The sequence below is a fragment of the Aulonocara sp. 'chitande type north' Nkhata Bay genome, linkage group LG2 (assembly GCF_057382095.1).
Source record: "Aulonocara sp. 'chitande type north' Nkhata Bay isolate Kocher_YH1m ecotype deep benthic linkage group LG2, A_spYH_male_GT1.1, whole genome shotgun sequence".
NCBI classification, from domain to species: Eukaryota; Metazoa; Chordata; class Actinopteri; order Cichliformes; family Cichlidae; genus Aulonocara; species Aulonocara sp. 'chitande type north' Nkhata Bay.
The window spans coordinates 2,137,244-2,281,422 of record NC_141345.1 but is presented as its reverse complement, the minus strand read 5'-3'; the positions used below and the strand labels follow the sequence as shown (position 1 = coordinate 2,281,422).

At 40.0% G+C, this 144,179-nt stretch overlaps 1 protein-coding gene and 1 long non-coding RNA gene across 8 annotated transcripts; one reads left to right on the top strand and one right to left on the bottom strand.

Annotated features, from left to right (window-relative positions):
* Positions 1 to 84,630: 84,630 nt before the first annotated feature.
* pcdh19 (protocadherin 19) lies at positions 84,631 to 136,572 on the top strand. 7 transcript variants are annotated; one of them, XM_086301283.1, is made up of 5 exons: positions 84,631 to 87,929; positions 90,456 to 90,570; positions 112,382 to 112,440; positions 114,228 to 114,400; positions 133,853 to 136,572. In XM_086301283.1, the coding sequence occupies exons 1-5, from the start codon at positions 85,783 to 85,785 to the stop codon at positions 134,410 to 134,412; spliced, it is 3,054 nt and encodes a 1,017-aa protein (XP_086157409.1). In that variant the 5' UTR covers positions 84,631 to 85,782; the 3' UTR covers positions 134,413 to 136,572. The 7 variants fall into 7 exon arrangements, with proteins under 7 accessions (XP_086157409.1, XP_086157379.1, XP_086157370.1 ...); XM_086301253.1 differs by having other exon boundaries at positions 90,456 to 90,786; XM_086301244.1 differs by having other exon boundaries at positions 90,456 to 90,786; positions 112,382 to 112,441; positions 114,217 to 114,400.
* Positions 136,573 to 142,811: 6,239 nt separating this feature from the next.
* On the bottom strand, positions 142,812 to 143,550 carry LOC147337177 (uncharacterized). Its single transcript, XR_015124735.1, has 3 exons — positions 143,396 to 143,550; positions 143,125 to 143,302; positions 142,812 to 143,038 (listed from the first exon to the last, which is right to left on the bottom strand). It is a non-coding gene; the product is annotated as an uncharacterized LOC147337177 (long non-coding RNA).
* Positions 143,551 to 144,179: the final 629 nt, after the last annotated feature.

Here is a 144,179-nt window from a genome sequence, read left to right as displayed (position 1 = left end):
TATTAGTAATAAATGTATTGATATTTAGTAATGAGCTTATTTTTTTATTTCAAGATCATTTATATCTTTCATTAGATAAATGTGGATTGTGGGGAATTTTTTTTCCCTAATTCTAGCTGCTTCAATGTGATAAATAATTGTGGTTTGGTCTATTGGACATTTGAAGACATCTTTTTAGACATTAGATAATCAAATCTGGATAATTAGATAATTTCAGAGACCAGTGAATTAACTCTAAAATAACAGATTGATTAGTTGTAATGAAAAAAATCATTAGTTTCAGTCCAGTAAGGCCCAATATCGGCTATAGCTAATTTTACCAAAAGAAAGGTGTAGCATTCATACATTGGCGTAATAAAAGAAACCTCTGCCTTCAACTGAGAGTAATGGTAACAGATAAATTAACCGTTGTTATGTGAGCTGATAATGCAACCAGTAAATATGCTTATCTCATAAAGGTTGCTCAATTATATCTAATTACTGGATGGACAGGACATAATTAGTCAAGGCGATGATGCTTAATCTTAAGAAAAGGATAAGTGTTCTCTCTGAAGTGTCCACGTGTTATCATCACCCCTCTGTTAAGGATTAAAGGCATGTTAATATATGCGTTTACCAAGGGAGGTGATGCTAAGCCAGCGCCTGGCTAAAAGCAGGGAATTATGAGAACAGGGAAAGGACTCGGGGTCATTTGATCGGATTACTGTATTTACCCTTCAAGAGTTTGTAACTCAGGTGCCTCAGCCACTCACAGCATCTGAAGCCTAGGCTATTATTTCCTCTGATTAGAACATTGTTAAGTCTCTCTTTCAGCCAATGAAGAAACACTCTGGCAACAAAGTGAAGCAAAACTTTTTAACTCTCAACTTCATAATATAGCCAGATTAACGTTTCTGTGAGACTGCAGATGACACAAGCATTGTTCCAGGGAGCGCTCTCTTCAATCCACCCCTTACTTCAGAAACTCCCCCCATTTCAGAAATTTATTAGGGGATTTGTATTTCTAATGACACCTGCGCCCTGCCACCAGAGCAATGTAAATAATCCCATCACAGAGTCCCGACTCATCAGCGACAGGCTAATCCCTTGTTTAAGGCAGTTACACAGACCCCACCCATTAATGCTGCCTTCATAAAGACACAGCTTAGCATACATTATAGAGTTATAATGTGGCGAATGCTTACAGCCAACTTGAGAAAGCTCGCTCGCTGCTCCAGGAGGAACATGTCACCTCTGCTGGTTTCATAAAGGTTCTGCCACACTGCCTCACACTTTGCTCTTTTAAATGCAGCAAAAATTACAAAAATAAACTCTCATCTTTGTGATGTATTGGGACAGAGTTTGAGCAGTAATAAATTAGACCAAGGATTTAGTCCTTGGAGAGAGAACTGAAGGAGTCAGGCACAAAAATGGAAATCTTGGAACAGCAACTCTCCCCATATAGTTGGATGGGATTCACTAAAGCAGCAGTGGACAAGCCAACTAGCATGTTAAATATTGGAAAAGGTGACTTTTAGTTTGCAATTTCCATTTCATTTTCAATTGTGCTGTAATGAGAAATGTATGGTTTGTGTTTGACAGATGTAGCTCACCAGTGTCCTTAGAGAGAGCTGCACCCACATAGTTCTGGCTGAACTGGGTTATGAATAGTCCAGGGAAAAATTAATTAGATGCCAAGTATGACTGCCTGTGAAATGTGATAGCCCCATTAATACAAACATATGTGAGTTATTGGACAGGCCAAATCCTTTACATAGACAGAAAATCCAGTGCAAATGGATTAAATTCATATTTCACCTGAAAATTCTAAACAAAATTCACAAAGCTGTGAACACAGAAAAGTATTCACATTCAAATCCAAACAACAACATGCCAGGGGACAACCCGGAGGTCTACAGCACACAAGTCCATAATCACAAAGTTCGAGAGGTTCGCCCGGAAGTTGACGACACTAGAGTTCATAATTCTATAGTTCGAGAGGTCAACCTGGAGGTCGACGGCACCAGAGTCCATTATAAAACAGTTCGGGGACCAGCGAAGGCGACGGAGCAGATCAGGAGGCCGAAGGCAGAGCCAGCGGTGGTGACGGAGCAGATCAGTAGGCTGACTGCAGAGCCAGTGGTGGTGACGGAGCAGATGAAGAGCCTGACTGCGGGGCTAGTGATGGTGGCTGTGGCAAAGGGGGTCCAGAGGACGACCATGTGGAAAGTGGCGGAGGAGTGCGGGCGTGGCAAGACCAGACGGCGGTATAAAAACCATAACCGACTGAGCAGGTTGTTGCGTGGCAGCTGCAGGTTGTGGAGCTGATGCAGCTGCGGAAGGGTAAGCAGGTGGTTGAGCTGATGGCAGAGTGGCAGCTGCAAGGGACATCATGGCAGGCGCAGGTGGTTGAGCTGTAGACGGCATGGCAGCCGCAGGTGGCGGCATGACAGGATGCTGTATAGGCTTGGCTACACCTCCAGCTGATGTGAATAAGTGCTGGACTGGTTCTCCTGAGCGTACAGCTGACGTAGCTGGATGGATTCAGTTGATCCTCCAGCAGATGGAACATGATGCCGGGTAACCCTCAAATCCAAGTCACAGGGAAAATGAGTCTCTACCTCCGTTCTCCCTGTTCTGGAGCTAACTGGAGACGAAAAAACACAATCACTCATCCCTGGCAGTTGCTCTGATGATGTCCCCGACTGGGCCGTAGTGAGGTGTGCTGGTGACATGGACGCCACCGGAGCCAAGGGTGACGTGGCGGCAAACTCCTTGTCCTCTGACCACATCTTCATCAGAAAGGAGGCAGGCAACAGGAGGTCCAACCGAGGTGGAGATGAAGAGTCCAGAGTCCAGAAAAGGAGCGAGGCTCAGAGACAGCTGGAGACGGGGAAACTGCATGACAGCAGGGCTGCGGGGATACAGCCTGCACCCTGAAAGTAGTGAAGAGGAAGTCCGTGATCGGGGGGGTAGCGCCTCCCATAACCAGGGAAACCTAGACACGCATACCCTCAACTGGCAAACTATTTCCTCTCAATCTTCCTTTCCAGGGAGCTTCAACTACTCACTGCACACCGATTCCACCTTCTGAATTATCTCTTTCTTGATTGTCACTTGGTCCTTCATGATCAGTGCGTACTGTCACCGCTGAGCAGCTGGTGCGTTTGTGGTGCGGACCCAAGAGCAGACGTGGAAAAGACAAAACTTATGTATAACAAAAAGTGAGTCATTTATTAGCCCGAAAATTTAAATCCAAAAACAAGGGCAAAATGACCAGGGGTAAAAACTAAAACTAAAACCTAAACTGGGAAAAACTAGACTGTGCTGACAATGACAAAAAGAAATGAACATGATTCAGAGCAGGAGCATGCAAGAAACTATGATAAAAGCATGAAAATGAAACATGAGCATGACCTGAACAGAACCATCACAGACACACCGACAATAAACAGAGGAAGACGGAGGACTTAAAACACAAAAGGGTAATGAGGGAAGTGGAAACACCTGGGGAAACACAGCTGACACAAATGAAGATGACGATACAGGGGTAAGTGAAACTAAGCACACTGATCATGGAAACAATAGACCTTACAAAATAAAGCAGGAAACATGGAGAGACGTAAGCACGACAACACAAGCTTAATGATCATGGAACACGTAGACGTAAAACACATGACAGACTCGGGAGGCATGGAACACAAGGAGAGGCAACAAGAGAACAGAAAGGGACATATGCACACAGCGGGGAGTCACAGACCCAGCCTCTGACATCACAGCCTTTGCCCGGTACTCGGGTGAAGCACCTATCCGGTTGTTAAGTCTGAGGTCACTAGCCGTGTCTGGGCCTAAACTCCGCTGCAGGTCCATATATCAAACGATCACTATGGCATTACTGAGAGTTGAAAAACTGTCTAAAGTCTTTCATCTTTAATAAAATGATCAGCGTTCTGCTCTACCAGGTGTAACAATTGAGTTTAACATCCAGGCATCCATGAAAACGGAATTTATGACATTTAACGGAGTTAGAAGTTAGCAGGAGGTTAGCTCGCTAGCTTCTATCTAAATACAATATAGCATGTCCTGACTGCGGGGTTTTGGAAACAAATTAAAACGTACAGCTCTGTTATCACTTCCAACATAAATGAAGACAGAAAACTAAACAGCAGTGACGTTTGTAGGGTTACTGAAGTTTGGTAAGCTGTAGCTAATGATATGCTACGTGACCGCTAGCGACACAGCTATGTTAGCATAATATAAACAAGCTAACTTTTTTTCCACTCGACAAAAGTTAACGTGAGTGTTCTCGGTGGTCAGGAACAAATGTAATCGCATGGCAGGATGCTGTAAAAGGACCAAACTTCAGCCAGGAGAACAACTGAGATAATCCATCCACAATACGAGGTTAGTCATTCATATACTGCTGCATGGGCTGGGCTGTAGTTACATCCTAAGGTTTTAAAAACTGAGCTTAAATAAATGATTAGCGGTAATAAAAGCCGAGGGAGGTCAACAGTGATCACTGACTGTTTTAGGAGCTTTTTGAGATTAAATAGAAGAAAATACAAAACATTAAACATGTTAACAACACAAAAGCCATATTAAACGCATAGCAACACTAATAGCCTTAAGTCTTTTTGAGTATGATGATGCACACCTTGATGCACAGCTGTTTTCAGATCCTACCAGAAATGTTCTATCAGTTCAAGTCTGGGCCATAAATTAGATTATGTGCAATATGGGTTATTCTTCTTCAGCACAGCCACAGCTATGCAACATGATATGATCATATAATTCTGCAAATATGTCTCTATCTCTATCTATCTGTCTGTCTATCTCCCATACATCCATTCATTCACACATACATAGGTTTATATTTTCCAATTTCATTGCCAATGTGTTGGAGGTGGAGGTACACTACCATCTTCACTGAGTGCTCTGCCACTGCTGTACTCACACTGCAGTTAAACCATCCATGAATCTTATGGGGTTGAAAGGACTTGTTTTAATATCTTTTTGGCTTCATCTGTTGGGAGTTTGTATTGACCCTGTGGGTGTGTATTGGATTGTAGCACTCCCTGTACAGTTAGAAGAAAAAGTCAGTGTTGTGAAAACTATGAAACTAAGTCATGAATTTGAAAGAACAAGAACTGTTTTTTTTTTAAAAAGGAGAGAAAGCACATGCATTCAACTGCTTCTGTGTATTCTACTTGATTTATTATTTTTAGGGCTGTTACACATTCCTACCCTACTTTGGTGTTTGCCCAAACCTTTATGCTTTGACACTTTAGTCATCATGAATTTAAATTACACTACACAGCTTTTCTGTTTATGGATGCATTATTCCATTACACTCAAACCTTCACATCTCCGACATATATGCATTGTGCATATATCTTATTATTTGATGTATTATTTAAATTATTAAATGATAAAAAGTCACATTCTGTGCAGCTTTTTTACTGAGCTAACCAGTAAATAGCCAATGCTCACACAAGTAATGGCATGTAAGAGGCTGTAATGCTTTCTGATCATATTGTCTTAGAAATACTGTATCTCCCTTTGAGTAGGAAACTCATCTCACACAAAGATAGCAACCTTTCATCCAGATCCAAACTCTCCATGGCTGTGTTTTTGTCTAAATAGCTGGACCTGCTCCTGAGAGTTTGATAATCATATTGCATTTTTTTTGCACTCTCTGCAGGATGGCAATAGATCAGCCTCTGCCTCGAAGGTGCATGTGCCCACCATCGTGGTCCACATGGTGCAGAGTGAAACCAAACTGCAGAGTCTCACTGACTTCTTATCTGTTTTCTAAAAGAGACTCGGTGGTAGAAGCCTTATGAGTTCCTCTGTGGGATTTGTATTGAAGCCAAGTTCTGAGTGCTTGAAGCGTTTGTCTGCTCCCGTTTTAACCCAAGGGGAAGCCTTAGTCAAAGGGGCCGTCTGCCAAAACAGTCTTTCTTCTTGCTAAAACCTCAGCAAAGAATGTGGGTAAGCTCCACACCTTGTTCATGAGCCAAGTGTGCATGTGCAGGAACTCCTCATTCCCTCCCCAAAAGACCATTTGCCTTCCATGCCAATCAGGCCAGTGAGCTGGCAGCATATGACCTTGTTCATGAACAATGTGAGGAGGATGAGATATAAAAACAGCTTCACCCAGTGTGGCCTGGCTCCATAAATGCAGGAAAAGGCTAGGTTTTGTCAATAAGTCAGTGTAAAAGCCTGCCTTTGTTGGACCATAATTCACACCCTGCTAAACAGGCTCTTCAAATCAACTGAATGAAGTTCGGGTTCTGTCTCCGTGTCCTGGGGTGTGTTGGTTTTCTTGCTCCAATAGAGAAGCTTCATATTACCTTGAGGAAGTTTTGCTAGGAATGACCAAAAGACATTTGTAGAGGAGTGTAAAAAATATAAATCTGACATAGACTCTAAATATAAACTACCAATGTTGGATACATCCACTTTACCTCATGACCATCAGTGAAAAGACCTAAACCAAAAGTGAAAGCAATGTTTAAATGCATATAACTTATATCTATATTGGCCTTGGTTTTTCTGTTTTTAGTGCAAACCTATTTCAGTGCTGAGGTTGTCTCTTCCTTTTATTCTGGCTGATAAGTCACTGCTTCTGATATCAGGGAGGATGGAAGAGATTTGATTAAAAAAAAAAAAGTTGGCCCATGGGTTTTTAAACTATTCTGTGACACTTTTGATTATTTTCATGAACCAATAAGTTACATTACCAGGTATAGTAAATTATGGGAAGTATGAATATTTTAAAATCTTGGATTGAGGCCAATCACATAACTAGAGAGAGGTTTGTATCACTGGAAATGAAACCTCAGTAGTCAAAAAGAAAGCAAAACTGATGAAGACGGGTTTATGTTACCAAAGTGGAGCTATCTTGTGTATAATGTGCACTGATGTTTTAATGATGTTTCATATTTAATTCACCATCAAAACATTGTTTAAAACAAGTTTTACTTCCTGGACTCTAATATTTGAATAACTGTAAAATAAATTCTTTTAACATACCTGAATGGAAAACATGTCATTTTGTTTTACTTCATTTTTGCCTGGACTTTCCTGCTCAGGAATTAGTCCCCCGTTTTCAGACGCTCAAGCTTAATTGGACGCATGACTGACAACTAGTTTCATTGTCTGGTGAGGTCACTTCCCTTGCTAATCCATGACAAATGAGGCAGACATAATATATGAAGTGTTGAACGTGTATTTTACAGGATTTCATTGTAATTTTATAAATTAGGGTAAGTCAAAGGCATGTGAGTACAAATAAGTGCTCCCTCACTAAAACAAAAAAACCCAACAACCAATCATCCAACCAATGAAGACACCCCTTCATGAATCAATCAAGAGATGCAGTCAAGGAATGCCTACAATCAAGGAGAGTGTTTGCAACCAGGCGCAAACCACTGGTTACGCTCAGGAACAAGAAGGCCAGATTAAACCTTGCCAGAAGAAATCTAAAAGAGCCTGTGCATTTTAGTAAAATCATTATTTGGTCAGATGGAACCCAGATTAACTTGTATTAACATTATTGGAAGAGAAAAGTATGGAGAAAGAAAGATGAAGCACATGATCTGAGGAAATGTTACCACCATCTGGCAAACATATTGGTGGTAACATTATTGTATGGGCATGTATGGTGGCCAATGGAACTGGGTCAATAGTGTTTATTGATGATGTGACTGCTGACAGAAGCAGTAGGAGGAATTCTGAAGTGTACAGATTTCTGTATTCTCTGCTCAGATTCAGCCAAATGCTGCCAAATCAACTGGACAGTGCAAATGGATAAGAAACCAACAGCACACAGCAAAAACAACCCAAGAGGTTCTTAAGGCAAAGAAATGGGATATTCTTTAATCAGTCAGTCACCTGATCTCAACCCAATAGAGCACGCTTTTCAGTCATTAAATACAAAACTGAGAGCTGAAAGACCCACAGACAAGCAGCAGCTGAAGGTGGCTACAGTAAATGCCTGGCAGAGCATCTGAGTTGAGGAAACACAGCATGTGGTGATGTCTGTGTGTTCTAGACTTCACACAGTCATTGATGCAAAGAATTTACATTCAAATATTAACAACAATCGTTATATTTAAAATTAAGTTAGTTTGTCCGATCAATTTTGAAAATGGGAGACTGTGTTAAAAAGGGCTTTAAGTCCAAACCCCTTGAATTAAAACTGAATTAAAGCTTCAAACATGTATTGATTGTTTCATTTAAAATCCACTGTGATGGCGTACAAAGACAAAATACAAAAATTCTGTCTTTGTCCAACAAATTTTGGACCTAAAGGCATTGCACCTTATATACTAGAGGACAAAAAGCACATTTACAACTGATATGCATGATTTCACTAAACCCTTTGACACAGGTTGGTTTGTATATGTGTTATTTGAATAGGTAGCATGAGACTAGCATGCGGGGGAAAAGTAATAATCATATAAAAAAAATATAATCCTAAAGAATAATAAGTCATCAGTGATTTTCAGCTATTTTGACTTGTTGTGTATTTTATGTTTACTTACAAGCACGTCAAGCCCATTTCTACTGTAAAAACCTATGTTGAAGTACAGCAAGGTGGTATGTCAATGCAAATACTGCATTTAAAATCTGGGCCTTTGGAAAGTTTCTCAGATAAATAAGGCTCACTCTAATTATACAATGATAAATATCTGAGATGCGAAGTATTTAAATTATTTTTATTCATTTAAAAACCTTTGACCTTTGACAAAACAGATGAATCATTTTGATTCAGTTGGATTTGTTCATTAAATAAATGAGACACAATTGTGGTGTCTCATACTCATATGGTGAGTAATAGATAGCAATAGATAACGTCCATGAGCAGTAATATCATTTAAAAAGATATTTGATTAATAATTATGATGTAAACATTGTGCCCTCCTGCCATTGGCCTAAATTGTGGCCTAAATTGTGTTTTTTTGTATTATTTTTGCTTCTTTCAGTGATCTCAGGCAAGAAGCTGGTGCTGGTTTATAAGGGACATTGGCAAGTTGCATCAAAGTAGTGGCAATACTGTTTTGAAGGACCTGGTTTGAAATGCAAAACAAAACACTGCAGCAATGACAACTTCAGTAATTATTACTGTCACTATCAAAAATTGATGGTCATTGAAATGTATCGAAATTAACTGGTGAAACAATAAATTGATTTTCAGCATATGTATGATATATGTTTTGATGATGAATTATTTAGCTTGATCCCACAGCATGCGGGCATATCAAAGTAAAACTGTGAGCATTTGTGGAACTGTAAGCCCCTTTTTGGTTAAAGCAATTTTTTCATGTCATTAAGTATGACAAAAATTCTACTGCTCGAGGCGAGTATTGACCCAGAATCATCTGATGACTCTGAGAACTAAAAGAAAAAAAGCACTTCAGGAACTTGAATTAAATATTTACTGACTGGGCCGCTCATTGAAACTACTTTTTTCTTGTCATTGTGGTGTCATTTGCAACATGATATGATTCCTGCAATCATCCTTTTGTGCTGGTCTTTCTTTGTATTAGGGTGCATTTTTATTCAAAACATTTTAATTCAGTTGTTCATTTTCTGGTTAGAGGTGCAGCTTTGATTATCTTTCATGACGGTGGTTCAAAAAACTTGGCAGTCATTTTTTCATAAAAGCATCTGTTTGGCATGTCCAATGCACACAAAAGAGACAAGAGAGTTGGTTACACAATGTGTTGGTTTGTCAGCCTGCAAGTTCATTAAATAGCTTAAAAAACTATTCATTTTCATTGCCATGAAACTTAAGGACAAAGCCTACTGACAACGGTGAGCCACTTAATTTTCTTTGTGCAAAACCACGTGGGTGCATGTGTGTCACTTTGAAAATTAATGAAGACTTTCACGCACCTCTCAAGATGAATTGCATTTGCCGCAATAGAAACATTGAGATTTAAATTTCATATGAATAAATATCTATATCTATACAACCAGTCATGAGAGACGGCTGCCCCACTTAAGCATAGTTTTGCTGAAGATTTTTCCCTGTTAAAGGGGATTTTTTTATTTCATTTACTTTTGTCAAGTAAATGTTTGTACGACATGGTTTGTTGGAGTTTTCAACATTGTAAGGACTTTACCTTCCAATATAAAGTCAGAGGCATGTGTGGTCAGCACAACAAGCATCAGGAGGCTTTGATGAATTTGATTTTGAGAATAGAATGTCTACATAGAATTTGTGAAAATTAAGTGAAACTAAACTTAAACTTGAAAACAAATGAATGAAAACTTCTTTAAAAAAAAAACAAAAAACAAAAAAAACCTAATAACTATCACTCTGCAAATGTACAACTTTAATTTGTCTCCCCAAAGAATACTTGACTGGGGATCAAATCACCACCCAGTGAATCTCCACTGTAGGGATTGGAGATTCTGTTTCACCACCTTTTGTCCCATTATTCGTATTAGCATTGTCATTACAAACATATTGTTATGCTAACATTAGCATTTCACTCAATGGAGCACTTCACCTAAGTGTGGCTTCACGGAGTTGCTGATGACTCATACTGCATTTTTGTTCATAAACACTGTCCCGCAGCAAATGTTAACAGCAAACAACTAAACTAAATATAATAAAAATATAATGAATAGATATATTTAAATAATGCCAAGCTCTCCTTTCTTCTGAAAGTGTGGCATTCAATTATTACTCCTTGTTTAAAAAATGTTTTAGTAATTAAAAATAATCAAAACATAGCATTGCATAATTATATTAACTCTAATTGCAACCTAAAAAAGAGCTATAATATAGTGCAGTCCAACTAACCTGGAAAGGTCAGAGATGCATATCAAACTAAGGCAATAATTCATCCTTCAGTGGCATTTGTAACCCGACAAGTTTTAGTGTGGTTGAACGATTGCTGAATCCCAGTTCAACTGCTCTCAGCACTGGAGCAAAGGTCTTAAGTAGAGGGAGAGCCTCTGTTGAATTAGTGAGCCAGAAACAGTAAGGTATGATACTTGCACAAATTATTCATATATAAGGAACACTGTGAAAAACTGTGAGAATGACTATTTATCATATAATACACATTTTTCAAAAGATGTATTTTTCATTAATACCATCCTGCATTTCTAATAACAAATCTAATCCACGCTTTTAAGGACTATTCTGAAACCTGCTTTTTGAAATTGCTTTATCAAGAGCACCAGTGTAAATTAGTTATAATTAATTAGCAGTACTTTTCAATGACTGTGTATGAGACAACTGACAAATCTTCTGTGCTAGTTTGTCCTTTCAGTGGGAAGCGCTAAGTAATTAAGTACCCTTGTGATAAAGTTCTACAGTGAAGCCATGAATCATATGATGTTAGCTACCATTGATTTGGCTCAGACTGAAGGGTGGTGGAGCATCAAGAACCCCATTTACAATAATCAAAGTAAATAGACAGATAAAGGCCATGTTGATTGTGTGAGTTTTGAATGACTGTTGCATGCATAATGAAATCATAGGCGACAGTAAATCTCTATTGACACAGAACTATCTCTTCAAATAGTGACTCATTATGTGGGTTTGTAAAACCCTTACAATCTTCTAAATTAATTTGTGCAAAACTGTCGAGGTTACAGCAGGAGAGTATGTAACCGCTTTTTTTGTATAACCAAGGCCAGTGTTGGATTATTTTGTTAGCAATTATTATTTTGGCAATCCTATCTATTAGGGAATATTTGCATTTATCAGTGCTCATCTAAATGTCTTCTTTGAATTATGAATCAGAAGAATGTAGATATTTGGAGTGAGCTAAATGAAGCAGTTTGCTAATCAATATTCACATCTTCCTGGCACCTAAAGCTAATAAAGCTCAGTCAGGCGGAGCCAGACATTGTGGCGCAGAGCATATTTACATAGGAGATTCTCCACTAATTGTTAGTGTGGTAGCACAATTAGACGTATTGTGTATGGTTAGACTAAAAGCCATGTCAGTGGCATTCACTGATGCTTTTACAATAGGACTGGAGTTATTGCTCATGCTTTCTGAACAATGTACAATTAACAAAAAGTAACAAATCAAGAAAACATAATTCATGATACAAAGAACTAAAGGATTGGATTATTCTAGACATATATTTGAAAACAGCTGCTTCAGTCTCTAACATTTTTAAACTCATGCCTCATCTGTGCTTCCTGATTTTTGTACAACTACAGTAATTTCAAACAAAACCCTAAAAGCACACAGTGAAAAAGAAAAATATACTGAATCAAATCAAATCAAATCAAATCACTTTTTATTGTCACATCACATGTGCAGGCACACTGGCACAGCACATGCGAGTGAAATTCTTGTGTGCGAGCCCCACAAGCAACAGAGATGTGCAAACACAACAACACAAACGAGCAAAATACAAGAATCATGACGGAAACCTAATGTAGCTGCTTGATGAACCATGTATGGTGTGGTTAGAAAAATCTCCTCACAAAATGCACTTGACTAAGTTTAAATATGCTTAACGGTTTCTTGCAGCATTATATCCTGGCTCAAGCACCCCAATTACAACTTGGCCTCCAAGTCTGCCCTGACTGTCAGTAGGATCGCACTAAAACTGCAAAGGCAGACATTTCACTTTGAAAGGATTATTAATGAAATCTTGCTCTTTACACAGTGTTTCGCTCTGACACTGGAAGAAGTTTTCTCTACTCTGAAAGACTGTTAAAGTGGCTAAGTGGACTTGGGAAGGGAATCAGCTTCAATTGTCACAAGCACTTTGTGACTTCAATAGTTGCTTTGGTCACACTTTAAACCCTCTAACTGTACTGTATCTGTGGTCGTGGCTTGTGCTGTTTCTTGGCATAAATATCCTGAAATCATTTGTGTCTTTTATTATCTCTCAAATTGTGTCAAGAGTTGATAAGCCATTCTGTTATTGTAAGCATTGCTCCTTTGATTAAATAGGTCAGATATGTTCTTTTAAACATGATCATAGGCTGTAAAACAGAGGGGGGGGAAAGTCAGATGGATCATCAAAGATAATCACATATTCACAGCTGATCATTTCTTTGTAGACTTACAGACTACATTTTGGTTACTTCGTATGATCACCAACACAGACATCTTTTCCCCAATTGTCCTGCAGTACAAATGCTTAAGTTTCAGTTGCAAAGGGAAATAGCATAAGCCCTAAGCAGAGCTAAAGAATTGCAGTTAAATGATCCCAACCTTTAGTAGGATGCACACACAAATGGTTCTCCATTCTTGAGCAAAGACAGACACACATACACATAACCACATGCGCCAAACCACATGCTCTTGCCTCCTATGTGGTGACACTGCAGAACAGGGGCGAGAAGGATGACCCATAATTCATCACCCTGCACCTTGGACATCTGGTGCCGAGTACAATCTGAGCAAAAGGACGGGTTGGTATAACCATCATAGCGCACCAGTGTCTGTCTCTCCATGCTCGCTAAGCAATTGACTCATTAGCTCACTACCAACTGCCTGAATATGCATTATTCATGTGGAGGAAAGGCAATATGTGTGTGTGTGTGTGTGTGTGTGTGTGTGTGTGTGTGTGTGTGTGTGTGTGTGTGTGTGTGTGTGTGTGTGTGTGTGTGTGTGTGTGTGTGTGTTTGCATTTGTCACAGGTGGCAAGGGGTCTCCTGAGAGGTTGATGCAGGATGGACAAGGGAGAAGATGGTCTCTTTGCAAAGACATCAAGCAGATGTTGAGTGAATTTATTGTGTTTAAAAGCTTGTGGGTGGTTGAGCATGCTAAAATTATATCCAATGCTTAAAATTCTAGTTCAGTTTGTATCAGGTAAATAAGTAAGTACATGTCAGAGAATACGCCTTCACGTGGTGATTATACTACTGCAGACAAAGACACAGACACCTGGAGACCCACCTGTGTAGTTTGGCCAATATAATGCCAATTGTTCACATGTGAATATTTGCATAGACAATAGATTAATGAAGAATGAATTAAAAGAACTGCATCCAAATCCTTCAACTTTATCTCAAATCAAAAGCTAGATGGTTGAAGCTTGGATGTTCCAACAGGACAATGATGCCAAACACACATCTAAACTGGGCTTAAAATTAATACTTATAATAAAAACTTCCAAAAGCCCCCAAACTCAAAAGCCCCCATTTTTAATGGGGATGAGTTTCCATGCCAGGAAACCAATTTAAATGAAATTGGCAAATTGTGCCAAGAAGAGTCTTCAAATATCCATCCATCCATCTTCTTCTGTCTGTGGCCAGGTCATCAACTATGTAGCCAGAATTACACCAGAAGCTTGCTGATGGCTACCAAAAACCCTCTGGTCGCGGTGGAACTTGCTAAGGGACATCTAACCAGATATTAGTGGGAATGTTTTTAAATATTTAAGGCTGTATGCAGAATATTGATTATCTCTAAATTAAGAGAACATTTAGAGATGAAAGAGAAACAGTTTTTTAAAGTAAGGAAAAAAGTTCGTCAATACGTAGAAAGCGGTAATATATCCTGAGATCATGTACGTGTGAAACATACTTAGGCACAAAGAAAACTGGATTTCTTTAAATTATGCAACACCACTTTCTCAAAGTTTTTTTTATTTTGACTGTAAAATAATTTTATTTTATTATAAGAGAAAATTCACAGTCAAAATAATTGAATTACTATTGAATTAAATGTTGTTTTCTTTACTTGAGAGCTAGTTGTTGACTACAGACAATGATAAAACTATTAGGCTATTTCAAAATATATTGCATTGAATTATAATGACTGTGTTATTTTATGATATTGCTTTGTTTGAGAAAACTGAGTCTCCTTAAAATTTAATGGACTATCCCTGAAGTTTGCTGTACATTCCACCATCATGCCACCCTGGAAAAATAATGGATCAAAATAATGAACAGCCCAAAATTACAATGAGAAAACCAACTTTCTTGTGATCGACTGCCCCTTTTAAACTAAAGATTTAAAACTGGTGGTTGGATATGTGTGTCCATTTGAGTGATATCTGCTTTCATTGACATTATACAGAGCCAAGAGCAGGGGGGGGAAATAGAAAACTGAGCATTAGGTCCACACTGAAACTTGAACTTTTGGCTAATTATAATTACTTGTACATTTGCTGACTTCTTCATTTCAAAACTTTGGTGCTCTTTGGAAGGGATTCATATAAACTTGAAAATCTAAACTTAAAAGTCAGCTTTTAAATAACTCTAAATGCCTTTATTTTATTGGCATAATCTTGTTTAACCTAAAAGAAACAAACTCCAGTGGATTTCAGCATGCACAATGTGAAAATAGAACTCTTTTCTAGTGCCGTTCCACTGATAAAAGTCTTCAATCTCAGACAAAGTAAAGTCTAAGTATAAAGAGTCAACATGTAGATAAATTCTTTCATCATTTGACAATTATTCTAGGACACATTTTTCTTTAAAATATTTTGGTGGCCTTTTGTTCTGAAATAAAATTTCTATATCAAAATTAACTTAATTTGCAAATGTATTTAACGCAGCTCTTTGGTCAAGCGGGCAAAAGCACTTTTAGTTTGATAGTGTAGTCTAATGTTAAAAGATTTCATCTGACCGGTGTCTATGGAACTTGTAGATGCAGTGGGAGTTCACTTATACCAAGCCTCGAGGTGCAAATTAATTTAGAAGCAAAACAAATCAATCTTGCTATCTGCTTCCTTCACACATAGTATGCTGGGGCAAAAGACAAGCCTTTGGAGAATATTTGAATGCTCTCCTCAAACTTGGCCTAGCAAGAGATGTAGATCACAGCTCATGTCTGGCCCTGTTTAATGTGTTTTTGGGTTTCTTGATTTCTTTCTTCCCCTCCACGTCCTCCACTTTCCATCTTCTGGTCTGGTAGGGTAGATTTTCTTGATGCTCCTACATATACATATACATATATACATACATACATATTCAAACCTTCTCATGAAGATACCATAGCTAGCATTAACATTACTAATAGATGTAAATAATTACCACATACGACTACTTTGCAGTGCGCTACTTATGAATATTGAGTACATGAACTTGCCATTTTCATCACAGTGACACCTTTTGTTGCATTTTATTAAATTACACAACCAAAATGAAAATAATGAAAACAAGTTAGTTATTATTTGCTTGTTTTTATTACCAACAAAGAACAACTGTGAGGTGAGATGAATAAAAAATCTATCGGCATATTTAGGCTTAATTCGAAACAGTTATAATAAAGCTTTGCAGGACACTTTGATTCCTACCTGTTTTGTAAAAGTTAGGCATCGACAGGTCATATTTTAAAAACTAAGGAGAACATATAAACTCCACATAGAAATGCCCTGATAAACTCAGATAGCGATTTGAACCCAGAAACTTCTTGTAACAATGCTGACCACTGCAGCACCATGCTACCCTAATAAAACAACACTGGTGTATAATCTATGTATTTTAATATTTGAAGAATTTTAATAATGACTTACCTTGACCAAACAATAATACTAATTACAAACTATTGCTTATGGAAACTTGATAAATATTGTGGACTAAAACAATGTCTCTACATATAGATTCTGTTTTAAACTATGTTTCAAGACTCCTGGTATCTTTGGAACACCAACAGGAAAGATTGCCATTGTTTCAGTGAAATCTGTCCCTAATGAAAGCTGAAAGCTGAAACATGTTGGGAATCTTTTTAGGTTAAACATAACCACACCATAACAGTAAATTCATTTTAACCGTTATTTGACAGACAGTTTCTTGGAGTTCTTTGATTTGTAGAATCCCTGCAATATTTAGGCACAAAGCTGAAAGCTTGAAGTTTCACTTTTGGGGGAAAAGTGTAGCAGGAGATGGTGTAATCAGCCAGCCTGCAGTCTAGAGGAAGCAATGACAGATAATAATATGACAGTCCAGTGATTGAAGCAGGTACCAGATGCTGAACACAACACTAAAATCTGAACAATATACACTTTAAAAGCATTTGTTCTGGGACAACATGTGCTTGGTGTCTTGCCAGTGGGCTTTGGTAAGAGTTGAATTTATCACCTAGAGCCCCTCAAGTACAGGAAGAGATGGATAGCAACAGGCCAGTTGTTTCTCTCTTTGGCACTAAAAGTCTGGGATAGAACAGATAGAGATAGAATGGATGTTCTTTCGTTGTATTTGGTAATCCCGAGGCACTGTTGTTGAAAAATATTTTGAACTAGAGTATACATTAAAAGACACAAAGAAGCACATAAAGATGAGCTAATGATGAGCTTTTATATTAACTATCTAAATCATGTAAATGGTTTTCACTTCATCAAATCAAAACAGAATGAAATGTAACTTCAAAGTTTTGTAAGCAGTAGTCTAACTTTTTCAGTTAAATCTTGAAAATAAAATATAATTAAGGACAAAGGCATGGTATGTATGTGTTTTTAAGCTTGATTTCTGTTATTCCTCCCAACATGCCGTAGTAGAACCATTAACTCCCAAGAACTCAAGCTTGGAAGATTTGTTGCTGCACTGTTTCTTTCTAGTAGGTAATGACATCTTAGCAACAAGGTCTCAGTGTAAGTAAACCCATCAGAAGGGCTGGTCTCTGCTCCTTTGTTCAAGGAGCAACAGACTGAGTATCCCAGAACGCTACAAGAACGTGAGCGTTGTTCAGCATGACCGGTGGTGGGTCAGTGACGGTCAGGGAAGGCATATCCATGGATTGAGGCACAGACCTCTAGACACTAGGCAGAGGCACCCTGAGTGCCATTAGTTATCAGGATGAAATTCTTGGACCCATTGTCAGGGTCCTGGTTTCCTCCTGCTGAATGACAACGCCCAGCCTCATATATTCCGGCAGTTCGTGGAGGATGAAGGAACTGATATAACTTGACTGTCCCCCGCGTTTGTCTGACCTGAATCTAGACATTACGTTTTGGTCGATCTGATACTCGGGTTGCACCTCAGACTTTCCAGAAGCTCATGCGGCCATGGTCCAGATCTGGGAGGAGATCCCTCAGGACACTATCCATTCTTGAGGGATGGAATGGACGCATGCTCTTAGTCTCACTGAGCATGCGTTGTCAGGCATACATACAAGCACATACAAACTACCAAGTAAAATTTTAAGTTGCTGCAGTGAAATTTGGGCAAAATAGACTGATCTGCCATACGATTTTTGAGGTGTCTTTCATATTCATTTTCATTAAACAATGAATTGTAAAGTCCGTATCATTATATCCCCATTGAGATATGATGTGTTTTCAAAGTGTTCCTTTAATTTTATGGAGTAGTGCATCACAAAATCTTAATTTTCCTTAATACCTAGCTCATTGTTGCACGTCTATTTTCATGGTCAGTTTAGTCCTCACTCTTTTTATGCTCAGGTCTGCCGCCATTGTATAATTGCTAATCAATGTATTGATTGATTAAATTTATATACTCCCATTGTTAATTCAATGCTAGTGAAATTTTATTTGCTTTAGAAAAGACTTTTGTACTGTGACCAATCTACTTTTATTGCAGCGATAAAATCTACAATGATATATTGAAAACTTACGTCACAACAGTGAAGGCTTGGGAGTTCGATTTTGGTCTTCAGTACAATGCATTTTAAATACTACTCTCTTGAGTAAACCCAATTAATGTATCCTCACTCTCTTTGTGTGTGTGTGTGTGTGTGTGTATTTTACTGTGCATCTGTACAATAATGGTACCCTTGGGAGGGGGCTGTCTTAATGACATGACACTGCAATCTAAACTGTAGATACTCCCTGAATTACAATGGATTTGAGCGTGTATGTTTGTGAATGGGCATGCATGTGTGCATAGATTCCAGCTTATGTAAACAAATCAATGTGATGAAGATTTCAAAGAACAAACATAATTACCACCAAAATGAAAGCAACTGTGTCTGAGCAGTAATTACAAAGCTCTACAACTGTAAATCCAATGCTTGCCAAATTACATGGCTAACATACCTGCCACTTATTGACAAAAGCTTTGCTGTTACTGATACACGTACCTCACACAGAGAAGAAGGCAGAGGAGAGAGATTTTCCTGATTAACAGCACCTTTTAGATTAGGGGGATCACTGGCATCGAGTGGATAAGAAGACTTCACTGTATAAGACAAAGCTTAGCCTGTAGATGTTGGCTCATACCCCAGGACTAGGCATCAGCTGTCAAAGTCCTTGTCCAGCAGATAACAACACCACACAGCGAGTCATGTTTTGGCCTCATGCAACCATAGCCAGTCTTTGACATTTGCAGCATCGATTAGACTCTCCAGGAACTGCATTGTCTAACTTGACAGCAACCGAACAGGCAAACAAAAGCTTACACAAAAGCGAAGAAATATTCTCCTCTCTTTCACCTCAACATCTCACCCTTCTGCTGAATTGTAGCCTTGATTTGTGTCGGCTGGCTCAACTTAGCTCAGGGGTTTTATTAGCTTCTAATAGGTATGTCATTTGAAAGTGACAAATCTGACAGCTATTTTACCCAGGGTGTGTGCCGCTGCTGCTTTAATAGAGCCATTGGTCTGTTTCCTGCAGAAAAGACAGAAGGCGCTGGAGGAGCCGTGCCTTTTTGTTGGCTTTTCCTGCTGACTTAATGTGAGCTGCACTGCAAAATCTTTGTTCCACCATGAGGGGGATTGAGAGGGATTCTGCAACAGTGTGCTGTAAGAAAGCAAGGGCTGATACTTCGGTTGCAAATCCCAAAGACAGAACCCACTCGTCCTGCATTCTCCCCAAGTCACCAGAGATGGCTTGTATTATACTGGAGCTGTGCAGACTACAGCAATTTCTTGTGATGTGCATTACATAATGAGATACTCTGATAAAAAAGAAAATATATCCTCTTTGACACTGTATCTTAAACATGATGACACTGACTTATATTCGCACATACATATTTATATTCCTGAAAAAACTTTGTGGCTGCACTTATTCGCCTATAGTCAGAATAAAAAGCAATACAAGGGACATCCACATCAACCCTCCATTGCACACACTCTATGATTTTTATTCATCCCCCCTATTATGTTCTGCAAGTTCAGCTTGTGGTGACTTATTGAATTATTCCCAGTGCTCTCTGTTGCATCATTATTATTATTAGCTATATCTTATTCTCCTTAGCTGAAACAACCCAGTTTCCCTGCAGGGATCATTAAAGTTTAATCCAAACTGAACTAAAAATCTACAACTTGAAATTATTCTGCCCTAATAGAAAGCTGGGAATAGCGAACTATATCACTGCAGCAATAAAACAATAATTGTCAAGTTGCCATAACCTCCTCAGTATAGAAAATGCACATTCTGAATGCTTTGTAGTTAGAAAATGTCAGATTGATCATTTCACATTATCATTTGTCCTTTTGTTTACACAAATTTTTGTTAATATCAGGTTACAAGTTTCCTCTTGTGGCAAGCTTGAAGCTATAATTCAGAAGATTTTTGTAAAGGGTCTTTACCAAATACACTAAAACAGTGTCTTCACACTGCCTTGTTCAGCGTTGTCTGTCCACTATTGCGCAGTGGAGTACATCTGCAATGCAGGGGGCTCGACAGTCTGCCCTCTATTTCACATGTCATTGCCTAATACCTTTCCTTTTACTCTTACTCCAAGGATCTGTCAGTAAGGTTTACCACATGGAATCAACCATGTGTCTAGATGGTGGAACAGATTATTCTGCAACTGCTCTCCCATTTCTCTTTTCCAGGAAGCTATGATCCTTATACACAAACAGTGTTTTTCTGAGATGAGTGAAAAAATAGAAAAGTGCTGCACAAGAAAGAAAAGTGACCCCCATACCACAGTTTGTTGTCTGTGGGGTGCAATTTTCTTAGGTTATCTTTGGACTAAAGTCTACAACACACAGCCACACTCAGTCTCATTTGTGCTTAAATGTAAACATGGACATTCTTAGTCGTGGTTTATATTTCCAGAACAGCTCATGCACCTGCGTACACGTTTGTTTATGTGCATTTCTATGTTGTGTACCTATTTATATTGCATGTGTGGCCATGACACACTTTATTCCTATTTAGCCCATGAGTCCTCCATCTCCATCATTTCTACCACCTCCCTACTATTCCTATCAGTGATGGATCCACATTAGAATTCATCCCTCATCATCCCGCCGAGTTATGACCCAGTAATAGTCAGCCCCTGTGGCCTCAGCAAATGAACAATAAAACCAGAGCCTTGCAACAGATCTCTGAAAAAAAGTAAAGAGCCAGGTGCCAAATCCCGACTCTCACTCTCTCTCACAATAGCATGATTTCCCGTTGAGTGAAGTGAAAACAAGACAAATATGACTTCCCAGTGTCTACTTAACCTCAATGATATTTTAAACAAACCCTGCATCCAAACAATATGAAGATTAAATGATATACTCAAGCTCTCTAATACACTAAGCTTGTGACACTAATACAGTTGACATGCTGTCTTCAGATACGCATACTCGTGCATGACTCTTACCGAAGACATAAAGACACTCAGTGACATGGATAATATGCAGATATCTGTTTCACATGAAATACTGACATGCACCAGGAGACTGTGTTCGAGTAGCAGGGGCAATGACCTTGTCCAATCCTGTTTTCTGCGCTTGCTTGTTTTTCGTGGCAAATCTGGATTATGATTAACCTGGCCAAGATGCCACCACATGGGGAGTTGTTTGAAAGGCGAGAGAAAAGTTGTTGTGGTGTAGAAACCGGTCCGATTGCAGCCTCCCTGGGGATTTCACCGGGATCAATACAGGCAGAGTGACAGCTATGGACTTGATTAAAAGTGACTGCTACATCTGGCAGGCCTAGCCATTACTTTCCCACTCAGAGTCCCTAGGGTGAAAGAGCATGAAGTGACAGGCCTCAGTCAGCCCTCCATTACCACCTTTCTGCCTCCCTTCAGGTGGTAGCAGGCTATGGCAAAAAATAGGCTGAAGGACGTACCGGGGGAGATAAAAATAATACAGTGAAAATAAAAGTGCTGCATGTCTGTTTGCCTTTGTGACTGTGCATGTGCTGGTATGTGTCAGGCTATGCGCCAATTTTCATTTTCAAATCCACGAGTGAAAGCTGGTAGGCAAATTAGTTTAGGAGTATAACAAAAAGATCCGATTTTAAAAGAGAGGGGGGGGAAAAGGTGCGTGAAAGATTGTCATGGAAGCCGAAGACAACCTGACACAAACAGAAAGAAAGACGCGCAGTTAAGTGCAAACTTGAGAAAACTTCTTATTAAATAATTATCATGCCAACACAGTCAAAAGAAGCTCTTTCAAATGTCAGGGGCATCACCCTCTTTTATAGAGTATCATCGTACTCTTACTTGTGTAAGATCTAGTCTCAATCACACCCAAATGCAAGTGCCAAGTATCAAAGGAAGACTGACATTAAAAGAAGTCACTGTGCTTGATGTTGTTAATCTCTCCGCCAGAATACAAGACGCCTATTTGCTATGGAACAGCATGAGTCCCATTGACACACACGGCTTTTAATAGAGCAATAATGGACAGGCCACATGTCACCAATGAAGGCTTTGAGTACAGATGGAGCTCATGTGGTGATAAACAGCGAAAAGCAGGGGTGGTGCCTTGGGTTTGTATCAGCCAGCCTGGTAGACCATGAGTCTCTACATATATTTCTAGTGTATAACAGTCAAATATATGGTGTTATTTGAGACTTTCAAGCATATTAATAGGGAAATTTGTCCGGGGTCTTTTGTGGATTTAAAAGACAATGATTTGATAGATGGTGTATGGTTTTGATGGATCAAGCCGATAATTTCCGATGACTTGCACTTTGTCCCAAACGCATTTGATGGATAAGTACAATGAAAATAAAGCTGGTGTGAAATCTTTATGAGGAAAAAAAATCCATACAAATAGAAAGCTGTCGTTGCTGTTTTGGTCACCTTATGTCAACTGTCAAGCGACTATGGGGTCACACTTTTTATACGAGCCCCTGAGCAGCATTAATCAAGCTCTGTTTTACACTACACAACAAATCTGCTGGGAACTGAAAGGTTAACGGGGAAATAACTGAATCTCTGAACACTTACTAGCCTTTAGCTTGTAAATTTATATCTAGGCAAGTCTGTATTAATATCAATCTCCTGTATACTTCAGGTATAACAATACTAACACTGTTTATTTCTGTTTTCCATTTAATGCTGTAAAATTTTACTCTATTTGTTTACATTATAAAAAGAAAGATGGAGAATCTTTTGTTGATGCCTGAATGTAATAGATCAAAGCAATCCTGGTGACTTATTTGTTTCTCTGTTTTCTTAAATTAGCAATGTCACACTTGCTTCCCAGAATCTTCCATCCCTTTAAAGACTTAATTTGGTTAAACCAATTGCTCCTTCTTCAGAGACTTCCCTACACAGTCACCTACCATCCAGTCTGTGTCTAAGGTGCGGTGTGTGTGTGTGTGTGTGTGTGTGTGTGTGTGTGCATACTCGCTTGTGTGTGCGAGTCAGATAAAGCCCCGAGTTTTACTCAATCTCAGGCACAAAATACTCTTTAAAGCAAGCAAGACAACCTGCAGACTCAGCTGCGGTAGGTCATCAAAATGATTCAAAGGGAGCAATCCCATTTAACCCTAACCTCAAAGCAGGTGTTCCAGAGACCCAGTTTCAAATAGTCTCCTTCCTTACCAACCTGTTACAATCAAAAAGCCAAAGTTAGGAACAACATGTGTTCATGTCTGTCTCTCTGTAGTCCACTGTGGATGCATCTTGGAGCTGTCTAAATAATGCAAATATGATGCCTTTCACCAAGAGGCTGCTAATCTTCTGTCAAAAGGACTTGTTTTGTTCAGCAAGCATTTGACACACACGCACACACACAAAAAAAAAAATCCAGCATGTCCGTTTTTAAAGAAGACAGGAATAAATGAATCATCATATCTTTGAGTGCAGCCAGCATTGTACCTGTAGGTGTGTATTATCTTTCCCATGCGTCCCTTCCACATTCAATCACGCAGGCATTAATTAACGCCACACTGATGAATTTAGCTGTTGAATGAACTGTCCGTGTTACTTCTGACATAGCGTCTGCCATACAGCATTGTGCTCATCAGGGCACTCATGATGACACTGACAATGCTGTAGGCTATTCTCTGTTTAGTACTAACGTTGCATATTTACACATGTCACAGTAATGACACTGTTAAAGAAGGTAAGAGCTGCGAGTTTGCGGTGACACATAGTGGTGCCGAGCCTCTTTATATCTTGTGCTTGGCGTGGGTGTGCTTTTTGTTCTTTCTCTGTATAGTAGTGTATTAACCCAACAATCACCTTGCCATTAGGATATGTAATATATTTTTCCCATTGAAAATTGAAAAGCAATTAGACTTTCTTTTGAGCATACAATTTTATATATGTGGAAATATCACTTTCTTAGCAACAATTTAAAGTAATTAAGAGCTTTGATATTATTTAGGAATATTATAACAAAGCTGAAAGCCTTCATAATTGCCTTAATAGGGCTCCACAGGAAATGTCTGTCAGCACATCAAAAAGAAAATCTTACCTGCACATAAAACTAAAAGCAGTGTTCCTGCACCTCTGTAGCACGTGTCAGACAGAAATAGTTTAATTGAATTTGTTGGCAATGGATTTTGCTTTTTTTTTCGCCCTCAGGTAAACTGAATCACAGCCAACGGGGACAAGATCATGTCAAGTATCTTGTCAGCCAACCCTTAAATTTGGATAATATGACTTTGCTCATGGCAATGCCTTATGTTCATCAACGTAGTCTTTAATTCTGAATCCGACTAAAGTCATGTGCAAAGACATTAATAACAAGCGAGAAGATTAATTTAGGGCAATAATATGAAGTATATTTTTAAGCTGTTTTCCATAGCTGGAAGACTAGACAGACTTTTAGCAGACTTTTAGCATCATAAATTAACATTAGCTTTTCAGGCCACATAAAATTTAAAACCCTTTTTGCAGAACAAATAAGCAGGGTGACTGACATAGTTTCTAGGGGCAATGGCCAGGATATCTTGATAATGGATAAAAAGCTAGTGGTTGAAAACTTCCTGTTTCATGTAGCAGTCATTAGTTAGGGCTGTAGATAAATTCAACAAATGTAATAACAGGCTGAAACATTAACGAATGTTAGCTGATGTTTTCGAGACTGCATTTCAGCAAATACTTTTTTGCACTGCTGCTTACCTGCATGCACCCAGAGCCCTCACAAACAGGCAGGTCGATATTATTTGGAATGTAAAAAAAGGAAAGCTAATAACAGCTCATTTTGTGATTTCATGTCTAAATATGTTGTCGTCTTTTTCTTTCACCTTCCTCATTGCTTATTTTATATAACTGAATTCAATAAAATCTAAGGAATTTTAATACTAATGCATAATTTTATTCAGTAATAACCAGCAAAGAAAACCATAGATTTACACTTCAAACCTTGTCACTACTAAAATGTAGCTAAATTATTTATTCATTGAAAGCTGAGTACACTGTGTTGACTCCAGCTACCTGCATGAAAGGGAACTGATATGCATGGGAACATGCAAAGTATTTATTTCAAGTGACAGGGAACTAGCAGAAAAAAAGGATTGCATCTGTGTTGAGATAAACATATGGCATTATCTCCAGCTGAAATATAATTTATAGTTCAATGAAGTAACTCCCACAAATGTGCTTGGGTACAGCAAGTTTTGCATGTTAAAGGTAGATATTTATACATCTGATGATTCAACAAGCATTTAGGATTTTGCAACAGTTTTATAAGTGTTGAATTGAACAAATGCCTTAAATAATATTGTGATATGATGTATTATCTACTTTCCAGACATTTTGGGATTTTTGGATGAGCGACCTTTCTATGATGAAATTGTGAGTTTTATATTTCTCTCCAGTACAAGTAACTGTAACCTTCTGAGGAGACCCAAGGATGTTGATGCAATTCCTCAGTTGCCGATAGAGGTCGATAGAAGTCATAAATTACTTAAATCCCCTTTAACTTGGTCTTCCACTTCACATGGCTAAATCGGTGTAGGACCATGGGTTGAGCTGGCTGACATATCATTACAGTCTGCATGAATTAAAGAATAGTTTTGAAATGACTAAAACATTATATACTGGGATTTGGAGAAAAAGAGGGAGAAAGACGAAAGAGACTGTGTGTTTGTGGTCAGCATGTGTGTACCCACTTGTGTTAAAGTGAATTTTTGAATAGCTCTCCCTTTTATTTAGGATTCTCAATCAATATTTCTCAGTGCTGGAGATGTCATCTAAACATCTAAGACATCTAAACTAAATCTCTCGTGGCCTCGGGGACTTCAGAGAAGTATGTTGCCTACCTTCTGCTGTGTGGGTGTGATAAACCAGCATGCACTTCCAGACCATCCCACAAGTGGAAACAGTTGGGCACTGCCAGATCCTTGTCACAAGGACCAAGTCTTGATGTGTGTGTTATGCTGATGGCATTAACATTTTTTTAATAAACACCTTGAGGAGCTTGTGGTGGCAGAAGGCATCCTACTCGACGCTCTCTCTCTCCCCGGGCTCATGGAAACAGCTGTTGGAATCTCCCAGACATGGGCTATGAAGCCATGCTGGCACGTCTTGCCTCCACAAATGCACCCGGCTGAGAATACACACTTTGTTACATGCAAAGTCTCCCGGTGCATAATACCTTTAAATGTGTGACTGCTGAACAGGGGAATTGTGGATTCATTTCTTAATCTCCAGCTTTCGGCTAAGAAAGAGCATTTGGGATGGATCAGATGTGCAATTTACCACAAAAAGGTCAAAAGCTTTCTGTGAATGTATATGGCAGTTATAGGGCATCTAGAGAAGCATAAGGTGGTGTCATCAGAAGCTTTTCCTTTGTTCCTCCCTTATGTTTTTAGTGTCTTTTCCATGTCTTTGGTGCTTCTTGGTGTGTCTATTCTGTCTTGATGTTTTCTTTTGATTTTACTTCCTATTTTTGTCTGTTGTCTGTTTTTCCATAGTGATATTTTTCCTTTCCTGCTCTTATTATTTTATCCTGTATTAAAATGACTTCTTTTTGATCGATATCTAACTGTTGGGTTACCCACCTCTGTTGAGCAGCCATGTTATCTCCTGCCGTCATAGTTTTTTACTTGTTTACTTTTTTGGACTTCTGTCCTGCCAGTATCATGCAGTGCTTTTTGTCTTTTCAGCGTTAGTAAAAATATCTTTTGTTAGCTTACCTGCCTGAAACCCACATCCTGTGTTGAGCCCCTAACTTTAGGATTGTGACAGACTGGGAAAAAAGCAATACTTTTCAAAGAATAAAAAGGATTTTATTACACAAAAAGAGAAAAGCTTTAATCATTCCCGACCCCTTTTGCTGTCGGCTGCTTAATTGTAATAGCTGAGACAAACCTTGAGGGAGTCTTCTGCGTGTCAAGTATATTGAGAATGCTATATGGTAGGGGTGGTCTGACTGCAGTGAATGGATGAATGGGTTGACACAAAGTTCAAGGAAGAAGCTCAGCACATGAATATGAATCGGGCCTCTGCGTTTGTGTTCACTAGGCTGGAATTAGTGCTTTTCATTACTGATGCCTCATAGGCTGGCTGTTTGGCTGCCATCTAGGGTCACAATAAAATGATGTGTTTGCCAAAGGCAGAGAGACTGGGTCACAAGGGATTAAATGGCCCAGTTATGAAGAGCAGAGCTTATCTCCCTCTCTGAATCAGCCTCTACCTCCAGCTAAACTAAACATACTCCATGTCCTATGGGAAGCATATCTGTAAGAAAACTGGGGACAATAAAAGATCACCATCTATACACCCCTTTATCATATTACTTCAAAATACATTTTGACTATACATTTAATGTGAGTCAGTGTTTACTCACACTGATGTGAACAGAAAGAAGCATACAGATAATTTAATCACTGTATATGAAATGACTAAAAGCATACAGTATGGCTGTATTGCTCAGTACCTGGGATTTCAGAGCACAATGACAAATTCTTTTCTCCTTTTCAGCTCAATTTTTGGATTTCATGCAAAAAAACAGACTTGTACATCTAAAGAGCATGTCCTTCATCGATTAGAGCCCCTGCTGGGATCAGTGAGTATGATACAAGATCATCACCATATGATCTTGTGTTTAAATTCCCCCCCTTTAGAACATAAGCTTGAAATGAGCATGGATTATGCTTACGGTGGGAATTGTAACTTCTGCTCTTGGCTGCTTTAAACCACACGGTGAATAATACTCTGAAATTAAGTCAGTGTTTTTGGGTGATGTGCTGGATTTTGATCTGGGTGGTCCTATAATATTCATCTTATTTTAACTCCATTTTAACTCTGCTTTGTTTTGGTATTTATACTGTTATTTGATTATTTATCATTTTTCCTTTGTTTAAACACAACTGTTCACTAAATCTGAAGGGAACTACACGTCCAAGACTTTGATGGTCTTATCCTTTTGTGCTTTTTGCCCTTATGCCAGATCTTCTAACAAACATTGAATATACACTGACTGCTAAATTCTGTTATTTACTCCATTGAAATGCCATGACCCCTCCCCAGCAGAGTATGGGCTATCATCAATCCCCATAAAAAGTTTCATTTTTCAAAGCATGATACAGTATAATAGTAACACAAGCAATTTATAATTGTAACTAATTTCAAGTCTATCATCGCTTCCACTTATGTTGCAACCACAAAATCCACATTATTGGCTCATTTAATAAATAACTGAACTCCTCATCAAAGGTTTGGTGTATCTGTTGTAGGTTAATTACTAGGTCATGATCATTAAGTATTTTTCATTTAAAAAAGTTCCAAAACTAAAACATAAAGTGAATTTTATGTCAGTGCTCACTGTTGAATGGTTCTGAGACCATCACGGCAGTGCGACATAGTCCTTGTCTTAACAAATCGTTTCAGAGAAAATACAAACTTGAAATCATTTCACAGTTCATGATTTAGATTGGTTTAAATATCTTAATAATTCAAATTACAGTCTATTTGAAATATTGCTATTCCATTCAAACGGAGAAGAAGCCTATTCAGTAATTGGAAAAGGGGAAAACAGTCTTTACGTTCAAGTCTGTGCTGTTTACTTATCCAACCATGTCAACTTCCTCTGTCTGTGGACTTTATTAGTCTGAACAACATCATATTTTCTCTCAACTCAAAAATAATTTCTGCATGCAGTGTGTTAGAACGCTCTGTTGTTACAGTGTAAACATGTGTCATCACTGGGCTTTGTGGGGATTAAAGACGCTGTTTGTTTTGCGTGTACAGTGTCATGCACCCGGAGAGTTCTGCACCAGTGCTTCAGTTGGTTTCTGTTCCGTAGTGCTATTTTTTTAGGTGCTGATTATTGTTACCATGTGTGATATTTCAGCAGTCCAAGTTGATAAAAGCATCTTAGTGACCTTACCACCTTTTGAAGATTTTAACTCTGTCAGATGCTTCTGTTTCTTCATCTAATACTAGAGTGAGTCCCAAAATAATCTAACCAGTGACCTTACTATATGTCGCAAAACTGCTTGTTTTTCTTGCTAATGATGTCTTTATTACTAACGTTGTAAATTTTGTGCTTTCATACTCCAGAATAAACTTGGGACGCCACACAGAAAGTATTGTTTTTTAATAAGAATTTAAATCTAAAGTAGCACTGCGCTGTGTTTCATAATTAAGAAAAATATACAGTACTGTACTGTATTCTTACTATATTTTTCTAGCTAGTAACCCACCAAAACATCCATATAGTGTGAGAAAATATGTTATCAAATGCTAATTAAGAGAAATTTGCCCTGGGCTCTCTAGGAGCTTACCATATTTTGTCTTTCCCCTAAAGATTTATTAGACATGGTTTAACTAACAGGAGGCTCAGGGAACTCCTCCTTGCTGAATTATAGAAATCATTTCCCATTAACTATTTTAATGGAGAGAGGAAATTCAAGGACACCCTCAATGTTAAGATTATCACTTCAAAGACGAGCTGTTGACACTCTGGAAACTGTTAACGATGTAATGAATGAATCATGAGCATCGTTTTTGGTCAGAGGGCTGTTCCTCCTCCCAGCAGTGTGGTCTGGCCCTCATCTCGGTTGTTTGTGACACCTTGCAAAAAGAGTCCTTACGTGACTTTCACTGACAGGTGGGGAGAGCAGTGAGGGAAGACAAGTTGTTTTTGAGAAGTGAGGTTCAAAGGGACTTTTGTCGGTCACCTCAACTTCTTGATCATCTGCTGTTGTGTCAGAATAACAAGACAATTAAGCAGGAACAAATACCATGTTAATCTGTACTGCAGATCTGCAAAGATCATTAAGTCCCCAGGCTTCACAAATCGTTGTCAATAAATTTTATATATATATATATATATATATATATATATATATATATATATATATATATATATATATATATATATTATAAATGCAGTAAAATCATGTGTTTTTTATTTTTTGCTGATGAGATACAGACTTTAGAAGAACAGTTTTTGTGCAAGTTTTGGTGAATTTGGCTGCAAACAGCAAAAATGATACAATAGTATATCATGCTATATCTACTGTTAGTTCTAGTGTAAGCCACCACATGTATCAGCCCACAATAATTTATGCATTTCAACCCCATTCCTACACAAGAACAGAACAAAGAAAATCAATCAATCCGAGATAGAGGGTGACTTTAATGTAGAACCGTTGTTGTATGGATGATGGTGATGAAAAACATGAACTTGAGTGTGAAAGTGTTAGACCACCGAATAATCAGTGAGGTCTCTCTGTTTCTCACAGAGTGTGAAAAGTTATCATTTATCTCTTCCAATATTGTTATTTAGAGACCCCCCCCCCCCCCCCCCCCAAAAAAAGCTTGGATTTTTACATGAATACCATGTCAGATGCAACTTACCATTTGTCACAAAACATAAAAATAGTGCCAGAGATCTAATTATTTAATCAATACCATATCTGAAATTATAAATGCCTGCTATCATCTTTAGTATGGCAAAGAGCAGTGTGGAGAATCCTGGCTTTGATTCATGTGAAGATGTAAGATTGCACAACTGGTTTAGATAAATACTGCAAAGATTCAATTATGTTGAATTAACTAAGCCAAAATTCACGGGTAAGCTTAAATTATGAACTGTGAAGAAAATGAAAAGAACTTAGGTCTACTCACAGATTTATGTTTATCAGAAGACAGAAGAAGAAGAGCTGTTGCACAGTCATATCTGGCTACATCCCCCCCCCCCCCCCCAATCTTGTTTATCCTTTATTCTGTAAAAGGTGGAAGCTGGGAGGATTCAGCTTTTCTTGTCAAATTCTGTCTGCAGAGCAGTAGGTGGTAGTTTATGGATTTGCTGTTGCTCTCCTATTGAAAACAAGGAATGCCACGCTTTCTGTCTACCACACGACAATATATTTCTTTAAATGCATATTTGGACAGATTCTTTACACTGGTAGGCACATTACACAAAAGGTTTTTTAACAGCAATTTTAATTTGTTACATTTGAATCTACACCTCTATTCTGACATGAAACAAATCAAACTTCATTCAGGAAGATTTGCACAGCTTGAAACTGTTTTGCTAACCTCTCCCCAGTGTTAGCTCATATCCTTCTTTCTCTTCTTTGCACACTTCCATGAAATCACAAACGGAAGGAAAAAATAAATTAACCAAAAAAAGGGAAAATCTTGTTATTGGTGTTTCACAGCTGAAAAAAAAAAGTGAAAAGCTCAATGCTCTGTTTAAATGAAATTTCTGGAGAGAGGGGCTCTATGTGAACTTGACCTGAGAGGCAGAATTTAATGAGAACATAACTCTAGGTAATCAATATTGTATATCAATTTAAACTTTAAATGGAGTGTGCTCACCAGGCTCCCATTCCATAAATCCATACTTGGAATCAAAGGACTTTCAAAGAAGAAACAATGAGGTCACAGACCTATGATGTGGGTTTAGTCCCTCTGTTAAAAGTGCTTCACTTAAAAGAAATCAGGTGTACCAGGTTTATTTTTAAATCTGTGAAGAAAAAACATAAAGAAAAGACACTCAGTCCAACCCAGTGTGCACTGAAAATCCATAAAAGTGTAGGAGAGCAGCAAACATGCAGCTTTGAGAGCTGTCAGTCAATGTTGTCAGAGATGGTGGAGCCGTGGTTGGAAGGAGAGAGCCAATGTGTTGTGACTGCAGTTCAGACTCTAAGGTCAACACTGAACTCCCTGCTCAGCCCTTCCATTTTCCATGAGAGCTCCCCACACAAGCCGGCAGGCCAATGATGTCCCCACTGACCGCTGTGATCTGTGGCCAAGTGGCGTCTCCCTCTGCCCAATCAGACCCAGCACCTCTTGTTCGCTCGCCAACTGGCCTTCTTCCCTGCAAGCCGGGGCCAGGGCTCCTCCTGGTTCCGTATGTTCTGCGCTTTTTTTAGGGCTGTGATGGATGCCAGCCGTCCCTGGGCGCCCTTCGAAGCTGGACCAGAGAGGGGGATTAAACAGATTTCTCTTTTTTTTTTCAGAAAAGGGGATGGATGAGTGTAATCACCTATAATCTCAAATTCTAGGCCTCTTGATAATGAACCAGGGGATGTTTTGGCCATTTGGATCTGTTCCCTCCAGTCACCTCTTATACCATGAAAAAGACCTGTCATAACAGCATGAAAGTTGTGGAGAGGAGATGGAGTCGAGATAGCGCAGCTGTATTTTCTGCTCATGTGGACACTCAGAAGACTGAATGCTTAAGGACCGAAGTCACTTTGGCCAGCGAGCACTTGGCTATTGATCCTGTCTAAAATGGAACCCCTTAGGAAGTTAAGCTCTCATCCTACATGTAATGGGAAGGATAAAACTAGATAGACTGGGGCATGCACTCTGTCCTAATCTTATGAAAACTAAGAAGTGGAGCAGCATTTTAATTTAAAGGGCTGAGAAAGAAATGGGAAAATGTTTATTCCTTGCTCTTTCAACGACAGAAAACAGCAACAAATGAACCGCTTTAGCACAGAAGACTGGAACATGAATCTTTTCACCTAAAAAAAACAAGTACTGGTAATTCACTCCTTCGTCCTTATTGCTTTTAATTCAAAAGAAAAAAAAATTAAAAAGGGGCTAAAGTTTCAAAGCTAAATAGAACAAAAGGATTAACGTATAGTCAGCTAACTCTAAAGACCAAATAATGCAGCATCTTTAGGTTTTACCGTAGCTACGCAGTGTCACGGTGACATTAGATTTTAAAGCTAACCTACCTTTGTCATAATACATTGTTAGTGGAAGAAAGACAAAGAAAGTGGGAGTGTTCATTTGAGTTAAAGACTTCCATACTGTCAGAATATCGATACTCCCAGACAGTTAATGCACTGGGGGTGTGCTTGAAAATAAAATTCATAAAAGAAAGAATAGCAGAGAGAAGAGGTGTGAAAATTAAATGTCATTTCTTGACAGGGATGTCTTAGAATTAATCTGGCAGTGAAGTGTGACAAAGTTGTTTGGTGACAAGGCAGGAGAAGACAATTGTCAACACTTCTTTCCTTCCAACAAGTGCTGGCACCCAAGAAGTGGGTGCAAAGCTAAGAGATGTCGCTCACAGAGCAAGAGACAGGGAGAGAGGAGGAGAGGTGAATGTGTGTTAGTGTGTATATTCGCGCATGAATACAGACGTGAGAACTGGTTTAAGCTTTATAAGGTAAATGTATGAAAGGTGTCTGACATTTATTGGGTGTTCTGTGCATAGCTCACATGTGTGCATGTAATTACTCCCACAGTATAAGTGGAGAAAGTCCATAACATGCAAGTGCAGACATGTCAGGCTGTCCAGAATCGCACATAAACATATCCTGACCGTTACAGAAAATAATCAAAATTAAAATGCTGTGAAATTTTAATTTCTTTCACAGCTCTTCCAAAAGGCTGGTGGCTGGAATGAACACAGACTTACCGGTAAGCTGGTTTGTAGGTGTAAAATTTGCAAACAAAAGAGGAAAAAAATCTCACATTTATCTTATTTTTCGAACCAGAAAATAAAATAACAACAGCTGTGATGTGCTTAAACGCTTAAAGAGACTCTTCAATTTACCAAGACTTTATTAGGTAGACATAGAAAGACAGCGAAATAAATTTCCAGAATTTTGAACAGCTTCTATAAAAATAAGCTATGGTCACATTTTCATGACAAACAACCTATTGTTTCTGTGAATAATGTACATCTTTACCAAGAAAACTGACACTACTTTTTTCTTTAACTGGTTGTTTACATTCTGACGCAAAGACGTGCTTTGTTCCTATAATACCACATAAAGGTAAAAATAGGATGCAGTTCTGCGTGGATTTGGGGCAGGAGGTCTGACGCTCACACACTTCTTTAAGTCTCTTCTTTCCTTACTAAGCAGTTTTTATTCCTATGTCATTTTTATAGCTCTCATATGGTTTCTGCTTCGTGTTTTGTAAAAGAAGCCTACCCAAGCATTATGAGAAATAGTCCTATCTGTTCTTTGGTTTGTTTTTATAGTCATGTATCTTTCTCTAGATTTTAAGATGCTTTTAGCCACTTCAAGAGTCTGTTTTTGGGAAGACATCATTTTCATGAGACATAGCCCTGGGAGTAAATATGGACCGGCACGCTCCCTCTTTTTCAAAGACATGCTAATGTAGACCTCATTCCAAAAGCTTGATGTCAGTCTGTGCCATCTATCCACATCTGATGCATCTCATGATCATATCCTGACTCTCTCTTTGATCAAAGTCCCCAGTAAGCAGCTAGCTTCACTATAATGGCCTCATTCGATTACAACGTGTAAAGTACTCCATTAGTTTCTCTGTTCATGAATCATTAAGTGCTGGTTATGATCAGCCAGCTTCATAAGGAACTGCGGATTGAGGAAATGGAAACTGGTGGAGCAGCCTGAGGTCATAGGTGGATACAATATGCTAAGGCTAAATGAACAATTGCATATTAAGGTAGTCTTCTGAGATGAGGTATTATATGGAGTATGAAGAATCAAGAACCGTGTGACCGTACGAAGAAAATTCATATCAAAACAAAGCAATTTAAGGCAGTTTATTGCATTTTTAGATCCACAAAATCCCCTGAGATGAAGATGAACACAGAAAAACAAATTAACTTTGTCAAACCACTCTTATCCTTGTGTCTTGTCTTCACCCTGTTCCTGTGCAGAGAAAGCACAGCACAGTTTCGAGTTTCAAACCTTTGTTTATTAAAAATCAAAAATCTTCTCAGGAGAACATCAAAGACAAAAGTTTTTATTTATGCACACATTTTTTTTTTCCTTTACTAAAAACTTTTATTGTGATGCACAAGGAATAAGGTGCTAGCAAATAAGCCACACAAATAAAGCACACAATCATTCTGCCAGCTTTGGAGCCATATTGGCTGGAGATGCATCCATCTGTTTCCTCTGTTACTATGGTCCTCTGTGTTTCTTGGATCTTTTTTATCTCTCTTTCACAAAGTGTTTTGGATGATGGAGTTAGACTTAAAGGGTGACGGAAACACTTGTGGAGAGGTGGAGAAGTTAAAAGAGGGTGAAAAGATGGTGGCAAGAAGACTGAGTCACGGAAGAGGGGAGAGCGACTGTTATCCATAAGCAATGCGTAGTACTTGGGAGAGTGAAATTGATGAGTTCATCTTTGTCTCATTATTGTCATGATGGATCAGATTGCTGACTTCCCTCAAAGGCGGCTTAATGACTCGGTGACACATATCTGAATGACTGGCTTCACCGGTGGCATCCATTAGAGTGCCACACAAAGCTCTCAGATGTGCTTAAACAAAATTGATAATTACCAAGAGGTTTCATCATTGTAATGAATGGCATCAATAAAGGGACAATTCATGTTGCATTTAATGCATTCGGTCCTGCCATTGAGGATGCCCAGGCTGTTATGAAGCCAAGAGATGATTTTTATCTCTCATTTATCATTCCTTTGTTTTGATGCGGTGAAGAATTTGATTAATCCTCATTGAGAAATGTTGCAGAAAGAGCTGCATAAACAACAGAGAACTAGGTAAGGCCTCAACAAAATAAAATGACTATCACTGACTCTGTCTTTACTGAGCTATTTTCACAACGAGACCTCATGCAATACAGACAATAATAACAAGGTGGCAATATTACCATAATTACAGCTTCTTCCTTCTTGTCCAGCCAGTTCATTGCCTCTCCACCTCCTTCCAACCCCCCAAACTCCACCCCTCATCCCTCATCTGGTTTATGTTCTTTCTCGCTGTTGTTAATGCTCAGGCTCTAATGGCCATGGCGTCTTCTCCGACAAGGCTTAAAAACGTTTGTCTGCCTCCTCCATCCCCTTACTTATTTAATAATGAGACCACACAAGACAGTGTCTCTATTCATAATGGGGCAGCAGTGGAGCCATCTTGGTTGGCATACAAATCATGAAGAACCAAGGCAATATAGCAGGAGAGATCTAATTGAGAGATAAATCAGACCTCTGATACTGGTTGACTCGAGAATCAGCTGAACTGAGTCCCTGTCAGTATGAGAGCCTAGGCTCTGTGAATCTGCTGAAAGTTGCTGCTTCTCTGCTTACACACAACTCCTGTGTCTAAATATGGAGATCTGAAGGCATCGCTGTGTTTGTGCCTGTGTTGTTTCGACATCCTGATGGTTGTCGGTGGCTGTGACAAGTACGCTTCGATGTTTATTTCTCTCTATTTGTGCTGGAGAGTTCAGGATCCCACGCCACCTTGTCTCATCTCATCTAAAAGAAAACAACAAATCATTTCTCCCAGTTTGAAACAACAGATCAGCAGAGGGATGGGTAGGGTGGGGAATATTTGCTCAAAGTATGATTTCAGCATGGTTGACTGACACAGTCACTCTTACAGGTCCCTGTACTTCATCATACTCCAACCACAAGACAAAAACATGAACGAAATAAAAGCCATTACTTTAATTTGCCGTACCATTTGTTATTCATTCACACTTTTATTCCTAGCACAGGTAAAACCTATTTAAACTTTAGCCTTATTTACAGAAAAAATAATGATCCAGATGCATTATACTGCATGCACTGAAATAGCAGCCCTTCATATTTCACCCTCACCGTCCCCAGAGTATGACAGTTCGTGTTGCCGATGCGAAGGGAGGCAGTGATAAACTGGAAAACAGGACAACACTTAGTACGCAGGTGCTTGTATGAGCTTAACAAAAAGCCAAGGAAGGCCAGCAACTGTCTGTGGGGATTTAACCATGTTACAGCTTTGATGCATTTTAAATTGACCTCGAGCATACTTTGGAGACAAGGAGAGAGGGCAGAAACACACAAAGCAGACGATCAATTACTATTCTATAATTGGACAGGGCTTTAATGAGGCTGGCGGATGCAGCCTTGTGCACCTTTGTCAGCCGGAGTCACTGACGTGGGTGGCCCAATCAAAGCATGTCCTCATTAGCATATCTCCATGTGCAACACTAGCCCTCAGAGTGAGCAGCATAAGGGTTTTTTTTTCCTTCCAGCGAAGACCAGACCCTATTCACTTCTGCACATATTTTATTTGTAAAGTCAATAAACCAAAGCAAACTGGTAATTACAGAAGAGACAACACAAAAAAACACTAACATCAACAAAAGCCTTTTAAATAGAAAAATATAATTTTATAGCTAACAACAAAACAGCTGTTTTAATATAAAGTGCAAAAAAAATATTATTTTGTCTCAGTTTTGTTTGTTTTTTTAGAGTTTTTGGCACTGGGAGACTGAAATTGCTCAAAAAATATTTGAAAAAGTTAAATTTTTCAAGTTGAAGTCTGTTGAATAACTCCAGTATAGAGGAAGAACACAAGTTATCCAAGGTGGAGGTCACCAAAATCTAAAACACATCCAAATCCATAAAAAACAAGCCTTTTTCTGCATTAAAAAAAAAAAAAAAAATCAGTTCTCTTACAGCTTTCCGGCTAATTTTTGCTTAGGTTAAAGAAAAATGTTACCGTTTTGTAGATCCCATAAGCATTTTGACACATTAATTCAATTAGAATCAGAAAATAAGGTCTGGGCCTATTCAAAATGACATATGACACACAAAACGAGGCTGTGTCAGATGCATTCTCATTGTGGGAAATGCTCTGGTTGGTCAGGCAAGGGGTGGTGCCTGGATAGACATTAAGGAGGCAGTATACATGACGCCTACTCACTCGTTATGAATACTCAAGACAATTAACGGATCTATTCTCAAATGGGCTCAGTAAAAAAACCTGGTAGTATAGGCTTATTAAACGCCTGATTTGACTAATAAGGACATGTGTGTTCTCACATACATCTCCGCTGGGTAATGCCTCGAAAGGTTGAGGGCTTCATTGCATATGTGAAAACAGCTGCACAAAGCTGTTACAGAGCAAACTGTGATACTACGCCCAATCATTCATTCAGAAAACTACATAAGAAAAAAAAATCTATTTAATAATGTAATCAAACTCAGGTAAAAGGACAAAGTAGATAATAAAATAAGGGAGAGAGACTGGTGGGTTGGGGCTCATCCAACAGCAAGATAATTAGAAGAAAAGACTCAATTGTGAGGACTAAGTCGTCATTGGTGATGGCTGTAGCCCTAACCATAATGGAACTATCCATCCATCCATCTTCCATTACAACAGTCTAAACAGACGCCTTTCTTCCTGGCCACCTTCTCCAGCTCCCAGAGGAGATGCCAAGGCATTTCACAACCCAGCTGAGAGATATAATCTCTCCAGTGTGTCCAAGATCTGCCCTGGGGTTTCCTTCTGTTAGGACATGCTCAAAATACCTCATCTAGGAGGCACCCCAGGAGGCATGCTAGCCAAATGCCTGAACCACCTCAATTGGTTCCCTTTGATGTAAAGGCGTTGCTGCTCTACTCTTAGCCCCTCCCAAATGACTGAGCTCCTCAGTCTGTAACACTAAGCCCAGACCCTACTGAGGAAGCTCACTTCCGCCACTTATATCCACATATCATTCTTTGGGTCACTACCTTAAGCTTGTGGCCATAGGTGGGGAAAGGAAAATAGATTCACAGCTTCACTTTTATCCTCAGCTCTCTTCACTACACCAGACCAGTACACCATCCAGATCACTGCTGATGCTGCAGCAGTTCATCATCTGTCAATCTCCTGCTCCACTCTCCCTCACTTGTGAACAAGGCTCTTAAGTACTTTAACTCCTCCACTAAGGGAAACAACTGCTCCCCAAGTGGAAGATATTTCACCTTTTTTCAGCTGAGAATTACGGCCGCAAACTTGAAGGTGCCAATTCTCCTTCTTGCCTCTCCAAAACTCTCCAAACTCTTCTGCAAATTGCAGTATGAGCCTGATGACCTCAGAGGCTAAGATTAAGGTTATCACCAATGTCAGAAGGCCCTAGGAACTTCCAGTTGCTATTCCCTAACCAGTTGGTGAGTGGTTTCTGGATGGCAGCTACTCACTGAAAATTTTTCATGCAAAAAAACCCAAAATACAAACCAAGTTTGTTTGTGGGTTTTGAATGAAGTGCTTGCACAAAGCTACTAAGTGCTTCCTAAAAGGGCTTGTTTGATTGTTGGGGTTTTCTTTCTATTATTGTAAGGTGTTTACCTTAACATATAAAGTGCCTTGAGGCAACTATTATTGTAACTCGGCACTATTTGTATAAAAATGAATTAAATTCAATCTGCTAGCGACCAAGACAATTGGAAGGAAGTTTTCGGTGGAGCGCCATATGCCTCTGACTGGGTCTTAATCACTTTCAGAGCGACTGGTAACCACTTGCATCTGATCAGGGAATGCTTATATAATTATAGAGACCAGTTGCTATCAGGCATCATCAACTAATGTGAGGTGCCACCGTAATTTTAGAATTGCCAGTTAACCCCATGTCTGTTCTTAGACTATGGGAGGAATAGAGACAACACATATAGATGTAATGCATCTGTACTTACACCAAACTTTAATGCTTGGTAGTCAGGACTGCTGACCTTGGGCAGTTCACTAATCTATACTCTCATATTCACTACAACTAAACTCATACAGTCTTATTGGCAAGAGGTTACAAAGAATTCTAAATATCTATATCTCATCAGAAATTAGATTCTCAAAGGACGTTGGCAGTAGCTGCTCCACCATAATAGTATTAGACCTCCAGCTCACAGTTAACACCACACTCACTTAAGAACAGAAAACATATTTAAAAAAAGACTTACAGCACAAAACAACAAATCATTACACAATACATCAGATATTACATAAGCACAATTTGAGTTATCACTTTAATCAGTTCAGTTTGTTGTGTTGTTTGTTTGTAAATTGTCCTTTAAGCAGTTTGGAGAATCACAGAATTTATAGGCCTGAAAACCAGACATTTCACACCTGAGCCTCAACTCTCGCGGCCCGGTACCAAACGACTCACGGACCGGTACCGGTCCGAGGCCCGGGGGTTGCTACACCACAACATCGCCATGGCATGTTCAATGACCGAAAAACAATTGTAAATTTCGAACACCAATGAGAAACCTGGATCACACAGACAAAGGAATAACATGCAAACTCCACGCAGAAATGCCCCATTGACATGTTAAAAGGGATGTGTCAGTGGCGCATATGTAAATAGGGCATCACAGCCAAAGGGGCATATAAAAATACATAAATATATGGCGGTATACAAATGTATGTAGATATAAATGTATGTCAATTTCAGTTACAACTGCAGGTGTTCTAAAACTTGACCAGTAGTTCAGATAAAAGGTGTTCTGTGAACCACTATTGTGGAGCTGTTTCAGAGGTCTAGAATAATGGAAATGAAAACAAATCAAAGAGGTCATGAAGCACTAAACATATAAAGGCTACATCATGGAGCCCTGCTCTCAAAAACTGACATAGATGTAACACAGTCTGTGAAGTTGGATTTAAGAAATAAATGCTTAAAGTTAACATTTTAAAAACATGTTAAGCACCATCTCAAATTCAAATTTTATTTGTCACACACACACAACCATATGGGGGTGAAATGCTTGTAGCTGTACAATGCCCGACCATTAAATGACAGAAAAAAGTTTTACTGTATTTACAATTTACAGGTTACTACAAAATTTACAAATTAACTTAGAAATTTACAGTAAAAAATGTGCAAATAGCAGAAAGAGATTATAAAGATTATAAATTATAGGAAATGTGTGGTGGTGCGTGTGGTGATGTGATGTGTGGGAGAGTCCAGTCCTACACCTGGTTCAGGGCCCGAATAGCCTGGGGGAAGGAGCTCCTCCTCATTCTCTCTGTTTTGGCCTTAAGGGAGTGGAAGCGCTTCCCAGACCTCAACAGTGAGTGATTGTTGGGATGGGAGAGGTCCATCATAATCTTCCTAGCTTTGGACTTGCACCGCTTGGTGTAGATGGACAGCAGGTCAGGGAGCTCTGATTGAATGATGCGTTTGGCCGAGTGCACCACACTTTGCAGATCTTTACATCTTCTGTCAGTATGGTACATGACCTCATGTTGGTTTGTTGTGGCTAATAGGCTGAATTAGTTTAAGTTAGCTAACTTTACTGACCCAGAAACCAAAAACACTAAAACTAAAAATCAGTTCATGTTTTTGTAGTAGCCCTTTTATGTAGTAAACTGCTTGGTTGTGTTGGGAAAAGGGATAATATTTTATTGCATAAAATAGCACTGACTGCATGACTGCTGATCATGCAAACATCTGCTCTGGTACATCCGGCCAGGTGAGGAGTCTGGTGATTCAAACATACTCTTCTTGTGTTCTAATTCACAAAGTGCTTTACAGACCCAAGCATTATGGTTAAAAGATGGATTTTCTCACTTAAGTGCAGCTAGCCAAACAACATAGAGCCACTTACTGCTAAATAGACAGACAGTGAAAATGGACAGTATAACCTTGGTTTATTAACATAAAACTCATTGTTGCAGCCAGGTGCAGCCCAAAAGTGATCTCCTTAAACTGATTTTTAGTTTTAGTGTTGTTATTTTCCTCTGAGTTATCGATTCTGTCACTAGTTAGCTAACATAAACTAATGTAAGTCTATTGTCATATGTAAATTAGCGTATGTGTAGTTTTTCATGTCCTCTTTAGGCAATCTTTCATTCCTCTATTAGCATGTTAGTCAGCTGCTGCTGACTGCACCATGTGTATTGTTGGAATAGAATATCCTTGCATATGCCTTATTGTCACATGTTCCTTTATTTATGTGATTATTTGTATGTGTGTGTTGTTCGTGGGGAGTAGACTTGCACAGCTGTTTTTCTTTCCTGTGTATGTGAGTCTGTTTATGTGTTTACTGAAGGGTAGAAGCAGATGATGAGGAGGTATCATCTTCGGATGATGCATTGTTTTGTGTACTGTCTTTGCCATTATCCATTCTGTTTACTGTCTTTGTGTACATTACTACACTGACCAAATGAGATTCCTACATGCATAATAGACTTAAACTTGACTCGATTATATAGTATACCATCCGTAAGGGTACCACACATGTTAAGTAACATAATCGTGATAAATTATATTGTATGTATTTAGACATCTGCAGAGAACCTAAATAAATAAATAAACAAGACAGTTGATGAGGAATGTAGGAAATACCTTCTTTCTTTCAGCTTCTGTCTGACACACATAAGCAGTTTTGATTGAAGGCCGTAATTACATGAAAATTATGTAGATCGGTGCAAAGGAAGTAGCCTTATGGTGTTTGATCACTTTACAAACATGAATCCTAGCTTCATTCTATCAGAATAAAGCATGCCACCTTGTACAAAGAAGAATAATGGCAAAATATAGTTAACCAGTATTGGCTTTAATGATGATGATAATGCTCCATTATCATATTTTCAGATAAGATATAGATGCAGCACGTACAGCAGCTTTTGATTGCTTCTGGTAATGCACCCAACAACCATTATCATCTAACTTAAAGATAAGAACATTAACCTAATCAGTGTGCATTTTATTCACGTTTAGTCACTTAAACAAAAAAAAGGAACTACTGAACCCAGTGGTGAGTTGATCCGCTGGCTGTGTGGTGGTACGGGGCCCTGTTGCTGGCATAGCCTGGATTAACTTGTCCCTTTGAGGTAAAGGTCATTGCAAATTAATACAGTCTTTCTTAGTGATCTGCTTCAGCCAATACTGATAAAACTAACAGTCTTCTGCAAGACTGTTTAGGACATACTAAAAAAAGGGAAAAAGACATATCAATTAAAAATGCAATGATAATGTTTGCATGTGGTTTTCTATTGTTTTAAAATAAATGAAATCATGTCAGTGAGCTTGATTACTAATATTTATTCAGTTATTTCTACTCGAGTAGGTTGTTGACCTCGTTAAAAAAGTGTGCCCTCAAAATTATTCACTTACTTAACAGATACTTGTGCACCGCTGACAATTAACAGATATACGTCAAACAAGGAGTTGATTAGCTGGAAATCCATGTTTCACAAGAGTGCTATATTTTACAGACCCTGGGACTCTTAGTTTACTGAGTGATTCATCACATAATCGCTGCCTGCAGAGCACTCTGCATCAAAGCAACTTGAAATGATGCTCTGGTGTTTTTACAATCAAAGTCAACATCCTGTGTTTTGTCTGTACGGCTGACGCCTCATTAGGGTTAGATCACTTAAACCGTAATGTTGTCTGCAGGAAGCAGCCAAGTATTCATGTTTATGTAGCCTGAAACATAAAAATTGACATTTCAAACTTTCCTGTCTCAAAAGTTGGGAGACAGGATATGGCAGTAGCATATGGTCACATCGAAAGAACATATTCAATTAATAGTAAGAAGGATACACGAGTTTCTTCACTGCAGTTCTGTCAGCTTCAGACCTATCAAAAATGGTACCAAATGCAATTTTTGATAATGATTGATGGTAGTCAAATGCAGGCAATTACATTAGTTGTTAAAAGGTTGACTTTTAATCCAGAAAAAACTTTCCTTAGCATGAACAAAGTGATTCTGTTGCTAAAATCCAACCACACACGGGACCTTAATGCCAACCGTGGACTCCACAGTCACAGTTTGTATTTTCTATCTTTACCATATATCATGCTCGTGTCTCCATGAGTGGCATATGGTGGAATCGACAAATACATTTTCACAACAAATGCATCTTCCTTTTTTGTTGGTTACATTGATATACAGCAAACCCTTAATGTCACACAGTAGCAGAAGAACCATTTTACACTCTTTTTTTTCTTCTTTACATTTTTTTGTATGCAAATAGGGTCACAGGGTTAATGAACATACAAAATTCCTTTGAGCATGTCCAAACATTAGATATCAGCCAGTGTCATTTTGTACTCACATAAAGTTCCTCCTCTTATTTCTGTTGGCTACTAATGGAAATAGGCAAGGACATTTCCAATGCTTGACAGGAGGTTAAAGTATACAGAATACAGGATCAAGGAAGACGCAGAGTGAACAAATGCAAATCTCCCTCATGGTTAGTCCAACTAGACCAATTCAAGCCCTTACAAATCTTAAACCAATCTTCCGTTGAGCAAAAGTGTAATCCTTTATTTATTAATAAAATCAAATTGAACAAATGAGACTTTGGGTTGCTGTCTTGTCTATTATGCTGAAACTTCAAACCGTGGAGTTTCTTTCAAACAAATTGAAGCCACGTCTTGACACACGCTGGACATTTTATGGTAGGTTTAGCATGGAAATCTCAAAGGCTCATTAGATGTCTTCTGGCTGTGCTGGGTAGCTAAAGGGTATCTCCAAGTCTTATCTGAAGTGGCAGGCACCACTCAAATAAGACAAGAGCTATTATGAAACTAGTCCTTGCCAAACTTTAAGAGTCATGTCAATGAAGAGAAATATCTAATACCCTTCCCATTCTGGAGGACAGAGGTACCTATGACAATGCCTCCAGAGTGTTGTGGCCCTGTCTCCTGTTAAAATGATAGGCCACATCATTACTGGGCTTCCACACCACTGTGGATAGAGGGAAAGTCAGGTACTGACTGGGTGAAAAGGAAAGAGCAGTGCCTGGGATCAGCTCAGCGTAGCTGCTGGGGCACAACTGCCCCTATTCTGATTCAAACGTAGAGACTGGTGAGCTGCGACAGGGCTGTACCGGACCAGGTACATCTGTATCTCTTCCGGCACATTGTGGAGGAGGTGGTGAGTGACAGCAGGTGGGGACGCAGCCCAATTAGAGCAGGGCTGTTGGAGGATGATGAATGGGGCTGGCTTAGAGAGTCTAGGAGAAGCATAGGCATAGGCAGGCTTGAGATGCCCACAGCTGTCTCACTGAATGAGTATAAACATGCTGAGGGGCTCCTCCATACAGAATAATACAGCCGGCATCTGCAGGCTGGTGTGTGCTCCCTTGTCTCTTTCCACTTCTTTTTCACAGGCTTTGACAGTTATGAGCTCACCTCCTTGACTGGCATGGCCTTGAACTAAATTTAGAGAATCATGGAGCTTGACACTCACCCCCCTGTAGAATCATATGGAGCTAAAAGTATACGTTGTGCACTGTACAAAATGCTTTGCGTGTGTGTGTGTGTGTGTGTGTGAGTACAATGGTTATCACTGTGTGGAGAAAAGGCTATTGTATGTGAGTACAGCCCCATCACCTGTTGCTAGGGGATATAATCGAGCTGCCACTGAGATGTCAAGCTGTCATAATGAAGCCAAAAAATTCATGGTTTTAGCTTACAAAGGACAGTTCGATTAGAGCATTGAGTATTTTTAAATTCATATAAAGGTCAAACTGTGATTTAATATAAAGAACAAATGCTTGATTTTGGGATTTAGTGTAAAATGTCACATGTAAGATTAGATAAATAGCATTCAATGAAAAGCAAAATTCACATAGAACATGATAAATCACAGTATTTGGAGCAGGAAATACTTCTTAATTTAAACCATGTGCTGATTGCAGGCTACTGACATGCCTGCAGGTAGAAAATATCTTCTAGACCTTTGTGGGAGAGATTAGTAGAGGTTTATAATTCAATTTCATTACTGTATAAAATAGGAGGAGACTTCTTGGAGGCCACCTGTCTCCTCCTGTCTTCCTGTGTCATTACCTTAATCTCCTGCAGTTATGGGGGAAAGGCGCTTAGCTCTCTTTCTCCTCTATAATGTAAAGTTGTTTTAAAAAATGTCAAATGTTGATTATATAAGCTTCTGGTGTGATCAATGTGAGAACGATACTGGTTTGGTGTGTACAGGAAAAGGAGTAATGCAGCACAGCAGTGCTTGAAATATAGAGCATACATTTCACCTGTTAATTCCCCCGTGAGTTACCTTGCCTTGCATCAGTTGGTGGATGCGGGTGAATGAGCACGACGATCGAAGAACAGATACAGTAGATTAAGAAAGATAAACAGCATTAGATGACTGTAAGTGAGGAAGGAACAGGAAGATAAGTGTGAGATGGGATGAGGAAAGAGTGCACATAAATGAAAGTGAGATAGAGAGAGATGTTGTAATGGAGAATTGTATGGGTGAATAAATTTGTCTTATTGCACCACCTGCCACGGAAACTAAACCTTTTAATAATCTATAATTCCATGACTTATACTAAACAAAGAAGTACTATAATACATGTGGAGAGCGAGCACTGTAGGGCAGATTCTGTAAAACAGAGCTAAGAAATGAGTGAAGGAGCGAAATTTACACTACCCACATTCACCAAATGGCAAAAAATGACACTGCGCAGAGGATGTGTAAACCCAGCAATCTCCCCCAGTTTCACAACAGCAGGTCTTATGAAAACCTGGCAAGCCTACCAATTCAGCGCTGATGTGTACTGTAAAATAATGCAAGCACTGTTGCAGATTTTTTTTAAAAATCCAACAAAATTAAACAAACAAGGCAAGCTGCTTAATCACAACAGTGCAGATACACAAGTGCACAGAAACTTGAAAATGGATACATCATAACAAATAAAAATGAAAACACGTTATTGTAAAAAATAGACATTTAAATTATGTTAAGTGATTATGTTACTTTGCTATGAAAGAAACATAATCACTCAGTGTTGTATAGTTCCTGTACTACACAGAAGTCATATGTGGAGGCAGTGTTTTTATTTAGTCACACGTTATGCCTCACTCATACTTGACTTGACTGCAATCACTGCAATCAATCATAGATTGGCAAAAATTAGCAAATAATTTTCATGTGGTACTGCAGACAGGTTGCCATCACGTTGCAGTCAATATGAGTCCGTTTGTGCCAGTGGATGCAACTTGTCTGGGGTGATTTGACTCGATGCAAATGCTTGTTTTTTGGTTATATTCAGACCAAGGTTGCTGCACTTCTATGCCCTTTCGCGGTCCTCTTTGAAATTGCTGCCCTATTGCAACCACATCACCATGTGGAGGAATTTCTGAATTTCTGTTTAAATTTTTAAAGTTTTGGCTGGACTCTGAATGTAGGTAGTTAATGTTTCTGTTTTACAACAGATGCAACAGATGGCAAATTTTGCTGATTTATCAAAGCTTATCTCTGCGTTTTCACAAATAGATTCCATAGTATTGCCATCTCGACTCCACTCAATCTCAAACTAATAGCAGACTGACTCTGTCTTATTGCCATTTTATTACCATGTCATACTTTAAAAGCAGCAGCTGACCGAATCAGTTGTCACTGTTCCCTGCCTGCAAAGCAACCAAGTCAAAGTGAACAGAGTGAAATAATTTTGGTCATGCCATCATCACCACCACTGTTGTCCCTGTGAATGTAACATTGTATATAAAGCTTTTCACACAATTTATTTGCTGTTGCATATTAGTACCAAATAAATGCAATTCCTATTAAAATATATCCCTATTTTTCATAAGCCCAAGAGTAAACAATCAAAAGAAGCAATATTTTATTAGACTTAATCATTGTAGATGCAGCAACTAATTAATTCATCAACCATATTTATAGTTAAAAGATTAGAACCCCCTCACAAAAACACATTTGGTTTTGTTCAACCAATTTGATTTTCAGTCCAAAGAAAATTACATAAAAAGAAAAAAAACCCAAAACAAAACCTTCTGATTTGTGAAGTGACGTGTTGGACATGTATTAGTTTGTAGCTGCAATAAACTGTTGTTTACAGCATTATATTGAATTTAAGTCAATTTTTACTTGTTTCACAGCACTTTATAGGTATAAAGAATTCTAGTTCTGTGGACTCACCTTGAATCACCACTGTAGGTGATTACATCTAACAAAAAAAGCAAATGTAAAAATGCTAAAGTTTATTATTGTATTTAGTGGTCTCGCAAAACTCAAATGTCTGTCTCACTTCTACGTTTCGCTAAAGTCAAGAGTTTCACCTTGTAAAGGTGAAGGTTGGGGTCCTCTCTTGCCTGACAGGGATAATCCCCACCTCCAAAACGGTTGTGTTCAAACACTAATCACCACCCCCAGCATAATTGACTGATCCTAGTTTGGCACAGGCTAATTTATGTGTGCAACGCCAAGAAAGCTTAAAGACAATCCTGGGGTGTCATCTATGTGATAGATATCTCTCCCCGTGCCCTTGTTGCTGTGTAAAGTCTCGTGTGTTTACATATCTAGATTTGACAGGCTTGAAGTGAAAATGCAGGCTGCTGGGCAGCTCAAAGCGCCAGAGAACGTGTGTCTTTGAATATTCTGTGTAAAATTATGCTACTGGTGGCCAGCATATGTGATACCACATAATAAACCAGTTCAACTCATGACCATGCATGCAACATATTCATTTCCTCATTGTTTAGAATATTTATTAATAGGGATCTAAAAGATAAATTAGTGAAATGTACTGGCTCTTATTCTGCTATAAGCCTAATGTGAACCAGCATGTTAAGAATATACATTTGAGATATGAGGGCTGGATGTGTAAATTATATATTAAAGGCAACCTTATTTAACATAACTGTAGCCAGACCAGTGGCTCAGGCAGTCATGCATACATTTTTCAGTTCTAATATGCTAATAAATGCAGCACCCATGTTTGAAGACTGCTACATCTGTTTGTGTCTAAATATTTTCAGCAGTCATGGAACTGAAGTGCTTACAAGTATATTCAACAACCTTATAGTTTACTTGGAATCTACTCAGATCAATAGCAGCAGAGATGACAGTGGCATCTTCATACGCTGGCCATGGCCTCTGCTGACAGCAAAGATCTTATGAATGAGTGACAAAGTTCAAACAAGATTGAACAGATAGATTTAAGCATTGAAATTACTGGGTTAGCAAAAGATGATGGTTTCAGTTCATCATTACAAGCATTTAATGTCCTGATATAGTAGCGTGCTTACATTTATTGTATTCATGTTTACACATTTCATGTGTATTGTTTTAATCTAGGAGAAAGACGAGAGAATATAAAACGATACAGGCTTTGGTTGCATCAGCAACATGTGTTAGCAGCAAAAGCATTGGTGGTTTATTACGTTTTGATCTACTAAGAAATATATAGTGTTTACTACATCTAAATGATCTGCACCTAAATACATTTCAGATAAACCCTTAATGTATGAACATAGCCAGATTGTTATCTGTAGTGGCTGCAAGCAAATAACAATTTCAGCTTAAGAGTCAGCTGGGGTTGCTGTAAGGACTTGGAGATGTGGTTTGAGTTTGAAAGATCATCTGGACAAGTGGCAGAATCCTGCAGCTCATATCCACACTTTCAGTGATTGCCTTCCTGCCTAACCGTACCTCTGAGAAGACATACCGGTAACTATCAAACGCTTTAATATTTAAGTTTGCAAATGTTTGTAAGTAAGTAAGTAAGTGAAATTTTATTTATATAGCACCTTTCAAGACAAGGATCAAAAAGTGCTTCACAGCAAAATAACAGCCAACTAAGACAAGTCTAAAAAGATGAGGTTTAGTTAAGAGATCACTGAGTCCACAGATCTCAAACTCAGAGGGAGAGAGTCCCACTGTATCTGCTAAATGATTATCAAAATTCTATCTGGTCTCTTTTCTTTGTAATATCGACTCTTGCAATACAACCAACAATTCTATCATATAAATGTAGGTTTTGTTATGTTTAGAACTTATGAGAAAGACAGGAATGTTGGTTACAAGTTTAAATGTGACTTGAAGAATTGTTAGAATTTGTCTGTGATTTGTTAATATCAATTTAAGTTAAATTAACCCATCATGCATTGCACACCATTATTTCTGTAATTAACTCCCCCATCCTGACATCCTTTTGTTTTATGGTTCTTTGTGGGGGGTTTTTGAGTGACACTGACTTTGGCAAAATGCACACAGTGCAAATGGGAAACTGGGAAGCATATGACAAGCAAATGCTTTTTATCTTGTTTATACAATATTAATGTGATGTGTCATGTATATATTTGTTTTGATCTACCAAAAGAACAGAACTGGGTCGCTACCTGCTGTTTGCAGCCATGTATGTTGTTTATCTGGTTTGGGTTATAATTAGTTGTCTGTACTCTGGAGGTGAACATAGTCCATGATGCCTGTAAAGGTACATATAAAGAAAAGTTGATAAAAAGGAATCTGTCAAATTGCCTGCATCACATACAAGTTGTTACTAGTGGCCACAGGCTCAGTTCACTTTGTATGGGAGTAAAAAAAAAAAAACAATTACATCAGCTACCACTTTGAAAAATTCAAACCCTGGGCACAACACTGACCTGCCAGAAAATTGTTGTTTGGAGAATTAAATGAATTATGAAAGTGAAGAAAAACAATTTAGTCTTGCATATCCAGCTGCCGTTCTAATAAATCACTGCCACCCAAAAAGAACTAATTTGTGTTGTTGTACTGTGAGCATGATTGATGAGTACGCATTGGGTTGCAGTAAAGGAGACACAGTTCAACGATGCTGTACTATATCTTTAACAGTCTGAAGGAAAAAAAAATCCAGTCTTTAATCTCTTTAACCATCATCCATTATTGATATTGATACACCAGTACTTTTACATATAAACAAAATTGCTCCCCAGCAAAAGCCAAAACAATTATTGCCTTCCTTGTTCTTGTTTAACACCCCGCCTCCCACTTCCAAAAAAGGCGAATGCTACATCTTGAAAGGATGTGTAGCAGCTGTCACTTAGGATGGTACAGTCTAAATTTATTCCAGTCCCATTTTTAGTGTAGCCTTGTTGAATCTTTATTGTTGCCGACTATAATGAATGACAAACTTCTTCATTTCCCGTTTTAAATAATACCTGCCAGAAACAAAAAGCGCCTCCAACTGAGAACATGTCCTAATGATAATGAGCATGGAGTGCATTAGCCTTGCTTGTTGTCACACCATGTAATTATTTCTTTTCTTTTTTTTGTGAATGCTTTGGAGTCATTTGGCAGATGTCCTGTGATTCTTAAACTGCTGTTACTCTCCAAGAAAACTGACAGAACTTGGGCATTGCTACATACTAATAATAACAATAACAACCACATGCAAGTGTACATGAATCCTGCAAGAACACAGAGACTCTTTTCTTTGTAACTGATAGACAAAGAAAGTGTGGAGATGCTGAATAGCTCAGCCCTATTGTTGAGTAGGGGCAGACACCACAGACATCAAATTGATATTAATATCTATGAGAAGCCTTTACCTTTTGAGTTATCGCTCTAGCGGTCAAATGCCTTCTAGGACCGAGGCACAGCTGAGAACATGAATGTTTAACAAGACTGCTGCATGGTTCACCTCAATGCAAGCCTCCAGCTCTGAGCTGAATTATTAACCACTGCAAGCCTGGTCCAAATTCCTACTGAGATTACATTATAGGCCTGCATTCACAGTGTTGAGAAACAAATGAATTTGAAATATGAGAAATCCCTGATGTAATTATACACTGTGCAACTGACATTGGTAACAACTGGTTATATTTGGAAGGAACAGAACGCACTAACTACAGCAGTGACAATCCACACGCATGCCGGCTCACACACACAGACACACACTTTAAATGAGTAAGTCGTTTGTTATAAGAATGAGATAAAAAAATAACATTTTATATTTATGGTCCAAGCACGTTTCATTTTGTGCTTGCAAGCCTTACAAATAGAGTGACAACAAGAGATAAAATGTTCATTTTATACAACAGTGTAAGCATCGCGACAGACAGTGAAATCTGTCACCTGTCAACAAGCGAATGCTGAGTTCAGTTTAACTTTATCCAACTGCATTAAAATCAAAAACTGCCCATTTCAAGGTTAGTTGTGTTAACCTTGTGTTATTTCACTGTAGAGTTTCCACCACACCTTTCTATCTATTGCTTATTCTTATTGAAGAATGAGAAAGTATGTGCCCCTGTCTGTTTATTTATTAAAAAGAAAGGGGATAACAATAAAAATGTCACTGGACAGAATAAATCATTGAGGAGGCATTGGGGGTGAAAATCATTTCTCGTATTATTTTCTTAGTGCACTTTTAGGGGTTTTTTGTTCTTATTTTAATTTTTTAGAGCACTATGATCATAAGGCATAGTTGTAGTTCTGTGCAGATGCACACTGTTGTGACAATAGGATGCACAGCATTACATTGGCCATGTGTTACATCTATGCAAAGATGAATGTCAGTTGGATCTGCATGACTGGATCATGTGACAAGTAGTCTGTGATTTAAGGTGGCAGAGTTATTTGTTATCTATTTCCCCATCACAACAATTGTAGATTGGCAAAACAAGACTGTGACGGCCAAAAAACTCCAATGGGACTCCTCTAACCAGTGGGCGGCAGCATGGTGACTACTTCCATCTTCTGAATATTATTGCAGGCAGTAAGTTTATTTGCCAGAAAAAGAGTTTAGAGAGGGTAGAAAAATCCAAGCTCTTCAGTCTATAGCAAGTTGCGACTGGACATCTGCTTAGCAAATCGTCCAATAGTATATGCATTGACAAAATGTGTTAATGCTATCAGTAAGCCTATGATATATTATTGCTGTATATCAGACGGGTTATTTTGTGTCTGTCTTTTCTTCCTTCCACTGATGCACACACACACACACACCTGCGCGCACACACACTTGCAACCATCTGCACAGAGTACTGAAATCTTGTAGCATTCAGTTTACCCACTGCTTCTCTAGAAACACAGTGAGAGTGGGATCAGGGAGTACATGCCACGCATAATGAAGTACATAATGCACTATACACTATGTAGCATTTACAAAGTCAAATTAAAATGGGTAAACCAGAACCTTGCCTGATTGGCAGCTGCACTGATAAACAGGTCTCTAATAGTCTGTGGATAGGAACAACCCCATCCATGAGTGACTCTGCTTTAAAGCAACACATCCGCTCTATTCACTCTAGTACTAGCACTTATGGATGGCAGCCAGCCCAACTCCACTTTATTCCATCCACAATAAACTTCAAACTGTAGCAATACTGTTGTTTGTTAAAACTATGAGTCACTTTAGAAGTGAATACCACATTGTACTTCCATGACTTGGAAGAATCTTAGTGGCTTCTTTTTTGTTTTGTGTGTGGATGTGTGGTAGGCCAGTGAGATGGTAAGAAGTGAGGGGCCAGTGTGGTATAGGAAATCAAGTACACAGACACATTGTTCATAAACCATACATTCTCTGTTTGGTACATTGCTAGAAGCATCTTGTAGTGGAGCCTGAAATACTGTTAGATTCCCAGGGTGCTGGTGCAAGTGAGATATGGTAGTGGCTGGCCTTCTCCATCAAACAGCAGCAAATACAGTACTTCACCATGTGCTATATGTATTGCTAAAGGGGGTTGCACTGCTTTCGAAATATTCACCGTAAAGAAGATACATGTATTGCTACTGCTACATTTATTACTGCCTATAATGTTTGGTGATACACAAAACCTTCAAGTGTGTGATATCACACTCTTTAAAGCTAGAATGGCCCCTGCAATTAGTCATATGTTCATTTACACAGGAAAGTTATGACTTATCTTTCCTTCATCACATGTAAAAGCCTGGCATAATCATCATTCCTTCTATGGCGTTACTGCACATTCATTTACTGCACTAGAACTTAATCTATTACTGTGGGGGAAAATGTAGTTTCACAGCAAGAAGGTCCTGAGTTCAAATCCACTGGATGTCAGGGGCCTTTCTCTGCAGAGTGTGCATGTTCTCAATGTGCTTGTGTGGGTTCTCTCTGCGTACTACCACAGTCAAAGGGGTTAGGTTAAGTAGTGATTCTGAACGTGATTAATTTCCCATCTCTCTGTGTTAGCCCTATGATAGACTGGTCACCTGCTCAGGATGGACCCTGACTTTTGACCTGTGGCAGCTGAAAAAGGCTTCAGCTCTGCCACAACCCTGACTTGGATATGTAGAAAAAATGGATGTACAGATGAATGAATGGGGTTAAAAAAAATTCAATATGTTTTGCTTTGTTCTGTGATTCTAATAATTAGTATTAAGGTTGTGGAAAAAGCCAACAGTGTGTGTGGAACCATGCACACTGAAGTTTCTTTGATAAGGAAATGCTGCAGCATCTTTAAACATATAAGATTATTGAGTTTGCATCCGATGGAAACTGTGAAGTTAGGCAACATTACAACCATCAAATTAAAAAACAAAACACAGTACTTACAGTAGAACAAGTGGGTGCAACGGGACTGACTTTGTCACCTGTAGATGATACTGTTGTTTGCTGACCTGAAGAGAATTGGCCTATTTAGGTTATCAGTCGCCTGCAGCCACGTTACTCCTTATAGAGTTAAAGAAGGGAAGAGTTTTTGTCAAAGTGGAAAGCTGGTTGAAGTCTTTGTGCTGCTCAATAAAACTGAATGAACTCTGAATATATGAAATGCAATAAGTGCGCTTTTCTGTAACTGCTAAGAAGAATCATACTGTATAATGATCGTAGCATATATATGTATGCTTGTATATCGCCTGGCTCTTCTTAGATTGCGTGGCCCAGTCATTGTGTAGGACACTGTAAGTGCCGACACCTGTGATATATATAAATATTTTATAAAAATCCCACAATTGTATATATTTGTACATTTGACAGTTCATTTGAGAGCTGAATACTGACCTGCGCATCGCTTGAAGGTTTACTAGTAAAAATAATGATGTTCACATCCAAATAATCCAAAGCCTATACCATTCATAGTATTCATCAGATACGGCTTATTCCACTTAAATTTAATCTAATCATTTATCAGTATTATTTAAACACCAGGCTGATTACATCACTGCTGTGTTGCCCAAAGGACACACAGAAAAAAAGAAAGTGGTTTGATAATGAACTGGGCAGCTGAGCTACATTAAAAACAAAGAAAACAAAAAACAGTGCTGCAAAGTGCAGGTCATGAATCTGTTTTATAAAACAACAGGTAAAACATTTACTCTGTAAATGTCAGATACCGTGTTTATTTCACTAGCAATGCCAGCGATCAAGCTGTCGGCTATGATATGTTAACAGTTTTAGTACAAAAAAGCTAAAAGTATTAGCTTTTAGATTCCTTTTCCCTGCTAGCTGTGCTAACAAGTCGAACGGCAGGGTCCCGAGTCTGAGTTGTATGTTCAGCAGAGCTGGACACTCTAGACTCATCTGCTCTCTAGGTTAATAATGTTAAATGTCAAAGTAAACTAAAAATAATGTGGTGCACATGGAAGTTACATTATTCATGTCTCTTTCTCGCTCTCCCACAGTTAAAGCTTGACTGGTAGTATTGAGTTATTTACCATTAAAGTTAATCATTATTATCTGCTCCACTCACCACCGTCTTGCTTTTTTCCTCCTCTTCCCTTTTTTTTTTTTTACCTCCACTCCAAGAAAAATAACTCTTCTTTGTTTCTACTGAGTGGTTTTTGTTGTTGCCATTAGGGTTGTTTAAACAGAATGGAGAGTCTGGTGGGGCACCCTAAGGGCGGTCAGGCCTCTCTTACTGCCTTCACAAACTTTGCACATGGCCACTGCTGTAGTTTAAAGCTTGTCAGGTATCCCACTGGCCTGGGGCCCTAATCTGTTGTCTGCCTTGCCTGGTGGCAAATACAACCTCTGGGGCTACCCTGTTTGAAAGGTGATGCCTTTTATGACACATAGTTTTCCTTTCACGTGTGAGGTGCAATTGTTATCAAAACCCGCCATTTTTATACTTAAATAGCTCGCAAAGCTTATAACATGCAAAGAAATAAATAATTACAAATGAACTAATTGTTGGTTTTAAGCTTTTCCCATAATTTAAAAATGTATTCACCAAAATGGGCATGTATAATGCCTTTATAATATCATTAACTCTACCCTTTATCACACATTTTAAAGCACACAAAATATTTTAGTTGACAGTCCCCCCACTGCACCTCAGCAAGGACTGTCCTGGGAAACACATAGAGGGAATTTTAGACTGAAAAGAGAGAAGTTTTTAAAGACTCCCACTGGATTTAAATTACCCAAAAGCCTCAGGTTATGTTTGACTCAGATTTTGAATGAGTTTCCCAACACTGAGAATTTTGTTTTTCATCTCTTCTTTGTAGCTCTATTAACATGTAACATCTTATCAAGCAGGAGCCAAAAACTGTATTTACAGTGGGGAGGATGCTATAAGACAGACTTGACCAGTATGCACTTATACTTTAATGTAACAAAAACTGGACATGCAAGATTTAAGGAATAAGTATTTGATCAAACATCAGGTATCTGGAATTCAAATGTTTCCCCTCACAGTTTTTATACATTTACTACTGAATCAGAGAGAGCTGGCATTTTCTTTGTAGGTTTTCTGTTTTTTATTTTTGTTGTTTTTTTATTGTAGGTGTGCGCAAGTGAGAAGTGTAGAGTAAAATGAGTGCATACTTTGCCCAGCTGTCAGGTCACTGCCCAACTGGGAGTCCTTAATTGAGTGCAACCTTTAAAAGAACTCTTGTTTGCTGGACCAAAAAGGCTATGGTCACGGTGGAAATGAGAACACAAGTACTTTTTCTTGTAAGCACTCAGATATCACAGCCAAGAACCTGCTACTCATATTGCCTTTGAGTCTGGCAAGGTCATTTGACAAAGGGTTCTGGATGAATTGAGGTTTTGCAGTTTGAGTTGCTCTAAGCAACAGGGTATTTGTTTTGGGTGTCTTTTTGCTATTGCATTCTCTTCTGGCTTTTGTACACCTAGCCCCTGTTCAAAATTTAGACTAAATTGGAAGTGTGAAGGAAATGAGGCATTTTCTATGAACTTCAATTCTTAACGACAAGCCCTTGACTATTATTAGAGTTTTCATGCTGTGATTTTAATTGGGTTTCAATTAAATTCAGACCCACAAGCATTTTCCAAACATTGTAAGTAATAGGCTAAAGCACTTCTTGGGTAAGAATGGTGCAAGGACACACATACAAACACATTCCTGTGTCTTGGTGAAATTTTTTTTTTGCACTCTTCACAGTAATGCAGTACTTACAAAGAGAACAATTAATTGAGTTTAGGACCTCTTGTGAAGTTTTTTAAAGTAGCATTATAATGGGTGACAGAATATAGAATCCAGCTCCTCTCTCTTTACCACTGCTCTAAAATCCCCCGATGGTGAGCAATATCAGCTACTTTATCAACTTTTCTCAAATACTGCAAAGCATTTGTTAATCTGCACCACAGATTACATTTATAAACAACACGTTTTAAGTAGCGTTGTGTTACATTATTTTATTTTTTCAAGGTATAAAATGACTCAATATTGCTTTGGACCTTAAAGATGAGCACAAGGTAAAGTTGTTTTGCCATCAGCAGGTTTTAGACATTTTATGTGTTTGCATGGATTTATGTATTCATGGACCAAGCTAGTAACTGTTAGGTACCTGGATTTACTTGATTAATGTTATAATTTCATGTTAAAATTGTTCTGTAGTAATTCTACAATTTGTCTTTTTCTGGCACAAGTCTACAAATCTGCTGTAACCTAATAGAAGTGATCCTTAGAAAACCATTCTGTATAATTAGGATTAGATAATCAACAGATTTATTATGTGTTATCTAACACTGTTTTCTCAGTCTTGTACTTGCTCTAGTCCACTTCTGCCATTGTCCTTATAAAGTAGACTGATAGTCTACCAATTATCCACGACAGTAAAACCAATAATGGGTGAAGAGAAGATGTACATCATCATAATCATTTGATTAAAGATATTGGAGTTCTCTTGGTTTACAGTAGTTTGTCCCAAATGGACATGTCTCCAAAGAAGGGCCAGATGTGATAGCTTCGTGGTTAACCATGGCTCATGGAGAACATAGACTGTACAACAAATTACTGAAAATCCTAATCCTGTCCATCATAGAATGGTTTCTGAAGCATAAAAAGCTGAAAATCTTGATGTTATGTTTAATATACTGTCATAACACACAGTGCTTCACAGCATGCTGCTGGTAGGGCCGCATAGCAAATTAGTCAGAGTGCCCATGCTGACCCCTGTACACCACCTACAGTAAAGCACCTGCAATGGTCACATGAGCATCGAAGCCACACAGGGGAGCAAGGAAAGATGTAGGCGTTCTGATGAATCAGCTGTTCTTTCACATCATGTGGACAGCCCTGTGGGCCATTTACCTCAGGAAGCAATGTCGGCACTATATCCTATGGGAAGAATTGTGTCCTAGTATTCATATGAATATTGCTTTTGTTGTTCCGGCTACCCAAATATTATTGCAAACTATGTTCCCCTTCAAGGCAACTGTATTCTCTGATGGCTGTGGTAGAGAATGATAAAGAATGGTTTGAGGAGCATGACAAAGTGTTTGAGGAATTAAAATTCTGCAGATCTCAGTTCAGTCGAGCATCTGTGGCGTCTGTGGAAAAGAAACACGTCTAGTCCATTTGTGCCGTACCTTGCAGCTCACGGAAAGGACCTAAAGGATCTCCTGCTAACATCTTGATGCTCTCTATCACATTACAGTGCATGCTGTAGATAGTGGCATTGTCACACAAATGTGCAAAAACAAATTGGTTTCAGTTCAGTTTTGATTTTCAAGGGACACCAAATAAACAGACTACATCATTCATCACGTATCATACCTTCATCCAGTTGGATATAGATGGGATTAGCCTGGCAAAAAACTTGAACAGAGGAGATACACTATGTCAACTCCATTGCACCATTTCCTTGATTGCAAAAGCACCAAGCTCTTGAAATAAAAAAAATAAAACAAATAAACTTTAAAATGGTCTCATTCTTTGACTGACCATTATTTAGTTTGTGTTGCTATCACTAATGCATGGTTTGATAAATTTTGGCTTGGTCATTTGTTCAAACAGACATAACAGGCAGTACTTAGGGGTTGAAAGCCACTAAGGGCTCTCATCTTTGTTGTTGCCCTTGTGAGTTGTGCTGGTTGATAGGAGCACCTGCACTGAGTAGGATGGGATCTGCCCGTTACACTGTTGTAGTGGAGCTAATTGGCAGCAGATGGGGAAAAAACATAATTTTGAAACACTAAATGCATTCGGTTTTACAAAGAAGAAGCATAATTAGGCTGTGTTATATGCCTATGGTGAAAGGCATCAGGATTTTCTTTTTCTCTCTTGCAAGAATATTCCATGAATCAGCGGGTTTGTCTTTCCCCAGTTTTTTCCTGTTAATAAACCACCACATTTTCAAGATCAAATGTTTTTCTGCTGCTTAAATTTGATCCATCAACTATACTCCAAATATCTAACATTCATATCCATATCTATTTGACAGCTTTCGAAAAAGGCGGAAAAAAAAAAAAGATAATCGCGGGTGAGTTTAAGACAGGATTTTTTTAAAAATTCTTGACATCCTTAAATTATTCCACTTGCTCATATTCAAGGCTAAATAGCTCAATGAGGGTTGATATGAAAAGAACGGATAGAGGAAAGCATGAGTTGCGATGCTGATACGTTAGTGCTGCAGGCCCTGAGGCCGCTGCTCTTCTGCCTTCCAGTGGGAGGCAGATAGAGTCATCATTAGAAAAGGCTTGAGAGAGGGAGTTGGAATCAAACAGAGAGAGGGGGAGAAAAGAGAGAGAGAGAAATAACAGGTTTCACCTCAACTCCCCGCTCTCACTGATTCTCTTTGAACTCACAGCCAATTTTGCATGCTTGCACAGACCTACGCCTCTAAGCCAGAAGAGACCAGCGCTTCCGACATCTAACCTCAGTGCTCAACCTGTGGCGCCAACTCCCGCTCATTGCTTTAACTGCCTGCTTCAGAACAAGGGCCAAAGTTGAAGGAGAGAAGCTGACACACCCCTTAGCTCCAGTAATCACCTGTGGCATATACTCCTTTTTTCTGCTGCCTGTGTGAATCAGTTTTAGCCTGAAGATAAGCCGTTTTACAACCATAAGCGCAGCAAAGCACATTTTGACAAAATGTGTTGAATACCAAGTGGGAATGTACTCATATTTTAAACTGAAACAAAGCCAACTAATATTTCACTTTTTTACCGATGGATATTATGAGCACTCGAGTTACTTTTATACTTTTATCTTTATTCTTTGGACCTTTTGTATTTACTTTTTGGAGTTAAGTGAAAAAAAACCCTAAATAGATAGCTATAGCTATAGTTATTGCTAAAAATAACTACCATCTACTACTGACAACCAACTTTAATTGTCTAGTTTTCAGTTGCAAATATTAGTTTATCTGAATCTTCTCATTTCAGTCTACATTTGTTTTTTTTAAATGATGTAGCCATTGAAAGTAGGATTGGTGGGACTAATTGATAAACTCTGCTAATCTACTCGATAACTTTGAATATTATTCGATTTTTCTTTCAATTCAGAATGGCTTGGAGATCTGCTGGAAAAGAAAACTTTTACGTCACTACACAATGGCTACCCTGCAATCTCGTGTTGGCGCTGAGCAGTTCAGTATGTATGCCACGGCCCCATGATTGTCCATTTTGTACGGTTGGAGACAAAATTTGCATGTAGGGCCTCAATAAATCTTTACTCTTGTAACTTAGGGTTGGAATCACAACATTAGCATCAGCAGTACCATAAATGAGTTGGTTTGATGCATAAAAATAATGAAACAGAGTACAACGGGTAAATGTGTAAACATAGATGAACCATTCAAATTTTTCAGTCTTTACTCTTGTAATGCTACCTAAGAATATGCTTCTGCATGTTCTGTCTTGTCAACTTAATGGTATTAAGTAATACTATTACATTTTTTTGAGCATTTGTGAATAAATTAGACTTATTTGGACAGGCTAGCTCGCCACAATCAAGTATAGAATCTTAACTACACAGTTGCATTGAATATATCTTATTAACTTGTACCTCAGACACTAAGCAGAACATTTTTCTTCTTCCACCACCCAACAAAGCTCTCCTTTACATACATGCTGTCTTTTATACTTACCTTCACAGCTGTATTCCAACAGTGAGAATGGAGAAGACTTTTCTGGAGGTGGCATTTTCCTTAGCTGGATCTCAAAGTGCTGGAGTTGAGAATGAACAAGAAAGGTGACAGCCCATAACCATGAGTCACTCCTTGGTAAGTCAAATACGGCTCCAAAGACGAACAAAATGCCACCAGATTGAGAGGAATTCATTTATCCTGTAGTTGAGGCGCCTCGTCAGATTCTAGGGCTGCATTCCCATTTAAGCCTTTTATGCTCTGTTTTGATTTATTGCTTTGTTTTTTTGGTCATCTTTATTGAGCACATTACTTTCAGTCATGGTTATGTGAACAAAAAAAGATGTATTGTCAAGGATGGTTGTTCATAAAATGATATTCACTCTGAAAAATTGTTTACTTTAATTTCATTATTTATTTGAAATTTAATTTTAAATCAGGACGGTTTTATGGTAAAAAAAATGGCCTGTATTTGTAGAGCGCTTTATTAGTCCCTAAGGACCCCAAATTTCCAACAGCCACCTAATAGTGCAACACTTCAAACCACCTTCTGAGTAAGAAAATGCTCTTCTTGTTAACAAACCAAGCGTTTAATTGTAAGTTTTATGGTTAAAGGTTGCTGAAATTATTTTCGAGAACATCCTTTTTGTCATGGTCCTGAGTCTGAGGACTCAGTGTTTTGTGTTTCCTTATGCTTTTGTTCATTCCGAGTGTGTATTCTGTTGTTATTTTGCCATTTGTTAGGTTTCTGTTCTTTGCCTGCCTGCTCCCACTTCTCTGTGTTCCCTCTGTCTGTCCATGGTGTTTTTGTGTCTGCTCATGAGTCTGCCTGTCAAGTTCAGTGTCCTGTCTGGTTCTCTGTCTGTTAATTTCCTGTTTTATTCTGAAGGTTCATGTCTGATGTGAGTGTGTTCAGTTTACATTTCCCCTGTCCCGTCAGCTCTGATTTCTCCCAGCTGTGTTGCCCTCCTGTCTCTTATCCCCTGATTACTGGTGTGTGTATTTAAGCCCTGTGTGTTCTCCTGCCTGTTGCCGGTTCGTCTGTATTACTCCATGTAAGTCTGCGCTTTTCTGCATTCATCTGTGTCTCTCTGCGTTTTTGTATCCTCCGTCAGTCTGCGTCTCTCTGCCTTTCTCCCCGTGTCCTGTGGATTTCTAGTTGCTCTTTAGTTTTCCCAGTTTAGGTTTCCGTTAGTTTGTCTCATTATTCGTTTTCTGTTCCTGCCACTGACACCTTGTAAATAAACTCCACTAATCTTTTCATACACTGCTTGCTCTTGGGTCCTTTTTCCAACTCCACACGGCTCGCCTCGGCAGCCGTGACACTTTTAAATATCTTAACCCTGTACTGAAACAGCACAAGCATTTTCCAGCAGCTGCAGCTTTTCTATCATCAGTCAAGTTGTTCTCTTTTTTAAAGGTCTAGCACAATGTTTATGTGATTTGAAGGATCTACTTAGTTCACTATTTATACAGTGGATTGTATGTGCTAAGAAAAAGCTGGAAAAATACGATAAATAGTAGAAGCCAAATTGCAAAAGTATCTTCCTACAATTTGTGCATGTCTGAATGGAAGGAAGGGAGTACAATTTTCTCATTTCAGTTTGCTTTTAAGATAAGATAAGATAACCTTTATTAGTCCCACACGTGGGAAATTTGTTTTGTCACAGCAGGAAGTGGACAGTGCAAAAGTTATGACGCAAAAATTAGAATACAATAAGAATAAATACAGTACACAGCTGTACAGAATAGAATAAAATAATATACTATATACAGTAGAATAAAATAGAATAAAAATATACAATAAGATAAAAATAGAATACGAATACTATATACAACTGAGTAAAAATACAACGATGCCAGAAAGGATTATTGCACTTAGTGTTATTGCACATGTGTGGATGTGTGTGTTTGTTCAGTTAAAGTCTTTGTTGTGGAGTCTGACAGCAGTGGGGAGGAAAGACCTGCGAAATCTCTCCGTCCCACACCGTGGGTGCCGCAGTCTCCCACTGAAGGAGCTGCTCAGTGCTGTCACAGTCTGCTGCATGGGGTGGGAGACGTTGTCCAACAGGGATGACAGCTTAGCCGCCGTTCCATTTAATGCAACAATTGGGGAGGATCTGTGCAATTGCAGCTCCAGCAGTGGTGTCAAATCTCAAACCTGGAAACAAACTGTTTGCAGAACCTTAACCTTAATTAACACAGGTTTCCTGAGATGTCAGAAATGGACACACAGAAGGTTTTGTTCAGGGTTAGAGGGGACAGTTTTAACACAGTGAAACAGGTAACATTAGTGAACACTGCTTAGCCTGCTAACATTAGTGTGCTAAGATACTCCATCGGGGGTTTTGACGGTTGCACGGAACAAATTAAGTCAATCAACTATGTGGTGTTATTGTAGCATGATTTAGTCTGACTAGGGAAGCCTGATAACCACAGAGTCAGCATTAAAAAAGTGAATAGGGACCACTTGCTAACAGATTAGTTTATTACATCTAGAGAAATAGTTATTGAACTGTTCACAATGTTACCTTTGCAGGTGAAGACTGTTCTGTTTTTCTGTTTCTATCTGAGTGATAGCAGTGGGGAAAAACAGAACAGTCTTCACCTGCAGTGCTAATGTTAACCAGTACAGGCAAGCCTAAAATTACTGGGAACAAAGTTTTACTATTTGTCTTTATTGCATGGGCTGTTTTCACAAGGGGAAAAAAAATCCATGCTTATAATTAGAAATATAATTGCTGGAACATACTATTTATGCAGTACAAATGTGTGCATGCTGGTGATGTATTAAGTGTGCATACAGCAAGACTGATTAATGCGTGCTCAGAAATAATTCACCAAACCTTACATGTTTTAGAGAAGAGTGGAGATACAGTGTGGCTTGTTTCAGCACCGGTGTACACTGAACATAATTCCTCTGAATTCTTTTTTTGGCTTAAGCTGTGTTTGTGCCACAGTTATTCATTTCTTTTTCAATTTGATATGGTTTTTAAAAGAGTTGCCTCAGCAAATATTTCAGTTGTTTCCACTAACTGCTGGCAAGTGTCCACCATGAATCCATGAATCAGATTAAGCTTGAAATCATGTGCTTCCAAGTAACACAGTACCACTATGATGAAGTCTTTGCTTAAACAGAAGCTATAAATTTGTTAGGTGTAAAGGCAATAAAAGGGGCGTTGCTTGGAGTGTTGCATGAAAGATATGATTGCAATAAAATTCCTTCGACTTGTTATTTTCCTTATTTGTGATCTAGGATTTTATAACTTTTCACAACCCACTTTGACAAATTTTATTGTCTTTTCCAATCATCCATCCATTTATCCATTCACCTCCTCTTATCCTTTTTTCAGGGTCGCCAGGGGGCAGGAGCCTATCCCAGCTGTCTTAGAGCGAGAGGCAGGGTACACCCTGAACAGGTTGCCAGTCTGTCACGTCACATAGACACTTTAGAGTTTCCAGTTAACCTAGCCCCACTAACTGCATGTCTTTGGACTGTGAGAGGAAGCCGGAGTACCCGGAGAGAGCCCACGCACACACTCTTTTCCAATCAGCGATTCAAAATCTGTCACAGAAAATATTCTAACATAATCAAAACCATTTTGTTTTTGTCATTTGTCCTTAAATAAATACTGAAATAATTAATTATCAGAAGACTAATCAAAGAGTCAAGAGACAACAAAATCCTCGTGACAAGATTTAGAGATTGAGTGATAGCAAGACATTATAAAACGAGACAGACATGATATGATATATTTAGAAACATATCATATCATAAGTGAAAAACAAATTATACATGTAATTATTAGGGTGGCTTCATTGTGGCTGTTTTCATACGTGATTGGCCACATGCAGCAAACAATTGCTGGTTCTATTCTTGCCCTCAATCAGTTTATGCATGCACACTGCTGGCAAGGTAAAGTCTGTTTAATTTCCAAACCAGCCGAATCGAACTGTGAAGGGTACATCATACAACATATCGTTTCAAGGGTAAGGTTCACAATATTTCAGTTCATGTATGAAAAGAGCTTTACAGGTGCAGCTAAATGCTAGAGCAGGAGAGCCGTCCGTGCTGTGGCCTAGACAACTAATGCTAATTACATTCACACACCATTCCGAATACATTTGACTTTCTTTTCTATCAAAGAAGGCAAACATCTGGGGGGCAGAACATCCACTCTGTACTCTCTACACTCATCCACCCACATGTAGAACGTCTCCATACTTTGCAGACATAGTGTATCGTGAAAGGAAGCCTCTATTACAAATGGTTCTATTAAGTGCCCTCAGTGGAGGATTTTTAAGTAGCCTTGTGGTAATGATGGCTCCCACCTTCTCTCTCTGCTTTCTCTCTTACTCTCTAGCGCTTTTCCTGTCCTCTCTATCTTTTTCTTAGCACCAACCGACCCTGAGAGCACTAAAAGACACTTGTCTCTTCATCTCCTTTCAACGACAAAGAAAAGAAGATGACTTCTGTCTCTTATTCTCCCCCCTTATGCATATCTTAGGCACTGTTAAAAGGGGGCCTTCAGAATTTAGCAGGGACGTTTAGTATTCAGCCAGGCCGGCTTATGGTAGGAATGAATGCAGATCAGTGCTTTTACTTGAGAATGTTTGATACATCCAAAAATCCCTCGTAGAAATGATTATGAATTCTGGGGGAATCTTGGGCCCTGTTTGAATAGGGTGAGCTGTAGGCTGATTCCACTGCTAAGAAGAACAGAGGAGATTAGCCTTCATTGTCAAGCCTGACAAGATTAAGCTGACTCAAAAAGATGATCAAACCAAGCAAGATTCTGCGTGGTGAGGCGAGAAGTGGTGGCATAGGTGGCTGCTCTGAGGTGTAAACAGAGTTCTGACATTGACAGGGACACTTCTCATCTTGCCCTGCAGGAACAGCCAGAAGCCATACCCTCCCTTGCAGCACCACAACTGCCTTGTGAGCTGACGCGATGACCATGAAATCCTTATCTCGCTCACTTCAGCGCTAGTAGATATTGCTGCACAGTGGCATAGCTGCTGTAGTACAATAAGTGGCAGTCAGGCTTTATCTGTCTGCAAAAGGATGAATCAACTGGTTTTGTTTCATTTTCTGCAAAACCTCATTAGTGTTTTTGATATATGTATGTATATATATATATAGAGAGAGAGAGAGATAGATATAGATATACATGCATATTTTTTTTCACTGTGTTAATCACTGTCACAATGGTAATGAATGGGGTTATTAAAGGAACAGCTGTACAGAATAGTATAAACATAAATCGGAATTTCTGCTGGAGCAGACAACCAATTTAAGAGCACAACAGATAAATACATCTCATTTGAAATGTCATCTCATGTGCCCCTCACCCATCTTCACTTAGTCTGTTTTATGTGTGGTCTCTTATGACCAGCCATGCTAGCTGATTATAACATTAGAAGAGTTGCCTTCTCAGCAGTCAAAAGTATTATAGCTCCACTACAGTAACAGCCATGTGTCTTCCCCTCGACATTTTCATCTCCTATGCAAATACAGACCCAATGGAGCCAGTAATCATTCATCAGGAAACTGTCTCCAAATGGTAACTGCTTTTGTCCTGCTCATTTATTATTCATCACCACGGACGGGTCAGGCAGCTAGAGGCTGCACTAGCACCACATACACAGTCAGCCTCGCTCCACTATTTATCTCTCTCACTCTATTGTAATAAGGGAAAAGTCCAGTGTTCTCTTACTTAGCTCTCTGTGTCAGACAGATATTAAGCTTGTTTGGTTTACTTCTCCACTCCTGGTTTTGATTAAAAACAAAACAAAAAAAAACTAACCTGCTACTGATACACTTGTTCATTACTTTGTTTAATGAGAAACTTCTGCATACACCGCACAAAGCACACAGGGAGCGCCCATTTCAGATAAGACGAATATGCATTTAGTAGGAGCTGTGGGTGGAGTTTTCTCACAAATGTGAAAGGAGATTAGCCATGTAAGGAACACCTTCATAAACAAGTCATTATAAAAGAAACAGTTCGATGGAAATTCATTCATATCTGTTGTCATGTGCAGTTTTTAAACCAACATCACACAGCAGCATCAGAAATGTCAAACCAATATGTTAACTTACCAGAATAATACTGTGTCTTTCTGGTGTCTCCTCCTGATACCAGCAGAAACCTTCAGTCTGCGTGATAATAATCACTTCAAATAAATATGCTCCCTTTAATGTGACTCACGTTCATTTAGAGGTTGTCGTGCTCTGTTACGAATCCCCACTGCACACTTCATGTAAACATATCAGACGCTGCATGCTGACCCGTGGCTGCAGTCTGTCATCGAGTAAGTCAGCGGTTTGGGCTTTGATTTTGATTTGTTTTCCTGCAAGAGCCCACACTTATAATGGATGATTTTCACATGCAGAATTCATCAAGGCTTGACACCATCCAAATGAATGGTTAAAGAAACTATTTGTTTAATGCTATGAAACTATAGATTGGCAAAACTTGACTTTACTTTGCTAATGGAATACATCCAGAAATAATATATGTTTTCTGTTTTCAAGTTGCCTGATAAGCTAAAATGTATTATAGTTGACTTTTGCCCTATAGCGACAGCTTCAGCAGGGGATGGCAGGATTTTTAGTTTTCAGCTGTGGGGGTTTTGTGAAGTTTATAGAAAGGGCCTGGGTACATCCCCTCTAGTCTGTCATCATACTTAAGTGGAGCATTGTCTAGGCCCTGCAGCTCCCCCAGATAAAACTGCCAGTGGTGCAATTTCCCCAAGACCCCTCAGGGCCCATAATTCTCTTTGTAGGTTGTCTGACAATTTGCTAAGCAGTTGAGTCGGGGACACAAGAAGAGTGAGAAGTGCAGTAGCTTCCAGAGCGTTTCCTGAATAAGAGGTTCTACAGACAGTTCTCCAAGGTTATAGGGACCCTTTAACTTCAAAATTTCACAAATTGCATGGAACATAAATTCACAGATTTCCCGTGGGAGTGCATCCTTTCACTGAGTGTCCAATGATATTTTGTCTCAAATAACTAATATAACAGTTTTAATAGCTGATAATATAATATCACTGTTATCTCACAGAGGAAATATATTTTTGGTGATCATCAGAAGAAAATAACGTCCTAAAAGGCAAAAGAAGAAAAGGATTTTGAGTCCCGCTCTATCAAGCTCTGATGCTTTCTGGGCAACCCGATTCAGTGCATCACAAGCGTTAATCACCCTGCCAAGTGTAAAATTTGCACCAAAGGAGTATGTTGGCTGTAAGCTAGAATGACATACATTTAGCATGCATGAGAGGCTTCAGTTGATGTACAACTGTACGTGGAGGGAGCCAAGTCTTGCAATGATGCTCGGCATTCTTCACTTGTCATGTTGCAGACATGATTATGAAGGAAGTGGGGATTTTTTTGAGTTCATCATATCAAGCCATCTGTAATGCTGCAAAACTATCACTGTGCCATTCACAAGGACACTGGTTACTCTGGAAAGTGAAATTTATGCAAAAATCTGTTCTTGGGCTTGTAAAGAAGTTTATACTGTGGTGATTTGTGTGTCTGACAGGAAGAGAGGGTCAGCAAGAGACGGTCATAAAACCGCTTCTCACCCCATTTTTTCAGTTAGCCATGGAAGTCAAATCATATTTCTAATCTTTTCACATTTTTCCTCTCATTGTGGACCATTCACAATCAACCTGTAATTGATTGTAAGAATGAAATTGCCTGTTACAATTGGGGATGGAATTGCCGGAGGGTTGGTGGTGGTGGCGGTGGTGGTGCTGGTGGTGGTGCTGGGACTAAATAACAAGTGAGAGGACAGGATGAAAGACACTACTTTAATTCACCACAACTGATTTGATAATAAAACTCGAGCCTATTTCACAGTATAGCCAATTACGTCGTCAGTGAGCTCTGCCATCACGGGTGTTGGAGTTTTATGCCTCACAATCAACTCGGTGGCATGCTCGAAACCAGCATGTTTGCGCTTCAACGACGTGATGTGAAAATACAGATAATTAAACTGAATATACTAATTAAAAGTATTGCCTTTTCATAACCCTCTGCTATTTCCAAAGTTTTATTTTATAGTGAACTCTCTTTACTAATTTTGCAATTCAAAACACACGAGGGCTCCAAGGTGACATGAAGTATGAGTGTGAAGGAAGTAATTAATTAGGATGTCAAATTCAGGGAGCATCTTTGCTTTCATTTTTCTTCTTAATAGGGGAATAATTTGGAATTTGGAGAGGTGGCAGATCACATTTAATGAAGATCGACACCTGTTATTTCTCCCAGTCTCCGCCACCCACCACTGACTATGATTTAATAATGGCCGTGCCCTTTTGTAACATACATGCAGTTCCTCAGAGCTCGCAGTCACCAGGGTCATGTCCCAACAGACAGTGACGATAGGTGGGCTGCTGGGAGCCACCCTTAAGGGCAGACCTTTGTGACTGAACAGGATCGCTTTTGGGCTCAACTCCTCATATCCTGTGTAACATCTGTCTCTCTCAGAGTGAGGCCTTCAGTTTGACAGAGATGATCGCCCTGAAAGGTTCCTCAGCGGCACTGCCCCCCCTTAAACTAATACCAGCTTTAACATACTTGGAAAGGTCAACCTTGTGTGTTTTTACCTTTCATGCCCACACCAAATTTAAGCTGCTGCCTGTATGTGGAAGGAAGATTAATTGCCCTCCACAGTCAGGTTGTACTTAATCTTGTGTCCTCAAAGTGTGGCTATGTTAGATTAGGTTGCACTAAGCCACCAAGCATTTGGTATACAGAGAGGGACATATTTAGATACACACACATATGTTAAACACACACACACATGCGCATGAATACACACACAAGGACAGTGGCACAGACAGGATCAACATAGATCAACACACAGCCAAACACACACATACACACACACACACAGCTGCAAAACCACTAAATGTCAATCATCAATCCAGAGTAATTCACTGGAGACAGTCCCGTGCGGCGTTGTCACAGGACAGAGAATCTTAATCAAACCTGAGCTCTGTCAGTCCACCGCTCACCTGTTTTTTTTCCCCTTCGTTCATACAAAATCAAATTAAATGAGTGGGAGGGATTTGTGTGTGTCTGGAGAGCTGCTGGTCTGAAACAAGAGCAACGGTTCCATAAAAAGCAAGACTAAATAATCATTGTATGGGTGAAGCAGATTGGGCAGCTTCAAAGGGTTAAGCATGAGTGGATTAAAACGGCAGCACACATCCGTTTCCATACACTAATCCTCTTAGTGCCCACTCCTAATACGTTTTTATATCTTTCCTATCTTTCACTGAGGTGAAATATCAGATTAGTTGCTTGGCTTTCACTATATCTTATTACAACCTTATCTATCACTGGAGTAGTGAGCTTTCAATGAGGCTGGGTAGTCAATGTGCTGATTGGCCTCACTACTCCTTGTAAAAATGCAAAATTAAAGTTTTATTGTTAACGCGGTGTGAATTAGTTGATTGGTCTATCATTGTCTCATTTGCTCTGCTATTCTGCTAAGCTTGTGGTCTGTTTTGTTTAAAGTGTAACATCAGAAGTCACGTCTTTTCACAAAGGCAGTGGCAGGAAGTGGCACATACTTTTGGTGAAGCAGGTGACGAAGGTCAAGCCATGTCTTGCTCTTAGCCTCTGCAGAGTACTGTGCATCAGTTTCAACAAGATCCTCAACACCACTGCCAGTATCAAACCATGACAGAGCCTCCACCATGTTATACAGATAGCGTATGATAGACACTCACTGTTTTACCTCTCCCCTCACTTCCATATGACCTGACCTCGATAACTCAGCATATCCCAGCCTTTTCTACCTTTTTCTCATCCTTAAGACTGACTTCCTCTCAGCGATGCGTCTATAGAACCATTTCTGATGAGCGTTCAGCAAACAGTAGATGGATAATCTGAAGGGTCAGATGCATCTCTCACGTCCTGTGTCAGGTCTTTGCTGGATTTCTTTCCCCATATTTCTTCAGCACATGACTTTCAGATGCTGTTCTTCTGAGGTAGTGTTTTAAAGCCTGTTAGTTCTTCTTTTGTCCACCACTTGTCCAGTTTTCTCAAGTATTTTGAAGGACACAGTGCACAGCATATTTTTTGATGCAAAAATACTATTTAACGCCTGACAAACGGTGTTATCCTTGGAATTTTATATCGATTCAACTAATGAAATGGGAGCGAATTATGCAACAGGCCGCTAATAACAATGTGCCTAAAATGTAATATTGGTTCTTTGCTAAGTTTTCTGTTATGTGTAAGATCTAAGAGTTTTTTTTCAATGCTTGAATGATTCATGGGTCATTTTTAAGACTCGTGAAAAACTCCATACCCGCTTCACACCCTGGAGGACGGGGCTGTGGCCCCCCCACACTCCCTAGCAGATCATTACATGGAGAAACCTTTGGAATGCAAGCATGCTGATCCACACAGGTATGCACACATGGGTATTCACAGACGCGGACTAAAGCTTTCTTGGCTGCTGCCTCAAAGCACACTGTGCGCTGTCTATCTTGCGTGCTGCACAATATCGTTTATTATTTAGTAAATATTGATATCTATGACTAGCTAGTTTATTGTGATGGTGCTTTGTTTTCTCTATTATTATGTTGCTCTTTGTTGTTTGCTGTCTCCTCTGTTTGTTTTTTTTGTTTGTTTGTTTTTTTTTCTCCATACAGGTGACCCAGGAGTTCTTTTTTTTTTCTCTCTCTTCCCCCCCCTTCTCACCGTCTCTTCTCCCCTTTGGTTTTCTTTCTTTCTCTCCCCCTCTTTCTCTCATTCATTCCCCCTGTCCTATTTATTTAAAAAAAAAAAAAAAAAAAAAAAAAAAAAGACAAAGGATGAACTGAAGCTCTGCCATCACGTAATGTCGCATACTGCTGTTTCTGATGTCATTTAAAAAAAAAATAAAAATAAAAAAAAAAAGACTCGTGAAAAACGCAAGCAAAGAAAAATAAACATTCATCAGGACCGAAATGAATGGAAAAGCAGCCGATGTCCAAACAAAAACTTTGAAAGACCTTCAGACACACTTTAAAAATTATTAGAAATTCTAATTCTTTGAAAGTGAAATATCACCAGATCAGCTCAAGACATAGTTGTGTTTCCATATTAAACGTAAATATTTTTAATATCTATTAACCAGTTGTGATGTTTTCAAAACATGCATGTTGTTGTTTATGATTGTGTATTTTTGTCATGTTAATGTCTTTCCAAACATTTTGTTTGTTTTTCTTGTGGATGAGCAGTTCCCCTAGATTACATACATTCATTAATATAAGGTCACATAAAATGTGAGTCTCTACCTCTGCCACATGTTCACGTTTTTTCTATTCAGCACATTAAGGCCATTAATACCCAAATAGTTAAGATAATTGCTCTTAAGAACCTCTTGCCTTCATTGTTTCTTTTACTATGTAGTCGGATGGTGGTGCTTACTTTGGCAAGAGGCAGTCCTGCCCCGAGGCTATGGGGATTCCTTTCCCCCATGTGTCAGCTAATGTTTACTGAGGCCTGAGGACTGAGGTTGGATCACAGGATTTCATAATCCACTGCCCGTACAGTGGAGCAAGGGCAAAAAAATAATTCTCTTTGTGTCAACAGTTGTTTCATTCATGGGTAATTTCCCCATAGCCAGAGACAGGGATAGAAAGGAGAAAAGAAATGGAGGGAGAGAGGGAGGAGATAGCAAGAGAGATGTCCGCACTCAAGTGTCCTGCTTCCCCAGGAGCTGCTTCATGATTTGGTTGTGAAGCCTCGCTGTTTGTATTCCACCTGAGTTGTTTCGTCTTATTCATGTGTTTTAACCAACTATGTATTTGAATTTATGAGAGCTATATAAGTCACGAGATGCAGATGATGTCAGCAGTTCTTAAAGAAAGGAGGGACATCTCTGGAATTGCTACTCAACAGTTTTCTTCTTGCTCTTTGGACTCTGGCTATGTTCCAAGAGGATCAATGCACTGTGGGAGTGAACGCTGAATGGCAGCAGTGGAGGTAAAACTCGCTGGGACCTGAGCGTTGACTGTGCAAGTGAAATGTTGGAAATACAATATTTTGTATGTTGCAGAGCAGCAGCGCACCCTCTTTGATGCTCGTTTATTTTCTAATTATAGTAGCAGTGCTATTCAGGTGTTTCGCTTAGAAGACTTACACTTTACAGTAATTTTAGAGCTTTTGTGATTTCAGAAGGAAAATATTGTGGAATCTTTAGCACTCAAAGGCATCTTTATCCAACAACATGTTGGTGTGGCTGACTTTTCACTGGCGTAGCCGACTGTGGTTGCTTAGATAAATGATTTGATTAGCAAATAAGAGGCAGTGCAAATTCAGAGAGGGAAAAAAACATCACTCAAAATTTGACCTCGTGCTTAGGAGTGAACAGAGACAGCTCCTTGTAATCCCTCTTAACATTAATAGGCTGAAGCAAAAAAAGGGGCAACTAAATGACGTATATTTGACACTGATTACAGTGACATTTATTTTGCAGCTCAACATGTAACCAGTCACTCCCAAACACTGTCTGTAAATATTCAGTTTGTTTGTGCTTGACATCTAACAGAAATGTTTTATGCTTTTGCTGTTTTTCAAACTTTTAAAAATAGTGTATTGTTTACATCTTCGATCATTTGATTGCACCTTTCTGCTTCCTAGCCTCCAGTTCATTGCTAAGATCCTGTGCGATACCGCAGGGTACTTTTAAATTATGCACTCTGCAACTGTCACACACCAGCCATTTTTCTTATTGCTGCCCACCTTATTAAGTCTTGCCCGACAACAGAGCGGCTAAAACAACTTCTTCAAACATCTCCTGTAGTCAAACTGTTAAACTTCCCCCATCAGTATGTGTTTATACTGCTGTCACAACTACAACCTGGTGCTCATCTGCTATGTTCCTCAGTGAACACAAAGGTAACAATACCCCATGTTTTTTGTGGGCGAGCCATCACGGCCCTTTGCAGCATGTACATTCAACGCATACCCGCGTACTTTTTCTCTCCTCAGCTTTTCCCTGTTATCAGGGCCACGCAGGACTGCAAAAGCAGGATCATCTTAAGGTGGATAAAGAAGAACTTTCCTATCATAACCCTCTGGATTAACTGGTCCCTTCTCTATGCTGATATGAAAGTGCACTGCGTTGCGGGCATAGCACATGAGTATTCCGGGCAGACTGTGCACTTTGAGTCAAAGGTGAATTGTTTAGCATTGTATCACTATGAATAGGTAACTGATAGTGTTTTGTTGGTTGACTGCTGCACTGGCAGAAGTCTGTATTCAATAGTTTCTTGTTCAACCAGCGCAAATATACATAATGAGAAAAGAACAAGTGACGGCAAGAAAATGAAAACAGTGGAATTACCACCCCTGTTCCATAAATAGCAAATATGGCGAAATAATAAAGGGGGAAATGAAATATTAAAGCAATAACAAGAAAGCAGAAAACAATAAGAAAACATTACAAACACGCAGCACCATTTGTGAACATCACTCACCTGTACTAGTTTTATTCTCGTAGTACTGCATGTGTTTATTATACTGGCAATAAAAGCGAGCATTTGATAGGGAGAAAAATACCGGCATCAGCCTCCCAGTGGTTAGTGCAAGAGTGAGAATTTTTCTGACAGCTGCAATATCTCCTGTTTGCCCGAAAGTAAGTACACAATAAACAAATACCGACACTTTTGTAAACCCACTCTAGAATTGTTAGAATTAAATATTAAAGTTTTAGCTAATTTCAGTAATTGAAAAAGCAGCAGTGGATTTAGTCTATTAAAAAAATCATTTAAGTAGAAATGCTAATATATGAGGGTTTTTTTATTTCTTTCAATTATTGGGTTGATAAAGCGATTTGCTGTTTTTGAGTAGTGCGGGAATGTTTTGAAAAGTGCACCTCATCACCTTTAGTGTTGCTGACAAGTTGAAATACTTCACTGCACAGAGCTTAGCTGCTGGCCACTGAACCTAAACCTAACTCACTAATTAACTTAGTCTATGGTTAATTATGCCAGTAAGTTTAGCATACGGGCATACTGTAACGCTGCTGTGAAATGAGAATCGCTGAAAGACACCTCCATGAAAACACTTTCATTGATTTGACTCCTGTGTTCTCATATGTTTCATTAACTTTTGCAAGAAACTGATTGATTTCAACTGTGTGAGATCTAGTTCAGCTGGGGGCAGTGTTAAAATTGAATTCAGGTCTCAGGCTGATAGACCCTTTGTTTACAGTATTTACTGTAAGGTGTGCATTATTACATGGGCTTGTCTGAGTGTGTATGTGCGCGCATCCAAATGTGACGCTGGATGCTGTTAAAAAACAACATGCGGGATCAACCTTTTATTGCTCAAATGAACTGACTGTCTACATAAGAGTAAAAATTTGTATCCACTTCAGTTCAATTTGTGTAAATAAGCATATGACCCCAAACATTATCTCCATTATAAGCTACTAAGAGGTTGTGAAAACAAGTCAACAACCAAGCATTACTCCATAAAACTATAAAATGTTGCTGAAGCACAGCATACAATTATCGTATATCTGAATCATAACATCCCATGCTTCAAATGATGGGCCACTATTACACTTTTAACACATTACCTCACTGTAGTAAAATGCTCAGTACAGACTATATCACATCTCAAAACCACACTGATCTCAAGGTCATGGTCAAATTTATTTATATAGCACATTTCAAACAGCCGATGCTGCACAAAGTGCTTAACAATATAAAAATGGTATTAAAAAGCAACAATGTAATACAATAGTAACATTAAAAAGACAATAATATCTCCAATCTCCAGCATTAACTGGCACCAACCCTGTTTTAGTAATATGCATAAAAGTCTAAACTACAATGACTTCATTAATTGATTGCCGAAAAACTGTTTTGCCAATTTTCTTTATTTTTCTAAATAAAGTTTTAATGTTCCCTTGAAACTATTGGGGGTTCTGTTTATTTTTTATTTATTTATTGCCATTTCTCTCCTTTTTGCACTCCCCAGAAGGATGTCAAGCTTAATGGCTTAATGTTTTACTTTTTCATCAACTATGTCCATTTATTCCCGTGTGTGTTCTGTAAGTGTCAACCTCATATTTAACGCACCAAATTAAAATGTCAGAGATGCTGTCAGATTTTTTTTCAAACTTATAAATTGCTGTGTTGATTTTATGGTTTAAATCCATTGGATTTAAAAAAAAAATTAAATTAATCTTCTGATGCTCTGGAGACCCCACAGTTTACTGCAGTGCATTTTGAATTTGTGCTAGTTTATCACCAACGATAACACCAAGAAAAAAAGTGAGCAAAGGATGCGAATGCAAACCAGATTCATTTCTCAGGCCTGGGCTTGGTTCCATTAGGTAAACATTACAAACGTTCAGGAGCTCCAACCCTCTATGGATCAAAAGTCAGTGTGTGATGCTAAAATATAATCTGCTACCCCAGACCACTCTGTACTGAATGCACAATTAAAGTATACTAAACAGCATGAACTGCCTTTCATGTGCCATCTCAGTAATCGCACTTTGCACAGGGGGATGAGTCTCCCACGGAAGCCAATCCTTCTGTATCCCTACATTTTCTGTTACCCAGATATCTGCAAAGGGAACTGCCACCTTCCTGTAGCACCTTACACCACCTTTAACGCCAAAGGCTTTGAAGACAGCTAATTTCCATACTAATTTCTTTCTTTTCTCCCCACCCCCCCTCACCAGGCACGAGGCAAGAAGACATGTGTTGCTTGATCTAATGGTGGGGACTAATTGCATTCTGGGATACATGCCTGGAATTCAAAATGTTCAACAAAAAAAGCATGTTGTGCAAGCAGACCACATACAACATCGAGACAATTAATAACCCTCCTTCAGGGAAGAAATTTTGGACTGTCCAGCCTCCCAGAGGACTGCACTGCTGCCTTTATTGATATCTGTGGTCAGATAGAGACAGGCCCGCCATCCTCAGGCAGCATGACTCCACTGGGGCTCCACTGTGACTGGACTGTTATGAAGCCAACTTAGCCAGCCTGCTCCAATCATAGGAGCACAAACAAGCTCCTAACCACACTGAATGCTAAGCCAGATCAGTCTCGGGGGTGGTTTGTCAGGTTTTGCAGGATAACATAGCATGAGATTATTTTTTTCTCTCTCTCGCTCCCTCTCGCTGTCTCTCTTCCTCTATTTCTATCTCTGTGTCTGTTATTTTGAATTCACATGTCTCTGAGGAGGAGAATGCCTTTTCGACACATGCTGGCACGCACACACACTCACATCCATACATAGTGGCATAGACACAAATGCGCCTGTGCGGTTACACCCACACGCACTCTCACCTCCTATCTCCCCTCGACACAAGCAGCCAAAGCGTTCAAGGTCTCCATTTATATGGTTCAGCTGTGAAATTAAGATGAGGTGTTGACAAGCTAATGTTGAAATAACAAACCTACTAATTTGCGGCTAGCCTTCTGTACCCTGTGCCATCAAATGTTCCTCAAACCCAGTATTAGGGTGCTGAAGTGTAACATGTTAAACTGGCACAATGATAGGGCAAAGTCCTCTGGTGGCACATTACGAGAAGCAATAAACATGACCCTCCTGCGTGCTACTGCATCTATCACACAGACAACATATGGGTGCCTGCAGGGGTGACTGTGCTTACCCACTGGGGTTTGCTAACAGCACTGTCATGGTCACTAAAAAAGGAAATGTAATTTGATGAAAAAAAATAAATGAATACTTTTTTGTCAAAAGGAAGTCAGCAATTGTTTAAGTGAGAAGTTTCTGTCTTAAGTGAAAACCACTGCAGAAGATAGAGCAAGGCAATGGTAGGCAGAGAGGATTATTTGTTAGTGTGGCCATGCTGTGGAGGGAAGTGTTCATCTGTGAATATAACCTTATTGTCGCATTTTAGAGCATGCAGTCCAGTAAGGCTAGTCGGGATTTAACGCATTACCACGGCTAAGTCAGGCACAGCAGCTCAAAACATTTTTGGATATTAGATTAGATGGACAGATTAGAGAGGAATTTAAAGCCCAACAATATGTTTTTCCCTTCTTGGCTCCCCAGGCAGTGAATGCAAAGATCAATCAACACATTTACTTAACACTGGCATATGTCACCACCTATTAAACGCAGCTAATCACGGCCACACATGCATCAATTCAGAATCACAGCCAGACCCTAGTGACCATGACGTCTCCGTTCACTGCTTCACTCTGAGGGGGTGAAAAAAGGTACGCAGCCAAACTAATTTGTCTTGACGAGAAAACAGCTGTAAACACCCCCAAGAGGGGGGGCGACGAGATAAGTGCCATGTTGTTGAGATGGTATCAGATGGCGACAACGTCCCACCCAGGCACCACACACTATTTTCAGGTGTTCTATCCACCATGTTGTGCCTATTAATCAGAGCTGACACTGAATAAACACAGTAGCACAAAGCTAATTGACCATACACCACGTGAACACATGTTCACAGATCCTGTCTATTGTCCATTCAAAGCCTTAGGTTTGTGTGTCTTTGTTGTTTTATATAGATAGATAGATAGATAGATAGATAGATAGATAGATAGATAGATAGATAGATAGATAGATAGATAGATAGATAGATAGATAGATAGATAGATAGATAGATAGATAGATAGATAGATAGATAGATAGATAGATAGATAGATAGATAGATAGATGTGTGTGTATTTTGCTCCTTGAAAAGGCCTAGACCTAACAAAGACAACTGATTTTGCACGCTGTGGTAATCAGATCAAAAGGAAATCTTTTGGTATTGTGCCCATGATTGCGCCTATTGTGCTTCATGCTATGGAAACAGGAAAGAGATGCTAAATATCATGATTCAAATGATCAAGGATTCAAAAATATGAAGCTCTAGAATTTTTAATCAATAAGGCAGATTTGGTCCAAAGCACACTGACAAAAGAGTATTTCTTTACCGGCTCAGGTTGCCTAAAGCATTCATAGCTCTAAAATACTTGATTTCCCAATACAGAAATGTTTTAAAGAATAGGTAGAGGTCAATGCTTGTCAAGGGAAAAAGAAAAATGTTAAAAAGAAGCATTTTGTTGATTTTGGAGGAATGCTACTATAATGGCAGATATGACTGATGTAAGGCTAAAAATGGTCGGTAAAGTATATCCTGCTTTTTTCTAAATGGATTTCCATCAGGCAGAAATGAGAAAATCAATAGATGGAAAAAAAATAACTATATGCCCTGTACTTTATATTTTTCAGATTTTATCCTTCATCTCATTAACTGTTCTAAAGTTTACACAAGCATATTCCTTTATTATCCAACCTGTTGGGCTACATTCAAAATTTTAAAAGAGGAAAAAATGATCAAGTAAACTAGAATGACAACAAATTGTTTATATTTCACTTCATCGGACTATACAGTAATTTTACAATAAGAACAGACTCAAACATAATTTAATACAACGAATTGCTGATGTTCTAAAACTGTAATTCCACTTGAACAAAAAAGCATTTAAACTGTTATTTATCATACAGACGTTCAAATAGAAACCACGAGAGAACATGAGAGGATTCTACACAAAGTCTGTTAATTGCCATCTAACAGCATAAATAGCTAAACCAATTATGCATAAATAGAATAAGCTTCTCTTAAATATGTTTCATTCAGAAGCAAATGGGTCATTGGGTTACAAATTATTAATTGTTTAAACATCAACAAACTGCATATTAAAATGATGCCGCTTTTGATGATCCGGAGCCCCACCAACCAACCCTACAACTTCAAACAGCCACATTCAACAATCCTTTCATTCATTTGCATCTGTATATAACAAGGACCGTATCCATTCTAATGCACGGCCATCTGAATCCATTTTCTGCTTGTATTGAGCAAAGCAAGGAAACAGCTGTATTTCCATTAAACCTGATGGAGGCTATTCAAGGAAGCCTTGGACATTCACAGGAAGGCATAAGATCAGATCTGTGAACACCAGCTCTTAAAGAATGAGATAATGTTTGTGCCTGAAATGTTTGTCAGCGAAAGTCACAAATCCAAGGGTTTTTTTTCAGCTATATGACAACACTCCAGCAAATAAGAGAGGAAAGTATGATGCCATAGAAATACTTGCATTTTATATCCACTCACTGATTTGCAGAGAAGTGACTGGGAGGGAGGGAAATGGTATCGAGTGGTAACAGGATGAATGACATAAAACAAAGCTGCAGCCACTGTAATCTGCCACTTTTGGGTCCCATACCAATGCTTTGGTAAACTCCGGATTCAAAATGCGATTCAATTAAAAGTCTCACATCAGCCACCAGCATTTCAGACAAAACAAAGTTGCTGAAAAGCAGAAAACCCGTCAATTTTGCCGTTGCATTGTGCACACAGCCATGTTGGTGTGCCCAAGGGACTGTGTGAACACTCAGATGGATGGTGAGAGTTGATACTAATTGATGTATCATGGACAGGCACAGTGTGGAATGGAGTGGAGGGCGTATCGTCATTGACGAGAGGTCCATAGATTAAGCTTGTCAGTTCCCCTTCCTTTTTATGCCTCTGGCAAGGGGTGCTCAGGAGGAATCAATTTTTTTGAGAAGCCGTATGGGTGAGGACCATAATAATAACATCATCCTCAGCTCCAGCCAAAATAAGCACGGCCATCTTGCCCAGTCTGAATCGATGTACCACTGTCTCTGCTGTCCTATGGTCGCTCCTGTAAGTCCATTGCTGTGCATGGGCCAAGATCCAATGCTGGGCAGGACATCGAGGTGATAATGCCAGCATCTGTCAGAGAAGCTTAGATATTCCTTTCCCAGCAAGCAGCAGGGACAGACTATAGATCTGTGCCATTCCTTGGCAGCAGAGGAGAAAAAAAGGTTATCAAATAAAATCAGTCATTCTCTGTGTGGACTGGTTCAAGCTTCCCACCACAAATGCTTCAAATAAACTCAAAAGTGATGTGAGGTTGTGAAATTCCCTTGGATTTAAGACTGCTCTGCCTTCAGACTTCAGGTTAAAGAATTAATCTCCACCCAGCTTTAATTCACACACAGCACGGCGCTACATACATGTGAGGAAATAAATGTATGTTACATTTAAAAAAAAAGAAAATGATATTTTGGTTAAAAAGACTGAATTTTCTTCCGAATCACAAACTTATTAATAGCCAGTATAAAATGAAACACTCAGTGCAGCTCGTGGTGAATAGTTTCTATCAAGAATAAATGCTGCGTGAGTTTAAACTGTGACACAGATGTGTCACGACTCAAATAAGGGCATAGTTTTCTATCTTTTCTGTTAGGTGTTGAAATGTACTGATTATCACTTTCCTATTTTGATGTATAATATATATTTTTATGGTAAATGTATCATATGTTGTTTCAGAGTTAAAAAGACTGTAACGTGGTGTAAAAGAGAACTGAGGCTGGAATATTATGTGTGCTCCTGAGCCTGACTGACAGTTTAATGAATCGGTGGACAAGTAAACACATTACTTTACTTTCTCGCAATAAGTTCTCCTCTTTTTCTTTTTTTTTTTACAGAACAAGTAATTGTTGTGGTTAAAGAAAAACCAAACACTAATGTTAAAGCAGACAATGCATCATCACTCACCCACAACAGAAAATTTAAGGATTTTTAATGTAGCTGTAAAATCAATAAAAGACACAAAGGTACGTCAACAGCAGGAAGTATATTGAGGTAGATTGTAGCTCATAAATGAAACATGCCATCGCTTTCTGAGAGAAAGAAATACATTGTGGCTAAATTACTGCTGTAGTTTATGATCTACCCTGCTGCTCCAGGCAGTGCTGTTGCGTTTATTCACACAGCACTCAACTGAAGGGTGAGAAACATCTCCAACATTTTTAACCTCTTAGCCCTCGCCACATACTGCAGCTCTTCAATCAGAAAATTTTCATACTTAAGGTTTTCTCTTTAACCTTACTGTACTGGGTTGATGGCAGAACTCAAGCCCTTTTGCAATTAGTAAGTCAATCTCTTAACACCTAAAAAACACACAAGAAACAATAAGTCCATCTTCACTTATTGCAAACTGTTGCTCACCCACTTTCCACCATATATGAGCACAATCAAAGCAGCAGTTTTAAGTTGCTCATTACTTTAATTGACAGTTTTTGTGAAGAACTTTTCTCTCTTTTTTACTTACAATCAAGCAAACAATACAAGCCTCTGCATCATAACCTCAGACTGACAGAAATACAAAGCGTCCTCTCCACTGTTTTGCACATACAGTGATCAGAAAGCCCGGAGGAGAAAAGAAGTCCCTTGCCATTGCCTAAGGTTGTTTAACTCAACATTAACAATGTATGAGCTTAAAGATTCTACTGGCACCGTCTTTGTACAATTGCAACACGTCTTAAAGATGTTGCAGCAAAGCAAACAAGTTGGTCACACTTGATTTTTTTGTCAAAATGTGATTTCTTTGTGCAAGAGAAGTTTAGACGTCCATTAAGACATTAGGGCATCTGAATCGCTTAAACATTAAGTGGTTCTTTTTTTTTTTTTTTCTTAATCTCAACATTTAAAGAGTATGGAGCTGATAGTAATTCTAAACTTCTAAGGACAAAAATTTGTTCTGTTCTGGTGCGGGAGATACAGTAATGTACTCTTTCATATCCATGTATTCTGAAGGGTTTTTGGTCAAGAGAGTACACATAATCAGGCTCAGTGAAGCTGCTGTAGCTTGATTTTTTATTAAACGGACACAGCTGAAGCTTTTGTTGTGAATAGAAACATAAATGAATTTAGTAAATTACATCTTTACATTGCAAAACAACGACCGCATTCTCCTTTCCACATACAGTTCAACAACCCTATATCGATAACAATGATTGGATATGGCTCAGAACTAATTCTCCTCCTGGTCAGAATATTAATTGTGGTCAAACTCTAGACTTCTGTTCCAATAAAGACAGGGAATTGATTTGCCGATGTGCTTCATTGTTATTCTTGTGGCACGCTATTTGTTTTTCGTGGGGGTGAAACAGTCTGGGGGTAAAATGGACAAGCTGGAATAACAGAATCGAGCGGAGGCTGCGGACGCTAGGTGTCACCCTTGTGACTTTGAAATCTGCCAGCCCTAGACAGGATGTGATGGCGGCTGAGCGCCGGTTAGAGTCAGGCAAGCAGCCTGGCTGCATGGGAGGAGGTGTGCGTGCGTGTCTGCGTGCAAAGGGCCGGCTGTAAGCGAGTGTCGCTTCCATCTGAATGAAAAGAGTGAGATTTCAAGGAGGGCGATGACAGTCTGCAATATGTGCAGAACGACTAAACTTCATATTCAATCCTTTTTTTCTTGCCATAGTTTCCTGCTTGTGTTGGCTGAGATTTAATGGTGGTAAACTGGTCACATTAGATGGAGCCATAATGTCAATTACCCATTGTGGAGATAGCACGCCTTGAATGTGTTGTTCCATTATGACCATTAGCTGTAGGTAGGATGAAGGTCACGGTGAACCCAACTCATTACTGGCCTTATTAACAAAAGGTTTAATATTTACAGCCATTAAATGGCGTAATAAAAATCATTATCTCTATAATTAAAAACACTCTGTTGTAGGCTTTCTATGGTTCTCGTGTTCATTACAAAGTATTTAACAAAATAATGAACTAATAGCGATAAAAAAAAAATACAACAACGCTAGCATCAAGGAGGTATGAAACAGACAACTGGCTGTGACCGTTCGTGGGGTAAAAGCTTGAGAATTTCTTTTTATTTTATATAAATCTGAGTTACTATTGATTCCCCCCCAGCTTGTTGTTACATGGAAGCCATCATCTAGGCCTATAATATTTGTTCATTATTGGAAATTGCCTCACTGTGGTGCCCGGTGTTGCTGAAGTTCAGAACATTAGATGCATGACAGCCACGTCTAGGGTCTAAATGATGCAACACGATGCGTGCACTTGCAACGGTTGTGGGCTATAAGATCAGCAGGCCGTGGCTGACTCTAAAATATGCAGCATAAGCCAACAGTAAACACTGTCGAGTAGTTTCGATGTCTGCTCTGGCACGGAGGTGACCACACCTTGACGTATCACCTCTTGTCTCTAACAAAAGTCAAAAACAAGAGCGAGTATTCTCCTGTTGAAGATCTGTATAGTAAAATATGACTTGTTACATTTAATGGAGCACAACAGTAGAAAGGAACGCAGGGGCAAATCTGTGAAAACTTATCCGTGGGTTCGCTTCTCCGCTTCTGCTGGAAGAAATTAGTCTGTTACTCTTGTCTGTGGCATTCGTGGGAGTCTTTTCAAAGACCCCCATGGGTCCCCAGACCCTACATTTGGAACCGCATTCTAACGATCATCTAATACTCAGCTTCGTGTTTCGGCGTGTACGACGTAATTGCCCGTCAAGTCGTCCATCTGCAGGAGAACAGGTAGTTGGCCGCGTTTCATTGCTGTACTTTGCCCCACCCACCAGCAGCTCCAGCCCTCCTGTGTAACCCCTGATTGGCTGAGGGGATTGCGGGTCCTCAGACCGAGCGCTCGCCTCGGAGCTGAGAGTTCGCCAGTGTGCACCAGTGAAGCGAGAGGAGCGCTTGTTGGAGTCAACTAGACAGCCTTCTGGCAACGAGTAGTGATTTCTTTTTTTCTGCCTCAACCAGGCTGGATATAGGCGACTGTGCTTCAGTTTGCTGCAGCTAAACATGAAATGCGTTTTGAACATACAGTAGTGCTCTGACAAGGTTTCCTCCCACAGGCTTTTGGCTACATTTTCATCGGATTTTTTTTTCTTTTTTTCTGTGTTGCATGGACTAATAATCGGGATATGTGAAGCCTTTTCCAACTGACACAGAAGGAAATCAATTAGTAAGTAAAAGCTTGAAGACTTACGGAGGGGACGAAAGACTAAATCTGCTGGAAATAAAAAGGTAATCGGGACTTGAGTGATGTGATGAGACATTCCTGCAATTGCACCCTCTTTTTTTAAGCAAAGCTATCCGGACTTAGGCTGTTGAATAATTTTGCGACTGCTGATTCTTTATTTTATTTTATTTTTTTCATCAATTGTGCAGTTTAAAAGCCTATAGCTGTCTATCGATAAGGAAATTTGACCACTGCCTGTATTAAATTGCACAAAACAAGATGTTTATTCAAAATGCGACTTAAATATTGACTGGGATAAAGGCTGAAAATCTAACACGGACTTTTAAGCTCCTTTACTTTATCAACAAAGAAGTTTTTTTTTTTTAATTGTGGACTTACTCAAAGGAATTTTGTGTCTATGCAGTCCGAACATTTATTTCTAGTTCCAGCCCACTTGAAAATGGACGATTCATCGCACGAGTTCTGTGTAAGACCACTTTGCCGCTTGATAAGAGCAGCACGGATTTATTCGACTAAATCAGTACTGTGAGAAGATTCAGCATGTTTTCACAGATCTGTCGTCCCCAGTGTTTCGTCCGCTGCAGTAGACCAGAGGATGTTCCCTGCCTGTGGAGAGTGAAATAGGCTAAGGCACTTGTTAGAATTTTAGCTTTCACACCTAGATATAATTTTCATACATACGAGATTTTCATCACTCAGATACTTTTTGGACATTTTAATGAGATGGTTAATTTGCATAATTTTTCCAGTTGTTTCTGACGTGTACCTCTGTGCGTAATTATCAAGGTCTTTGTTAGGCACAGGAAAAGTCAACAGGTACAATGCAAACGAAGGAGATGGAATTAATACAATTAACTGCTGTGTTCCTCCTTTTTTGGGTCGGGACTGAAGCTGTTATCAATTTAAAGTATGGAATAAACGAGGAAATGAGGGCCGGGTCAGTGATAGGAAACGTGACAAACGACGCACTAAAGCAAGGATTTCAGATTGCACCGCAGCCCCCGTACTTGAGGGTCATATCCAATTCACATCCTGGATATGTTGAACTGAGTCCAGCAGGAATTCTTACAGCCCAACAGAAAATAGATCGGGACGTATTTTGTCGACAAAACCCAAAGTGCATTATATCCCTAGAAGTGATGTCAAACTCTATGGAGATCTGTGTCATCAAAGTTGAAATTGAGGATTTGAACGATAACGCACCCAGATTCCCTACGAGCCACATTGACATAGAAATTTCTGAGAATGCTTCCCCTGGTACCAGGTTTCCCCTAGAGGGGGCAAGCGATCCGGACTCGGGGATCTTTGGAGTGCAATCATATTCTATCACTCCAAATGAGCTTTTCGGACTAGAAATAAAGACCAGAGGGGATGGGTCGAAAATTGCTGAGCTTGTTGTGCAAAAATCGTTAGACAGGGAAACTCAGTCCCACTATACATATGAAATCAGCGCAGAAGATGGAGGAGACCCACCAAAGATAGGTGCGGTCCAGTTAAATATTAAAGTAATTGATTCTAATGATAACAACCCCGTTTTTGACGAGCCAGTGTATACAGTTAATGTGATGGAGAATTCCCCCCGTAATTCATTAGTCATAGACTTGAATGCAACGGATCCCGACGAAGGCACTAATGGAGAGGTCTTGTACTCGTTCAACAGTTACGTCACCGAGAAAACGAGGGATGCTTTCAAAATTGACCCCAGAACCGGGGTTATCACTGTCATTGGTGATTTGGATTATGAAACGACGCAAATATATGAAATCGACGTCCAAGCCAAAGATCTAGGTCCAAACTCTATCCCAGCTCACTGCAAAGTCACCGTGAATGTGATGGATACTAACGATAACCCACCTGTCATCAGTTTACTCTCACTGAACACAGAGATGGTGGAAGTTAGTGAAAACGCGCAGCGTGGATATGTCATTGCGCTGGTGAGGGTGTCAGATAAGGATTCTGGGGCAAACGGCAAAGTGCAGTGCAGGCTGCAGGGTAATGTTCCGTTCAGACTACAAGAATATGAGAGCTTTTCCACTATACTTGTTGATGGCAGGCTGGACAGAGAGCAAAAGGACACATACAACCTGACCATCCAAGCAGAGGACAGTGGCATCCCCCCTTTACGCGCCACAAAGTCGTTGGTAGTAAAAGTCACAGATGAAAACGACAACCCTCCCCACTTTCTTAAGCCACACTATCAAGAGATGGTGATGGAAAACAACCTCCCTGGCTCATGCCTGCTAACAGTATCAGCTGAAGACCCTGATCTGGGGATGAATGGCACCGTTTCATACTCAATAGTCCCTGGTGAGATTAAGCACATGGATGTAAACACATATGTCAGCATAAACCCATCAGGCCGCATTTATTCAATGAGGTCGTTTGATCATGAATACACTAGGACTTTTGATTTCAAAGTGCTGGCCAGAGACAACGGCAATCCGTCTTTATCAAGTAACGCAACAGTGCGCATCGTCGTGTTGGATGTCAACGACAACACACCTGTTATGACAAACCCTCCGCTGGTTAATGGCACAGCGGAAGTTTCTATCCCAAGAAACGCTGCGAAGGGTTACATGGTGACCCAAATTAAAGCTGACGACTATGATGAGGGGGAGAACGGGCGGCTGACCTACACTATCTCAGAGGGAGACAGGACTTTCTTTGAAATCGACCAGGTGAACGGAGAGATACGCTCCACCAAAATGTTTGGGGAAAACGCCAAATCCACCTACGAAATCACAGTTGTGGCGAGGGATCACGGCAAGCCCTCCCTGTCCTCTTCGGCCTATATAGTGGTGTACCTCTCTCCAGACCTCAGCGCGCAGGAGTCTATAGGACCTGTCAACTTGTCTCTCATCTTCATCATCGCCTTGGGCTCTATCGCAGCTATCCTGTTTATCACCATGATTTTTGTGGCGGTCAAGTGCAAGAGGGATAACAAGGAGATCCGGACGTACAACTGCAGGTACTGACTAAAGCCCGTGCGTGCTTGTGTGTATGGATGTATAGATTTGTGTATGCAAGAGGGAGAGAGAGAGAGAGAGAGAGAGACATTTTGTGTGTTCGCAGTCACGCTTGAACCTGTCAGTTGTCAGTGCATTGCTTTTGTTATGCAGCATGTAAAGGCTTCTAATCTGAGGACAGCAGATTTCTTTCCACAGCTGAAATTGAGTTATATCTAAATAATCTCTACTGCATTAAATCAGAAACATTCGCTAAGGCCCACTGTTCCGTGTTAGCGGAACATGATTGATGGATTTAATTCTTTCATTGTAACCAATTGACTCATAAATATGACGGTTCAACTGTCATGTTCAATTTGCGGATGTGTTGCCGGACAATTAACGCCCCACTGGCTCAATAGCAGAACCAGACATTTATTATTTAACCTCCACCGTGGCTGATTGGCTGTTATCAGCTTTAATCTAGTGTGATTATGGATAGTCCTCAAGGATCATTCAGGCTCCCCTCTGCCTTTCTCTACAAAAAGTATAATAATGTAAATATAAATATAACATAAAAAGAAAAAGAGTTTAGATTCTATGAGAGTATGTAAGTCATATCCCACTCATTAACTATGAAGACTGCTTCATGAAAAGGAGCAGATTATTGTGTTCCTGAACTTGCATAGCGGATATTCTGTTGTGTTCATCAGTCTGAACATCAGTTCTGGCTTTGATTTCCCCGTGCCACATTACCACTAAATTTACATATAGATTGGATTTGAGAATTTAACCTGAAGCTATAATCATATTTTGCTCCAAACATTATTTTGTTGATTTAAAGTTACTTAATTTTTTTTAAGCAGTGGTGGTCATGAAAACGTGAGAACTGACTTAAGAATAATTGTTGTTGTTTTTTTCACCATTAATTACAAATGATGTACATATATGTATAAAAAATGTTCCCTTGAAATTATCACAGGCGTGTTTCAACACTCTTAATTGCAAAGATTGGACTTGGACTAGAGAGTTCTAAGAGGAAAACATAATCACAAACTATGTCTCCATCACAGTCGACCCCTTTTTTTAATTGTTAACAAGAGACACTAATATCTCCTGGAAAAATGTTATAAACGTGTTTTTATTTGAGCCTGTTTGGAAATACAGGGAAATCTATTTATTGACATCTCGACAGAAACATTTCTCACATTTTTTTTAATGTCAGTTGTGCATTTTCTTCAGAGAAAAAACCCCAATGATAGACAACAACAAATTCAAAATTCAGAACTGCTCCCAGTACTTTGCTCTCCGAGTGTGCGACACTATCCCTGCTGGGTGCTTTAATCAGCACTGATGTGCTCTGCTTCTCAGTCGCCACCTCGAATATGAGGAGCAGTTGTCTCCAATTTATTGCTTGTCCTCTGTCAGTCTTTCTGACTCTGAAGATTTTCCCTCCCAGATTTCATTGTGGGCACAAAGTAGAAAGAAAACATGTTAAAATGATAAATGAAACAGCGATGAAGCATTTTCTACCCTTGCAGCTGCCCATTTTCTTTCCTCTGAATCAAGGAGGAGCAGAATGGAGGTTGTTTCAAGATGCAATCTGAAAGACAAAAAGGAAAAAGACAAACTACAGTGGTGCACCTTCTTAGTCAGTGTGATTTTAGGAATGATAGAGGATAAGCGCTGCCTTTCAGAGAAGAACAGAGGTCAGTGAGGCCTAGTAAAGCAGAGACATGTTTGACATCAGAAAGGATCGGATACATTCAGGTAATTCAATTTCCTTGGCAGCTATAGTTTTGTTATCAAATTATTGTGGGAAACAAACCATATCCCCCATGCCATAAGGTTAAAAATGACCCTTTCCAGTCTTTGAGGTAATGCAGGTGGTAAAAAGGATCACATATTTTCTTGATTATGTCTAGTGAGGGTTGCACTGATCACTGCAGAGTATTTAGCATCTGTTCTCCTGTGGAAAACTGCAGGGCTGTGTGAAGAATGGATATTTCCCCCAGTCTGAGAATCCTTTGATAAAACATGGCTGTGTTGCTCATTTGCTCTCGTTAAAGTCAAAATACTCAGTTCAAGTTTGCAGCAGCCACTGAGAGCAGCTAAATGAATTTGAATCTGCAGTTCTCCTGCACTCCGTGTTGCTAGTGGGCTCCCTTGATAATGAAAGAAAAAATGGAATTAGTGTGGGATGTGTGCTTTGAATGTGATTGCATATACTGCCGATGCTGCTCGGTATCAGTGTGCTCTTTTTGCTGTGCTTCTGTGGTTTTGGCATGTTTGCATATTGTCTGCCTGTTTGTGACATGTCAATTGTTGAGCATGCAAATGCAAACAAACAAGGGATAACAGCTCCACTGCAAGCTTCGAGTGGAAGGTCACTTACGTGCGCTGCTCCACCTTTGGAAAAGGGCAATTATCCCATGGTTGAACAGTGTCCTAGCTGGCATGGTGGGGAAACTTTTTGACCATATGGGCAGGGGAGGGGGAAGGCAGAACACTGCTTTATTGAGTCTGTTCAGTTTCTTCTACTTGCGCAGGGTCGCGGAGTACTCATACGGCAACCAGAAGAAGTCCAGCAAAAAGAAGAAGCTGAGCAAGAACGACATCCGCCTGGTGCCCCGAGACGTTGAAGAGACAGACAAGATGAATGTGGTGAGTTGCTCATCTCTCACCTCCTCGCTCAACTACTTCGACTACCACCAGCAGACCCTGCCGCTGGGCTGCAGGCGCTCTGAGAGCACCTTCCTCAACGTGGAGAACCAGAACTCACGCAATGCAGCTCCCAACCATGGCTATCAGCACCCGTTCACAGGGCAGGGTCACCAGCAGCAGCCAGACCTCATCATCAACGGCATGCCACTGCCAGAGGTGAGATAAAATCCACTGTGCTCTGTCCTTGATCCTTGGCTGGGCTGCTTTGGCTTTAGAATACATTTTAAATTTGAAACTGATTCCTGTGATTAAATGCAATGGTTTAGGAGAAACAAAGAAATTGTTACTTTTGTAATTTTAGCATTTAGTTTGCTTGATAATAAATAACAGGTATATGTGGGCAAAAATATCTAAAAAAAAAAGGGTCCAGGGATATGTAGCATTCCACTGTACCAAAGAACACAGTGCCAGTGAAATGTTGGTCTATTATTGATGGAAAAGCTGAGCCACTGAAATGGCAATATGTCAGTCGATCTGAGAGGAATCCTTCAAGGCATTTTAAGGTGCTGAGGCACTGAAGCTGTCCTTTGATGAGAGTGCTTTGCCAAGCAGAAGTTGGAGGCCTAACAAAGTGGATTATTTGGCATCTCTTACTCCACTTGTTTTTTTATTTCTATGTGCTGAGCAATTGCAAAAAAAAACAGGAGTTTGTCCACCTGCCAGATGTATTGACCTGGCTAATCACCTCTACCTCACAGCATTTCAGGTGCTAACAGAAAGAATAATCATTGCTTAAATCAGTATGTCGTCCATTTGGCTACAGCATTACCGCATGGCTGCTCTGCACAGCCAGCCATTGAATTACCCTGACACATCATGCATGGCTCCAGCAGAGCAGTGAAGGTCTGACTTGAAAGGCTATTCAAGCTGACAGGTGTATGCCGACCAGCTGATCCTTAGTTTATAGATCTTTTTGTATGTATGAACTCATCTATTGGATTCTGTCGTCAACCTTTCTTTTTTTCTTCATGACCCACTTCTCCTCAATCCCATGGGAGAGGGGGACATTTAGATTTGTATGTGTGTGTACTTGTATCAGAGTATTTACCACACCCACTCATATTAGTGGCAAGCTCCACATATACACACACACCCTTGTAAAGGATGGTTACAGTCTCCATTTGACATTCCAGTGAGGAGAAGGTGGGGGTAGGGGGTCTTAAAACAAGGAACACAAGATGGATATTGATATATTGACTGGATGATCCTGAAAGATCCAGGCACCAATGGATTGTGAGAGGTCAATGAGACCTACTTACAGGCATGCTGATTTACTGAGCCTGTCTGAGCTGGTTCCAAGTGACTGTGTGTGAATAACACAGGTGGAAAAAATGAAAAATGTAGTTGTGTCAGTGGAGGCAGAGGTGTGGGATTCAGCAGGTACATGAAGTGACCAGTTTTCTGTGATTGTGGCAGCTGGTAGGCAGTGCTATGCAGGTCAACACAACCCTCTCTCTCTCTCTCAAAAAAAAATCTACAAGATATCCACTAACCTGGTAAAAAAACAAAAACTTGAACAGCATCCTGTCTCTTTGGCTGAAGCATCCAATAAAAGCCCGTTTGCCGCAGGATCAGGACACCCTTTATTTGTTTCACCTAATGAAAAAGGGGAGAGGGAGCAAGTAAGGAGAAAGATTGATTTTGATGATTCCATATGCAAAGCTTAGAGTTGTCTTGATAGAGCTGTGTGAGGCCAGATAAAGAGATAAGGAGTGAGCCAGGGTGAATATTGAGTCTTAGTGCCAGGTGTCTGAGCCTCGACCACGTTTTCTCATTTTCTTGGAGGCAGTTAGTTGGCCTAATAGAGGCTGGGGCTGTTTAGCATGCAGCTTCCCTCTCTCTCCTTCTTCCAATAGATGTTGACAAACATCTCTTTGACCCGACATTTGCACATTTTCTGGACCGAGAAAAGAGAGTGTGTGTGTGTGAGATTCACTAAGTAAAGAAAACAGTATCAAGAGCATGCCTTGTCCCCCAGCAGATAACCCAGCACAATGACATTGTCACTGTTTTCTTGGCTCCTCATTGTGACACTTGCAAGAGACAGAGGCTATACAGGATGTACAAATGTTACTCTTAAATTAAAAAAAGAATGTTTTGGTATAATTACAATGCCATTTATAGCACAAACAAACAGCAGTGGGATGACTGTTAATTGCTTTGTTACAATGAGAAAGCTTGGGCTTGAAACCACTTGACTCCACAAGTCCTCAACCCATATCCCATTGACTGGCTAGGACACACGAGTGGCTGCACTGTTGTGATTACTAAGGCTGCTTTGTCCCCAAAAATTGTTTTCATCCTGAGGGCAACCTCGTAATTATCCATGATTCATTTATCCTTTGTTTTTACACCACGGCACAGTGATGTCGCTGCATATATTTATTTTCCAAACGTGTAGTTTAAAATTATCAGCCATCAGAACCTTGTCAGATTTGGTTTGTTAATGGAGGGAAACAGGATATGGGCTTGTATCTGTTTGTAATTTATGCTTTTGATCAATAGAAAGTTCTCCTCTATTGTTAGTTCATGTGGGGCAGCGAGAATCCTGCTTATGTCAGAGCAGCTGGAGTCGAGCTTTTCCTGCGTTAGACAAAGCATGCTGGCACACACACACACACACACACACACACACACACACACACACACACACACACACACACACACACACACACACACACACACACACACACACCTACAGCAGTCTTTGCCAAGATAACAGTGACAGGTCTCCCCAAAGGCCTCATACCTGTAGTTGCATTGTGTATATTGCATTCTCCCTCGTGAGAATGTGGACCAGTATATCATCCATATACATCCCTAAACATTACTGTCCATTGTTTGGAAAAGCATCAGCTGTGAGATGTTTGTTAGACCTGCCTGTAGTAGCACTAATATGAATGCTCACAAGAGAATAGAGCTGTCTTCCATGGCTTAATTATAGTGAATCACTTGGTGGGGGAGACAATTATACAGTAAAGAAATAGCCTTTGGCTAGAATGTGTTTTTGAATTTGTAATGTGTACTAAGGCTCCTCACACCTGTGATTCCAGATAATGAGTATAGCAGGAAAATGAGTTGTCTTACTTCATCGATTAGCCTTATTCAGGTAAGAGATCTTTTTTTTTGTAGGGAGGATTTATCAGAACAAGGTGATGTGTAAAATTGAAGAAAAAAGCGATTTGACATTGTGTTACACAGTGTAAAATGCATTCGGTCAAAAGTATGTTTTACAGGATAAATTGATTGATAACAGAAGCAGTCATCCAACAACCCAGCAATCCATATGCCCACCACACCCCTTCAAATACACTGTCCAAGTTTTAGTTATATAACAAGAAAAAAAAGTACCTTTTGTGTTTGCACTCGCAGTCAATCAAAGTATGCTAAATAAGAAAAAAAAAGAAAGAGATCTGCGTATCTGTCTTGCTGTTTTTCCCGTTAGTAACGAAGACATTTTGATATTGATGTAGGAAAGACAACAGGGAGTGGTTCCAGCGAGGATGCACATCCCTTGCTATCACTTCACATCGGGACAATATGCATGGGAGCATTCAGACGTGTCATATTGAGCATGCAAAATAGATGTCATGCTGTCAGTGCATACTACACATCTGTTGAAACTGCCAATCTCCCCCCACACATGTACTCGTGAATACACAGGCACACACAATATTTCTTATGGAGTGTCACATTTATTTGAAATATGGGCTGTGACATTATCATTTACATCATTATGACTGACTCAGAAATCTCAGAGAAGGAGGAGTGAGAAGCATATTTCATATTTTCAATAATCAAACAATGCTGTGAATTTTGCATTTAAAGTACACTTTTAGTGTCGTGTACTGCCGGCGCGTGGAAATGTTGCTAAAATGTTTTTATTTTAGTGTCATGTTTAGTGTTTGATCTCACAGGACAGTTCTGGTGTCACAAATTTACTGGTGTCTAGTTCTGGTCACAGATATACCTCTGCAACTCTGAATAGTTTGTCAAAGACTAATCGTGTTAGGAAAGAGAAAATGACAGTTATACAGATGTCGTGCAATAAGGGGAGGGATACATAACACCTTGATCTTGCATTTTATTTCATTTATTTATTTATTTTTTGATGCGTTGGAAGACTTGGGTGGGGTATGTTACATTCTTTAACGTCTCCTATTTTCAGACCGTTTGAAAAAGAATCGTTTCATCTACAAAAGCCTCAGAAGCTCACTGATTGAGTGGCAGTTGAATCTGTTAATTATTTAGAGAGGTTATTTGTAAGGTAGAGACTTCAGAAATCTTGTGCTTTTCAAGTGTCAGTGTTTATAAAGTGAAATAAAGCAGCATCTGTCAAAGAAAATTAAAAGTGTGATGTGATGTGCTTAGTGGCCTCTTATATCTGATTGTAATTAATTCGCCAAACTGGTCAAGCTGTAGCTGACAGAGCAGCGTTACTCAGCAAGATGGTTTTCAGTTCATGTACAACTAGTGCTAGTTTTACGCTTGGTTAGGTTTTTATAGCCTTGACCCTAACCTGCAACACCCCATCACCGCGTGTCATTCTCGATGTCGCAAAGCTACAATGAAATGACATAACAACCCCAGGCAGCCAGTCAGAAGCATCCAGCCCCGCCGGGTTGCCGCCCTATCGTCAGGATCAGAGCATCCAGCCCCGCCGGGTTGCCGCCCTATCGTCAGGATCAGAGCATCCAGCCAAAAGAGTTTAAGAGTCAAAACACACAAGTGACAGCATCTGATGTACACATGTCACTGCATGTATCCTTAACCACATGTGACTTGCAAAGATTGTACAGAGGGAGTTATGCTGCAGAAAAATGGCAAGGCCTGAAAAATCGAGTCGAGACAGAGTGGGAGGGAAAAGGGGGTGATATCTATTTATAGGATGTCAATGATTTTCTTCAACCTGTACTGCTGCAGCCTGAAACATGTTATTTTTCTGTCTAAAATACTGCATTGGGATGAGGAAGAGATTTTATTGCCCAAATCGTATTAACCGCGATACAGATAGCAATCATGTCGCTTCTTTATTGCATGTATAAGATGCTCTTCCCCCTTGAAAACACAAATATTATGATTACATTTGTGGACTCGTGAATGTGCTCCGTGGCACAGACGAACGACGGTGTTTTGAGTTTTGCACCATTCGATATCTTTCCTTTAAATCTCGACGGTCTTTTAAAATCAATCCTTTGAGGCGTGTCAGATTCGTTCAGCAGTTAAAAATCTCGAGTCAAATAACCGCGTACCGCAAGAGGCACGTGTCAGAAGATTGCACGCACACAGTTACTCTGAGCTAGAAAAGTAAAAGCATATCTACGTAATTGTTCCTCAATCTTTTGAGATGATTTTACTTAATCAGCTAAAAAAAATTAAAACCATGTCGACATAATCATTCCTCAATCTTTTGAGATAATTTTACTTAATTTGAGGAAGATACACTTTAATTTAGCTTTTTTCCCCCTAAATCCTTTAACCAAAGGGGTTTTTGTGAAACAAAAATATTTAGGTAATGGTTGTAGTCATATGCTAATTTCAGTCAGCTAAAAGAGGTATGACAGCACTGGGTTCGTACATTGATGGGTCCACCCCTAAATGAGAAATGGCAAAATGAAGAAAATGGACAAGGCGATGACGTTTATCGCTGGGGAAGGGGACCCTCATTACGCACCTTGTTAAGTCCTGCAAGCGATGCTTCGTGGACGTAATTACCCATTTAAATGAGTTTCCTCTGGTGTTGTTGTTTTTTTGTATTTTTCAAATTATGCTCTCTGACACAAATATGCCACATTTTGTTTTCTCAAGTGGAAATCCTGCAACACGAGGAGGACAACAGAGGTGTGCAAATGGACCATCACCAGTGATTTACTGAGACGTTTAAAGTGGTCATTCCAGCAGGTCACACTTTAAAAAATTTTTTTTTTAGCAAAGTTTATGTGCCAAGTCTGGCTGTTCTCGAGTGTGAAACAAAGCGGGGGTGAGGTTTTTCAGAAATAAACATGGAAATCAAGTAATACAAGTCTGAGGTAACTTTTCACACAGCTTCGGGAGCACAAGAATAATAAAAAAATATTATTAAAAAAAAAACTTTCTCTCGTTAATTCAGATTTTGCTGCCTTTTGTGGAAATGTCTGTATTTACATTAATATAGGATAGGAAAGGTCAGCTTACATATTTAAAAAAATACAAACCCTAAGACTTGTTATGGCCAGAAGTGAAATCTATTTGCTCACAATATTATTTTCTTTGTTGCATTCAGTGTGTGTCAAGAGGAATGTGCCGATTGCCATCCCTGTGGCTTAAGAATATTAAAACAGAAGCATATTTACAATGTCTACTGGCATGCACTGGAAGAAAACATAGACACTGCTTCAATATATTTGCTCCCTCTTGCAGATAAGAATAGCAAAGGGCTTGCCATCCATATTTGGAAAAATAATTGTTTTCTTTCCAGATGTGTTATTGAACAACAAAAGCACAATGTTTTTGGGAAAGTAAACGAAGTGAGAAAAAAGTAATTACAATTCTCCTGTAATGACCGTTACGTGTGCCAAAAACTAATTTTATCCAAATGCACAGAGAAAAGGTATTAATTCAAATTCATAGATATCGGGCTTCTAATTTTCCCCTTGTCCTGTTTTAGTTGAACTGTGGGTTGTCAGACTTGTTACCACATTGTTAAAAGAGTTCCCAGGGCTTTCTCTTGAGTGCTGATGTTGTGCCTTTTGAATGACAGGGAAATGGGGGAGGGATTCTGTGAAACATAACAATAGTCGCTGTGAACAGAAACTTTTCCAAGCAGCCAGCTCTGACACCAGGGAAGAATGACCTTTCCAAGTGTCCTGTTTTTTGCCTAAAACAAAGAGGGAGCAGGAGGATCTTATGTAGCATTTCCCCCATCAGATTAAATGTCAACTTCTGCATGCATAATTGTAGAGTGGAAAGGAGCAAGACTTGAAGTGAACCAATTTGCTGGTGGATAGATGAATCCTGGGCTCACTTATTCACTGCATTGCAGATATTGTCACAGCAGTTTCAGGGACTCTAGTTTTCTTACACTTGGATCTATATTTTCAGACTGCACCTGGATTCGCGATAAGTCTTACACTTTGTGAAAAGAAAAGAAAAGAATTATCCATTTGTCGCTTGTCTGGCATTTAATACAATTTAAGGAAGGTGGATTAGACATTAGTCATTATATTACTCACACAAATGCTGCATTGTGCCATTGTTTTGTGCACACCGATGGTGAGTAGACCTTCCTGCTTCTCCCCTTTTTATTTTAGCACATTCAAACAGCACTTTTGTTTCTACACATAAACCTGAATTTGCGTTAGGGAGTCCATGTATGGGATGTTTGATGAACACGGGGGCTGTTGGCAAGCGAGCCGCTATAGCAGCAATATCAGCCGCCTCAGAGGCATGCAGCAGTATGGCTAGAGAAGCAGCAGGGTAGCGTAATTGTGCATTGTTCATCCACACAACAGAGGCAGAGCATGTAATGAGCTGTAGCATTTTCACCCAACCGGGCTAATGGGCTATGACCGAGTGTAGGCCTCTCAAAGCCCCCCATTCCCTCATGCCCTGTGTGGCCAGTGTCTTGGGCCTCCTCTTTTCTTTTCTCCCACTCTGCCCTTCTTCTCTGCCTGATCAACGTCAGCAATTCATTCACCCCTGTTATCCCCTTCCTTTATCTCGCCTCCCTTACCCATTGTACCTCTGTCTAAGGCGATGGTAGGACCCCTAATGTGTTCAGTGTGTGGGTCCTTTTCTCATTCATGATGTCTGCAGACCTCTAAGCAGTTAGTGTGATTCAGCCTGACGCAAATCAGAATAGCTCATTGATGGAGCCCCGAATGCACTGTGATTACATTAAAAACCCAAACACTGAATACAAATAAAAGTTCAGGAGGCGAATATGCTGATGTTGTTTGTAGGGGATTTGATGTTAGAACTTGGCTAATTTTTCTATCAAAGGCTGTTTTGCATTTTGATTATCTAGTTTTCCTGAACGCAAATCAGGTGGGCCTGCTTCGATCAGGTTTGTTTTCTTGGGATTAAGGCTTTTCAGAAAGTGTCCAGGCATATTATTTACACCCATATCCATTTTCTAGAGAAGATGGGAATCCATTTCTTTGCTTGAGTGAGATTAGGTCAAGTTATAAAGGCAAAAATGCTTGGGAATAAATTAGATATCTACTCTGGGCTGAGTGTGGAAGATGAAAACAGTACCACTGATATTTATTATTGTCTTCCATGGGAGTTGGTAACAACTTTACCCCCATCTCGGGTCTCTCTTTTGGCATTATAAAACAATGTTCAGGGTTCAGCCGTCTGGCCGTGGAGCACAATAGGACAACAGTTTTGACTTTCCCCTCACGTCCATGATTTGACATACCACAGCACAGGCAGCCAAGTAGATGAATGAAAAGCACTTGGCCTCTGTCAGACTGCTCCGAGAGCAGCGCGTTCCCCAGTAACCTCCTTAGTTCAAGATTAGCTGTTCCTAGTTCAGTTTTATGGGAAGCTAGTGAACGGAGAAGCCAGCATGTCTGCACTTGTTAAATTAAAGATTGTTTATAATTTCTGTGCTTTAATGACAGACTGACTCCTCCTTGGGGGAATAAAGCAGGAAGGTCACCGTGGAGGTAAATTCAAGTGCTCTTATCAAGTTTGGGGACTATTACATCAAAGCAGACTCTGATGTATCAACACAATGCATGTACGTGCATGCACAGAGATGAACACAACATGTTCGCTCTGTAAACAGAGGGAAACATTTGTCCTCCCAGTTTGGTGAAATAGTCTCCTTAAAAGAATCAGTTTGCAAAATCTTTTGACAAAATTGACTGTTGGATCTTTGAAAATAAAGAAAAACTACTCTAATATATATTTGCTCCATGTTAAGATTTAGCCAAAGGCAGATTACGACTGTCATTTTACCACTGCTTGCATTTTTTCCTTCAGTAAATGGACCTAACAAGATATAACACATTGCTTTCTGAGGTTTGTCATTGGTGGCATACACATTTTATTACATTTGCATAGAACTAGGCTCCCTGTTTCCAGGTAGCATATCAGTTGCTTGCTTTAACTTCATCTGGGAAGCACTAGCATGAGAATGGTATCGATGATCTTGAGTCCCAGTAAAAAAAACATATGAGCATATTTCCCAACATGTTAAAATATTCCTATAAATTACTGCAGCATGAATTTGTATATCTGACAAAAATCAATCCAAAAGAATGTCAGAGGGAGGCAGACATGGGAGTAGTGTTCTGACTTTTCATTTGTTTGCAACCCAGTAATGATTATTTTAGCCTCTAAGCCTCAGATTTGGCCTTGTTTTGCTGTGGGAAGTGGCATCAATGGGGACGTAACAGCCCTGCCCTGGTTGAGAAGCTTGTCTGTAGTTAAGCTGGCCGGCAACCAGAGTCAGGTACGAGTCAAATCACAGGAGGTCAGAGACAGAAAGATAGAATAGTCACTTTAGTGGGGAATGGGTCAGGCTTTGTTGCTGTGCTACTTTTGTTAGTTTATCTGGTGGCTAAGTGAGAAAATGTTCTAATTATAGACCTTCATCATTTGCCATGTTTGTAGAGCTGGTAACAAGCCAGTTGCCAGCTTGCATGAGCAACTGCAGAAAGCTGACTTTTGGTTTAATTTGGAGGACTAGCTATAATCCAGACTAAGTCCCTTAAAGCTGAAGCCTCCTCCCCCCCCCCTCCTCCCACCGCTGATGGATTACGGGAGTGTCTTTAAAAGGATAAGGCCCCGCTTATCGCTGCTTTCCTCAACACTTTTTTTTTTGGACTTCAGATGTGGGGGTGGACAGTTCATCGTCACCCAGTGGGGCCAGTGTGGATGTGAGTCATAGAGATTAGGCATCTGATGAATGAGATCAATGATAATCACAATTTACAGTTTTTAAATCCCTGCTGTCACAAAGACATATGGATCCTGGTGTATGCCTCTTCTTCCACTGCATGAATTCCATTAGTGTGTGGACTCTAATTTAAAAAAATATATAAAAAACTAAAAATAATAATAATAATTAATTCGACATCCAACAACAGTTGATGAGTGCAGTTTGTATTGCAGTCAAGTACTTTTACACACACATTTATTAACTATATGACACAATGGCTTCAGTCGCTGTTGCTGAAAAATGTGGATTCAAGACTGCCTCAGAAATCATCCGAACGTATATCAGGATAAAATGATCGAGGTGACAAATAAAAGGATTGTGTGAGTTTTCCTGTAGTTTCACTATTAATTTAAAATGGTACTTGATTGCAGAAAGCTTTAATTCTCCCACCTGGTGTATAGTGTTTAATATTTGCTCCTGTAATAATATTTATTGATGGATTAGTTTTTTTTCTGCATTTATTATTAATTAAATTATTTGTTTTGATATCACTATATATCTGATTGGCATACATAGAGGAAAGCTAGGAAGTAAGGCAATGTGTGAAGGAAAAATATGAGCTCACAACTTCCTGTAGAAGCAAACACTAAGATGTTGATTTGTATGTTTTCGAAGCGTGTGTGGCTTCCCTTTGGACAGATCCTATTGTTTGCAGTCTTAATGGCAAGCTTAGCTACCTGTCTTCTACTTGAGCTTCATGCTTATCGAGCGAGTGTAGTTTTCAAATCATCTAATTTATCTAGAAAGCAAATTAGGGTAATTTTCAAAATTCTGAACTATTAGCTAAGTGCTGTGTGCAAATTAATGCAAATCACGAGCTCTTAAAAAGCTAGGTAAAGCATGCCAAAATTTAAAAACATCCCAGTTTTGTCGACAGTAATGTGAGGCACTTTGCTGTAATAAATCAACTTCAACATGCAAAACAGTGATAGTTCAGGTGACAGACAGTAGCTGCAGCAAAAGTCTTATACTACCACTTTAGGGCTGTTTTGCATCCCTCTTTGCTAAAGAAGTGTTGTTGAGACTTGTGGGAGTACGAGGAGGTGTGTGTTTTGCAGCAGGGGATGGAGACCAATCTAGCACACACAAGCATATGTGTTGTTTGAGATGCTATTTTTGAGTACGAGGCTGTTACTTATCTCATCGGGGTGTGATGGTGGCGAGGTGAGGGAGCAGAGTGAATTCCTGATGGATCAAGACTGAGAACCCTGAGCTCTCAGCTTAGGAGCAATCTGGGAATTGCAGAGAGAGCCAAGCCACATGGGGGGAGCATAGAAATAGAAGAACCTTCGGTGTGAGTACTTGTTTACCTCTGTGTCAACATTTTTGACTCAGCTCATTAACCTGTGCACTTGGGTAGATCAGAACATCTCTCGCCGTCTCCCTCTCTTCCACAATTAATAGTGATAACTAAGGGTAAGCATAAACACATTAAACTCAAACTAATGAACAGATGCAACAACAGTGCGATGGGGCGGCTATCACACCTCTAAGGCAGCGAATCGATTTCCGCTGATACCAGTTAACAGATACACCCTGTAGCACTTTCCTCGAATCTAATCATGGATCCATTTAAACTGTGTTAGCTGGAAGTCTACTTGCCATTAAAATGGGGTTTCAATTTTTATTATTTTGAGAGCATTGGTTAAAAACGGAGCAAATGCAGAGGTAAAGTAACAGCTATACGTTTTCGATCTCTGAAAGACAGAATAGGAGCTCCGCCTTCCTCCTCCCATTACACAAGCAGCCAGCATCCTCTCTAAATTGTTTTGCATGACCTTTGCTACAGTAGCTCTAATTATTACCATCACACAGGCCCTGTAAGGCACACAGCTAATTATACTGGATTTATCTGAAGGGGCATTGGTGCCATTCTTCATAGGCATGTCTTGGCTAGCGTCAGCGCGGGTGATCTAAACCCAGAATAAGGTTAATTTGGGTAATACAGTAATAGTAATTAGAGTCACGATAATTACAAGCATAGTTGTAATAACAATGAAGACCAGCCTATCAGTTATAGGGATACATATGGAATAACTTATGTAATTGAGAAGAACAGCACTGCCAAAAAAAAAGGGTAATGGTGAGAAGTGCTGTGCAATATGCATAATGACATTATTACAGAGCCAGATTGTTGCTGTTTCCCTCCCATTGCTCAGAATTGATGTTTGACAGTAGAAGTTGAAAGATATATTTTCAAAGGCATTGTGGGATTATTCGTTAATGTAGGTACCAGGACCTCTAGTCATTGCATCTCATAAAGAGTTGTTACTAGAGGAAGCAATATTTTTCAAAGCTCTAACATGAATGAAGAGGGGCAGTTGGAGCCGTCTTTTGGCTGGCGGGCAACTCTTGTAATGAGCCTAAGAGGGTTCCAATTATTCCACTTGCGATCAAAAAGGAGAAGGAGATTACTTCTCTTGCTTCTTTTTTCTTTGACATTTTACACAGTAACATCTTTTGATAGGGGCTGGGGGAGAGAGGAAAAACGAGTGCCTGATAGTCTTGAACAGGCTCCAGCAGTACAGTCCTTTCTGTCTCACACAGACAAGGTGATATACTTTCTTTCTTTCTTTTGACGGTGTTTGTAATAAAATTTCTTCTCCCAGTGCATGGTACATTAGCTTTTTCTCTGACTACATCACCTGCGCAAGACTGAGAGGAAGCTTTTGCATGACCGCAGGCTTTGGCTACAGCAGACTTGATAGCTGATCGGTGCCATATTTTTCCACAGAGCTAGTGTAAATTGTAAGGAGGAATCTTGGGTACTCACTCACTTACTGGATTTGTTTTCCTCTTCTACTTTGCATTGTAAGTCATGTTGCACTGAATACAAAAGGGAGTTAAATTATTTGATTGTGCACAGATTTTCCCCCTCAGCCTTTCCCAGATTACAAGTAAAAGCACATTAGATGCCTGGGGGTAACTAAAAGGATTTCTCCACTATAGGACATCAAACTATATCAGCCTTGGAGAAATAAACGATGAAAAAACAAAAGACAAATAATATTATGTACCACTGCACTGAGACAAAGAGAACTCCTCCAATCTGCATCAGCACAGATAAACATCCACCCCTAAGATATGTTCTTGGTAGATAACAGCTTAGTGTTTGCAACACACACAAACACAAGCACAGAACTGCACAGAGCGGAGCTTTGATAAGCAACGAAAATTACTACATGTTGTTCATGGTGGCAGAACAAAAGGATTAAAGGCCTTCATTTCAAGAAATTGAGCTATGGAAAGGTTGATGCAAGGTTTAAGATGCATGTCAGTTTGAGAGATTTGACTTGATAATATAGTCATAATTTGAGGGAAACAAGTCATTTGCTCAGGTGTATTTATTTGTGCATGTGTGTGTAATCGTGTGTACGTGTGTGTGTGTGTGTGTGTGTGTGTGTGTGTGTGTGTGTGTGTGTGTGTGTGTGTGTGTGTACGTCTGAGAATACAGTGCGTCCCGTTCCCCTGTTGATGCACTGCGGGGGTAGGAGGCAGAGATCCACCGTCTGTTGCTGTTTTCCATGACCCCGTATGTCCCCTCGCAGTTAAAAACGATGTTTGCCCCCAAAGACGGCCCTAATACAAATTAAATTAAATGAAGTCACTGTGGCTAATCCCCGTGTGTTTCAGCTGCTGAAATACCCCCCATCCTAACTCTACCCCTCCCTTACAAATGAGTGGGTCAAGGCTGCTACATCTGGACTCCTATCCACTGGCCCTGCTCTCAAGCTGCTGCGCTCCCAGTCCCCGGTGGAGCAGACATCAGGCCCCGCTCAGACTTTCTGCCCCACTGCGACTCTGTGTGCGTGTGAGTGTGTGTGTTTCTGCATGAAAAACAAAGTGTTTTAATGTAAATCCGTGTCGTGCAATTCTCTTTCTGACTCACATAGTATTTATTCCCCTTTGCCTGCTTTCCCTGTGCGCCTGTGTGTTTCTTCAAAAAAAGGTTTATTTTAGTTACTAGCTTATGCGTTTCACACGCGCTCCTTGTTTACTCCTTTTTAAACTTTTTTCATAAATTTATATTCAAATATAAAAGACAAAGAATTCACATTTAGACATTGTACTGAACATTAGTGGTGAAATGGAAAACAAGCACTGGTGTCGTCACAAAGCATTAGTTGTTGTTTTTGTTCCGTCTCCGTCCTGATGGCAGTCTGTCACAGTCCTGTTAACAAGCTGGATTTACAGATGCAGCGGAGATGTGCGTGCGGCTAATACTCTGCTGTCAATCCCAGCACCGATAGCTGTCTAGAAGGATTCATCCCAAATATTATCACCAGATGTGAGTCACACTGGAGCACCAGCAAATAGGATCAAAATGCTAACTAGGCCTCCGTGGCCGAATCGCTGATAGGAGTGGCCCATCTCTGACAAAAGCTAAAAGATCCGTTAAATAAAAGCCCCTTTTTGCTCTACATACTTTGGCATCAAGCCCAATCAGTAACCCCTGATCTGAGCGCCAGCTCTGATGTGCGAGACAAAGTGCATCAAGTGAGTTTTAGCAGCTGGTCTACACAGATAATGTGTTTGGGGGCTTGTGGGTTATGAGGGCGGGAACGTTTTTCATGAGCTTGAGGCTAGAGTACCTGTTTGTACGTGTGTTTGTGCATATGTGTACGTGTAGCAACAGTATGCGCATTTGTGTGTGCAGTTCTCAGCACCTGCACACATGCCCTTTGAAAAGCTCCATCACCCCTCCATCCAGCCAACATGCAGTGTAAACATGGTTTGTTTGAGCGAGTGGCCTGGGGTTGTTGGATTAATGAGCACTGATGAAGTTCCACTTGTATCCTAGGTGCTGCCTCCCTATTTGCTGGAGTGGCTGTGATGTGGTAGTGTGTCTGGAGGCGGTGACTCATTCCCTTTACCCAGTGTCAGATTAAGGCATGTCAATAAACAGACCCACTCAATCCATCTCCGAGTGACTGCATCCGCTCACAGAGCCTCCCAGTCTGTAATGAGCTGCTGCAAATCTCCATCCAACTAAAATGTCTGCAAAGATGCCTTGTCACAGTGAGCAAGACAAAAAAAAGAGAGAGCGAGAACACGAACAAGAGAGGCTACAGCAGCACCGATGTGACTGGCAGCCGCCTTTATGCCGCTAAGTGAGATTGTACAAGAGTTCAAGTTGATCCGCTCGCCACGCACATTGATAGACTTCTGTTGTCATGTGCATCAAGTTATTCAAAAATGAATTCCAAGTTCACTGATTTTGAAAGTGACTGAAAGTTATGCTGTTTATTCAGTCACTGCTCTCACGTAAGCATTTAAGCAGAATGTGTTTACATAATCTGCAGTGTTTCTGAGTGTTTCTTTTTAAGGCCCAGCCCAGGGGAGGTGGGGAGAACCTTTGGGGATATCTTGTGCTCTAATTCAGCCGCCTCCCCTCCACCCAAACTAACTCAACACTGGCTAATGTAGGCCACAACTGAGCAGTGAAATTGCTATCTAGTAATTCTCTCAGAGAAACTAAATGACTGCTTAAAACATGTGTTTGTAATGCTTATTCCTAGAGGGCCGGAAACCATAAAGTCTACCTGGATTAGATGTTCTCATTGATGTTCGCGGAGTCTATTCAGAAAATCACCACCTACCTTTCTCATGCGGCGCCATACACACATTAACGGATTTTGGGATGAGAGGAGTGAGAAAACTTTTCAGTCTGACATCCAAATTAAAGAAAATCCCTCAAGACTTGCCTAAAGGGGAAGTTCCTGCCATTTGAGTTTGATTGGGCTCCACAGGCTTTAAGAAAAGTAAGCCGATTTCTTTGAGGAAACAGCATTGATAGTCGAGGCTTTTTCTTTCCTCCCCCTTATTTACTATGTAAAACCATGGATCCTAATGTCATGGAGAAGCACAGGTTTTCTTTGTGACATGCACGTAGCTTGAACAGCCCTGAACGCTGAACAGGTGTTGAATGAAACCTTATCCACTTTTATGTGGCTGGTTGAGGCAGTAGACACCTATTCGCTCTAATTGGAAGCTATAATTCCATCGGAAAGCCTTAAAAGCAGCAGACAAAAGCAAAACAAAAGCACCCCCCCAGGAAACCAAACAGCCACCAACAGTTTGAAACATGTTGGGCCCAAGCAGTGATTCCCTGTAAGACAACAGCTCTGACTTAAGCCTCTTTAGCGTCAGCCGACTCCGCTGGAATGCAGACATCTGCAAATGGGGGCTATTATTTAAAATCTTTTCATCATGCTGAAAGGGAGGGAAATATCTTTGACGTTGAGCAGCTCATGAATAATGAATGCTGTTTCTATCAATGTATGTATAATTAATCACATCTCTACTAACTGGACTTGTGTGGAGCCTGTAGTCCTGAGTGACATGGAGACTGGTCTGGGCTATTGTCTCTGTTTCAGAATAGAAGACGGCCACGCGGTCTGCAGTTTTCTTTAGATGTTATATACACAGGTGGAGGAAGCAATAGAATTGGACTCTGGCCGTTTTCCCCGTCCTTTACGCGGACGGGTTGACGGGGATTGTGTTGTTTTGAATGGGCAAATATTTGCTCAATTTCACACGGGAAGACGAGGAAACACAGGCAGGAAGGGCTGTCGTAGTTACGTATCTGTGTCATTGTTTTTCAGAAAAGCTGTTATTTAGTTTGCTGTGACAATAATGAACACTTAACAAATGTGTTGATGGATACAAGTGACCTCGCAACAGCATTTATTTCACCCTTTTTTTTCCAGTTACAGAGAGTGTAGACATGCACGAACTACAGCTGGGCGAGAGGAAGTCTTAAAAACCTTTCTCCACAGAATCACTCAGTTTCGTGACATGATTGATTTTCAAATGGGCTTCTGGGTTTGGGGTGAATTGATGGCTGATGAAGTGAAATGATGCAGACAATGTGGCAGGTTATTTGTCACACGTGCTCCCCTCTATCACAATTGATTGTTTATAATTTGAGTTTACAGGAGAGTCAGTTAATATTAAATAGTAACAACTCTCTGTATTCATCACAGCAGACCCCTTTAAGCAGGCAGAAATAGAAAACGTAATCTCATCCAGGACCACGGCTGTGCCTCAGGCACTCTTTCACCCTTTTTACCGCTGATCCTCCCTCAGGGGCCGGGGCCTCTCTAAAGGAAGAGGGAAATCTATAATCTAGCAGATGGCAGAGGGTCTATGGGAAATTTTATAATCAGGAAGAAAGTGGTGATGGTGGTCACTGGGTTAGAGGGCAAAGGTTTGGAAGCTAGTGAGGGTTATTGCATCTCAGGAGCCGAAAAACTTTCCTTTTTTTTCTTACACGGTAAACAATATAAGAAGCAGACTGAGTCTGAGCTGCTTAGAGACGTTCCTGGGTGCAGACCTAAAGACGAGGACAGCGGGCGCCAGCACAGACCTGCAAGTCAGGGATTGCTGGAGCAGTGCTTTTGTAGGGAAGTGCAGATAGAGGGTGTGTATGTGCGAGAGGATGAAAGCTCATATTCGCAGTGTACATTTAGAAAAGAGTATTAAGAAATAAAAAAGGAATATGAAACTGTCGGTGTCAATATGAAATATATTGGGTTTTATAAATAAACTTTAAAAAACCCAAATTTATATATGTGTTAACAGTCACTTTCATAAACTTTTATTCTTTTCTTTAATTTCCTCGCTTTCTTACTTTTTTCAACTCTTTTAGTTGAACCTAGAGGGATAATGAACCCATTCTTTCTTCCCTAATTGCAGCTGGTTTTTCCTTTAACCTGCCCGGATTGCTTCCCTCTCATCCCTTGCTTTAGCAATGGGATATCAATAACAGGGAACATTATGTTTAACATTTCCTTGTGAGGCCAAAGGGAGTCCTTGATAAACAAAGGCACAACCACAGACTGCTCAAACACAAAGTGGAGGTCTGCTCAAATGCAAAATTTAATCTGACAGTTGTAATAGATTCTCTCTGGTCTGTTTTTCTTTATCTTTAAACTGTGCATTTCAGTGTGGCAGTAAGAGCATTTTGTGTCCACATGGAGTACGGCTGGATGTTTTTTGTCAGCTAAATTGATGACATTTTAGAGTTGCATCCATGACAGATGCGAATCGCTCATATCTGTAACCATGTTGTCTTACTTTTAGATGCGTAGCCTTTTTAAAGCCCCCGTCACCCAAATGTCTTCAAGGACATGTGTCATTCTTGCTGTATTTCAGAAAAAGGTTGATTGCTCTGGTATTAAAGTGAAACTTAATCTTTTGCATTTTTAATTTTTAACACACACACATATATATATGATATGTATATATATATGATATATATCATGTTTCATTCCACTTGTTTTCTTTAGATTGTAATGGAAAACCAATTTAAGTATAAAGCAAATAGCTGTTAGCAGCATCTTTTTTAAATAGCATGTCATTAGTGCATGATGTTTTTTCCTTGTTTAAATGTTACTCTGTGCCATATCAGCCTCAATAATACATACAGTAGGGCAGCTGTGTGACATTTTTTTTCTCTCTTTTTCTCTCCTATCTGTGTGACATCTGCTGAACTTGTCGGGTGTTTACTGGTGTAACAACTGGTGTCTTCACTCCCCCACTCCTCCTCTTCTCTCTGGTGCTTCCCATGCCCCCACACAATGAATACACTTGCATCCAGACTGCAGAACCAATTGTCACGCTGGGAGGAAGGCAAATCAAATCTTACGGCAGCAACTAGGCGAGGAGATTGCTTTTCCTCTCAGCTGCAGAGAAGCAAGTCCACCGTCCCTGTGCTTCGGGTTTTGCTGGAGAGAAAGAAGCAAGGGGTGAAAAGGGGAAAGCTATTGGGCTGCAGCAACTGGACAGCAAGTCTCCCAGAGGTCAAGTCTCACCCATTTCCTCCCATCTTCACCGTCTCTCGCTCCTCTCTACTCTCTTTTCACTCCGCTCCCCACTCATGCTGACACTACCTATCAGTCACCCGGCGACACCAGGGACTACATTCCTGCCTCCAGCCCTCCAGATGAAACGGAACAATAATTATGGGGATAGAGTGGCTCTGGCCGCCAAACTGGGGCCGCTCAAATCACAACAACACATTGTCCAACCTGATTAAGTAGCCATTTGTGGCATCCTCGCTGTAGTTAAGCAGTCCTCATCCTCTTGCCTGAAACCTGACCTCCCAGCAAGATATATTGACATGTCCTCCAATTTGAGGTTGGTTAGAAATGTGGGGGAAGACATTACATTTCTTTACAGGAAGTTCAAGCTATTATTCCTCAGAATAGGCACTACCGACTGACTCATCAGTGGACAAGAATAAGCCTTCACATGATAGGCGTTCGCCTAATTCCACTAACAATTTGATAAGTGGAGAAAATAAACCACATTCTTGGTTAATGGGGAGCTGTAAAGTGGATGAAGAGCTGATGTGGAAGAGATGGTGATGCAACACTATCGACTAGAATATTATGAGGAATCTCTTTGCGTTGTACACTCTTGAAAGAGCTTGATGTAAAATCATTATCTGATATTTGCATTATCAAAAATACAGTTCATTTTCAGTACAGGGACAGCGTGAGAGCAGCGGCATACACTCCTCTCTAAGGCATGCTCACATAGAACATGTTAACCACACCAATTACAGGCGGCAGCCAGGGTGACATTTACAAGAAAATTTTCTATCTTGTCGTTTAAATTAAGTTTTCTCCTTGTTACTCACGCCTTGCATTTTCATTTCTGTTTTCCTGGATGCACAGCCGCTATAGCAGATGAAGCAGTTTAATGCGCGTACACTGCGATCAAAATGCAGCGTAGGTAATAATGTAACGCAGTAGCAGATCAAGTATCTGCACTGGAATCGTTACAGCAATGCGCAGAGACAATCTGATAGAGCACTACGCAGATATCCGTGAAAAATAGCATACTTTAAAATCTTTAATTATTGATTTATTTGGTTTACAGGTTACCTTTGATATAAAAAAGACTCAAGCTGATCAGGAACAAAAGGAGTCAGGGGTAATACAAAGGAACAAACACTGCGTGCTTCAAATTATGGGATAATAATAAAATGTTAATTAAATTCCTTTTTTTAATGAATTATCTTCCCCATTTTAATGAGTTAAAGTTTAATTAGGGGTAAATGGTAAAAGGGAAAAGGAATGATGTTAACCTTCAGTGCATAAATATATTGCATCATAATTTAACAAACCCCAATCAGAAGCCCACGTTGCACTGTTGCTTATTATCATGCATTTTTCCTGCAAAAAAAAAAATAATGAGGCATAAAGGAGGTGAGAAGGCAAGCAGGAGCTCTTGTGCTTATTTAAGACAGACGTAGTGCACGTCAGACTATTTAAAGATAAACAGGCTTGTGCTATAGAAACGTTTTTATCCACTGTAGGGACACGACGTGTGTCAGACTCTGACAAATAACGACGGCACACTTTGTTATTAAAGCCAGGTGAGAATGGCATCAATCTGAACAAATTAACATTAACTGCAAATAGGTCACAGGAGCCGTTCGCCAGGGGTAAACGCTGTGATCTTCCAGCATCGCTTTTATTTATTTATTTTTATTTATTTATTGGGAGAAAAAAAAAATCCAAGAAAACTGGGACTGATGTTTGACATTTCCTCTGCCCCTCCCAACCTCACCGCACAGACTCATCTGCATTGGGGTTTCACTTCCACTCAGACGTTGAAAAAGTTCAAAATGTTCAACCCCATTAACATCTAATAAGGAGAGTGTTCGCACAGTTGCACACTGAGTTTTAATCCAAATCTGTCTGGTCACCACGTATGACAGCTGCAGGGCCACTGCTACCTCAACAGCAGGCTTCTGTCAAATGTGCAGCTCACTTGATAATAAGCAACTCCGCTCCGGTGCCAGCATTAACCTTTCTTACCATCAGGGTGACTTTTTTCAACGGGGCTTTGATATCGGTACACTGTAGACTTTCCTCGGAAGCCAGCCATGGACTCAGCTGTTATCAGGATACAGTATCTGCACAATGGAATTTTAAGTGAAGGGCCTCGCTTTCTTTTAGGAGAAAATACCTGCATCTTATCAAACCTTGTCAAAAGGGTCACGTCCCGGCTTTTTGCAGGACTGAGCGTGTCCTTTGAGAGGATTTGATATCCTATGGCCTTCTGGCATCTTACCTTGTGTAAGTAGACGCTTGGCAGATGCAGGGAGGGTCTACTTGCTTAGTTTACACTAGTTTCTCTGCCCGTGTGCTCTTCTCGTCAGACATTATCCTTGCTAAATAAATGTTGGGAAGAAAAAAAATGAATGTAAGATCTCTTTGAACTGCATTCTCTAATGTGGGTCAGAGATCTATCGCATGCATATTCTGAAAGCCTTTTCATCTGCAATTGCAAAGTTAAGATTCCCCTGGTACATTCTTAATTTCATCTACTTCTCTCGCAGTTATTTATTTAATATATCCACATTAATGTCTTCTCAAACATGGTAAAAGTGAAGAGTTCAGAGGGAAACTTTTCTTCTCCCTCTGTCTGCATGATAGTCTGTCCTCCCTTATGACTCCATTTTAAAGACAGTGGGCTGACCGGCAGTGGAGGGAGGGAGCAAGGGATCGAGAGCAGGGAGGGTGAACAGGAGAAGAGAGGCTGCGCTCACTGCAGCACTCTCCTCAGCTCTCAACTCCCAGTCAGCCCCTCTGTGTGTGTGCTTTGAAAGAGAATAGGATTCAGCCCTTTGAAAGCCGAGGCTGCTCACCAGGGCCTTTGTGTAAAATAACATCTCTACTGAAAGCCAATTACTGGTAACATTATTTTGGTTGCTTCCATTATTAAAAGTACCTCTCTCTGTTGCCCCCATCATCCCTCCACCACAACCCCCACCCCACCTGCTCCGCCATCACTCTCTTACAGACGGAGAATTATTCCATTGACTCCAGTTACGTGAACAGCAGAGCCCACCTCATTAAAAGGTATGTCTTGATTAGGAATTGTTACCAGCACCTCATTACCATTGTTATCTGTAATTGTTTTATCTAATGAGTGCACAGCTACTGTTGCAGTAGTTTTCATGTGTTCCTGCATGTTCTTCATTCTGTATAATTGCAAGGGGAGGATAAGATTTTAGGATAAATAGTATTACTCTAAAATAATGCGTTTAGTAGACACTTGTTGGGATGAGGCACAAAGTCATACTTTCGGATTATTAAATTACACAGGGCAGCAGAATCTGCAAGTAATGATTTTCATATTTGCAGATAAGTGTGATACACTTATGCACTTTGCTTCATTAATTACACATAAACTTGAATTTTATCAGGTAAACGGAAAAAAGAAACAACTACCTAATCGTCATATTATGTTTAAAATATTTTTTTTTAAAGAAAACAGTCACGAATGGACCATAATTGCCTCCTTTTTTCCCGTTTGTCAGGGAAAGAAGGATAAATGTTTTCATTGTGCATTGTTATTCAGCTCACCCAAACCAAGATCTTGGCTAGGGTTTGAGGAATTCAGGACTGGAGACTGGGATGGGTTTCATAATTCCCTCAAGCCAAAGAGGGTTTTGTAAGCAGTCTCACTTTGTAAACTATAGTTCTCCCTTCTTACCTGCAGCTATAGAACATTCCAGGCTTCCTTTTGTTTGAGGCCATCCCAGCCTTTTGAAAACCCATTATGGCAATTTCTCCCCAAAAGAATCCCTGCATTAATGTAAACAAAGAGCATTCAAGTGTGGGCCTCTGCAGCATACTACAAAGAAATCCCCTCAGGAGCCAGGGAGCCTCTGGTCTGGGACAGGTGCAATTACAGTGATAACATCAGAGAGCCAGCATTACCTCCACTGCAGTCCTCTCTCCCACACTGGAGAATGTGAGGCTCGCACTATGGAATGCAGCTACCTTGCACTGTCCTTTGCTTCCTTTACACTTTTTGTGCACATTTGTTTACTTCCATTTTCTCCTCAGTCTGTCTTCTTCCTCCCCTCTAACCTCTAACACCCTCGTCTGTCTTTACATAAACTCATTCATGTTTTTTCCCCTCTGTCTCTCTCTCGTGCATGAACACGTGTTCATATATTCACCCCTATTTAGTGTTGTTTGTAAAGCAGAATTTGTTCCAGTGGGATGGAAATCAAGTGAAGGGAAATCACGCTGTTATTGTGCAGCTGTTGATTGTGCCCCCACACCCCACCCTCTTTATTGACTGTGAGCCCCAAACAAGGCAGATGCTCAGTTTGTATGCTTCCAGCATTTTCTACATCCATCTTCCTTCCAGGAATTCCTGATTACTGCAGTATTTGTTTGATTGTAGTGAGTGAGTGCCTCCTGTTTGTTCAATGCGATGTCCTTGAAGTCAGTGCATCCATCCAAAATGTCCCTGGCTGAAACATCCTGTGGCTGGTTTGCTATCTATGAAGTTGAAAAATGTCCACTTAATCCAAGAAGGCTGTCAGGAGATTTAAACGCCCTTCTTATTACATGGAAGTGCAAACAGAAGCTGGAAAGAGGTTTTGTTCTTTGAAAAGGTGTGGTGCTTAACTTAGACTTAGAGCCAGTGTAAATTAGTATTCATCCACTTTAAATTGATGGAAATGCACCAGGTTAAAGAAAGCAACAAAAAGCACAAAAAGGGACACGAAGCGAAAGATAGACAAGTCGTCACAAACCATCACATTAGAGATGGATGAAAAAGAGCATGTTTTTAGGTGAGGTGACAGTTAATCAACATTTCCCTTTCCTCCCTCCTGGCCCCCATGTAGCACATCGACATTCAAGGACCTGGAGGGGAACAGTCTGAAGGACAGCGGCCATGAGGAGAGCGACCAGACCGACAGCGAACACGATGTCCAGAGGGGACACTATGTTGACACGGCTGTCAATGACGTGCTGAACATGACTGTTCCTCCTAATGTTTGCCAGCTGCCAGACCAAGGTAAGAAAATCTGTGTCTGTTTGTGTTTATGTGTGTGCGCACTGTGTGTGTTTAGAGGATCGCTACATCGTTTGGGATGTGTTTCAAGTTTCAAGATAAGACCAATGTGTATTTTTGTGTGCCACTGAGACTGTTTTTATGCTACCGGAGCATCTTTTAAGATGCATTTACCCATTGGAAGTCCCAAATGTGCAAGTATATGAATAACATCACAGGTTTTTTTGTCTTTGATGTTAGTACAGCTAATATGAGGGATCTGTGACGGCAAAGGCTACCCTTTGATACAGGCTTAGCCAACGTTATTGACTGATAGTAGCCATGTCTGCTGTTGAGGATGAGCTGACTTCAGATGTGCTTGAATGGCAGCAATTAGGCTCATAAAGGTAGAAGGTGGAAATCTACATATCTCCATGTGCCCTCATCCATTATTCAATTGCATCATTTAGCAGGGAATTAATGTTGATGTTTCATTTCTGACTCCCCATTTAAAAAGACATCCGCTTGGTTGGCAGAAGTCAGTGTAAGGGTCATGTTCATTCTTAACTACTGCCAGTCAGACTGAAGTAGAGAGTGGGTCAGTTAGAGGGAGATAGAGGGGAAAAAAGCAGGATATAGCTGTCTGGGAGTCCAGGATGTTACTATATGCACCTGAGGGTATTTAAGTCCTAAAGGAAGCACTACACGCACAGGTGCAATGGCAGCGCAAGAGTCAGTGTGTGAAACGCTGCAGATATTTTAGGATAGCCCCATTAGGAATTTCATTCATAGTGAGGAGGAAAGCGTGGACGTTTGAGGACACTCTTATGGATATCCTTTGCATCGGAACTTTACGTTTGCCCCAATTTGGAAACTGATGCCAAATTTAGGTTTTCCTTCCTCATTTAACGTTGACATATTTTTAGTTCCTTTTTTTTCTAACACTGTCCTACTAAGGCTGTGTACTTTCTCACTACTCTACTTTCTTCTTTCGTAGCTTCATAGAGTGAAAAAATTTTAATGAGCAAGAGATAACGAAAAGGAATACGACTTTATAAAAAAAAAAAGCGCAAAGAAATGAAGATTATGTGATTTTTTTAATAAATTCTTTATCTATTCTGTCTATTTTTGTCAGTGGACTGTGAAGTGTATGGGTGTGGTTGAAAAGGCGGCAATGGATATCTGTAGGCTCTTTCCTGTCGGTTCCTGGCATATCTAACTAACGAGTTTCACTGTTGATATTGTTCGACTGGGTAATAATAACATTAGTCAGCCCACATTTTACGTTGTTCAAGAATGGAGTCGTGCATGTGGATATGCCTTCCTGGCTGGTAGTTCACACCTTGTAATGACTTAGCCGAGAAATACATAGGGTCAGGAAGTATGACGACCAGAGAATCAGCTTGTGCTGGGTGTTACCCTGGTGGCATCAGACGATAATGAACAGTGAAAAGCGAATCTGCTGACTAGTGGTTGTCAGCTGTAATTACTTCAGAACCTGCAAAAAATTCCTGGGTCTCTAAAAAATGCTTCTAGTAGTGGGATCTCATTATTGGAGACAATTAGAAGTAATGTACATGAAGAATATTACGAGTGGGGAGAGCTCTCTGAGGCAGATCTTTTTTCATTAACACCACCAATGATTGTATCTGTTTCAGCCAAATGGATGCATGCCTCCTGAATTTGTAATGCAGCACCACATAGCCGGTAAACAGAACAACAGGCTATTTCACAGTGTCTGTCCTTTCCTTTGACCAGAACAAATAGATGATAATGAGGTTGCTGTTTGGAATTACAATTTGATGGTTTGGTTTTTCTTTATTTTATTATTAATTTAATCGCTTTTAGCTCCAGACTCACGTTTGGCCTCTGATTTTTCTTTAGCGACAACAAAATACCTCAGTGGAATCTATTTTCCCATTGCTTTTGGTAGTCATTCTGCAGCAGTGGTCACACCACAAAGTAATGAGAGGGCGGTTATAACTATTAAATAAATTGGGCAAAGATCGCATGCGGAAATGTAATGACATTCCAAATGAAATCATCTTTCTATTGCAATCTCAACGGTCTAATTACACGGGTAAAGGGCATGGTAGGATGACATTATGGGCTGGTTCGCCATGATGCATGGTCCTGTCTCCTGGCGTATCAGGATTTGACAATATCCTCTTCTTTTTTGTTGTTGTTGTTTCTCAGGAGAAGGCCAGCTTTTTCGTTTTCACGCTTTTTTTCTCCCCTTCTGCTTAAAGTGTCTTGAGTACAAAGGCAGAAAGGTTTCTACTATATAGAAGTAGTTGAGCTCATCTGTTTTAATTGACAAAAATGGACACTATCTGCCAGTTCTGGTGAGTGAGTGGAGGGAATTTTCAGAAAACAAATAGGCATGTTCACTAAACACCCCGTTGTTTAGATGTCTTCTGGGAGTAACTGTGTTGTATAGTGCACCTCTCCTGCCAGCAAAAGCACAAAACATGTTGAGAGACTACAATTGCCAAAGGACAACAACACGCACAAGCTGAGGAGAGAAGAAGCTTGTTTTTTGTGTGTTTTTTATTGTTCTGTTTTCTTGTGTTGATAAGCGCTGAGAACAAAAGGAAGCCGAAACGGGAAGGGAGGTAGGGTTAAACTCTCGGGCTTTTACAGTGCAAATGTTTACTATTCCCAGTGTCATGTAAAGATGTTGTTTGCCCAGGAGACAATCTGTTACGGTTACACAACGTCCCTGCATCCATGTCATCTTGTTGACTTTCATGCGGGAATCCATTCGCGTGATGAGATTCAGCTGCTAACTAGCCCGGCACCATATCAACGCGGGCATTTTTCCCACCTAAAGCAATTTAGGAGTTTCATATTTGGCTTTTGTCCATCTGTTGTATGCCTTTTTTGTCAGTAATGCCTTTTCAACAACATTATTCATTGTTCCTGCACGAGCAAATACCAAGGTAACTTTGAGCAAAGTGCTTGTGAAGAGACTTTCGACTTAAATCTGAGTGAATTTGCTGAATCGCTGCCAAGAATCTAAAAAGACGTGTGTATGTACTCTTTTTGAAAACCTGACCTTAACTATCCTCACCCAGTGGATTAGATTAAGGAAGTATCTGAAGAACAAATTACATTAAATCTCTTAAAATCTATAAAGGAAGAGATATCTTTAACATGTAATGGCCCCCCTCGTATCTGCCAACAGAATAGAAATGAATGATATCGCTGCAACTATAAATTGAGAAGAGCAGCTATATAAAATGAATTCTTCATTATCTTTATAGGCATGTCTGTGAAGTTGGGGGGATTTGGTTGAAATGTGCGACATGCTAGCTTTAGCTCTGTAGAACTATTAGTGTCAAGGGAGAAGCAAAGGAGACGACTCTAAAGGAGCTGTGACAGAGGGGGCTTAATCTATTTTTTTGACATCCTTTGATTGTCATAGCTCACATTTTAATTCACATGGATATGGATGAGCCGTGGATTTCAAGGATTAAGATTCATGTAACGCTAAATCGCTCGAGTTATCTCTGCGGGGGGGAATGGTGGGGGCACGATGTCATTTTACAGTGTCCGATCTGTGGCTTTAGATTTTTGTGATCTCACTTTTGGAATTGTATCCAGGTCAACGTGTAAGTGTTCTTCAAATAAAATCACTTTCTCTTGGCTTATTAAACTCAAAGGGATCTAAGACTGCTCAATTAGCCAGAGCAGGGAACAGGCCTCTTTTATTTCTTGGCCTCCACCTCCAGAGAATATCTCTCATCTATCTGTTAGCTCCCTGTGGGGGTGTGCCTGAAGCTGGAACCCAGGAATGGAAGCCCCCTCCGTGGGCTGCAAAATTCTCCGTATTCCCTTCTTCCATCAGCAGATCCACAGGGTTTCACTGTTCCTAATTGATTTTCTTTCGCTTTTTCTCTCTCCCTCCATATGTCTCTCCATCTTTATTTTCTCTTCTGTTTCCATCTACTGACTGCAAACATCTCCAGCCCACATCTCCCAACTTTGTGCCAGTCAAGCAGTTCCCTTTCCCTGTTGAATTAAAGAAAGAGTAAAGGCATCTCACATGTTCCTGCTGCAAACTTGCCCTAAATTCACCACGGGAACATTTCTAGTTTGCAGTTCTCTGATCTACTAACGAAAATGCTGACAGGTGTCAGAATCAGGAAGGCAACAGGAACAGGGCTGTGCTGACAACACGAGAAGGGGAGAGCGAGCCAGAGTCTGTGTGTGAGGGAGACAGAGATTGAGAGATGAGCTGAGAGTCTAGTAAGCAGTCTTAGCGAGAGAAAATAAAAAGAGGAAAAGAAGAAACAATCTCTGTGACAGGTGGGAATGATTTTTTTCCCTTTCTCTCACTCAGAGGTAACGTGCTAGAGGGTTTGACTGATTCTCAAACAACATTTGATTGAATTAAGCATCAAAATCCTTGTTGTAATTCAGGCTGTCAATGACACGTGTTGCGTTATGATACTTTACGATCAGATTAACATATAAACTCTATGCTGGGACCATCCATTTTGATTTGGATTTGTCTAATCTAATGTGGAACCAGTGGAGGTAAAATGGCTGACAGTGACAAAGAGCTCAGAGCATTACAAGCATTAAGGAAGATAGAGTACAAACACACTGCATGCTCAAGCACACAGAGAGTGCTTGCAAGCAGGTGTAGTGAACTCTGTAATGAACAACCTGGATGTAGATTTTTGCCTCCGAGCTGCGGAGAATTAAAGAAAAAAGATGTAATTTCATGCTGTGTCCGTCTGGGCTTAAATTTCTTTCTATTTTTTTTTTAATCTTGTTTACGTCGCTGAATAAAATTCGGTGACTGTGAAGTCTTGGCTCTGTCACATTGAAATTACACCTAATAATGTAAAACAGCTGCCTAATTTTTGCGTGTTGTTAAAAAAAGGTCTGAGGATTTTCTTTCTGTGTCACACTGTGAAGAAGAGTCTAAATCTGTACTGAAAACACTGCTCTTATTTGTCCTCTAATTTAAAAGAAATCCTGAGGCCTAAACCACTCCAACAATTTATATACAAACAGCAAAGACACCCAAAGAGGAATTTAAGAAAACGTGGTGCTTTTTGTTAAATTTCTGCGAGCAACATTACCTCTAGCTGCTCTTTCTCAGCTACTGCAGACACACACAAAAAGGGCATGCAAAGGATCTTAATTTCCACCATCAACTGCAAACATATAGTAATGTTATAATTCTATAATGGCATCCCCTGAACCTACACTCTGCCAAAGCTCTCCTGAATATACCCAGTGTATTTAATCAGCTCAAGAGGGGACTGCTTATCTCTTTGCACTTGTCATGGATAGCGTATTGAACATATCAGAGAGAGAAATGGGAATAGTTCATTATTTTCTAGGGCTCACAATGAGCCTGATGTATCTCATTGCAGGCCCTCCACTGACAGCTCATTTTCTAGACAATCCTGGCATTCAGTTCACAACGCGGCAGGGCAAGAGAGAGAGGGGGGAGAGAGAGGGAGGAAACACAGAGGCAGAGAGAAAATAGGGCTCCGGATCTCCATTGCTTATTCATGATGCTGTGGCATGCTAGGTGTGTTAATAATCTCCGCAGAAACCAAGTTTGTTGAACACCTAGCAAAGCTGGGCCCCAATCGACAGCAGATGGGAAAACAGGGGGATCAGGATGATCCCAGACAGAGGGAGGGAGATTAAGAACAGGTAATGTGCAGAAGTTGATGGGGGCCGAGTGTGTAATAAAGAGAGAGGAGAGAGTACCTGAATTTTAAACCTGTTCGAGAGTGTGTGCACAGCGTGTTGAGTGTGTGTGAGGCTGCAAGTGTGTGTCTTTAAAGGTTAATCAGGGAAAGAATGGGAACGAGAGAGAGGGAGAGGAGGGAGAAAGATAAAGAGATGGCACAAGAGTGAAATACTAGAAGTTTGGGGGAAATAGAGTGAATTGCAAGATGCCGAGCTGTGGTGTGTGTGTCTCCAGTCTACCTGCTTTTTTGTGGCTCTGACTGATTCTGGTCCTCGTTTGAGGAACCGAGGCAGCAGCCATTTTTACAGCCGCGATATTGTCCTTATAATTCTCTGAGATCACCACATGCCATAACCTCTCCTGCACCGCAAGCCATTTTAAACACGGTGTTAAAACAGGGGCTGTATGACTAAACAACTGCAGCCTCATTTGTGCTAAAATGAAATTGTAAAAAATCAATTGCCAATTGATCGATTTGATGTTATTAAGTACGATGAATCATTTTGTAATTATATAACTAGAATTAAAACATTTTACACCTTCGATCTTTCTGGAGGGTGACATCAGCACGCCGCTCATTACTTCACTTTTTGTTGTTTCTACGATGTAATAATGATATTAAAAATTAAGATAACACCCTTTTTTTCATTTATCTTTTTCAGTATCTTCAGAATTGAATTGAATCCTTCCTGGATTTAAAAAACATCCATTTGTGGTGCTCTTTGTAAGGGGCACATGAGCTAAAATAAAAAAACCCTCTAAGGCCTTGAGAATAAAGGCATTTAATTTTTACATAAAAACAGAGGGCTTTGGAGCTTTTTTGATGTTTTAGCTTATTGTTGTATCTTTATTTTGACACGTTTTTGTGATGTTCTCCCGAGGGGTTGGGAGATCACTATCTCACCTTATTTTCATGTAAAGTCGACTCAGCAAAACAAAGAGCCCTATTTGCACGTTTCACCCACATCCCCCGCCACAGTATAATGCAGCAAATGCAAAATGTAATTTCTCCTTGAAATGCACTCATTTACATCTCCTTTAAATGTACTCAGTTTCCAATTTCCATGGTTGCTGCGTGTTTTTGTTACCTGCAAAGTAAAAGTTATTGTCACTTCTTCACAAGGGCGACGGTGACATTTCAACAACTGACCGCGGACAAAGCTCTCGAGATGTTATGGAAATTTGTCAGGAAAATAAGCGATTTTATTTAGAGCAGCAAAATCTGTAGAGAGTAGAGCTGTTAATATCAATATTTAACAAAGAGGCCTTTTTTTTAAAAAATTCCAAAAGATTGTTGTGGTACACGTAAAGACATTACGACAAAGTGCCCCCCAGGGATTTCATGACTAATCCTCCCCTAGTAAAGTAAAGTAAAAGTTTATTTCTACAGCACCTTTCAAGACAAAGATCACAAAGAGCATCACAAAGAAATACCAAGGCATTTGTCACAAGTCACATTTTTGATTAACCAAGTCTTAATCATGGCGCTGTCATGTCATAAAATAGAAGTGGACCTCCGTTTATACCACTCATAGTATTACAGAGTATGTTTTATACTTAAGGGACTTTAAGCATTTTTAGTCTTTTGTTGTGATCACTGATGTTTTTTTCATTTACTTAAATGTAAGGACCTGTTGCACCGTGCTGTCCCACCTGCAACGATAAATTAATGGGACTAGCATACCATGTTTTAACACTTGATGCCCAGCACTGCGGTAAATATCCTTATTGTGAAATTTAGTGGAAATAAGGGCGGGGGATTACTGTGTTAACCCTACTGGCTGCTGGTCAGCTGAAAGGTTTATGTTGGGGGGGGATGCATTCCCAGCTGATTAGCCATTGTTGTGTGTTGTGTCGGGAATGCAGTTTGTTTGAGTAAGTTCGCCACCAGAAGCATTCTACACTTTGTTTAGAAAACAGCTGATACTATAATTCTGCAGCAGAGCCTGATCCTCTGTTGACAACATGAGGTCCTATCATGAGCCCACAAAAGTCCTTTGAAAGCATGACTTACCACAGCTTTGCTGCTGAAATTGTACGACTCCAGTCTGATACTTTGTTGAGTAAACAGCCTGATGAGGACATACTATACACATAGACAAACTCAAAGGAGCCTTGATGTGTGGCTGGAAGTGGGCAGGATAGTCACAGAGTGACTGCCAAAGCAAGGCTTGTATTACAGGGATCCCAGGATATCAGACACCAGGCGGCCTGTGCTCCCTCCAGGCAGGGCAGAGTCTGGCAGCTGGCCCACAGCCCAGATAGCTATAATCAGCTCCATTACCTGTAGCACTGACTTCCATTTAGGAGCCCTCATAGTGGAACTATGGCTTCACTGCGGGGATTAAGGATGCTGAGAAATTTAGGAAAAGTACAAACAGCATGCAGTTGCACATGCTATATCTACACCTGCTGCTGCAAACACGTATATTGTACACACAGGAACACATTCATAACTGCGCGCCACACAAACGTGTAGTGAATGGAGGGAGATTTCCTGGGCTTTAAGTGTCTTGGCACGAGGCCTTTCTTTTATCTTCTCCCCGTGTGAAAGGAAAGATTAAGAATATATTCTGCTCTGTTTAAGGGGAAAATCAGCTGTCTTTTGACAAGTACATTGTAGCCTGCAGTTTTCTGTCCAGAATACAAAGAGACATTTATCACTGCAGCTGGGGTAAGGGAGGAAGAGAGAGAGGGGGGGTCTCCTGTGCTGCAGCGATGTGCATTTCTTTTTTTAACCCCTATTACTTCCTTTCTGTGGGAAAAAAACACAGCACTCCCATCCTCCTTAATCCATTTGAGATTTCATCTGTTTTATTTTTCCTTTCATTTCACTGTCTACCCCCGATGCCTTTGTCTTCTCCATCCTGATTTTTATCTTAGTTCTCATCACCTTCTTTCTCCTGACAACATTATAGCTCAGATGGAATATGTAGCGGTAATATGTAAAGTTATGTCGTCCTTCTCCATCGTGGCAACAAAAAGGTTACTACCTCAGGCAGAGTGCCATAATATTTCCATAGTTTGCTCTCCTCATGTATATTCAGCGAGAATGATTTATTCTGTAACATTTTACTTTTAGAAATGCAGGATTTCTCTTCTCGAGACTTTGCATATGCTGTAAAACAACACGGAAGCTTGTGCGCACTGGATTTTTACTCTAAAAGTAGTTAAGCAGAGGTTAAAGGGAAGTCATAGAAAACCAGCACTATCATTACTATCTTTCATTTACCAATTAGTGTCAGTGTTCCCCTCTCTGTCCCTGAGATGACCTTGCAGAGATGAGCTCAGTGTGTTGTAATTGAACATTTTGAGTCAGCCTCAACAGTGGTAGGTACTGTGCGGCTGCTAGTAGCCCAGAATATAAACTATTGATGAAAGAGGGAGATCAGAGTAATGGAGAGGGGGAAGCTGCTGAGATATGTGTGGATGCAGATAGCATCCCCCAGCCCGTTCTTGGCCACCAGGTTCCACAATGCCTTGCAGGCATTTTGTCTTTCGACACGTCTTCATAATCCTCTGTGCTCTGTTTATTTCTGACTTAGTGAATTAATGCGCACCTTAGTAATTTTAGTCGTTCAGATTAAAAAAGCATATATTACTGCTTATCTTAAAGGGGTCTTCTGCGCTGAGTGAGGATCAGATTTTAGAGCACATAACCTGAACATCACATTGAATTTAATCTGAGCTACTCTGGCATGCACACCCTGGATTCACTCTGCTTGGACTTAGTTCACTGGTGAGAAAGGTCAAGAACTGAACTGACTCAGAGCGGTGTTTCTCCGTTGTGGTGTATCTGGCGGTGGTGGATAATCAAATTAAGTAAATTTATCAGCATTAAAAAAAGAATATTCACAAAGGCCCTCTATTTTTGTATTATGCCGCTAATAAGATATTTGCTTAAGGCTACCACATATCTTTCTGGGCATTAACCTAATTATCATTTCACATTAGTATATTATGTAAAATCAGGTTAGCGCGAAACATGTAAATACTGGAGTAACTGTTAACATTAATCTGCTTAGTTTCAGAGATAGGGTTTATAATATAAAGAAAAATGCTTGTGATAAATTCCAGGAGGTTTTTTTATGTTGTTCCTTTTATGTATAATTGAACGAGAGAGAGAATTCGCTGCATCTTGGCAGCCAAATTTGAGTTTTTATACCACTCTGTACCCCACCTCTTTAAAGGGGAGGATAAAAGATAATGAGAGAGGTCGGTTGTTACGTGGCGGACAGGAATGTCCCAGAATGGCTTTTTTTAATGATGTGCCTCTTCTCGTGCAGTCCTCGTTAAGGATGAGTTCCAAATGCACGGAGAGGACAGCGAGGGGACCGCGGCCGTATCCTGCACGACCCCCCGAGATGCAGCGGGGGGTCTCAGGCTCCTTTGTGTGTTCTCCAGCTCATCTTAGAAATCCAGTGCTCGTCTGTATTCAGCTCACATCAGCATCAGAAAATAAATAAAGCAAGCAATCAGGCCATGACCTCTTATACCCACAGTGCTTAGAGACCCCCCACTAATACCACCCTTCCTCCCCCTCCTCCCCCTCTGTTCCACTTTACATAGGTTTAACTACCTTGGATTTGCAACTGAATGTCAAGCTTGTGTTTGGCTTTACCACAGGGCAAGTTGTTCCTCAGCTGTCTCTAGAGAAAAGGAACTCAAAGATGGAGAGGAGCAGGGGAATTGGATCTTTGACACCTGTCACTTCCACTCTGCTGCACCTTGCTCTCTTGCCACACATAAGGACTTTTCATGTCACAGCTCAGCATGTTATCACGAGTGGGCACAGGGGCTGAGAAATCCAATTACTAGCACTGTGTCAGGCCCCTGCTATCATCCTTATGTATGCTATAGTCATGTTCCTTAAATCAGAAAAGATGTGCTTATTAGCTCTTTCTCTTTTCTTCAGGCCAGTCTTCCACCTCCATTTCGATCTGTGTCTTAGATACAAGCTGTAGCCTCACCAGTGTCACTCCTCTATACAGTGTAGCACTGGGTGGGTGGCTAATGCTACAGACATTGGTTCTGACTGTCTTATATTAAGTGGTATCATGGTGCAAAGCTCACTGCGGTGGATAATGGAGAACCTGGGAGAGGATCAGAATGCCTCCCAGATGCCAAACAGATTGGCCTTTGTGACAGAGAAATGGAAGAGCATTAGAAAGTGTTGGAAGGCCTCCTTCGTGCGTTTCTTCTACCCAGTAGGTGGAAATCTAATGCATCTCAACACAGTGGAGACCTTGCTGTGTTTGTCTGATTTCTTTTATTTGCTGCTAAGTGATGTTGACTATTCAGGTGGAGAAAACTGTGTAATTATTTTTTTCATTTGTTTTTTTCCCAAGCCGTGACCCGCTTTTCTCCGTGGTGACCCACCTCCTCTTACTGTATTAATAACCTGCCCATAACACATACTGTCCTATTTTGCAAAATGTGTTTCTTTTCTTTCTTCCTTTTTTTTTTAAAGGAAGGAAAAATTTGAAAACACAAGAACACGAGAGAGCAGGAGTCATGCTGGTACTTCTATGACAAGATAAAATGGAATATAAAACAGTCCTGGCTAGCATAATGTGGCTTCACATTCAGTCAAGTTCACTTTATATTAATTATGTAAGGCCAGTCTTTTGAGGAAAAGCAGAAGCTCACAGAGGGAGAGGAAATCCAAGATATTGGTTTTCTGCCCGGTGTGCCATCCCCAGTTGTTTGGATACAAGTGGGCATTTCAGATGGCTAAAAGAAATAACACTTAAGAGGTGAAAAAGTAATCTTTTCTCACTGTGAGAAATGTTTGCACCAAGAATAAGAATAATAAATAAATAAAAATAGAGTTAGAATCCTTGATATTTGTGAATAAAGCAATGAATTGGACTTCCTATTCACTAAAAGCCCCATAGCACACAAAGCAATGTTTTCTGTGTTGCAGTGTGCTATTACCTTGACATTAGCGCTTTATCTTTTCTCTTATGTGGAACCATTACTTTTTTATTAGACTTATATTTTGGTTTCTTTGAAGAATATTTAATTGTCAGCCATAGATCGCAGTGACATCTGTTTTTACCTTACAGATTGGACAAAATATAACAATAGTGCTTCTATCCTTAAGCCGACTCTCCGGCTCTTTTTCTCTCCATCCCCACTCACCACGTACAGTAGCTTTCATCTATGCTCCAACCCCATTCATTGATGTAATTTAAGAGTGTGCCCCTTTGCTTCTCCCAGACTCAAGGGTTTAGGAGCAAATTAGCTCGCTAGCTCGGTCAAGCTTAAACACAGAAATGCTGCATTTGTTCCAGTGTATTTAAAGATGTCCTCTGCAGATGCATTGTAGGGGAAACGAGCCAAGCAGACAGAGGCAGGCAGGCAGGCGGTCTGGCTGGCTGGCATTGTGGAGTGGGCAGTTTGCAACAGGGACGCCGGCAGCCTGCTGTGCTGAGTTTGAGGGGCGTATTATATTGTTGTTGGGGGCATTCAGCGCCTGAGTACAGGTTAATTTGAAGCTCGTCATTAGAAGGGCAATTTAGCTGCTCAGACTTTACAAGGCCAAAATTCACCGTGCGATTTTTGCAAAGTGCATCACGTCATGGTAAAACACTCTATTTAAATGCATACACTTGCCGATGCAGTCGCTTTACAAAGAGATCTTTAAATCACTCATTGGGATTGTGTTGCTTCTTGTTTGTAGGTTAAAAAAAACCAAACGCAAATATTGTAATTCTGAAACATGCTACCTGCTTTTTGAAAGTCGGGATCCAAGAGAACTGAGAATAGTACACACTAACAATTCTTACAATTTGTCTTGATAATAGAAAAATATGGTAATAATAAAGCAAAGCTTTTTAAATGCTTTACAGTGCTTTTCCAATTAGGAAAACTGCAGTTTTGTTGCTGGCACCTTTGAAAGATTCCTTCATGCATGAGCTCCCCCCTGCCACCAAATGCTTTTTCAATTGGAAATACATCAAATTATGTGAATGAGATGAGCCCAAGTTTAAGATTAATTTCGACTTTAATTGCATATTATATATTTTAAAATAATCATCCATTTAAAACACTTCCAATCCAGAGATGAAATTTATCTGATGAAATTCATCACCAAATTATATCCCTGATTAGTTTTTCTGTTTTTTTTCCTCGGGAAAGTTATATGTCCACAAAATTATCCAATTTAGTTCAGTAAAGTTATTAAGCTGATTTCTTTTTTCCTATGACAGTGTTGCGGTTGGCATCATTATCTCGCAGAAGAAGAACCACGTGTACAGTACAGATTTTTTTATCGTCTATTCACTGTACAGAATTAGGGAAATATATAATTAAAATCCAATCTGCTTTCAGTAACCTTTCAGTATCTGAAATGCAACTGGAATTTTAAAGTCCAAGTGCTGTATTTATTTATTTATTTATTTATTTATATAGTTCTTTAACAATAATGCCAATTAGCCCTAAGGATGGTGGTTTGATTACAACAGCAAAGCCTGAACAGAATAATTGTGGGATATGGATATCATAATGATATGAATTTTAGTGTCCACTTAGTGTCATCACATGTTGTATGAATTGGCACTGTGGCTGAAGCGTGGGGTACTTTTCTGCCAGACACGATCCTGGCCTTATTTTTATGGAATTCTGTGAACATGTAAGTGTATTGTTCTGGTGATGGAGCCTGTGTTAAGAACCTTTTTACTGCCTCTTTAACACAGTACAGCTGTGTACAACTGGGCTTAGCTCTTTATGCGCTTCTGTCTGGGTTAAATCTAGTCCAGAGTGCCTGTGGAGAGAGTTAAATGGTCACTGGCTGATGTACTATATGAAAACCAGGGCATAAATTCTGATGTCTGTTCAAACAAGACCTGAACACTGTAAATCATGCCCCTTCAAATGTTCTTTATGTCATGACCCGAGCCGAGGGTAATACTTTTAGAGCCTTTAAAACTGTTCCTGAGACACTGCAACCTCTAGGAGCCAGCTATGGTAGGAGTAGGCCACAATAAGGTGAGACAATTCTCTCAGCAAGACAGCATGTGTTGCCAGGGCATGGAAACCAGCCCACCCACGTATGTCATAATGACAACCAGTTCACATCGTTTCCACTACATCAAGCAGTCCATTGGCTAGTGGTCCTGCTTTTGAACAAAACACTGCTCTGCGATGACATAGTGATTTATAAAACAGCATAGCGATCACTTTTTTCATCCTGCTGCTGTTACACAGCTGTTAAACAGATGCCGTTTGTACCAATTTAGAGGCAAGTGCATTGTTTGTCAACACCACTTTGGAAATTCATTCTTTATACCCAGACCCATTATAGAAAGCTCTAGCGTTGCTGGATGGGCCAGCAGCAAGGGAAGCGAGCATACGGTGGAAGTAAAAATTTGCAGAATTTGGCACGTACTGTTGCTAGCATTAGAACAATTATTGACAAGCATTTCCAAAGAACAGAAAGCGTAAGACTGGCTCAAAATGAAGTTAACTTGCCATCTTACATCAGGTTTTCGGAAAGACATAAGTAGGCCTGGTAGTAGTGACAAGCTGTCAGACACTCAGTGCAGCGCGGGATGTATTAGGCAGTGAATGTGTTCTTGATAAATTGACTGCTACTAATGCTCAGAAATAGAACGACGGCCCTATGAACCCCCGGCTTTAACAGTCATAAGACAGTACTAACAAGGCCACACAGTGTGTCTAATTTTCTTGACAATTAATATTTGACCGGCAGAACTGAAGGAATTCTGAACAGATAGGCAGAAATTAGAGAAGGTTTTTGGGTGAAGGATTCATTTAATTACATCAACGTATATGAGACAGTAGAACTGATTAGATGAAAGAGCAAGACAAAAGGAGGGGACGCATAAAGGATGGCCTTGTGCAGGGAGCTGTGAGGGATGAATTAGACGTTTCGGGGGGTGGGGGGGATAGCTTGATGTGACTGAACCAGATGCTGTAGGGAGAAGGAGAGGACTCGATGCTGTGCAGAGAATGATGGCTTACGTGGCGCAGTAAGGGTGCCCCTCTACTGTTTGTAAAAACAAGACCATCACACTCCATCTTGCTGCTCCCGCAGGAGCCAAGCCTCAAGGCTGATTTATGGCCCACAGACTGAATTGGCTGGCTGGGATGACAGCAGTGCTTGGACTCTCCCTTGTGAGTAGTGTAGGAGGCTGCTTGGCCAAGCCTCAGCCTCAGCTGGCCGTAGAACTGTCCTTTGCTGTAGTTAGGACAGACTAGATGTTAAGCTCTATTTGTTGTGTTAGGATCGGAGAGGACCAAACCTGTTAGTTCTTGAGCATATTTTGAACTCTAACCAACCACAGACAGGCACCGTCTTTTCTGTTCGTGCAGTATTTTTTCTCTCCCTTGTGACGCTTTCATCAGCTTTTGCATTACAGGCTCCATCAAGACTCTGTAGTAACAATTTAGATTTAATCATGCTTTGCCATGTGACTGCCAGGATGGAAAATTAATATGGAGTAGCAATTAGAAAACAGCCCTCTCATTGTTAAAGATACTGTGGCATACCAAGATGAGACCAGAAAAGTGGACATTTTAGCTGCAAATGAAAAGCTTTAAATGAAAACACACACACACGACAAGAAATTTTGACTCCTTAGGCCTTCGATCGTGTTTATAACTTATGAGTCGATTTTTGGATTTTACACCTGTACTCCCAACCAATGAAAAGGGGCACGTAGCATAATGGCAGTGTTGTTGTGTGCTGTTTGATCTTTTCAGACTATTTGGTAGCGTTGTTACTGAATATTTAATGGGGATTAATATCAAAGACAATAAGGTAACAACAGAAAAACAAGCAAAAGAAATCAAAGGGAATTGGTAAAGTCTGTGGAGGCCATAAGTAAAGCATAGCGAGGTTTAAATTAGTCTACATTATTTCCTTTCATAACAGTTCCATCACAGGAAGCTGTGATGCTGTCTGGATGTCTGTTGAGTAGCATCTGTTTTCATAAGACCATCAGTTGAAATGCATTGTTTCTTCTGCATCAAAAATGTCACATATAGAGGAAGTACAAACAAAAGTAGTTTAAGCCACAAGTGGCACTCTTAGTAAGATGATTTATCATACCGTACTGCTGTTCCTGCACTGCTGTTCATAATTCTTTTTAGGGTTTATCATCCTGTAAAACCAAACTGACTGCATCGTGTCATACTGCAGTTCCCAGTTGTCTTGTGGTAGTCAAACTAAGACATACAGAATTATGATTTTGTCACCTGAATCTGGTTCATATCTACTCAACCCTGTCTCTGCCCCTCCAAACTGGTATTCTCTGTTTTGCCGCTGCTTACGCTGATTTTACAGGATTACATCATTATTTTCTACCTTCAGGCTGTGTGCGCTACTTTTGGAGGGATAAGCGTTTGCGTTTTCCGAGTCAGGCAAACAGGACGCAGAATAGCTGGCGAAAGCTCAGGGAATTATACGGGGAGGCGTCTCGCTCAGTGAACGCATCCCTTCCCTTTTGTGTCAGTGGATTTTAGTCTTTTTGCTGATTCTTCTTTTCTTGCTACATTAGCAACAAACAAATAGCACCTGCAGCTGCATAACATGAAGGGATCATTATACGCAGTGCACAAGGGCTTGTCAGGATGTGGGATTCCCTCGCTGAAACTGAAGATCTGTCTGCTGTAAGCTGAAGTTCAGACACCTTCATCTGATTGAGTCAAATAGACAGGACAGAATCGGCTGCCGGCAGGTAACAGATGCAAGATGAGATGGAAGGAAGCATGGGTTTTTCACCCTGTGTTGATGCAAATTGGTGCTATAACTACAAACAGAAAAAACATGGAGTCCTATCAGGAGACTTTAGCTTTTGCACATGTTTTATTTTTTTAATTTCATATTTTCAATCCTATATATAAAGTCCTTTCTACTACCTTGGAGTCAACATTAGAGTGCAGCATGTTTGATATAATAGTAGTGTTGTGATCTTGATACATGATTAGAGTTGTACTTTATTACCATTATATTGCACAATATTTTAAATGAACAAATCAGACACACACACACACAAAATCTGCAGCCCAGCCTGTACCTCCTGGTGGAGCTCCCTTCGTAATTAATTTTGTGGATCGGAAATGCTCCCAATGACATCCTTCTCTGTTCCGTACTCTAAATCTGTTCCTGGAGCTGATTGGCAAGCTTATTTTCCTGATAACTTTGAATACACATGCACAGCAGGAGGGCCTTTACTGTCTTCTATTCTGTACTTGTTGACTTCTAAATCTAAGCAGTGCTGTAAAAGCCTTTAATTCATCTCCTGCCTTACACAAGCTTGTTTTTCTCTTATCTTTTAATGGGAGGAGATTACGTTTTGTTAAAGGTCGATGGCCTGTCACTTTTTTCATTTAAATTTTGTCTCCTCCAGTTTTTGGGGCCTTTTAGAGCAACATCTGCGTTTTATGAAGCTGCAAGGAAAGGCAGGATGTGTGAGTGTTAATAGCACTTGGCTTTCATAACAATGTCATTTACAACCCAGTTGCTCGCTCATAGACCCCTAAAGGAAAGGAGAGAAATGGCATTCACTGCATTTGCACGCACGGCGCAGTAGAGAGCATACAACTTGTGTATGTTTCTTTGTGCCTCAAGGCTTTTCACGCCTTAGAAAGTGCTTTAGGCTATAGAAATAAGCCAAAGTGTTTAGAGGAAATTGAATTCATTACCGAGATGCTTGTAAATTTTTAATCAGTGCAGCAAAAGATCTACTTTGTCAAACATGCCAAACAAGAATTTTGGTGAGATTTCAGATTGCTAAATATAGAGCTCAACTTTTGAATGAATGTAAAACAAAAGTTTTCAATAAGAGCACTAAATGCTCATGTGAACAATTATCTTTACATTGCCTCTTCGAGTTTATATTTAAAAAAATGCGTTTTAAAGTGCCGTTACAGGTAAAGCAGTTACGCGGGGTTAAAAAGGCTTTGAAATTGTGCTTTTTTATGTTTATTTATTTTTCTATTCATCATCCTCTATTATGTTCTTGGTACCTGGAAAAAAATACTTTCTGTTGTGATTGCATTATTACATCCTGATTGGAAATGTTTAAACAAAACCCCCAACTCAATGCCTTTTGTCTCCCTGATTGCTGCCATTGCAGTTTCGTGGACCAATCAGCATTCATTGTCATTTCCATAGATGCAGGACTATAACTAGTGGGAAATATTCAGTTTTCACACATTATTGCTTCTTGGCCTCATCAAATGAGCTTAAATGTATGGTAATTAAATAAAGCAGCCTCGTTATGCCTGTTACGTATAATTTGGATAGTATTGGGTGATAATAATTCAAAAATGCATTTTACATATTATTAAATTGTGTGTACTTAAATTGTTACTGTGAAGTATAGTTCAGATGCTTCAAAGACAACGGGATTTCTTCATCCACATTCATTTGAGAGAGAATGTCATGTCAGTGCATGTCAGCCTGTGCACAATTAGACAGACATGATGAGAGAAATCCTCTTCTGTCATATGGACATTGGTAACTCATGGCTTGCGATTTCGGTGCCCATAGGCGATGATTCCTTCACAATTTTAAGACAGCTCGTGATATCCCTAACATACTCATTCAGTTATTCCATGACATGGTAACCGGTCATATCTGTCAGTCTCATCAGATTATACTTTATGAGAGACAACTCTGGCATATCTGCTCCTGAAAAGCCTGTCTCCAGTCTTTAAATATCGATCCCCGGGGCCTTAGCAGAGGTGCCTCTCATGAGTACAGAAAAGAAGAGAGAAAAACAGATCATTAGTGATTTTAATTAGGTGATCTGTCAAGCTGCGATTGCCAGATGTAAGTGTATGCATTTGGGTCGATCGCAATCCCTCTCACGATCCCTTCTTGTCACCTTGGGCCTCTGAAAAGTAGGATGGCTCTTGCTTAGAGTAAAACAAGCAGTAGGGGAGAAAAGAAATATGTCACTGTGCATGTGTGTGGCAGGTTTCTTCCTAAGAAGCAGGTGGGGGGTTCGGTTTCATATCGAGGTTTAGGAAAAATGAGTTTTGTTTGAAATTTTCCAAAAAATATCAACGTTCTGCTGCTAAAGCTAGAAATGTGACACCGTGAACATTTTCTAAATGAAATTGACAGAGGACAAACAAAATTATGTGTACATGAGATTTCTGAGTACTGCTCTTTGGACTGTTAAAGAACAAACAAGAATTAAAGCATTTGAGTTTGAGAGACTTCGGCTCCTTTTGTTGTTATAATGATGCAGAAATGTTCTTAAATGTTTTTCCCTCAACACAACAAAATGCAGAAGACGCAGTTATACAGACTCAGTTAAACATCATTACATATTTATAACCCGGCGCCAGATGACAGAAACAAAGAGGGAGAGAGATATGAACCGTGCAGCGGCACCGCAACTCGTCTGGTGTCTTTGTGAGATATCTGATTGCAATGTTTAAACCTGCCTTTCATCTAATGTTGCTACAGAAAACTCAATTATACAACAGCTGCAAATGGACTTTTGATTTAACAATTCATAATTTAATTGGCATATTAGACGTGCCCCTAACATCCAGCCCTAGTTATCATGGAGTAGTGTTAAAGGGAGTGCAATATTGCGCTCATGTAGATTGCAAAAAAATCATTTAGTAATGCTTAACTGAGTTTTCATGTGTTTTTCAAGTCAATTCTGACATACTTAAATCGTGAGGGGATTATCAGAATAAAGACGAAAATCAATTAACTTTAAGAACAAATATAACAATTAGGTTGTCTCTTTATTTCCCCACAGATCCCAGCGAGGGCTTTCACTGCCAGGATGAGTGTCGGATCCTAGGCCACTCTGACCGCTGCTGGATGCCTCGCGTTACAGTCCCAGCACGCGCCAAGTCACCCGAGCACGCTCGCAACGTCATCGCTTTGTCTATCGAGGCCACCACGGTGGACGTGCCACACTATGAGGATGGCACAACAAAGAGGACTTTTGCCACCTTTGGCAAGGATGGGTCTGAAGATGTGGAACGAGGAGACATAAAGGGAAAGCGGACTCAGGAGTCTCAGGTGTGTAGCCCCAAGGCCAATGGAGGGGCTGTTCGTGAAGCTGGCAATGGGCGGGAGGCGGCCAGTCCCATCACTTCCCCTGTGCACCTGAAGAGCCCAATGTGCAAGCCGTCATCTGCCTACAACACGCTTAAATGCCGTGACGCAGAGCGAATCGCCAACCACAGCCTGCTGCGGCAGCCGGAGGGGAAGGACAGTGAGCCGGCTGTAAGGGAGATCAACACGCTTCTCCACGACGGCCGAGACAAGGAATCCCCCAGCAGCAAGCGCCTGAAGGACATTGTGCTTTAGCAAGCTTCTCTGTGACACACACCAACATGTATACACACATCCAGTGTAAACTCACATATATATACCCCGCAATAGCTGTGTATACACAGAAGAAAATCTGGCTGTGGCAGTAGAGAGACACACCCATTTGCAGTATACAAAATTGAAAAACCAGCCTGGGCTGAAGATAAACTGACGTATGCTGCAGCTAGTTGTGTGCTCAGGCCCAGGTAGTGGATGTGGCTTCGTTGTAGTCGCAGTACTTTTTCCTTGTTTGTTTTTTGTTCAGATTTCTTTCTATCAGCCTGCGATGAGTGGACAGGCAGGTTACTGCCGACTGCATGGACACGGCCAGTGGAGCTCTCCAGCCCTCGACCCAAAGCAGGACTTTACATGTTTGGACACCTGAGGTGCCAGTTCATACGTACAGTTATGCCTTTTGAACTACTTTTGTATCACGAACTGATATTTGCCTTCTTTGGTTTTGCAGTCTGTTTTAGCTGCCAAAATCGCTCTTTGTTCCTTTGTATAGAGTTCTGTCACTGTAATAAACAAAAACAAATACACACAGGATTCATCCAAAAATATCATCAATTTACTCCTTCAGAAGTTTGCAGTGCATTCAGGAGAAGGAAGGTGAGGCCTCCCGGTCTCATGTCTTCCTGTCCCTGACAAATAAGAGAAACTTTCTCTGCATGTCCCTGAGGACATCCTCGTGTCATCAGACTGTGAGGTCCTTACAGTATTTATATTTTATCGCGGATGGAGCTGATTGAACTCTCGTTGTCTGCCAAGCCGCTCTGACTGCAGGAGGTGGGGACAGACAGATACTTGTGATCAAATTGCGTTGTATGAAACAAAAAAAAGACTTTCTGCTTTTGAAATCTCCTGTGCCCAACCTTGATTGTAGCCAGTGGAGCACAAATTAGAACTTTGTGCTTTGGTCTTGTACTTTTTTTGACTTTTGACTATGGGGCTAGGATAGAAGGGATCGTCACTCATGTCTTGCTATGTGAAACTCTGTATAGGGTTTACTATTATCATTTTTAATAACCTGTTGTTATGTGACAATCCCTTTAATGTTTTGTTTCAAGAGAAAAAAAATGAATAAACATTGGTGTTCAACTGAAGCTACAGTAGCGTTTGTTACACAAACACAAAAATAAAAAAAAACATATATGCCAAAATATATTTTATAAATAATTTAAAATGTATAATGAGAATATTTAATGCTGTGTAGTTATTTTATCAGTAAGTTATACTTGAAATTAACTTGCTTTTCGTTCATTTGTCTTTTGCTTTTATATTGAACCGGATTTGTTTTGGGGTTTTTTTTTTTGTTGTTTATGTTCAAAACTTGGATTTTTTTTTTGTTTACTGTGTGATCCCTGGCAACTGTTGACTTGCAGTCTACCTTGTTGTAAAGAGTTTCTTATTGGTCAGTTCTTGTGCCATCCAGTTTCTGTGTGGGCTACCAGAAAATGTAAAAAGACAAAAAAAATTACATAAAACAACAACGACAAAAAAAAAAAGCGATTTCAGCACCAACATTAGTGTGTCAGTTCAATGAGCTTAGAGTGAGATAGCAAAAGAAACCAAAAAAGATGCAAACACAACCTTAATGATTGCAGGATGTTGCTTCATCTCAGTATCAAAGGAGGAAGAACAGCTTCCAGTGTTCTCCAGGCTGCAACGAGGTTCCACCTATTTTATCTGTGTAATAGGTTGGCTTTCCTATATGGCCCAATCACGTGGGGAAAAAAAGACTTTTCCAACTTCAGATGAGGGCATTGTGATGTGCAGATTAGCTTTACTCAGCACTGCTGTCACCCTGTACCATCTGTGTTCTCCTGATCTCAAAGCTAAGGTTGAGACCACAGTGGCATAAGCAGGGCTCTCCCTTACTATGAGCACCACACAACAGACTGGGTGGAATCATGCGAGAGGGAACTAAGGTCTTGGAAGAACCGTGTTGCACATCAGCAATGTGGTTTTATGTTGCTTTGCAGTAAACTATGTACAATGTGGAAAAATATGAATGAAAATGGACAAATTGCATACAACAAACTAGATCTCTGTAGTTGAATGTTTTGCTGGTCTCACCCATGGCTTCTGGCAACATGAAAATCGGAATAATCACTGAATGTATACAGCAGCTTATAATTAAACTATTAAATGTTCTCTGCTTTGTTTTCTTGTTTTTACTCGACACCGGTGAAATTTCGGGTTGAACTGAAATTTGAATCCACTGCTTCTTAACAACCATTGTGTCTTTGTGTACTGAAAGAAGTTCTCAGCTGAACTTTATCCATCACAGTGCTATAAGTATAGTACTGTGCAAAAGGATTGAGCCACTTCCCCTTTTTTATTTTGCTGAGCTTTCTCATTACTTCTTTAGGTCGTCTTTGGGAATAGTTTTTTCTTTTGTTTCCTTCTGTGTCAAGATTACACCATACCGCTTCAATAATGTTGAGGTCTAGGCTCTGAGGCCAGGCCGTGACTGATAGTGTTCCATTGTGTGTTTTTCTATCCAGGTATAAATTCACTGCACTGGCAGCAGTGTGTTCAGTATCATTGTCATGCTGAAAAATGAAGCCACTGTCAATCAGAAACTTTCCAGGTGGTATTGCATGGTGGATCCAAATTTGACAGTACTTCTTTATGTTCAGAATTCCATCAATTTTGACAAGATCCCCAATACCATGACAGAGCTTCCACTGTACGTGTACCGCGCCCTGTTCTCCTGTTTCCCTTTCTTAAGAACGGCTTCTTGACAGCCGCGCTTCCACTGAGACCATTTCCGAGACCATCTGGCCCTTCTCGACTGAAGAGCCAGATGCATTTCTCAGGGCCTGTGTCACTCTCTCAGATACTGCTGTAGATACTTTTTAGCCCTGCTACTTCTTCTTTTGTCATCCACTTGCCCTGTTTCCCCAGTTGGTTTAAGGACACACTGGACATGCCAACATGTGCCAAGTTTTCAGCTAATAGCTTTTTGTAAAACTGTGATATTTTTGGCATTTTTCATAGATTCAGCTGAAGAAATGAGAAGAAATTCTGTTTTTGCAGTAGTTTTTGATAGAAACAAATGACCTAAAGAATCTATTTAAAATAGGTTCTTTGCTAGTTAGTCTGAAATGTGTGGACATACCACTGGTCGTCTTTTCTATTTAGGTTTCTTTTTTATGCTTGAATGATTCATATGTCAAACTGGTCAGTGTCCACAGAAAAACAAAATTCTTTTGGAAAGCCTGGAAAACTATTGCCCAAGATGACTTAAAAATTTCAAAGGAAGTCTGTGTCCTTGGAATCAAAATATAAACAAATGAGTGGTGGCGCAACACTTTTCTCACATTCAGACTGAAACAAAAAACGGAGACATGTGAAGATATTTCTCAGCCAGGAATTGTTGTAATTTCAGTTCATCCTTGACGCTGATGTTCAACATGCAGCAATATATCAGTAATAAGTAAGCCGGTGTAGGAGGTGAGTGGAGAATGCAACAGGCTCTTTATTATGAGACAATTCAGTCTTTCCACAATACATTAACATTTTGTATTACAAAGTGAATTTCAGCACGCTGTTCTTGAAAACAGCACGATAACACATCAGCACATGTCCTTTCTGCTTGATATGTGATATCTGTTTGATATTAAGAGTTTTTGCTGAGGCTGGCTTAAAGCCTTCATTAATATTCCATGCATTCACTGTTGTTCTTTCCCATTATTTCCAAAGCAGACCTTTGGGAATCTTTCAGAAAGTGAGGCTAGTGTGTGTGTGTGTGTGTGTGTGTGTGCTAGTGTCTCTTTCAGACAGAGCGCCTTCATCCGCAACAGTGGGTCAAACATGCCACTTTTAGGAGATTTAACACTGTAAATGTCTCTCAAAAAAACTACAACGTAGACACTGATCAGGAGCACGAAGGCTGTCATCGAGACTCACATTCCACTGGTGGGTAATGTGCTTTCACAGCCAACAGTATGATGTCACTGAAACACTAGATCCCACTTGAAACATTGATTTATTAGTCGACTTTGAGTGGAAGGTTGTAAAAGCTATGAAATAAGTTGAAAAGCAAGACAAAGCTGGATTCTTTCTCAGCAAGTCTGAAACACTTTATATGAAATTTTCACTCAATAAAGGCTCCACTCTTCACCTCCCTCGCAGACAGCAGGTCTTTCCCACGAGTAAGGCGGTATGGATTGATAAAGGGAAGCAGAGATTAGATACAGAGCAGGACACTTTTTGCCACTGTAGCGACTGAACGAAGCAAACAAGCAAGAGGAAACACACATGCCACACAGCTGCCCTCTATGATAAGAAAAGAGGTTGGCTTCATTTCTATAATTAATTTGCCATTCCCTCTATACCCCCTGGTGGAGCCAACATGAAAGCTGGTCTGAAAGCACACTTGCTAACACATCCATTAGTCTATAAGGAGGATCTTGTTTCTTCCAGCTAAAGTCTCTCCTCATGGGCAAAACCACTATTCTAGCCCTGCCTCACTCATATGAATTACTCATGCCCTTTCAGCAGTGTTTAGACCCTTGGGTCCCCATAACAAACTTGCCTGAACCAAAGGTACAGTCCTGCCTCCAACTGAAGGGCAAAGTATGCATTTTAAAATCCATATTAGAGAACCCAGTCTCATTAGCATTAACCTGAAAAACAGACTCGGTGCCACAATACTGCAGTAATCCTTTTTTATTTTCTAACAAATACATGTAGCACGTTTGTCTCCTGCATCAATCCATTATCCCACTCAGTCAAACCTTATTTGCAATGCAGGAAATTCCCAAACTAGTGTTTTTCCATGCATATTTAATTACTCTTGATTCATGGTGGTCATGGAGAATATTCTCCATTAGGGTAAGATTTATATAAAAGGTTACTAGGACACACATCCTATTAACATCCTATTAATGTTTCAATTATCATTTAGCAAAATGGTGAGAGGGGGAATCTGAGATCAATTAAAATGATTTATTTTGAACACAGGCATCCGTTGAAAAAGAGCAGAAGGAGTGCCTGCAGCCTCACATTCCTTCAATACAAAATAGTTTGTCGCCGGTTCTTTTGAGTGAGACACACCCCTGACCAACCCCCATTCAGGCTCACTGATAGCTCACGCTCTAGTGACCTCATTTTATCAAAAGGGCTCGCAGCTGCTCTTGCCTCATTACGACCATCTATTCCATTCACTAACCTCTGGTGGAGGTTGACCATTGAAGTAGGTGACAGCCGACAACATGTTTGAGGTAACGTGCTAAATCTCATATTGAAACCTGTTGCAATCTTTAAACACCAGAAAATTGATGAAAAAAAAAATATATATAGAAAGAAAACATTAATCAAATGTGATGTTTAATGCCTTAAAATGTAAACACTGGTGCCATTTGTTTGTTAGTTCAGTAACTTCATCCACAAATATTGTGTCTGCATATTAGAAAATCCACTCATTTTTGTCCACTGCAGTGTGCCAAGAGATTTCTAAATCAGGCATGTAACTAAAATTCACATCACAAGGTTAACATCTTTTCTCTAATGTTTCTACCACTGAAAAGCAGGTGAGCTGGTTAAGACTTTTTAGTCACAAGATAGAAAAAAAGCTTTTTCACCTTAATTTATGTAAAACTATTAATGGATAATAAGGAAAGTGCTACTTTTTTTTATTAGTATTTAGGCATTTTCTCAATTGGGTATTTTTATATCCTCTCTAGGCCATTTGCCAAACAGATGATGGTTTGTTTCCCAGGTCCACACCTGAGCAAATTCATATCAGCACAGAGCCGAGTTCATCTAGCCTCATATGTGTCATCACACCAAGTCTGCACAACTTCCAACCTAGGCCTGGATGTAGATAAGAGGTCCTTGATGGATTCTGGCTTGCACTGCACTGTGGATCTAAAGTTCAGCCTTTGCCACCGTTAAGGATTGCTGCAGTCACAGTCATTTGAAAGTGGCAAGCTCCAAGAATGGGATATCAGCTCAGAGGCTATAGTGTGAGGCCAGAAAGTTTTTAGAAATTATAAGTAGTCTCAGAGACGTATTTTTCTAGTCAGAAGGTACTGCTATCTGCACAAAAAGAACAACCTCTTGCTATAGCTTCATATTGTATAGGAGAGGTTAGCCTTTGTCGTAATGAGAAGCCGGCTGGTCATGGTATCAATAAGAAGACTGATTACCCTCTCCATCTCCCCACCACAACCACATCTAACAGGGTTGGCCAGTGGCCATTTCCTTTTGTGGTAGTCACAACAAAACTCTGATCACCACTGAAATGAGCGGCTCAAACAATAGTCTACAGTCAGAGAGCGCTACTGAGCCCTCACTGACATGGGAAGCAGTGTCTGCCACATTCCCCCAGCAAGCTTTAATTGGAAGTGATGCTAGACAGATCATATCATAACCATTAGTGATGGCCTGATAAGACTGACCAAGGAGCTGCTCTATAAAGCTTCTTTGTCCCAAAAAAAAGGGTCCAATGAGCCCCTGGACCCGACAGCATGCCATCTCCAGCAGCAATCACAGCCTGACCTTAGTCACCTCTCTCAGCCCTTAATGCCCAGGATGTCGGCTCTAGGGCTGTGGAACTGGGGCAGTTGACCTCCCCCTCTCTAGAGGGTAAAATCCCTGATAGCAGGGACTAGAAATTAAAGACTGTGGCCTTTGAAAGCCTCTATTATTGTCAGAGGGAGCACAGCAATGAATCTCGCCAGCCTCTCCATGGACATGCATTATCAGAGGGGTGATTGTTTGACCTAAACTCTCTGCTTGGCAATGATTTATTTTACCCTGGCACAGGTACATTCTCTGACCTCTCTGTCCTCTTGGAGTGACAGAAAATGTCAGGTTTTTTGAATATTGGCTCATAAGCGGTATAAACACCGTACGCATTTTAAAAGAAGAACTGAGAATCCATTTCTTTAGTCCATCTCAATCTGTTTTCTGTCTCTGTGGAATGATGCTTTTTACAGGAATATACTGGGAACTAAAAAGACTGGATCAATTGTTCCGGTGCTGTAATTCAGAAAGATGGATTGCAGTCCAGCGTGAGACCAAAATGTGCTGTGAAAAGCTAAAACCAAAGGAGCATGTCACTTCAAATGTCAGCTCCCCTGGTTAAAACTATTCTCTTGTCTGCTTGCTTGCAGACAAGAGATTAGTTTTCAAATATATGCAATATCTTCAAAAACCTCTGCAGGAGTGAAAAGGTCTTTGTTATTTTACGTGCTGTGTTTCTTGTGATCTTTTGACAACAAACTACACAAAATATAAAATGAGTGTTTTCAGCACTTTCTTTTTATCTTGTTGTGACTCATATTGCAATGCTGTTCGAATTGTTTTATTGATAATTTACTAAATAGCTGATGGCATATTGATTTTATACTTTTTTTTCCCTGAGCAAATGCGCAACACAGCATATTAGACAAACAATGCATGGTTTTATCACTGGGGGAAACAGTGCATCCATTGTGTGCACATAAATCTTTGCGTCGGGCATGCCTGAAAAACTCTGTATTCTTTATCAGTCACCAAGCTAAAGGGGAATGACTATGAGAACGCACATTAGGTTTTGCAGTATACCCAACACTTTGAGTTGGAGCTCTTCTGACACCTTTGGGTTGGTTACAAAATGCAAACTAAAGTGTCAGGTGATGAGAAAGAGAGCTGAAAAGATCTTGAACATTCATTCAGTGTCATTTCTCTGTGTTTGTCCTTCTGCCTTTTCTTTTGTGTCGGTACAAGGAAAGAATTATTTTCTGAAAACCAGCCCAGTGGGAATTTCTTGACCATTTAGCTGACAGTTATTTCTTGAGCACAAGGCAAGAACGAACAACTCCGCTTTTTCGAAGCGGAGCTGTTCGTTCATTTCTGTCTTTGACACTGTGAGTTTTTAATTGTGATTTACTCATTAGAGAGATTTCTTTTTATCAGCCAGGAGATAAACATGTTGTATATGCACATGTTGTGTACTAGACCCGTGCATCTTTGGGGATTAAATAAAGCTCTTAAAATTGGCCATTATCAAAATACATCAGTGCCCCAAGTTGAATAACTTTGGTCAAAGAAGTTTAATTTTGGAAGGTCTAGAAATTAACATAACATATATTTCAAGGCCTCCTCGGCGGTAAAATGAAAATCACTCTAAATGAATGGACACTGCATGGAATGCACTCTTATTTCTTTCATAACAAAACACTGGAGCTGCTTAATGGGGAATAAAATCTTTCAAGGATAAAGACAAATATTATATTTTATAATGCAGAACCTTTATTGTTTGTTGCTGTTGTTTCCTCTACTATAACCTTGTTTATCTCTTTTGTGAGCTACTATTCCTTTTGTACCAATTATATGCTTTTGAGAATTATAACAATTTTTGAATGGACGGATAGAAATGAAATTTCTCAGAATTGTTACGGCCGAGACCGTTTCAGACGAGTGACAGGACTCAAACGCAAGACGCCGAACAGCTCGTAAGTATATTTTAAGAATAATGTTTAATGTTTACACAAAATATTCATAAACAAAAGGTGAGCGTAGACGTTAAACTAAATAACGATCTGGTCCGGGTCAGAGAGGACAGCTATTCCGGGGATTGGACTGGAAAGCAAGTCACAAAGGGTCCAGGAAAAGGTCGGGGTCACTGTAACAGAATGCAGATGTTCAAACATAGATAAGGAGGCATATGAATATGTTGTTTGGCTCAGAATCCTCCTTCGTACTGCGTACTTGCCAACGGAAGTCGGAGATGACATAGAGGGGTGAGTAGTCCGGGTGTGTAAATCCAAAAACTCCTGGCGTGGAGGCAGAGAGGCAGGTAGGTAATTTTGGTAATAGCCTGAGGGACTGCCAGAAGGTCCAGCATCCAAGTAGAAGCTCTTCGCCAGGGGTTGACAGTTAGGTGTAGCTGAAAAAGGAGGCGCACAAAAAACAAACATACAGTGAGGCAAGGTGATTCAAAAAAACACGTAGGGAATTTATGGTGGTGGCCTGCACTGACTGATGTTTAGCAGAGAATCTGGCGAAGAGAGATTGAGAACGCTGGCCTTATGAGTCCCCGGCTAATTACCCACAGATGTAAGCGATCAGCAAAAACACTGAGGCCCCTCCCAGGGGTGGAGACGCCGGCTCGGAGGGAGACACACTGGCACACACCCGGACCATGACAAGAATCAATCTGTACTTATTAACAATGTAACAAAAACCTTTTCAAACCTCAGTACCATTGGCTGAAATGCAGTCTCAAACCATGTCGCTATTGTGCTTTACAGATGGGTGTAAGCACTCACTGTTGGACTACTCTCCTGACCTTCTCTGTACATATTGATGACGATTTGAACCAAAAATCTGGATACATCACTCTGTCAGACCTCGTGCCACATATTTTCAGTCCAGTTTATTTGTAATTTGCTGCTGTTGATAGCTTATTTAAAAGCAGCTACTTACTCTTTTCTCCTCCACTTGTCCAGTTTCCTCACATTTTTAAGGACACGCAGTACACCATGATGAGAAATGCCAAGTTTCTGGCTAATAAATAAATAAAGCGACATATTAAACAGCACTAAAGATAAATGCCTGGTAGCTGAAATTTAAGAACCACTGTTTTGCATTATATACCACCTGAATAATTCTGCTTTAACACACATTGTGACTTTTTTTTTCTTTCTAAGTTCCACTAAAGGATGAAAATATATCAAGTCTGATACACGAGTGACTCATTCTTTTTATTGCAAATATAGAATGTTGGACTTCTGGCTGATAATGCCGATAATGGTCTTTCTCAC

Excerpts from the sequence above, each read along its gene's own strand:
- pcdh19 (XM_086301225.1), top strand. The coding sequence starts at position 85,783 with ATGCAAACGAAGGAGATGGAATTAATACAATTAACTGCTGTGTTCCTC. Across the intron at positions 90,787-112,381 it reads ACGGCATGCCACTGCCAGAG|ACGGAGAATTATTCCATTGA; the intron begins GTGAGATAAAAT and ends ACTCTCTTACAG. Across the intron at positions 112,442-114,216 it reads GAGCCCACCTCATTAAAAGG|CCCCCATGTAGCACATCGAC; the intron begins TATGTCTTGATT and ends CCTCCCTCCTGG.